This window comes from Anticarsia gemmatalis, chromosome 7, assembly GCF_050436995.1.
Source record: "Anticarsia gemmatalis isolate Benzon Research Colony breed Stoneville strain chromosome 7, ilAntGemm2 primary, whole genome shotgun sequence".
Lineage (NCBI taxonomy): Eukaryota > Metazoa > Arthropoda > Insecta > Lepidoptera > Erebidae > Anticarsia > Anticarsia gemmatalis.
This window is the reverse complement of record NC_134751.1, coordinates 4,541,170-4,678,652: the sequence shown is the minus strand read 5'-3', so window position 1 is coordinate 4,678,652 and position 137,483 is coordinate 4,541,170. Positions and strand designations below refer to the sequence as shown.

The window sequence follows — 137,483 nt, the reverse complement described above, 5'->3', positions numbered from 1 at the left end:
AGTAACCATTTATTTAAATCTCTCTAAAATTTAGGGCTAGCAATTATTAAAAGCGTGTAGGACCTACATGTGACACTGAATTTATTGTCATTGGACTGATATTTGTCCGCTTCTTGAATCTTCGTCGTTTATTGAATCTAACTTTTCATATTGTTATGTTTGTTGGTAAAATATAATTTTATTTACTTATTACTCAGTGCCGATTAAAAAAAAACGCCAGACTGCATCTCTCTAAAGCGTTAAAGATATCACTTAAATAGAGTTGATCATAGAAAATCGACCGCAAATAAAAAAAAACAAAACTAGCCGCATCACGTAAAATAAAAAGAAAAATTTTAACCAGCCAGTAGCAAAATTAGGCAACGTTTAAAGCCTACCCATCGAACTAATACAGACTAATAGACTAGTGTATTTATTTATCAAAGTCTCGCGACTCGAGACCGGAATCCTAAGCAGAGTGAGCTGATAAAAGTATTTGCATACTTTGTAAATTGACGCTACCGTTTTTAATATTCATAGAATTTAATGCGATTTTTTATCAAAGCAGTATCGACAATACATGTTTTTGTTTGGATAACGAGCAACTGCATTGCAGTAGAAAATGGCAGAAACAGGTAATATTTAGGACTAAAAGATTAGGTCGGGGAAAAAGTCTTTTCGCATTATAGTATGTATGAACTTGTAATAAAATCTTTTCTCTACACAATAAAGCTCGATATTTTTGTACCTCACGAGCTCACTGAAAGAAACCTTATGAACCGTGTACTAATTTGTGATTCTTGAAGCCAAAGAGATTTTATTACAAGTTCATACATACTATAATGCGAAAATACTTTTTCCCCGACCTAATAGATAAAGAATATAGAAGGTAGGACATTTTATACCAATGGAAGTTGAAGAGTTTTCTCTCCTACTGCAGTTTTAGGAGACCTACATATTTGTCTAAGTTTACATTTATACTTCCTGTAAAAATATAATTTCGAGCAGTACCGTATTTTAACTAGGATTTTGTGACATTCTAAATAACATTACTTGACGTGATACATATTTTAAATTGCCTACAAAAACCTATTATAAAGCATTGAAGCGTATATACAAATCGCATTACAATCGCATTACTAAGACACAATTAAACCAAACTGAATAAAATTTAATGCAATCTCTAATAGAAATTAGAAATTTAGTCTTCATTACAATGTAATTACGCAAGTCACAACACTCACAACATATCTATAGGCACCTACCAATAATATAAAGCTGAAAAGTTTGTTTGTTTATTTGAACGCATTTCTTGCAAACTACTAGTTCGAATTGGAAAATATTTTCGTGTTTAATAGTCCATTTATTTAGGAAACTACAGGTCACATAACATTAAGCTATGATTTTATAGAATTGGAGCAATAAAACACATAGAGAAAACAAGATAACAAAAATTCGTCAGGAAACCTTGCATGCCTAATTTTTGCGTGGTGGACTCAAGGCCTAACCCCTCCCTCCTCGTTTGGGAGGAGACCCTTACCCTGCAGTGGGACAGTAATGGGTTAAAAAAATATAAGTATAACAAAAGTCCTCGTGGGCGTAGTCGCGGGTGGTCGCTAGCAAGAGTAACTACATACATTTTAAAACGACGTAAAAACCACAAACCGCAAAGTAAAGCCTTCTAAACAAATTTTCTCTTTCACAAAACTTTTCAAAGGTGACTTTCATGTCTGCATTGTAAAAAGTCATTATACGCATTATTACACAATATTACGTATGTTACTATAATGCTAATGACGTAAATTTCTAGGAAATTTAATTAGGTTGGAGTGTATTGACAAACAATGCGGCGAGCAAGCTATTTTTATATCTATTTTTGGATGATTTGACTAAAAACATATCTACGTAAACAGCAAAGTAACACGCTGTCTCGTAACTCGAGATTTTAACTTATTGCAATAAGTAATTTAAAAAATCTTACAACCTCAGTTGATTACAAACTTTCAGGATAAACTATCCAACATTTAAATAAAAAATAAACATAAACATTCTTCCAACAGCCGAGTTGACCATAATACTCTAAGATTTTCCTCGCGAATCACTCTATCTATTGGTGAAAATCGCATGAAAATCAGTTCTGTGGATTCAGAGCTATCACGAACAGACAGACAGACAATGCGACTTTATTTAATAACATGTATACTTAGTATTATTTTTTTATCACCTATTGATTTTCATAGCCTAGTATTTACTTAGCACATTGGCTTCAATGTACCTACTTATGTTTTCGATTTCCAAGTCGAATGATGATTCAACCTAATTCAACATACATTTCACGAAGTTACTTTCAAAGCGTTCTACGTAACATTATTTAGATAATCGAATGAAGGGCCGTGTTCACATCATTACATGTATTCTTCAGATATTGACTGCACGGAGCCAAAATATCGGATTTTGCTGCTATTCGTTTAACTGTATTAGGGAGTCAATTGAATTCTGCATGTTTACTATGAAGCTTGTGAGTGAAGAAGAAAACAAAAAAGGAAATAACATTCCGAGAGAGAGTGTACTAGACATGTGGATAGGTACCTAGCTCGTACAAACTTACTCACATTGTACCTACTATACCGTGAATATTATGAAAATGTTTACACACATACCAAGCACACGAAACATTTAATTACTATAGTAAATAGAAAACCAAGTAATTCTTGTCTGTTCACTGCAATATGAACACAGCGTGATATTATTTCTAAACCCTGCTGAAAGCTGTAGAAACAAATTCGAGTACTCTGTATAAATAAATTTATTTTGATTTTCATTTATTGCTTCAGCGCCATCTATGTCGACTTACAATTACTACTAGAACACCAAGTATAGGTAACTTTACTGTTGCGATATCAAGCGGTTCAAATGTAAAATAACAGATGGCGTTACTTGTTAATTTTGTGTGACACTATGTTAATAATGTAACATTGAAGTTAACAGTTGGATTAATAAAGCTTTCTAAATTGAGGTACAACTAAAATTACATCAAAAAAACTTTATTTATAACAAAGATGTACATTCCCTAGTATCTACAACACTCTTACTCATAAATGCATAAAAATAGCTGCTAAGTCTAATCAATGAAAAATAAAAGCGGCATTAATGCTGTACACTGTGTGACCATTAAGGATTTTAAATTTCGAAACACATCACTGTCATTCAGCAAATAGAACCTTATGTTAAAAATATGACACCAAAAATTGTTTCATAAAAAGTTGTTACAAAACAGAATTATAACTACGAATCTAATAAAATTTTAGCTTATTTTTACAATCATATTTACATTTAAATCATTTATACAGAAAAACAACTACATACTAGTATGTAAGTAATTATCCATCTACATCATTTACAATAGTTCAACGTGTTCTCTTTAACTGCGATTCTTAAATTCTTCTTGCTTATTAAAAGGAAATGTTTGCTTGTATCTTGCTACTCCGAGACAGACAAAACCTGAAACATAAGAAACAATATCCATTAGGTAGGTATAAGATTTCATTACAGTCACGTTAACATTACAATAGGTGAACTAGCTAACCTGAAGGAATCAAAAGTCTGAGATAAAAATCATGCCTTTGAATTTTTTGTCATAAATAGTAGTGTGTTGTGTCTAATGTTAAAGTAAACCTACTGTAAAATTCTGAATAAAATAAACATAGAATAGAGATACTAAAAACTGCAAACTTTTATATTTCATGTAGCTTGACTTTATATCATTTAATTTATTATGGTGTAATATGCACTTATAAAAATATTGTAACTTTTAAGCCTCGTATCCACTAGGCAACATTTGGCGCGCGACACGTGAATCTCAACATGTACGGCAACGCTGCACAACAGCGCGCGACGTTGCCAGCTACCGCGCAACGTGACGCGCGGCTTGTTGTTTGTTTAAAGTGCATCGTTAGTTGAGCATCAATTGTTGTCGAGTGGAGACGTGACGCACAACAATCTTCTTTTTGATTTCGATAAAATTATAACCACTGCCGCTGAAATCAACACAAGTTCCTCTGGCGACATGTTGTCGACGATTGAAGAATGTGTGGACAGACAACGTTGTTAAACAAATGTTCCGCGTCAACATTCAACAAGTTGCGAAACATGTTGAGCAACATGTCGCGCGTCAAATGTTGCCTAGTGGATACGAGGCTTAAGTGTTAATCTATATCCAGGTCTGTAGATATCGCTCAGTTTTCTGTCTTGTAATGAGCTTTGAACTATGATTTGTGTAGTTTTAGTATCAGTGCTTGCCTCATGCAATCATTTAGAAGAAACCTAGAATCAGTCATATGTTGAAAGAACAATAAGTAACATATGACCCGCGAAGAATACTAACCAAAAGAAAGCACAGAAAGGAAATATTTCCCGGCCGTGGATTTGTTTTTACTTGCATTGATGCCAATATAACCTCCAATACCGATCAACCCCACAGCGCCTACCGCTCTGCAAGCGAAGCAGTCGCGAGGTTTCTTCTCTTCTACAACACTCATTTTAATAAATCTGTCTATATCTCATACAATATCGTATGTTTATTTAAGTTTTCTGAATTGTATAATCAAGAACTTAGTCCAAAAGTTTGACAATACGTCTCAGCTGATTATCTGTCATCTGTCACAAATGACATTTCACATAGGCGTTGCGTTCCATTTTACATACCACGTAAAATTGCAGCGTAATTTTCATACGAGCGAAGCCAAGCGAAATAATAATGATAAAAGGTACAAGTAAAGTAATTTTTGAAATACTACTACTGTCCTGATTTTTTACTCTATTATTTTTTTTAAATTAGGGTCTTACCTTGGAAATTTGTATTGGCATTGTATTAAAAATTAACCATTTGAGCTGAGGAGCTTGAGGCTTAGGTACAGTGACGAAAAGTCCTATTGTCGGATTCCATTCAGAGCATTTATTATGATGCTAAGTATATCTTGCCGTGCATAACACTTCATAGTTTGAAAATAGAATTAATGAATATGTTTATTTATTAAGTCGTTTTTATCTTTCTAAGCTACTTTAGTTCGAACTTTAACACACATTACAAACAAAGCCCTTTGTGTGGATGTGTCACACAACAAAATAACGTGACTTTAACTGGGTCAAGGGCTGGAAGACAATGAGAAGCTGTTAGCTCTACAACTACTTAATAACCTATGCATCCCTACTTAGTTTGTAGAGCAATATTTGACTGGAACGTAATTTTAGACAACTTTTTTCGTTACGATATTCAAAGAAATCTGCGAATATTTTTTAACATACATAGAAATAATTATGTTATCTGCTCAAAGTCACTCACTAAAGTGCTAATAGAATACTATGTAATTAATTGAGTTTCATTCATATTTACCTATATAGTATTGCGTAGATATATACTAAACTTATGACTAAACACAGGCTAAAATAGACATGAAATCAATACCAAAATCCCAGACAAATAATACTAAATTTAATTATTATAATGTTACAGGTGTTATAGGTATTTTCCAAAATTACATTAATTGTATTGTGTTTGAAGACGTCACAATTTGAATCATGTAAGTAGTTCTTAGTATCTCTGACTCATTGGCGAAGAGCGGGGAATACTATTTCGCAGCAATGCGATATCTAAAATAAACATGTAATTTCGTGAGGGATTGAGACGACAAGGTGGCGACGGCATTGGATAGATCTTGGAAATGGAATGAGTAATACAGCAATATAGCTTAGGGAATCTACAATTCTTTTGTCGAGAAGCGATGACGTAAGCTAACGGGTTGGTTTAATATTAACCGCAGGGAATCCCTAATAGGTGACTAATTGTGGAAGAAAATTTATTGAGCTGGATGATTATGTTTATGTTTAATCCTTCGCTATCCCACTTCTAGGGTTACCAGATAGCCGGGATTTCTGGGATTGTCCCGGTATTTTGCGTATTATCCCATGTCCCGTAATTTTACTTTGCTGTCCCGGAATGACAATATACTTGTTTCTATAAGCTGCAAAGTTTTCGAGTCGACTACACTCAAGCCAAATGCAAGTTGATTTTGAATCTATTTGAAAACTGCTTTAAGAATTCTTAGAACTTTTATTCGAACCCATACGTTTACCCAATTTTTGCTCGAGTTGGCGGCAATTAAAAACTATTTGTCGCCAAGCCAAGATATTTACCTCAGCGAAAGTATGCAAACACACAAATATACACCACTCTAGTCTTAGTGCTTTTCTTAATAATTTGTTGTACTTTATTCTGCATTAGTGAGATAAACTATCATTTAATAACGTATGACTAATGACCATAATATAACAACAATATAATAGGTAAATAACATGGCAGTTGGCACTAGTTATCACAAAGTAGGTACTTACTAACCACAATTAACAGCAAATCTTTTAGACATAAAATAGGGGATTCCTGTTACTAATCAATACATTGTTTAAAATATAAACATTGTTTTCTTATGTGATTCATATGTTATCACGTCAAAGCAGAAATGGACTAAATAGTTAATTTCAATTTCACGTACACTAGTCGTCAACTGAAATACCTAGTTCACTCAACGTTACGACCAGTGCCAAAACGTCAGGAAAAACAAGTTAAAATGCATGACTAATTTTAATTTCCGTATTATATGATCTATACTAATACTATACTAATATTATAAAGCTGAAGAATTTGTTTGATTGTTTGTTTGAACGCGCTAATCTCAGGAACTACTGATCCGATTTGAAAAATTATTTCAGTGTTAGATAGCCTATTCATTGAGGAAGGCTATAGGCTATATATCATGACGCTACGGCGGCCAATAGGAGCGGAGTAGCAACGAGAAATATTATAAAAACGGGGAAAATTATGACGCACTCTCTCTTATGTGACGCAAGCGAAGTTGCGCGGGGGAGCTAGTGTATCATAAAGATGTACGAGTCAATCGTCATACATAGTAACAACTAGCAACTTAATAGTACCCTTTTACTAAGGCTTTCTTTGTGTGTTCACGCGAGTGTAATTTTTTTTGCCCCTCGTAATGAAAACACTGATGAAATCTTTGTTATTGTTTTGTTTTGTGAAGTATAAAGCCTTCTTGTTCCCGAATATTTTAATTAGGGATTGAGGTTTGTGATCTTTTTTTTTTGTTTGTTTTGTGTATTTTGGGTTGTTGAAAGTCAAAATTATTTTTATTTTACTAAGTATAATCTTGTTATACGCGGAGGTGTAGGCAAGATACGAAAACAACGGACTACTGAGAACATCAAACAGGAATTAGAAAAAATGTAGTAATTTCAAGGATTGAACGCCAAACCTTATGATCTGTAAATAACTGTTCTAGCATTTGGGTCACCAAGTGATCAAGATAATGGTAAATAGTTTATTTGTAGACATCAGTAAAAGGTAAAGATTTGGTGAATCCACAATCGCAGTAACGATCAGGAAAATCTAGTCAAAAATGTTGATCTAATTTCAATCAGCGCCAATAAAAATAAAAACATAATTAGCCATCATTGATTTAAATCATCATTTTGCTGTGTTCTTGCTAACACTTTTTGTGTAATCTTGGCTTTTGATTGTCTTCAAAACTCTTCCATCAAAAATGGAAAAGTCTGTGACCTTTTCTTGAAACTCTTCGCGTGTTTCTTTAAAAAGTATTTATTTAATCTGTGGTATTACGTCATTATCGGACTAACTGTCAAGTGTTGATTAATTATGATGGACAGACGATTATGAAGTTTTGTTTTAGTTGTTAAGTAATTTGTCAAAACATTTCGCCTTTTACTTGGTCTTTGCTTGATGGATTGTTGTTTGTTTCCTTATTTTGGGGGAGAGAGAAATTGTGTTAGTAAATAGGCATGGTCAAGTGTTATAGAGAAATTATACTAAAACTAAAGATTTGTTTTATTCATACATAAATCCCTTTAATTATTAGTCCAACAACACAGTTCAAAACCTATGCATGCACAATTTTTTTTTTTTAATAATAATTATTTGTATTTCCTATTCATCCTATTTTAATAATTCGTAAATAAAAAATCGAATAAGCCACCATAAGCCGCATACGCCTGCGGTTCACTGATAGTCTAAATTACGAGATTTTTATACCTCCGACAGTCACGACCCTTGCATACAAGGCTCTGTACTAAGTTGTTGGATTATAATTTTCAAGATAACCGATTCAAAAAGTCTAAAAGAATATTGTATGTTACTCTAAGTTACGACAGTCGTCAAGTCAAGTCCTCAAAAAAAATGCTTTTGCCCGTTGTTCTACAAACTTTATAAAACAATAATTTGTACCTATAGACAGTAGCATAATATACACTAAAAATAATTGAAAGCCTGCATCATTGCAGCTAAAGAAATCACTAATTAAGTGTAAGAAAATATAGACTGGTACATATTTCCTTTTCTCATAACTCCTGGAGATTACCATCAATTTAATAATTTCCTTCCCAATTACCAAGTCAATAAATAACAAAGTATATTAATTACCGGTAATATTATAATGAGCTATCTATTACAAACAAGGTAACGACAGAAACCGTACCTACTTCCTTTGGTGAAAGGCAACATGGATCATATTGCGTGCTTACTCAATCCTTTGGGACTTGCAAGGTAATGTAACCCGTAATATTTTAACGATAAGGCTGTATTTACCATGGTTTTATGGACAATTGAAACTGTATGGTAATGTATCAGAGAGTTTATGGTGTGTAGTTTGGTGTATGGAAATCGTTACAGTTAAGAAGGTAAAGGTTCTATGTGAATAGAATTTCTTATATTACATGGCAATTTCTAAAGGTCTTCTAGATCTTTCCTTACCAAATAAAGTTGTTATTCCAAATTATTCTTGTGATCTGCCTGAAATGTAAAATATTATGTGAAATTTGAATTGCATTTTGCATAAAAAATATTTTTATCTAAATGGCAAAAATTATTTTAATTCGTGGTTTTATACTAACAAGTATTTATTAGCTTATCATGTGGAAAATTATTAAGCATTACATTTGCTATCACTTTATCTAGCGAATAGGTTTTCCGAAACTTACCGGCAAGTCGTGAAAGCACTTATAGTTATGTTTAGTCCATAATTGTCTTATTTACTGTATTTTTTCCGATAGTAAATAATATGCGTGTCTACAACTGATGCAGCCGTCGAATAAAATCATTCTTCTTCTTGTCGTACGTAGTGGTCAACTTAGTGTCAAAGTTGTTCAAGCCGCCCGAAGGCTTTTGACGGGGCTTAATTGACAACAACCGGGACCGAATTTTTACATGCCCTCCGAAGCACGGATACGCCCTGTTCAAATACCACTATGCGGTCACCCATCTATAGACTGACCGCGCCAAGGTTTGCTTAACCCTCAGATCGTTTACCGACCGGTGAGCTCAACTGGCTACGGGCGCCTCTAAAATCATTTTAAATCCTTCAATTTACACCTCAACGTTGGCAAGCTTCCAAAAGCGGAAAAGAACTAAATAAATACTGAAATTCACCTCAAGCCCCGGTTTCAGTAGACGCGCCCTAATGTGTGTAACGTCTGAACACTTAAGGCTAATGTAGTATTCAATCATTTACCTGTAGGGAGTACTTCCCACCGCATGTTAGCGTATTTGTTGAAGCTAAAATTGTTTTTAAGACAATAAAGAATAACTTTGGTATTTGTGTTGTTGTGTCATTTAGGGTAATCAATTATTATAACGCACGTTTTTTGAAACAAATTGAATGTAATTACAAAATTTAGAATAAGCGTAGCTTCATTTCGATTAGACATTGTAGAAAAATGGTCGTTTAACTTATACAGATCAGCAATCTATCAAAATGTGTGAATTGACGACAAAGAAAAACATTGTTTGGAAGACTTGCAATGCGGTATTTATACTATTATTTCTAGTTCTTAAAATTCAAAGTCAATTTGATGCACTCATCACCTCATTTTCTTTTCAGGAGAGCCGGCCTCAACACTGATTCTTCAAAGGCAGATATGAATAAAAAAAATCCATATGACTTTCTAAGATTGTGTCTTCTTCTCATTATTAAAACAATACAATCCATACTAATATTATAAATGCGAAAGTAACTCTGTCCGTCTGTCTGTCTGTCTGTCTGTCTGTCTGCTACTCAATCACGCCTAAACTACTGAACCAATTTGCATGGGTATGGAGATACTTTGATACCCGAGAAAGGACATAGGCTATATATCATCACGCTACGACCAAAAGGAGCAGAGTACCAGTAAAAAATGTTACAAAAACGAGGAAAAATTTCACCCATTCCCTCTTATTGGACGCAAGCGAAGTTGCGCGGGTCAGCTAGTTGGCAATATATTTCTCAGGAAAAGCCTTATCTTACAATAGAAAAAACACCTCCCATAGTTGCCTTAACAAATATCCTCATTAAATTCGAACGTTCCATACAAATCCTCCTTTAAAAACGTAAAGCCTCTAATACCCAATTCACGATAAAATTAATCGTATTTGATACAAACGTAGGCATAACAAATTGGTTTTACTTGTGGGGTCGTGGAATTAAATTAACTTCACGGAATGGAGGCTTCCGATCCATCTTTTACCGCAAGCTCTAACTTATTTGGGTACTCTGTATGATTAAATAATAAAATGGAAGGTAAACTCGCAACATGTTTGTATATTCAACGGCTGTCTGTCAACTTAGGCGTTTGTACGATTTGTGGTTGAAAGTAGACTGCTCGGTTTCAGATGTTAATGTTCTTGTTTTGCTTTAAAGAAAACAATATGAAGTGTTATTTCATTGTTACTTAGGGTAGATGTAGAGCGAAATAAAAAGGAGCTTTACAAATTACACAAATTCGTATCAACTTCTTTAATTTTTATTGTTTTATACAATCATACTTATTCTGATTCATCTCTAGCACTTTAACCATAACTCATTTTGTGAGTATTTTGATGACATTATGTGGTCTTTAAATTTCTATTGTCAAAATTTACCTTAAGATATGAAGCAGAAGCAGTCAATCTGAAACGACGGCCACTGCAATCTGTCGAAAACGTAGGGCATTCAAACGTAAAATGAGTGTTTGTGCTAATTCCCAGATTCTATTATACTTGTAATTAAGTAAAGCTGTATACTCGCTTAGAGTTTAGACCCTTAAAGCGCCTTCCTTGTTTGCCACATTTTGTAATCATCGAAAGAACACGTTTTATGGGCAGGAGTGAGGTTGTACACAAGATTATGAGGGTTATTAATGGCTATAAAATTTCTGGTCCCGATACCAATTTGAGATTGTTAATAATGCCTACGTACCTTCCAATATCTTAAATTAACGGTTGTTTAGATTTCAGGTGGAAAATTTATGTACTAGACTAAACTCAGGCGGCAAACTTTGGTGATAAAATCGTTTGTTTTGAGCTTTCGCAGTCCATTTACCTAATTTGTTATGTGAACGCGTTGTAATATATTGTCAAATGCTAAATTATCGAGCAGCATAAGCCTTTTTTTCCTCGGATTCTTGAAGATGACTTCCTCTATACAAACTTCGATTGCAACACAAAAACAAAAAATGCTTTTAATTTTTAGTTCTTGCACCTATGGACCTACTTGTCTCTGATCTTGATCACGCAATTTGTTCCCTATGGGTACGACACTCAAAATTATGAAAATTGTTTATTGGGAAATAGCTTTAAGTAGGCACTGCATAAAAGAATATCATAGCCGAGAGATCAGTGCATATTTTTTGTGTATTTCCAAGTGACTGTGTCTTTCAATAAGGATAAATCAAAGTAATTTCACTGTCGCTTTCAAAAAACATTCCGGTAAAAAGAAACAGTTTCAATTTTGTTGTGATTTACGATTTCGCATCGAAACAGGAGATGAAGAAGGAAATTATACAGTTGCCAACATAAATACGTGTCATATCGATACGATTTGAGTGTGCGAACCTTGGGACAGAACGTGTACGTTTTGTTTTTCAGTTGGCTTGGCAACTTGCTATTAAGTTTCGCTTACTGTACCTCGATTCTGTACATTCGATACTAACGTCACGCTATCGAATACCATACATTACTATCGAGCTACTCGTTAGTAAACCGGCAGCAATCCGGCAGAGAATCGCGACCTATCGAGTATCGAAAACTTGACATTTAAAGTGAGAAAAAGTTTCGTTCTGAAAATTTGTTCTTTAAATAACATTTTATTGGTAATAATTGTGTATAAACTAATTTTAAATATATTATATAGTGGATAAAAAAATAATCATGAAAGGTATTATTCTCATAAATAATAATTATAGTCTACTTTAAACGGTATTAGTAAAAATAAATCAATAACATAAAAATAGCATAATTAATATTGTTCAACGAAACATTATCAACACAAAAAAAGAATCAGCGTCTTTTTTTTCTACGTTGAAGCAGGCAAAGGAGACAATGTCTTTTCAGCCTCGTTGGCCTCGTCTTCCTAAAAATATCCAATAAAGATTATTAAAATAATTTATTAAAATTAAAAATGGAAAGAATATTTTATTTCGAAATTCGAATTTCGAATTGCCCCTAAGTGCGCTCCAGCAAAAAAAAATATTTATTTAATTTTATTTTATTTTAATGTTTGGTGGAAAATGGCGCCATTGAAGAACATAGTTGTTGCGAAAATCCGCTAGGGGCGCTGATCAATTTTTCATACAAAATTTTTCGATAGCTACTCGTTACTCGATACTCGATAGTTGTACAGAATCGCGGTACTGTGCCTCGATTCTCTACTACTATCGACTACCGACAACCGAACTGTCATCGAGAAATTTTGTATGAAAGTCTGATCAGCGCCTCTGACGGGTGTCGTAGGAAACATTTTGGCAGTACATTCTAAATGTCACAATTTCGATAGCTAGCCGGTTGTCGGTAGTCGATAGTGGTAGAGAATCGAGGTACTGTTCGTTGGTAATAGTTGAAAAGATGGTTGATATTCTGTAAAGTGCTGGTCTAAGAAGTATTTGTTGAGGAAATACAGCGACATAATGAAAGGTACCTTATTTTTTTTAAGTCGAGTATAAAGGTATTTTAATGTAATTACAACAGATTTTTACGTCAAATCTTAAAATGTATAGTTAAGTACACAGTAGTATTGTTTTAAAGTGACATAATGTATACATTTCTGGATGTCAATTTAAAGTTTGTGTAAAGTGGTGGTGTCCAAAATGTTCAGTAGTCTCAACGAAAATAATATTTGTTATAAACTATTTTGTTATAAAACTATATCTTTTAAGATACTTTTATTTTTTTAACGCTTATTCTTCCTCATTATCCTTCATCAAAACCGTAACCAAAGAAACGAAACCTTAATTACAAAAAATATACAGCGACTAAAAAATACAAGTAAATAAAATAAATAAATAAATAAATATTATTGGACAACTCACACACGGTTATTAGGTTCCAAACTAAGCAGAGCTTGTACTATGGTAACCAAATAACTGATAAACATACTTATATACTTCTAAATACATACTTAGAATAACTAGTTGTAACCTAGACCAAAACATAAAGCTTAATTAATATTTGAAAACAAAAAATAAGAAAGGTTTTTCAAACAAAGGTTTAATAGCTAAGTAAATTAGATAATAAAGGAGTATAGTCGATGTTCATTAGCTTCAACATAATGGATTACTGAGAATGGATCCGTTTTATTTTATGTAAGGCTGTATAAGGCTCGCTACACACATATTCGGTTCGGCATTAATGGACTTAGCCGAGCGGCATAACCGAATACGTGTAGATGAATGTTCGGGAAAAATGCCGCCCGACATCGCCAATTCGGTTTTGTTGATCGATCATGCCGAACCGACTATGTGTGTAGCAAGCCTAATAAACATTTTTCTAATTAGAAATCACGATGAGTTTTAAACAGATTAAATAGAAAATTGCTTTTTTAGTATGCTAGGTTAAGTGGTCGTAAGACCTTAATGGTATGACCCTAAGTTTAACGTGATAGGTCGTAAATTAAGTTGAATTTGAAAGAATAAATCTGTGAATTATCTCAGAGTTGTGTTCAATAATCTAGCAATGCTCTACAAAGAAAATATAAAAAATTTAATTAAAAAAATTGGTCTGCATTATTCCGTTCTGAATCATGAGGAAAGATATACTATAGGATAGTTAACTGTTATATGGAGACGGTGCGCTAAACATTTTCAGCCGATCAAATCCCAGTAATATTTAGAGCCTTATCGCTTGTAGATAGTTGTACATAATGGTGAATATTTTAGGTTTTAAAAAGTTATTCTGAGTATCTGGGGGTTAATTCTCGTCACAATCATAAGCAAATACATATAAAAGCCGAATGACTTTTGACCAACTCAACTAGAAAAATCTGGTAAAAGTATTTTCTAAGTATGTCCAAGTACTTTTGTTTGCAAATCTATACTAATCTATACTATAATATTATAAAGCTCAAGAGTTTGTTTGTTTGATTGTTTGTTTGTTTGTTTGTTTGTTTGTTTGTTTGTTTGTTTGTTTGAACGCGCTAATCTCGGGAACTACTGGTCCGATTTGAAAAATTCTTTCAGTGTTAGATAGCCCATTTATCGAGGAAGGCTATAGGCTATACATCATCACGCTACGACCAATAGGAGTAGAGTACCAGTGAAAAATGTTAGAAAAACGGGGAAAATTATGATTCTCTTATGTGACGCAAGCGAAGTTGCGCGGGTCAGCTAGTATAGTATATTTACAATCGTTGGTTTCCGTGCGGATGATTACATAAGCATGCTAAATACTAGGTTTTTGTGTGAATTCGTCACAGCAGCCTTATATACCAAAGTATTTATAATATTAATAGAGAGGTATCTTCAGTCAGTGCTCGGGGTTTTCCAAAAATATCTCGTTGACGTTCACATACCTGAGTGTATGGAATTGATTTCACACTTTTTTCCTTAACGGGATGAAAGACATCCGTCTCTGGTTTTCAAAATATATTGTGACACTTTTCACTTAATTTTTATACTTATAACAATTGTCTGGGATCGCAGTAGCGCGATACTTTAAAGTGGGTAAAGACAACCTGCTAGCTATCGAGAAAGTTGTATGAAAATCTGATTAGCGCCTCTAGCGGGTGCCACGGGAACCATTTTGCAGTACACTTTAAACGTCAAACTCTCGATACTCGATAATACCGATTGATCAAAATCGCGCTAATAATCTTCGTTATTTAATAATAGGTAACAGTTTGTAAGTTCTCTATACAGGCAACAAACTATGGACCGTCGTGGCTATATTTTGATCTGAAGAGCAAAGAGCAAATAGAGAAATTTTACCTAGAATTATTTGTCATACCGTTAACTGCTATGATTGCGCTGGATGACTTACATGTTTGATTTTCTTATAAAGAAAAATATGTTTTTTGAAGTTTACGTAGGTACTGTGACGATGTCGTGATATAAGTATAGACATGTGGAAATTCGGAAGAAAATCCCGAGATATTTCAATTGGATAATAAACCCCTTATTATTGTTTACCATACATAGACGTATACATTAACAAACTGTAATCACTGCTTCACATATACACAGCGATGTACAACAAATAAGCCTATAGTCTCGTATCTAAGGGAATGTAATAGCTGTGATTGGTTCCAATGCCTTTGGCGTTCAACTGTTCTGCATTCGTTAGCATTCGATGAATATTCTACAATGGCCGTGGTTTGTTATTTACTGTAGTTTGATTATAGAGAAGCGTCAATTGTATCTATGTTGACAGTTCTAGAAACAATAGGCAATGCCATACTAACGTAGTTTGTAATGTTTAAAATTCCAATTTATGTCAAGTTTCACAGCTTATGGGTAAATGTCGGATAAGCTATCTAACAGATACAGAAAGGAACACCCATAGGTAGGCGCGCTCACCGGTCGGTAAACGATGTGTGGGTTAAGCAGTCCTTAGCACGGTCACTCCGTAGATGGGTGACCGCATAGTGGTATTTGAACCAGGCGTCTGCGTGTTTCGGGGTGATCGTATAGTCAGTCTCAGTTGTTTTGTATTAAGATAACAGTCGTTAAGCCACGCCAAAGGCCTTCAGGTGGCTTGAACAGCTTTTACACTAGGTTGACCACTAACCGTAAGATAAGAAGAAGACCGCCTGATAAGTTAATTGATATTTATTCAGAAGCGGTGATTAGAGCTTAATGTGTAAAATGGCTGGTTGATAGATTATGACTTGGTAAAGTTCAAAGGTTACTCTTTCAACAACAAATAGACAAACTAAATAGTATTTTATGATTATATAACATTTCTTATACGAATGTCTGTCCCTTTACTAAAATTGATAAGCACCGGAGAAATTTCTAACAAAAATATACTGTGATAACACTTATAGCTATCCGGAAACCGATCTGAAGACCTCGCACTCTCGTGCGATTTAAACCTATCAATAGTTATACAGTTATACAGTTTTATATATTTTCAGTTGGAATAACACTCTATAATAAAAATATTAGTATTTTAAAAAATACAACTCCTGCACACAGAATTGCTCTTATGTTGAAGGAACTTTTACAAACATACATACAACGGACACAAAGTACAACCAGACCCGAAACAATTATTTGTGGATCGCACAAATAAATTATTCCGCGTGGAAATCGAACTCACGACCTCCCGACGCTTCAGTAGCGGCGTGACCACCGGAACCATTGCGCGACGGAGGCAGTTTATTTTACTTTCGAAATAAAGAGGAAATCATATTTTGCCATGATTCCAATCAGTTTTGCTTTCTGCCAATTAAAAGTTAAAAAATAAATAGAAAATAATGGCTACCGATGAATTTCCTTTAAAAAAATCTTACCAGTAATTATACCAGCAAGTTTCAGTTTCATTAATTAATTAAGATAAGTTATAGCAACACTTTCCTGTTTTTAATTAAGTATATGTTTTTTTTGAGCCGTGTTCAGAGGGACGTTGATTAGGTACGGAAGTTCAAGTTATTAACGACCTGCTTTGGAAATTAAGTGAAATTTATTATATTTTTATCTAGTTAAAAATGTGGGAAATACCGTATTAGTTTATAATATAAAAGACTTAAATATGATTGATTTGACGTTAATGCAACTCCAGGTTATAACAATCTATCGGTTTTATATCAAATTCATTTAGAAGTGTTTGGGTGAAGAAAAAATCATTATTTCTTACTTTAAGTGTATGTATGTGATTTTAAAGTTACTAGTATCTGGTTTTGAAAATGCGATCTTGTCTAGCCCAATTCTTACTTACAATTACAAAGCATATTTTACTACAAAATTGCATTGCTCTTTATTTTCTTTTCCGCAAATAAAAGTTTATCGTACCTACCTACAACCAAAAAGATCGGAAAATTGTTTGTTCAGTTGTTAATTTTACGGAATACTGAAAAATACTGCTTCAATATAATAGAAGGTCAGTCAAATATCAATTTTACTTTCATTCAATTTCAATACCGTACTCGGCTGTAATCAAACTACGACTAGCATAAACAACAACATAACCAATGGAGCGTGCACTCATAATTCAAAACAGAAAGTAGTACAACACCATAATTAGGGTTGCAGGCTCTGTTTACTATGTTACATAAAGATGCATAACATTATATAACATCTATCACATTCACTGTCCAAGTACTCGCCTAGTCACTCGACCGCACGTTTCGCGCGGCAGTCAGTCATCGACTGCCGACGGAGTTACACTTCGCGTATGTTTCCTTAATAGCTTTCGATAAACACGCGAAACAAGAATGTTTACAAATATGAGCCCATTTAAACTGTGCCCACACGCTGGGCCGCAATTGTAAAGTATAAACAAATGTTGAACACCACTGGCTGTTAACAAAAGTTTGTAAGGAAAGTTGAAAAGTGTTAAATAAAATTTGAATTTTGATTAGAATGTCAGTGGTTGACAAATGTGTGGCGTGAATGAAACGAATGTGTTTATTGTTTAGTGTAAAGTGAACTTGAAACAAAAAGTTTTAAAGTGATTAATTTATTATAAACAGAGGTAAGTTTGAATGTTTTATAACTTTGATGAGAAAATCTATAGCTTATAGCAATGAGGAAGAGGAAAATCGAATGATGGTATTCTGAAATAATTTTACGGGAACAATAATAAGTGAATTATTTTATTATGAATCGTTTGTTGTTAAACAAACTATCGTAACATGCGAGAGTCATAATGACCTATCGTTATTGTTATTCTCAATGTTATTTTTATGAACTACTAACAAACAGATTTTATTAAACAAACCAAAATATGAAGGGCTAATTAAATACATACGTACATAAAATCACGCCTTTTTCCTATAGGGGTAGACAGAGAATAAAAAACACGTTATACGATCCTTACAAACTTCTCTTGCTTAATTCGCAAGTTCAATGCTAATTAAATCTACATAAAATGAACCTTAATTATTACTCTAACGAGTGCTAATAAAGTATGTTTGGATTCGCCGTTATATTGTATATTCAAGAAAGTTTAGACTGTTATATTATGTATATTATATTATGTTTCAATATAACTGAGCTTTATTTTATTGTTCAAAACTAAACAAATAATACAATAACGATAAAATTAAGTCAACATTTCGGCAGCAGTAATAATTTACGCGTCAAAGGGGTCTTTACAATTTGAGCGAAAGTAATTAAAATTCATAGTAGAAAAGAGTCTTAAATCAACTTTTGTGACGGCTGAACAATATAACCTAGTAATTACACAATGTACTAAAGAACTAAAGTACTAAAACACTAACTAATGCTAAAGCAAGTGTCATAAATTTTAGACACAATTGTACCTAGGGCTTCTAAATTTTAGAACACTCGTTCCGAGGTCTAATTTACGTGTGTTACCTTTCAAATATAAATGTGGTTTTACATTATTCAAACACTAGAAATAATTTATGTGGAAATTAACAGGAATTTCTAAATTGTGAAGTAACGCAAGAATGAAGAAATGATATTGAATTACTATTTAATTGTATGTACGGATGACACTAATATTGAAATCGGGTGAGAAACTAGGGCAATATAGTTCTTACTTCTTTCCTTAAGTTTGGTAAAGTTAAGCAAAATTATTTAATTTTACATTGCAAAACTCTATAGTTCATCAGTAGTTATTCACTTAACAAATAAAGCGTCAAAGTGATTTTTGGTTGAGATAAAATTCGGGACAAACAAAATTTGGAAATACCCGGTATGCCTAGTAATTCTTTAAATCGATAATTGATTGTGTCGTCGCGGATTTTGAACATCGTTGATTAATTCAATGGCATAGTAAGTCCACTGCCAATGTTTTGCTTTTTCTACATTAGATACAGGATAAAGTACTTTTACAAAGATAAGATCAACAGAATTCAAACAAGCAAAGCAAGAGTTCATTCACTGTCTTCGTTATGATAATTTTGTTTACAAACAAACAAAAAACTTCTAACATTTTTACCGTTCAACTTTTTACGATCCATTTACGTCAATATCAAGTTAAATAGTAAATGAGACAAAGAATGCAAATCTCTTCGGCATCAGATGCGATAAATAGCTGAACTTTAAAACTTTGTAACTAATTTGCATACCACCTCTCAACCTGTGACGACTTTAGCGTTGGTATAAATAACATTCTTATTTGGATGAACTGATTTATTTAGATAATTTAATGTAAAAATGGGGTGAAATAGAAGTAGTATGGTTAAGCAACTATTCTAAGGCCAGCATATGGATCAGTGGCAACTGACAGTAGGTACGTAAATAATAAAATATAAGGAGGTAAGTGTTTAATTATCTAATATCTTACATGTCAGGAAAATCTGGATAAAAATAAACTTGAAATTTTCCTAGTCGTATCTATGATAATGTATAAACACACCTTCCTTAAAAAGCCTTAGAGAGGTAAAAAAAAGCTTCGGAAAGTTAATCTTTCAAAGCTGTGAAAAGTGAGTTTAAATATCCGAAGATTTCTTAGAAACGGAAACGAAAAATGTTTTCAAAAAGTGTGTACTTTAGATTCAAACCAGGATCTCCAGCAAATGGAATGTAAATATACTTTAGAATTGTCCATTTCGATCACGGCGAGTTCGTATCACACGGGTAATCGAATATCAATCGCTAGAGATGTCCTAAACAGATTCCGGAGCGACCCTCCAGTAGCCTTCGAAGTGAGGCCACGTGCCTTTTGGAACTCTAATGCCCTTGTAGCACTGGCCACGATTGCTATCGACAGTTCACGGAGGAAAGGATTCAATGCTAGATTAGATAGAAATTATGTGTTTGCATTTTCCAACTTTTCTTCTTAATTTTTCTTTTTTAAAAGTATCCCGTTCTAAGAATTGCTCCTGTGTCGCGGGGAATTACAAACATGCAAACAACGGATACAAAGTGCAACTAGATCCGAAACAATTATTTGTGGATCGCACAAATATTAAAATTTGTTCCTTGTTAACCTAACCCAAGACTTCAATCACTGGTAAGAGGTGGCGCCCACTTTGACCACTGCGCCAAGGAGACCGTCGTTGGGATAGGTTTTGAACAGTTCAGATTATGGGATAGAAATAGAGAAGATTCCTACGAGTTAATTTAGGTTATAAACTACCTGACTTATATTCATGGGTGTAAGAGCGGTAAAAAGCATCTAGCCATCCTTACAATTTTTTGTTTTAGTAGAGAAATATGTAATAAATTGTAGAATACTTATTTTATATGAATTTCACAAACACATATTGTATGAAATCATCAAAGGCATTTTAGTTTTCCTTAAGCCATTAGGCTTAATATAGGTATTAATTTTGAATGAAAACGTTTTCAGTGCACTTCAGCGCGAAATTCCATGTAAAATTATATGGTACAAATTGGTAACTAATGTGGTATGAATGAGTCAATTTACTGTCAAAGTTGAGTATAATTCGGTATATGACTGTTATTATCCTATATAGTAAAATCCATATTTGCCGTAAAGGAGGGAAGTAGTTTATTTCTTTTAATTATTTTAAACACTCGCAATTTCGCGACTTGTACAAATAATATTGTAATGCAACGGGTCTTAAACGTAATTGAAAATTAAAGGTTAGGACTGACTCAGTCAGCCCGTGACCACGGTCGATGTAATTCGATCGAAACATCGGGTAAATAAGGCATCTTTACTTTAAATTTTCAATCGCCGTTAAGAGCCGTTGCATTATAATATTAGCTTATTTCTAATTCATTGTTAAGTGATTGGTTTAATAAGTCAACTAAACGTTTAACTTAATGTTTTTGTAAAACAGTAGAACACGCACTGTGACCGTTGTTTAAATGCCTCCAATTTACTCAAACTTAATTTATAGGTATGAGTCACGATCTCAGTGTTTTTCGGTTATAATTAGTGGAGAAATGTTTTCATAAACATCAGAAGGAAATATTTATACGTAAAGTAAAGACAGTATAAATGAGGAAAAAATGACATAAAGGTTTGAAGTATAAGTTTTTTAAGTTTAAAGAAATCTAATCACGAAAGATCGTGTCTGTAAATTTATACTGATTTACGAAATCTTTGTTTTTATCTCGAATAACTTACTCGTAATTAAGCGATAAAAGAATACTCTCTTAGTTATTATAAAGAAAAAAGTAATTCATCAAGTCATCTTCAATTTCTGTTTCAAAAGTATAATCACTTAAGCAGATATCTACTAAATACAACTGTCTCAATGTACAAGTAAACAAATTAGTAATTAAACTTGATTCTTATCTTGATTACATTCACACATAATAACGTGGTATTTACTCAGTGATAAGAGATTATCAGGAGGAAAACGAATCTGTCCGAGTTAATGATCAAAAGGTCGTGAGATTAACTGAGGTGTTCTGGGAATCATTGAACTTGTTTACTATAGAGAATTAAGATAAAATGAACATACTTGTAGTACATTTTATATACATTCTTGTAGTGTATTTTGTTTAATATTAATGTATAGAATGATAACTCTATAATCACTGCCTCAGAGGCGTAGTGGTTTAGTTCGCCTTGCTGGTACCATTGCGTCGGGTGGTCGTGGGTTCAATTACCACACGCTGTTTGTTTTTTTTATACTATGAATTACTAGTGCTACTGTTTTATCGTAGAGCGATATTTTGTCGTATGAAAAGTTTGTCTTTTCAAATATCCTTAAAAATCGCTTTTACGGCTGTCACTAGTAATTCAAAACAACAATAGTTAGCCGGTTGTCGATAGTGATAGAGAATTGTGCTGTTGTGAGAATTGTACAACGTCGAGAACAATATAATGTAAAATGTAATCTCATTTGAAAAAAACCTTAAAAATATAATAAGTTAACTACTACATTCTTACCAAAACTTAAAGTATAAATAAAATTCAATTAACGATTAACTCGAAAAGTCTTTAAATACCCTAATTGTAACACTAAAACAATCCCAATTATACCCAATTAAGTACAAAAAGAATTTCAAATGGATTCGTATGAAAACTTCACCCTGTGTCACGCGGGCAAAGGATTAATCTATTTAAAGAACATGAAAGTAATTTTGAGTCGTTATAAAGTATTTATATAGCTTGTGGTCATTTGGACGGAGTATAAATAGAACAGATCCATAATTAAAGTATAAATAAAATAAGGATATAAGGAGTAAGGAAGTAAATATATAAGGAGTATAAATAAAACATATTATATTCATGTAATGACAGTGTTGGTTTCTACGAAAGTTAGTAAGGTTTAGAGTAGTTAGGTTCTTGTTATATAATTATTATATAAAGAACTTTTTAACCACCGGTAATACACAATTACAGGTAGCGATATTTTTTCAATTTATATTGTGCTTTAGTAATTTTTTTTCTCCTAGTAGAGATTTTCTCCTACTAGCTTATGCCCGTGATTCAATCAAAGCGATATAAAATAACCTATGGGCTATATTTATTTCAGATATTATTGGTGTGCCATTTTTCTCAAATCTATACTTTCTTTTTTAAGTGAAAGTGTAAGTCCACCGTCCTCAAAGCTGACGGATTTATTTATTACCAAGATTTTAAAATGGAACTAAATGCATTGAATTTGCGGAAAGAAACGATTCTTAAAAATAACAATAAGAGTGATGAGAGCAACCAAACTAAAGTCTATTACTTACTTAGTATAGTATAATTATCATCAAAATAGCTCTAAAGTCCAATGTTCTAATTAAAACGATTAAAATTAAATTTAATTCGTTAATACCGTTTTCCGAGAGTTTCCATCGCGTGAACATTGAGTATGGTACAATATAATTTTATTTTCACGTTCGCGTGACTGTAGGTACCGCCTCTAAGAAGCAATTAGGTGAAATTCACTTTATAACAGTTATTGCTGTGCACATGTTTCAAATGTGTTTATTTGTACGATTTTTAATTGACGGTTTGATAAAACAGTTTTGAAGCTAGTTGATGTTTGGAAGTGTAGTTGGTTTGATTCGATTTGACATTAGTCACCATGTTTTTGCTATTGTAGTATTGCATTAAATGCTGTTTAATGAGGTATTAATTAGTGTTTTTTAAGATAGCTCTTTAAATCTATTTTGAGTATTTTGTCTTGTTCTGATGTTTTTGTAGCGGGACTTATCATAAAACAATGTAACGATAAGAAAAAATATTCAAAGTTAAGATTTCCTGAATTATCTGGTATAGCCGGCCGTCAAGCCGACTGCCTTACCGCCAGCACCATATATGAGCCTTTAGATATTCATATGAGTTTGGAATAAACAAAAGTGCTACTTTCATAAAAACAATAATAGTGATTCATTCAAATGAACGCTTTCAGTAGCATTTAGCGAAACAAAAACTTTTTCAGTTAGTATGTCAAATGTCACATTTTTCAGCAGTTACAAAACTGTATTCATGAATGCGAGGTTCACTTGTCACCGCTTGTTTACTCTTTCACCACTTTTCAGTGTGTTAGTGACGTGAAATAAAAAATGTAGCGATGAAAGTTACGTGTTTATGTCTGTATAATAACAGCACTTTTTACAAGTTCATTTGAGGGACATTTACTGTGTTATGACGTCATTGTCCAGCGTAATTTTATAGCTGTATTGAGTGTTATTTAGTTTTGTGTATGTAGTAGTATTTCTTTGCGAAAATCTATACTTAATATTATAAAGCTGAACAGTTTGTTTGTTTGTCAGCTAGTGGTTTTATAAAAACAAACAATACATTAACATTTACAGATTCTGAAGGTCCTCCCAACATTTAATACATTTTAAGCCTCTTAGCAGCTAGTGGGAGGCGAGGAAAGCCGCGCGGGACAACTAGTACTTATATTTGGGTTCCTTATGAACCTTCAGATGCATTTCTTAGAATTTTCTTTGACTACAAAGTCCTTGCAAACGAAGCGTACTCAATTCAGAATGTTTTAAGTAGAGCAAAAAAAAACTGTAAATGTTAATGTATTGTTTGTTTTTATAAAGCCACTAGCTCATCAATTATCATCAAAACTGTACATAATTATCTCAACGAGTAATACAGTAAAAACTATTCGGTAGCGACCGTGCAAAGGCTTTCCTTTCTATGGAAAAAAATGGAATTTGTCTGAAGCATATTTAAAAGAGATCTCAAATATTGACTAGAAACACGTTCTCACGTAGTAAAAAAAATCTTTAACAGCATTCGAAGTAACGACATGCAGATAAAGACAAGTGCCAATTAAAGTACGTAGGTAGATCGGTCTGATAGCGTTAATTACTTAAGAACTCCAGTTTCCGTTGCTATATTAGTCGATGACTGTGGTCAGTGTAAAACAGTTAGAAAATTATGGTGTAAATGATTATGCCTGCGATTTCGTCCACGTGGAAACATTTTTAGAAATAAAAAGTGTCTTATATGTTATGTATCCAAGTTTTAGACTGTATGTGTACCAAGATACATTAAAATCTGATCAATGGCTATTGAGAAAAATATACATTTTCACAAACTTTCGCATTAATAATATAAGTAGGACTTTTTTGTTGTTAAGTTTTGACTTAATCGCGAAAAAATACGCAGACAAAAGTTGTAGTATGAAAACTCTATTTCGACAAAAATATTAAACTATCGGGGGCAGAATTGTTGACCAGAACTCGGCGACATCAACTTACAGATACAAGCCCCCAACAAGTGCGCTTCGAGTGTTTGGCTTGTATTCAGCAATACTACCAGACCGTGGTCGTCTGACGAACATAACTGCAAGAGTGCGGGATATGTACATACATTCGTTAAAATATGAATATCAAAAGTACTTTGTGTAGCATATTTGTTTATGAACAAGCAACAAAAGAAAGAAACAATTGAAATGAGATCATTGGTAACGGTAAACAGCTAATTAAATATTTATTAACGTCTAGCTACATAACAATTAATTTATATACAAAGATACATAGTAATGTTCGTGAGGAAAAACAGCTGTTGGCGGCTTTGTTTGAGATAATAATACGGTAACTAATGCGATTAGAATGCTGCATACAGTCTGCATGTGTTTATTGTGAAGAATATGCACTGATAATAAAGTGATCATGCAAAAAGGTTGTATGTATAAATCCTATTTATTCATAACATATTTTCACTGAGTATAAGTATATTTTTTTTACTTTATCTTGGCTCAATGTGGATTCTGATTCAAATATAGTCTTTTATGAATATTCCTAACAACTAAGAACCAACGGATTTACCTACTCTTCGACATACACGGAAGTATATTTTATAGAGATGGTCACCTATCTGATTATTTAGCTCGACTATATTGCTTGACTGCACTGATCATACTGCCAACGTTACTATTGGCCTTATTACATAATAATATCTTCCATTAAAACAATTTTATTCAAATTTACAATCATAATCAAATCCACATGCAGGTTTTTCCAGCCAATTAAAAAAATCCCTAACGTTTTAATGCCTATTACACGTGGTACTTTGATATTTACTATTTAACATAAGGCTGTATGTATTTCTGCCAGAGCTGTGCGAAGCTGCTAGACGGTGGGAGAAAAATGCTTCGCCGAACTAAACATCGCTTTAAATAAAATATTTAAAATATTTTTTGGCAACTCACATACAATCATAATTTGATCTTAAACTAAGCAGAGCTTGTACTTTGGTAACCTGACAACGATAAAAAATGATAAACATACTATACTTCTAAATAGAAACTTGTAAATAAATCTACCTCTAGGCTCAGAAAAAATACTTGAACTCATCACAATAATATTTGGTTTAGATGGGATTCAAACCACACGTAGCGGTACTGTTACGGCGGCGAAGCAACCACGTTAACCACTGCACAAAACGCTCAGTCCTAAAGTAATCACATTATTAGGATTTCCCTTCACACAAAAACGCAGCCTAACGAGTACTTTGTCATAGTATTTGAGTACCGTTCAAATCAAGGGCAGCGAGAGACATTTTAATGTAGGACAACAGTTGCGCAATTTGCAATGCGGAGTATTTACGATATACCTTTACGTCGAGTTGTTTGAACGCTCGTGTCCGAATGTGGATCGGTCGAGATTGTGTTGATGGTTGCCATAATGTAGATATTTTGATGTAATTATTCGTAAATTTGGTACGACTGTGTCCTAGATGTACAGGATTTTGAAGTGAGTCGATTTACATTAGAATTAGGTTTTACTATTGCAAACTTGGTTAAAACCTCAACTGTTTGGTATTAAGAGTACATCCAGATTAAACTATAGAACAGCAATGAATTAAATATGAAAATATTCAAAAACGTGATAAACATTACATTAATATATTTGTTGTAGGTAGGTTATACCTTTATTTACGACGACTTCTTTCATTCTTAACTTCCTATACATACGAAAATAGCTACTTAACTTATTTCCAAAACATAATTACCGATACGATGGACTGATACTCAGATAAAAATCCTAACGACATTTAATAAATGATTTACGAGTAAATCTTGTTCTACTTAAGACAATTACTTATTAACTTACATTAAACTCACAAGGGACAACACATACCTGCGCATTAAACATATATAATGAAGATAAAAAGTAAGAGCAGGATAATAAAACATGCTGTCTGTGTTTTAATCAGAGTTCGAAAATAAATCGTAAAAACCTTATCTATAAGAGAACTTTTTAGTGTTCCGTACAAGAACTTTACGGCAACGGATGTTATAGGAATGGATAAACTTTTTAATTGTCTTCTTACAAACTTTTGTCTGCTTTAGTTTGCTATATTACTATTCAAAATACGGGTATCTCTAAATTAAATGTGTGTAAGGGTTCCTTTGTCTTGCTTATAAAGCGTAAGTATAAGATTTTATTTCTTGAGCCTCAAACTGTCTTTCTTATTTACAAAATGAATCCAAATCGGTTCTGTGGTTAAGGCAGAGAGTTGGCCTTCAGTCTAACCGGATGCAGCTGGCTTCCAGTATTTTAAATGGAGCGACTGCCTATCGAACCTTCACAACCCAGTTACCTGGGTTATAACACGATACCCTCCATTAAGACTGGTTGTTCAATCTTCTGACTAACGTTAACGACTGTCAAAGATCTTTGAAAATGATTTAACATGCCTTCCGAAACTCGGAGGAACTCAATATGTATAAGACTAATCCACAGAACGACCTCAGCAAGCGTAGCTTAACCTCAGATATCAATCGAGGTTGTTCTAAACTAAACTAATCCCAACTAAAATGGATTCCTAAACCCTATTTCCATGCTGAAATGATGCACTTTTGCCCGCGGGACTGTGACTCTGAGAAATCGAGGAAGTAGAGAACAGAAGCTTGTTTCTGAGCAGTCACTAAAACACAATCATAACTTTGATGTTTTCCTTGACATGACGTTGAATATCATTTTAGGTTATTCCCTGTTAAGTTATAAATAGAGATTCATCATTTAATTTCCGAAGTTTCTTAACAAAGAGCATTCGCGCTATAGTTCGGTAGAGAGCCTTAGAATGTACCTACGATTTATCTAGATTATAACTAATATTTTGATGTAAGTATATTCGAAGAAACGTAGCTTTATAACATAAGCTTGTAAATTGCCAATCTTTTGAAACAGTAAACCATTTAAAGCCAACACACGTCCATAATCTAAAACAATATAGGATCTTATAAACCTAACCTCGGAGCGCTCTTTGTGTTCTAGTTAAGGCATTCCGAATGAATACCTTAGTAGCCAACAGGTTGATAGTAGAGAACTGCACTAAATTACTCATTGAAGACACCAACACATGTGAAAATACACCTTAACTCCAAAGTGTAAAGTTCAATTTAGATTGTTTTATTTTAGGTCAGTTTATTCGCATGCAGATTACGGACGAGTCGGTTGTGTATTACTTCACCGTGACAATGGTTGACTTTTTTGTGGTTACTGTTGCGTATTTAGGTCTTATATGGATGTGCGATTAGAATGACTAATGGGTTCATGTTACAATAACTACGTTTAGGGCATAAAAGAGTCTTTTTAAGTGGACTCCAGTTTACTTTATTATAACAGTTAGGTTTTGTGTGATAAGGCGGTAATACTCTTGTGTATCGAATAAAGTGATGTTTATGCATTTTCCATCATTAAAACCTACCGAAGTTATTTTGTATATACTTACTATTTAATTTTGTCAGACTGTATAATTTTTTAACTTTTGTACTTAATACCAAACCATAATTCATATTTTGTATTATAAAGAAATAAAACCTTTGGGTCGATTGTGTCGCTACTAAACCCAATGGCAAACGACCAAAATGGTATTTTAAAACGTTTTAGGGGAATTAACCTAAAAATTGATATACACGGCACTTCTGGGAGCACATTTATCTTAGAATATTATTGGCAGTTCAACGAAAATTTAGTTTATACGTGCAAAAGTAAACAGCTTTGGTTTGGCGGAAAGTAAACTAGCAAACTACTTATCGAAGATCTGATTTCTAGGTAGTGGAACATCACACTGATATTATGTGAGGAAATTCTCGGTATCAGTCCCGAGTTTGGAAATACGTTAAGCACATTATTGACTAAACTCAGATTGGAGTATAAGATATGTTAGTGTTACAAAGAATGAGGTATAATACCTTTATTACTATGAGATTTACAACAATTGGAGAATAGAGAAATAGGGCTACTCGCTTCTTCGAAACGAAGATTGGTTAATAAATGAAATTGTTGGTCTTTTGTGATGTTTGTACTTGGAGCAGTTAGTCGATACAAAATGCCAATTTCACGGATATATTTTATGTATACGTGCTGAATAACCCGTCTTATAGATATAGCGCAAAGTATAAAAAGGTTCGAAATTCCTCTCGAACCATATCTATTTTTTCAGAAGTGGTGAAATCACTTGTTTTTAATTATGGATTTTACTCTTTTAGGAGGTTGTAGCCGTACTGGTACAAACAGTATCAGTTTACCCTGATATAAACAAAATGTTATATTTTGATTCTAGTACGTACTTACTACAATTTTAATAAAGATTCGTAACAATTGTAGCAAGAAACACACAAAACTCCAACAAATATTCAATTGTCTAGCCCTTAAGCGTAATAAATAAAAATAAATCTCTATGTCATTGCCACGGTCTATACATAACTAAGCATACCTTAGTCTTGACCACGATACCTTGAAGTAAGTTAACTAAGTAGTGTAGCAGCCGAGACCAACGACGCGTGTTAAATCGGTTTCTCGCGAATGAAAATTTGTTCAATGATCTGTTAAAACTAGCGGCGACTGATTAGTTACACGGTCGAGTTACACTTTACATAATATTAATGGTATTTTAAAGGTAATTTATGTTTTAGTGATATTTATGCACTGATTCTAGTGTTACTATAAGTATCTTCATACAGTGGGACAATCTCATCGGCTTTTTTCTGTCTTTTGTTCGACGTACCCCATAGCGTGACTCCTGAAACACTCATATTAGGTTAAACAGAATTAAGTCTATATTTGGACGATAACCATATAATTTTGACACTTGTTTTTATCAGCCCCTTATTGGTAGGTTATCCGTCACTTATTAAGCTGTGAAACTGGCTCTGAGACACATATTTCATAAATAATCAATTGTTTTCTTGCAACACGCTCCTTTTGAAGAAAAGATAAGATAATACATTATTTTGTATTTTTATTATTTAACCTCTGCACTTTGAAAATCATAATTACTAATTACAAGAACTTATTATTGTAATAAGTATGTCACTGAATAGATTAAACTTAAGTCTTTAGCGTGACTAGATTTGCAACTAATTATACTAAATGTACGTGTTTATGAGTCTTAAGCACGATATCTGCATAAAGTATCGCTTATTAGTAAACCATTAATATTATCGAAGTGAAAACACATTTAAATAAAATTCCTCTTTATGTTCTCTGGAGCCATAATTATTTTGACTTGCTGAAATAACGTTCTGCATTGAGTAAGGGTATGTACCTACTATTTCTAGTTGATTCTCGCGTGCCTCCTATTTCAACTCCTTAAAATTTGGATTTACTGAAAAATATCTATCCTGTCTTCGAATAAGACCTTCAAACCATATGCTAGCTAAAGTATTTGCAAAATCGTTTCAGTAGTTTAGCCGTCAAAGCGTTACAGACGGACAGACTGGCAGCCTTTTGCATTTATGAAACTGCTTCGCCAGTGTAAGTAAGATTAAAAGATTCAAATAAAGTGCTATATGCAAAGTCATGTAGTATATTCACAAATATACAACGAGGTGAAAAAAGAATCAAAAGTGCCTATATACTATTCAATAGCAAAGTGTTACTTTTAGGTAACAATACAATAATATAGAGGTAAATATACAAGCTAGAACATTTGCGTGGATAAAAATTTCACGGTTTTATATGCGAGTCCGTTTAATATTTCAATGTGACACAATCCTGATGTTATGCCCCTCGTCGACGCAAAACGTTCTTCACGGTCCATTACTCTCCATACAAGACTCGTTGGCAACGTTAAATCAAAATGATGAATGAATCACGCAATGGAACGAAACAATAGCGAAAGAAACGTCACAACAACTCTCTTTTATCTTTAATACAAATAGTTTGTATTTGTCAGAACGGTGTTTACAAACAAATCATAAATCAGATGACAAAAAAGAATGTAGGGTTGGCATTGAACTGTAGTGCGAGAAAATAGAAACGTAGAATATTTATTTTGCTCTGACTTACGGGTTTAGTCTTAGTACATACATACATGAACTAGCTGACCCGCGCAATTTCGCTTGCGTCATATAAGAGAGAATGGGTCAAATTTTTTCCCGTTTTTGTAACATTTTCTATTGGTCGTAGCGTGATGAAATATAGCCTATAGACTTTTTCGATAAATGGACTATCTAACACTGAAAGAATTTTTAGTATCGGACCAGTAGTTCCTGAGATTAGCGCGTTCAAACAAAAAACTCTTCAGCTTTATAATATTAGTATAGAAGTATAGATTAGTATAGATTAAGTTTAGTTCATACAGTAGGCTTTTTATCTTTTACGTTTAAAATCCACAACTTACGTATTTTGAAACTTTACTTACTCATTAAAAGAGGCTTGTCACAATTTTAAAAATAATTTAACTCCTTATAACTTTCGAAATGTGCATCGCATCTAAAATGACGTCGACTATCACAAAAATACGTAATGTCGTTACATATTTCACAGCTTATCCGAAACTTCATAGCGAAATATAAATCTTGTTGCAAGTCGCGAGGCTCGTAAACCGGGTCCGAAGGGAAGCAGGTCATAGATCCATAGTTGATGAGTTCCAGACCTACTTGGACTATTTATGCACATTTAAATTCTGCAACTCGACACCAGTCGTATCAAATATTAAGTTCTCTAGCTCCTAGACTCACAATAAGCTGTTTTCTTGAGTGCTAATACAATATGAATGTTATCTCTAGTTTTTCATGTACTTTGGGTGAAAAAATATTGTGTTTTAGAAGGCATTGATAAGTATTTGTATACAATTGAAGTTGTTTAAACAAGTATCAAATGCGGTGAGAATATTAAACTTACGATACTTCATAATTATCTAATTGTACCTAAGAAATGTGGTAGTTCGGGAAAAAGGTCTTTTCGCATCATAGTTTGTACGAACTTGTAAACTTTTTCCCTTTTCTAATAAATTTTACTTCTGTTTCATTTCTCAACAAATACCTTGATTTTTTTTCCTAGAAACACAAACCTAAATGTCTATTTAGTATCTACAGCCAATTTGATTGAGTCGTCAGACTAATGACAAAGGTAACACGAGGTTTAGCAATCAGATAAAATCGTAGTAATTAAAGGCAGCCAAACTAATTTTGTGCTCCAGCTACTACTGATGAGATAATCTCATTACTGAATCTGTAGTGAACTGCCACAGCTTCAAATGAGGTGGTTGACCTGGATTAAGTGGCTACAATTCGAAGGTTATTGCCAAAATTTTACTTATTAGGTCGAGGAAAAAGTCTTTTCGCATTATAGTATGTATGAACTTGTAATAAAATCTCTTTGGCTTCAAGTATCACAAATGAGTACATGGTTCATTAGGTTTCTTTCAGTGAGCTCGTGAGGTATCCAAATATCGAGCTTTTTTGTGTAGAGAAATGTTTTTACTACAAGTTCATACATATTTTGTTTCATTGACTATCATACTAACAGACATCATGTGTCGTATCTCGGATTAGTATTTTGTCTTTTTCACTCATTTTCAAAATTAATTGAAAATGACAAGAAACTGTAACTCATCCGAGCTTCCTCAACGTTTATTAGTAATTATTAGTAACACAGTGATTGTATCACTGATCAAAACATTATATTTTCTCCTCTCGGCGATTCCACTCAGTATGAATAGCGTTAAATTTATGATATCCCATAGTTGTGATGGCTGCCTGGCTGTGTATATCGTGGATTACATCGAAACGTTTATTAACGCGATAATCACAATCTTACGGAAACTAACTTCCAAGTATTTGAACTGTTCAGTATTTTTTTATAAATACTAAAGAAGGGTAAGTCACTGAAAACTATAATTAAAAAATACGATCGATCCGGCTACCAGGACCGCGGGTCCAGTAAGTCACTGAAATCCTCAAATTTCTGATTTCCTTGACCAGTATGAATAAGAATGATATGCAGAGCTCAGATTAATACTTGTTCATCACTTTTTTTTAATAACCCATTTCTCCAGTCCCACTGCAAGGCAAGGGTCTCCTCCCAAACGAGGAGGGAGGGGTTAGGCCTTGAGTCCATCACGCTGGCCAAGTGCGGGTTGGAGACTTTGCATCACATTTCACGTGAAGATTTTAGCAATAAGTAAAGAATCACAATTTGTCAATTCTAAAACATTTCTCATCTTAGAAAAATATGAAGCACTCAGAGAAATGAAATCAAAAGCGAGATAACAATGAATTTTATAGCCGAGGGCTGGTTATCTCATGTGAGGGTACAGTTCGGGTCGCAGATAATAGGAGCGTTGATAATTCAATAACATTTGGACGGAAGGACCTGCTAATGTAATAAATGTAAGTAAACAAAGCCCCGGGTTGTATCCCGGATGTGTTTTACTTATTGCTACAGTAATAGACATTATTATTTGGGTGTGTTAGTAGATATTCAGAAGCGATTTTGTACAATCCTTACTATTGACTAGCAAGCGTTTTGACACGTACATTACTTTAAGAAAATAATTCCTGCGAATTACCCTTAGGGCACAGTAGCGAGATTCTGTACAGTTGCTACTGTCGGGTATCGAAAATTTGACATGTAAAATGTACTGCTAAAATAGTTCCTACGACGCTCGTCAGAGGTGCAAATCAGATTTTTATACAAAATATCTCGATGATAGTCCGGTTGTCAGTAATTGATAGTTGTAGAGAATCGAGCTAATGATCTGTTGTTATATAAAACACTCGGATGATGCCGATAGTCGATAGTAGAAGGAAATCATCTCAGTGCTTTTTGAGGTTTGAGAAAACTTATGAGTTTTACATTTTTTTGGTGTCTACTAGAAGAGAGGAGGGTTGTGTAGTTGTGATAAGAAAGATAGACTTCCCGAGCTTTTAGTTGAATTTTATAGGAGAGGTCTTTGCCCTGCTGTGAAGAAATATAAGCCGGTGTAGGAATATGTAACACATAATATAAAGGTACGAGTATTGTTACATAATTATGTACTTCTACCATTTAAAAATAAAGGTGTGATATTAAACCAATATTTAAAAATAACGAATAAACTAGTCGAAAAAGTTTGCGATCATATTTACTAAAAAAAATAGGTTTAAATATAATATCTTATTATAATCTTATTATTTCACGACTTTTGTCCGTATTTACGAAAAATAAATACACAATTGTTTTGTTTACAATTATCGTACGTAGCCAATTAATTAGGTATAATGTTTTGGAACTCATTTAATGATATTGTTTTTCTTTCTTTCAAACATACTTGTAAAATATCGCTTTGATAAAAAAAACAACTTTCCTTTTTATGTTTACAAGTTTAATAATTATGGGAGTTTTTTTATGTCTCTAGATTCCCAATTATTTGTGTACAAATGTTTTTGCTTGGTTACTTTTTTAAATTATTTGAATTACTTATAACATTTATTATTGTAAAGTCTTCTAGTCAACCGTTTAACTATCATGCTTTAGACAACGATATGACAGTTCAGTCAGACAGATAACGTTCAGTAATAGGGCACCGTTCTTACTCTTAAAATCTATCTAACATTAATTTTTAACTCACGAAAAATGTCTTTCGGTAACGCAAGTCTCTACCACTATCGACAACCGACGAGCTATCGAAAAATTTTGTTTAAAATTTAGTTCAGCGCCTCTAGTTTAGAAATTATACTTGCAGTAGAATTTTAAATGTCAAACTCGATACTCGAAAGTACTAATTGCACAAAATCGTGCTTTTTTAAGTTTTCGTTACATACGAATCAAAATCAAATCATTTATTGATTTAACTGCACGTTTGGCGCAATGGTTTAAGCGGTCACCTCGCCGCAACAACCGTAGCGCCGCGTGTGGTGGGTTCGAATCCCACCCGTGACAAATCTTTGTGTGATGAGCACGAGTATTTGATCTGAGCCTGGATGTCAATTTATCTATATAAGTATGTATTTAGAAGTATATAAGTATGTTTATCAGTTATTTGGTTACCATAGTACAAGCTCTGCTTAGTTTGGAATCAAATGACCGTGTGTGAGTTGTCGAACGATATTTATTTATTCATTTATTCGTTTAGGTCAAATATTGACACTTATGATAGTCGTTACGATTACTGAATCTACCACTAGCTCGGAAAGGTGATAGAGCCTTATGAGAAGAGCTAGCAAAAAACTCACGGCCACTCTTTTTAATCGCCAAAAGATTTACGATGTGGTTGATAGAATAAGTGCGTGGCGCTGCCAACAATCAGCGATATAGACTAAACGTCAATTATGTGGTAAAGAAAAAGAATAGGTCTTGGTATAATCGATAAGAAAACCTCTTTTATACTAAGACTTTACCTACCTTTTCAAAATTGCTACTGATTAGATGTCATTTTGCTTCGACGACCATGCTCTATAACGACTATAACCTACTGCGAATATAATTAGTTTTGGACAGGCGCTCGATGAAATGTAATCCGGTTTGACACTTCCTCCAACCTCGGCTGATATTACTGGGTGTCGGAGAAAATTGTGGACTTATTTTAGATTGTAGACTTAATATTAAGATAGATAGTAAATAATAGTTAATAGCTTCAATCATTTAACATAATAATTTACACCGTGATTATGAGGTTCCAAAAAAATATTTAGTATAATTATTGGGTTTATTTCATTAAAATACGGATGAAATAAAACAATAAAAATATTTTTGTAAGAAACGGTAGAATTAATGAACCCATCATGAAAAAGCCGAATAACAATCAAAAGCTTTTGAACTATTATTCAACCCGGCGACCCCGTTGCAGGATTTTGCACTTAACACATTTTTTAAATCCTATCGAAGATCTATAATTGACGTCATTAACTAAACAAATTGCGTACCATATCGCAAAGCTTATTTTCACATACAATGACACTCTAATACCAATTCATTTTCAAGCATCATCTTGTGATAGTAATCGTCCAATTCGTTGGTAATTGTCTCGACTCGTTTGATCTATTAGCCTCATTACATCTTGACCGTGACTCCGATATTACAGACCTGATACTAGTTGCTACGTTTATGTACAGTCACGAGCAAAAATATATATACGCTAGCACACTTTCAATAGTAAATAAATAATAAATTTAACCCATTAATGTCCCACTGGTGGGGAAGTATCTCCTCCCGTAATGAGGGAGGAGTTAGGCCTTGAGACCGCCACGTTGGCCAAATGAGGCTTGGGGACTTTGCATACCTTCAAGAACAGTTCAAAAGATCTCTCAGGCATGCAAGTTTGCATCACGATGTTGTTTTTCACCCTTAGAACGAGTGGTAATTATTTCTAATACACACATAACTTCGAAAAGTCGGTGTGTTGCCTTGGGTTCGAACCTGCGACCACATGCGTGGGAGGTACCAACTTATACCACTCGGCTATCACTGCTCAGCTATCGTTCAATAGTACTATTTTGTATAATTAAATCAATTATATCATCGCTTACTTTATCGTCCCATTGTTGGGCAAAGGTCTCCTTTGAATAAGGGGTTTACTATTAGTCAACGATAAATAGGTACACGGTGATTATGAAATTACTTTGAAGTTATTAAATAATAGTAATTTTACTTTATCATTGATTAAAATGCTTTTGAAAATGTAACGGTTTGTTGCATTTTTGCCATTGACTGTACTAGTATCATTTAACGAAAATGTAATTGAGGTAGGTCTGGAAATCGAACTACATACATACCTATTACAACTACTGGATATTTTAGTTTATCTTGATTTTATTATATAGAATTAAACTTGTCGTCATCGATCATATTGAAAGGCGCAAACGCAGAAGTGAGTTTTTTTTTAAATTGAATTGACAGAGTTTTTGTGGAATGTTTTTTGTTGCTGTTGGTATTCTGGACTGGGTGACTGAAGAACTTCTAGACGAGATAATAATAATAATAATAATTGGTGACTGTCCTTGGGTGCATTTTATAGTGTAGACAGTGATAGTCACCGGAGTGTGTAACCATACATATTTTGAAAGATTAAAGTTTTCTAAAATGCATGCCTTCCAAATGTCCGGAACTCTGTAGTCCCGAGTTATACAAAAGACATACATAATAATAATATTACCACAAGCTATGATTGTGTGAGCTGTATTTAAAATAAAAAAGGTAGATGCTATAAATAGATGTAATAAACTCTTAAAGAAAGGTAAGCCTTTAAGTACTCCAATAAACTTGACTCCAACGCAGTCTTTTTAAAAATAGATGCTTCCATTTGTCCGTTTTAGTAGCAAATGGCTCGCAAATTGCTTTATTTGTCTACTGCTCTCGAAAATGGGTGAAATTTATCTTATTTTACTTAGAATTAATATTAATTTGTGTTGAAACTAATAAAATGGAGACAGAAACACGTGGAGGCTATTTCTGACTTAGGCGAAAATTACGGTGCTCAGAGTAGTCTGAGATATTTATCTTTTATTGATTCAAAAATTGTGTGTTTCGAGTTTCAAAAGTTTCTTTAGGTTTAGACTCAGACGCACTTTTTTGTTTCTTGTCCCATCTTAGTGGAAACATGTCATGGGTTCGACTATAAAACTAATAAATATGTTTTTTTGTCTAAAAAGCCAACTCATTTTATTAAAGGACTTCAGAAGGCAATTGAGCAGTATTTCAATTACTTGTGAGCCAGTGTGTGTAGTAATTCATACAATAACCAAAACAAAACTGATAAAAATTTCCGCACTTCTGTAGCCAGGGAACGTTTTTGCAAAAAATATATGTTTATTACAATTAAAGATACCAATCCATATCCACAAAAGTACAAAGTCGATTACAATCTCTATTATAACAATGAATTCCTCAGAACATTACAAGTACATCTCGGGAAGAAACATCATCTTATTAGGCGCGTGTTGATCGCATTAGCTCATTATATCTTGTGGGAACTGACCTAATTCGCTTACGAACGCCAGCTCTTGCAAACTTGAGAGGATTATACCGTGTAGATGCCATGCTTATAATTGCGTTAACTGTTATTATGTTAGACTGTCGAGACGGCTAATTTGTAAGGTCAAGCTTGGAAGAAATTAGTTTATTAGCACGTGTTACTTTCGTGTCAAATGTATCATTATTTTATTTTGCTATTACGCTAGTGTTATTTACAGTCGTTACTACCGAATGCCAACATTTGTGTTTGCTGTATTAGTGTAATATCGATCTGGGTCTTAACAATTTGAATTTTTTTAAACTCTAAGGTAACCAAAAATCTGACATCGACATTAGTTTATATGTATAGGCGCTGGTCAGCCGTTCCTAATAAGACAGATCAGACAAATAACTTAGTGTTTTTTTTTGTTGAAAAAGACAACTCCTGCACTAAGAATTGCTCTTGCGTCGTGGGGACTTTTACAAACATACGAACAACGGGCTCAAAGTACAACCAGACCCGAAACAATTATTTGTGGATCGCACAAATAATTGTTCCGTATGGAACTCAAACCCACGTCCTCCCGACGCAATCGTAGCGGCGGTGGTGACCTAAACCACTGCGCCACGTAGGCAGTGAAAATAGCGTGTTGCAGTAAAATAGGGATTACATTTATACACCCTGATTTGCAAAACCTGAACCAAGTTTAGTAAAAGCTCTAATTCAAATCGAATCGTTCTACCGTGCCTACCATCGATTGAGGTAAGAGCTACCTACAGTCCAATCGGCAGTCGGAATGCGGAGGCCAGCCGTCAATCGTCCGAGTAAATACTTGTTACGGATAGGCTTTATTGGAATCTAACGCCGAGATTCTTGGCAGCTAATACACTCTGTTCCGTTCTAGAATAAAATGCGCTAAAAATTATGTGACACGGTTAGAGAAACCACTTTGATTTGAAGGCTAGAAGACATTGAAAGTGGATGAAAAGTATTACTTGAGAACAATGGGTTAGGCATTGGTGTGTTTAAGAGCGAATAGCGATTTGTTAATGACTTAAAAAAACAATTCATTCTCAATACTTACGATCTGAAGTGGTTTTAAAAGAGAATAATTATATCCACAATTGATAGTTCCTTAGATCTTTCTTCTTTAGGTACATATATTAACTTAATGCGACTATTGGTACCGCCTATTTAAGTAATAATCATAATAGTAGTTTATCTAAACTTACTGAAGAGTTTGTTTGTTTAAAGGCGCTAACCTCAGGAACTACTGGTCCGATTTGAAAAATTCTTCCAGCGTTAGATAGCCCATTTATCACGCTACGACCTATAGAAGCAGAGTACCAGTAAAAAATGTTACAAAAACGGAGGGAAATATGAGCCATTCTCGCTTGTGTGGCGCAAGCGAAGTTGCGCGGGTCAGCTAGTTAATAATTAAGTTTTCTAGTGCATACAAAACGTTGCTTAAGTTATTTATTTTAAAGAAGTAAACAGGGCTATTACCTATATTTCGAGACGAAATTCTATGCATTCCAAAATGAAGTTACAGCCAATCGCTTCTCGCTCACACTGGGACAAGTGCTTATGATAAGCAGTACTTGAAAATGAATGGCTATGTGAAATATTATAACAAGATAATGAAATCAAGATACATTAATTGGCAATTGTGTGTTGAAAGTGACAGTTTACTGGTCATTTAATAATAATTTATTGAAACGCGTTTTTTAATAAATAGTTTATTTCCCTTAAGTCTTTATATCTTTTGTAATAATTGTAGCTTCGGTTAAGGTTTTATAAGTCTTTGAAATTCGTCATAATGGATACTTTACAGGTAAGGTTTTAAATCATTTTCTTCCTGTATGACAAGATGTATGGATGTGAAGGAGGCAAGGGAAGTATATAAGTATTTTATCAAGTGGCGTTTTTTGGTCTCTACCTATCCCTACGCAAAAAAGGCGTGATATTTTTTTTAATGTTATATAGCCTATAGCCTTCCTCGATAAATGGACTATCTAACACTGAAAGAATTTTTCAAATCGGACCAGCAGTTCCTTAGATTAGCGCGTTTAAACAAACTCTTCAGCTTTATAATATTTGTATAGATTTTTATTATAACAAAAATATTAAAATGACAATGATTCTAATAAATAGAATTATATACCAGTTACTCATGCTTTGTGCTAAAACCGGCAAATGTTAATAAATTCGTGTCTTACAAAATTTTGTCTAGCTGGATAGATATTAGATTCATTGAAAAATGTAACTTATTTTATAACCTTTGTAAATTTATTGTGAGGACGAAAATATAAACAGATCATGTGCACAAATGATAATAAAACTATTATTATTGTAGAATTTGCGGTCAGGGCTTCTATTACCAGGCCGAACATGTTGTATTGTGATAAACATTGATCTAGTATATATTTTTTTAGGCTTGTCCCCTATTACTTACATGGGACCAACATTTATTGGTAATGATGAAACCTACACCTTTCATCACGGAGTGATATTCTGAATGTATATTGCTTTGTTAAAATAATCTCTTGAATCTCAAAACTTTACTAACTTTTTAATCAAATTAGAGGCGCCCGTAGCCAGTTGCGCTCACCGTTCCGTAAACGATGTGTGGGTTAAGCAAACCTTGGCGCGGTCATTCCATAGATGGGTGACCATACATAGACCAGACATAGTGGTATTTGAACTGGGCGTCTCCGTGCTTCGGAGGGCACGTAAAAGGTCGGTCCCGGTTGTTGTCAATTAAGATAACAGTCGTTAAGCCACGTCAAAGGCCTTTGGGCAGCTTGAACAACTTTGACACTAGGTTGACCACTAACCATACGACAAACAAACAAACAAAACAATCAAATACAAACTCCTCAGGAGTTCCCCTATATATTACTCACAACTAAGTTACATAACATTACACATAAGACGCGTGACGAGACAAGTAACGAGGGAATTACATACTCGAGTTAAATTTACACAGTGACGTCACACTTTGTTTGAACAACCTCATGATTTTTCAGTATGTTGCTATGTTAACGTTTCTTAACTCTCGCGACTAGTACACATAATACGCGTCTTATACGCGATTGAAACATGACAGCTCGTGACCACGGTCGATGTAATTCGATCGAAACGTCGGGCAGCAAATAAGGTATCCTAACCTTTAAATTTTCAATCGCGTATAAGACCCGTTGCATTATAATATTATGTTGCTATGTCTCAAACAATTGTACAAATTAGAATAATCGGGTAAATACATGGAGAATGAGGTAGACAGTTTATCAACTGAAATGACTATTAGGTACAGGTGTTCTGAATTTTAGGCTAATTTAAGTAATTTAAGAACTTGATCACTATCTCCCGGTTTCTGAGGTACATTTATTCTAGGATCTATTCAATAGCGTTTTTTTATGAGTTTCAACTCTATTGAACAGATAAAGCTAAATGTAGTTAGAAACCGGAAGTAACAGTAGGTAGTGATAGAGTTCTTAATTTAGATTAAGAGAAGTTGGTAGTGTCAACTTCTTCATAGAAAGGACTAACTTATGCCATAGATTGTTATGGGTTGAAAACTTCTAAATAATGACGTCGTAGAACAATCTAGTAATTTGCTGTAAATATTGTGATCATATAAACAATATATATTTTTATTTACTTGTCATGTCGACCAGGATATATTATTATCTTTGCTAGTAAAGAGAACTTATCTTAAAAAAAAACGAATCTCGCAACTGATTCGTTACGACCACTTAACTACTAGAAAGAACTCAATAAAGACATTATCCATCTCATCACTAGACCAGAAACAAAAGAATCAAACCATCACAATAGAATTGTCCCTTATGTCATCAAAACTAAAAGAACATACTCTATTTTGTAAGTACAGTTGCGTAAATAACGTAATAGTCGTAGAAAGCGTGTTTGTTACGTTACAAGTGAATTATTAATTCAAGTCAGCTAGGATCGTGATGAAAGTGTTCGTGAGTGAGGCGCCAATCACAACCCAATTATGTGAGGCCAATGATTGGCGCCAATCATTGGAACCAACGATAGAAAATGTCGGTGGGTAAAAGAAAACTGTGATAAGATGTTGACTTACAGTTAAAGGTTCATGATTCGTTTATTTATCAATGGGTTACATTTATTTGGTTAGAGACGTAAGCATAAAGAATACGTATTTACTGACTAATATTACGTGTGTTTCGTGATGAAAGAGTTCTTCAGGGAAATGCCAATCACAACCCAATTATGTGTAGCCAATGATTGGCGCCAATCATTGGAACCAACGATAGAAAATGTTGGTGAATAAAAGAAACTGTGATAAGGTGTTAACTGACCGTTTGAGGTTCATCATTCGTTAATTTATTTTTGGGTTACACTTATGTATATGAAGACTTAGCATGAATTTACCACCTCTAGCTTGCGACTCTACCAGCATGGACCTTATTAACATTGCTTATTACCCACATATGGTTCCCTTTTCCGTGAGAGTTTCTTTTTTGGATCCTAAACCATTTAAAGATTGCTTGTTTAATATTGGTAAAATTCATTATTATTTTAGTTAATATTAGCAGAGTTTATGTACGGTTCTACATATGTTGGTGGATGGAGAACTAAGCATGAAGATAAAGTACTTACTTATTGACTAATACTACGAATGTATCGTCTTAAAAGTGTTTATAAAGGAGGCGCCAATGACAGGCCAATTATGTAGCGCCAATGATTGGAGCCAACTAGAGAATGTTGGTGTATGAAGGAAAAACGTGCAGTGATGATTGACAGTTTGTAGATTGGCGATGCTTGGGTGATGGTTACTTAATTTAATTTAATAATAAAATCTGGTGAGACTGGAAGCTGACTCCAACATTTATGGAAAAAAGACTAAGTTGATGATGATTTAGTAGGTATAATAAAAAGCCTTGTATAAATTGTAAAACGTTTCAATATATTATGTTGTATTTAATACAAATACAATAAGATCAAAATACAGTACATACTATTAGATTAGGATTATATTAGTATATAGTATAGTAGTATTTTTGGATACGGAAAACCTGAATCTGAAATCATCACTGCTATGATTCTATAACCTTCGTCACCATAGAAAAAAGAGGGACATTTGATTTCCTCGTAGCCGTCTCTTTGAATAGCTAGTCAGTCAGCACCCTTATCAGACACTCGTAGTGATTGAATGTGAAATGATATGTGAAGACGGGCTCCACTGAGACTTGGAATCGAAATTTTAATAAAATAGCGCCAAAAGGGTTTAGGTAAGAGTTTGCACACATTACGCGGCAAGTTTTTAAGTTAGAAGTGTATAGCCGGCAATCAAAATAGGTGTATTTGATTATGTTTTCTCAATAAATTATGCATGCTATGCAGATATTGCTCAAAATATATTCAGATTAGTTAATAAAAACATAAATTACCCCTAATTTGAAAAGCGGATTTTAAACAGTTTATAAATCTATTCTATTTTCCATTTTAGTTTACCTTTTGAATTTGCTGACTATAATATTGGTGTTAATAAGATGAGAAATAACACGATCATGCACTTTACCTTACAAGCAGGCTGGACGTTTCGGCACAAGTTGCACTGGCCGTTATCGCAAACTAAGTTAAAAAAGAATCAGAGATATTAGAACTATTTACATTTTTTTCTAATTTTATCGGTACTATGTCAAAATATAAGTAGTATTGACATATATTAAATTCATATAACATAATTATATTAAAGTCAGTCGCTCGCTAAAGCGCTGAATGTGCACGATTTCTTAGTCTGGAATGCTTTTGAATTTTATTGATATTTAGGTAAACGATTTTCTCTGCAACTTGATTTTATGGATAATTGCGCAGTTACTCCTCCCGTTTATGCTAGTCATTTTATAGGTGTTAATAACATTGAACCCACACAGAGCAGACATATTAATCTTTTAGAAAAAGGTTGATTTATAACCTTTAGGTACATTATCATTTAATAGTGATTTTGCTTTTGAGTTGTAATAACTTTCTTATTTATTATAGTGTTATTCATATTGCCATTATTTCCATTTTTTAAACAGAAATTAAGGTTTAAAAGCGTGGTGCCAAGTTCTGATTCTTACTTGATTGATCGAAACAACTCTACGAATTATGCCCAAGCTAAGCTTACCTCGTGATCAAATATGAGTGTACTATATGATATCAACGATTTTAAACTCTCCCGACTTGTACACATAATATTACAATGTAACGGGTCTTAAGCGCGATTGAAACTTAAAGGTTAGAATACCTTATTTGTTTATCCGACGTTTCGATCAAATTACATAAAGAAATACGGTATTCTATAATATCTTTAATTTTTAATAAAATTGCGCTAGAGACCCGTCACATAATAAATTATGTATATGTTAGTATTCACATAAACGCATGGAATGTCTGTCTGTGACGTGTCCATTCGCAACTATAATGTGTGTTCCTGAAATGCATTCAAATTCAGTGTGACAATTCAGTAATTATATTATTTATTCAGGCCACTGCTAATGAACTTGGATATCCTTGGTTAATTTATTCCCTTAGTGGACGATGTTATTTTATCAATTCGAAAGTTTGGATACTTGTGAATGAATGTCTATTGGTCAATAACGCCAAGACTTCATCAAAATCCATACAAAGATTTTGATGAACTTTTTTGCACAGATAGTTTATAATCTGGATTATGAAAATTTTTTTCATGCAGAATAAGTTGTGGGCAGTTGTTAATAGATCCATACTCAAAAGCACTGTCACTTTTTATGTAATTTCAAATCAGACGAAAATATGAGATTTTGAATAATGTAAAAGAAAAAATAAATTCCATTCTTTTTGCTTTCCTCTTCCTTTTTTAAAAGACAACTCCCGCGCTAATAATTATTATTCTTGTGTTGCGGGGACTTTTTCAAACATACAAACAACGGACACAAAGTACAAATAGACCCGAAACAATTATTTGTGAATCGCACAAATAATTGTCCCGTATGAAAATCGAACCCACGACATCACGACGCAATGGTGGCGGCGTTATAATTATTTTCTTTTAGGAAATAACACCCAGAAAACCTTCCTAGAATCTGGTGATACCCTACCTTAATAGCTTTCATTTGGTGTTAACTACTTTTAAAAATGTTGGACTTCGAATCACAGTGCGTAAGAATTAGTCGAAATAATACGAACAAATAACGCAATAAACTCACAATTACACAAATAATGAATGTATCAAACAAATACGCGTCTATTTATCTCCTCTCAACCCTAAACAGTGAGTGAAACAATATAAATCTGTTTTTATTTACACAAGAATAAACAAAATATGCCGTCGGATTTACGGCGTCTAAAAGGGATAAGTGGGATCTGCCGGAACGAAGACGGATCAGTGTGAATACTGCCTTAGATGTACATTGAAAAAAATAGACCCGACTAAAGTGTCTTATTGTATATTTATAAAGGAAGGTACTGTATGTTTTATATAAGTTTATTTATTCGTTTATGTGCTTGAAGAGCGTGTATCAGTATGTAGTGTATGAGTTGGTTTACGGTTTAGTTTTTGTAATAGAATTTTCTTTATGATTGGCATCTATTACAGATATTATGTGGTGCCAGCTAAGTGTATGGTGTTTGCTATGAAGATAAATAGCTGCCCTTCCACTTTTTATAACGGGATAGCTTACTAATGTCATAAATGCGATAGCGTAGATGTTTGTAACTTATTTGTGCCGAAACTAATGAGCGGATAATGTTTGAATTTTGGTACACGTAATCATAAAACGTGCCGCTCCAATGGTTTATTTCCTTCAACGTAAGGGTAGGTTAGGGGGTCCCTAGTCATGTAATATACAGCAATTTGTATTATTATTATTCATTACCGAATTATTAACTTTATTATGTTCTATTACGATTTGATGCATATATTTTGAAGCAAAATGATGGATTTTTCAAGCATTTTTTTGCACTCGGCACGTTGTATAGAAAGGATGAAGTCGCAATAGCTTTGCGTCTTCCATAGATGAGTTTGAAAAGATAATAATATCTTAAAAACAGCAATCACATGTGTTACGAAGATTATTAATCGGAGAATTTGTAAGCAATCAATTAAAAACTATCTATTAACTTTTTACGTGTTGGGGGCTTTATTTGTTTTCATTTTGGTCGCCACTCTAACAGATTGACTGGTATCTAATACAATCGTCGGAGGCTTTGTTGTCACTGGCTAGCTTAGGGTTAGACAATCGTTCGTGTTAGAATAGCGGCCCCGCATTTCAATCGAGTTCCTTTTTAACGATAACTGCGTTTGAGAACTGTATAGCGATGGACTTTGGTGTGTGAAAAAACTCTTTTTCAATTGAAACTAGGAATTGGTAGAGAGCAATAGATACTATGGATATAATCTAGGCAGAAACGAAACAGCGTGAGTCAATTATTATCTATGTTAACTTTTGATAAATGTAATTATTGTGTAATCCAGAGAGTGTGTCTGTTTTCATGTCAACATAAAGAAACATTTTTTTTCACCGCGGCGTACATATAATCCACCTGTTTTTTGCTTTTCGATCTGTAGCACAAGTGCTATTTCCATGTGAAATAAATTGTTCTTAATTAATGCAATGCCTTTATCTAGATTATAATAAGTCTGAAATGTCGTATTATTTCACAGTTGGAATGGAGATGTTTGAAAAACTACTCTCGATTTGCTTGAGCATTGCAAAAACGTTGAAAAACTCGCTGACCGATCGTTGAGGTCGTGTTATATTAGTCGAGAACGATCCAAAGCGCTTTGAACACTCTTGTTTAGAGTGGTTTCGTTCGATATGTACGGAAATTCAATAGTACCACTATTAAATATTTAATTCAGAATTCGGAAAAAGGTATGCTGAGGGATTTTTTCAAGGAGCCAGAAATCAAATTAGGGGATTTACTTTTAAATGCAAAAAAATAGTTTTGACTTACCCCCGGTTTCTGAGTACATTTAGCTGTAGTTTTTCTATTGAATTGCGTTTTTTTAATATGAGTTTTACCGCTATTTAGGACTATTTAGGACGTGTACCCCACACTTAGACTAGATCAAGAGTGGTATCTAATATTTTTTTGGGATTGCTACAGCGGTAAAGTCACACGTAATATTCTGTTACACGTCTAAGTCTAAAAGAATGTTTTCTTCTCTGTTACAGCATCTGACAACAATATAGTTGACTTGGTATTTTACTAATTATATATATAATTAATTATAATTAATTATAATTATATATATATATTCGGGAGATACTTAAGTTAAAGTTTTACCAGAAAATAGCGAAATGACGTGATGAAGTAGCAGTCTAGTCGTAAAATTATTGGCTAAATGGGTTGCTATGCAAGTATACTATCGGTCTGGGCATAGTCAATAAAGCTAAAATGTAATGTTATAATGACATGAATCAGCCTAATGCTTCAGAGCGGAAGTTTAGTTTTTAAAAGAAATAAAATAAGTCGTATTCGTATTCGTAGAATACTTTTCAATGGCGGAATGTACAAGATTTTACAATAATAATAAAATTGTAATGTTCATTATCACATTTTATTACTTAAATATCTTAGTTGATTAGTGATTAATGTGGCTATTATCTTTATGAATTCATAGATTATCGTAATCTTGTTTTATTCGGTCAAAATTCAGTACGGCGGGGAATCGGCCTAAGGCCGGTCCTAAATCAATTTGCGTAATTTATCTACAGCGTGGTAAGTACATTGGAATATTCATAAAATGAAATCCGGGACGTTTGAAGGGTTGTTCGAATTTTTCTAGTGGCAATTTGATTATTCGATTATAAAGTGATAAAATAATATTGGTTTTAGAATTTGTTCAAATCTATGCCGTTATTTTGGTCCGCCATGACAGTTTTCGGGACTATGTGGCCACTAATTTTCTTAAAGTGAATCCTATTCGAATTTTAAACTCTTTTTTTGCTTTCGAACATGAATTTACGTGCATGCAGCCAGTGACATAATAAAGTGGTATTCTTTTTTTCTTCTAAGTTTGCAAGTGGTCAATTCAGTAAATCAAGTGGTATTGGCCTTCGACTTGGCTGAATGTGAATGGTTCTTAGCCTCGTCTGTCAATAAGTGGCTGTGGACATTCTGAAATGTCACTATTTATGATCATTATTTTAGTTGAAATCATTTTATATGACTTAAGTGGATACGATAAGAAGAAGATGGGCCAATAATTCTAGTGAGATGCGTTTGTGCATTAGATAGTGACAGACTTAAGTATTTCCGTCCCTGCCACAGAAAACATAAATCAATATTATTATTATTGACCAACCTTCCTTTAAATAATATGAGAGTATTGGGTTATGTAGTATGTTGAACAGAAGTTACCTTAATTCCTAATACCTAGCTTCATAATAATCTGGATAAAGAAGTGTTTAAAGCTTATCCCCAGAATTGATTGACTATTTTATATATTTTATGCACCTTTTTTGATTGTCAAAAAATAGAAACATAACTGAATGTATTAGGCAATTTTAAAGGACATACTTACCTAATTACATTATGTTAGTTATTATGATGATCTAACAGTGACTTAGCATTAATTTATAATCTAGAATAGCTTTGCTTCAAGATGATTACTATACGTAATTAAGATCTCAAGGTCAACATTCTCACAAGACTTAACACTTCGTTAGGCATCTCTTACCGTCTTTATTCTTATCTTAAAGGCTGTTACTCTTCAGTTACTAGGCAACATACACATTTTATTTGACAATAACTAAAACGGTCAATGTTATAGGAATCGGTCATCAACAACCACCTAATAGTAGTTTATCATTGTGTTCTCATATTTGTCTGTATTACTAGTTTGAGCTTCCTACCGGAATTAGAAAGGGGTTTGGCCTTGAGTAGGTATGTCACTCTGGCCAAGAGTTGATTTGACATTCATTCAAGAACTGTTTCAAGAATTTGCAGATTTTCTTTTTCACAACGGTTTTATAGCACTCAGTCGCTGATGTTTATTCTTAACTAGCGGCTGTTGATTTCTTCTGCGTGGACTTTAGATTTGACGTTTTCTCAGCATAAATTATTGCCACTGCTTCCGTATTAGGCCCAACGCGATTTTATATCGCGTACCTTGAAAGATGGAGTCTTCCATAAAAAAATTCTTCTTCAATTCCATCTAGTAGTTGCTGAGATTAGCGCGTTCAAACTAACAAACACCTCAGCTTTATATTATTAGTTTAGATAAGACTATTTCGAAAAGCTTATGATGATTGAGCCTTAGGTTTTGAACACATATAATATATTCATAAATATTTTCTCCAAGCATTCAACGGATACCTACATAGATTATACATAATTATATTTTACAGCAATAAGTTTATCGTTAATAACACGAGCGAGATAAGACAAACAATAACGATAATGAAGATTTAGATAGACCTTATCTTTATACTAAATAGTTATAAGTGACCGATTTTTTATTTACATGTACCTAATTAAGTATTTATATTTACGAGGCCGTGTTATATTATTGCTGCATGGCGATAGGTATTAAGCTACTTATTAACTTCTTTTTAATTCTTAACTTATACTGTACCATAGCTAGGTAAACTACTCCACCGATGTGATGTGATTCTCGGTCAATACCTACCAACCATTCCGATAGCCATTCAACTAATAATTTGAAAAAAATCATCGTCATGAAACCCTAAGATATAAAATTCCCAAGCATGGGGGGCTATCACGTATCTCAGTTGACAACTATTTGAAAGCCATAATGCTATACGTTGATTTCTCCCTTAGATTATACTGATTAACACGTTACGTCCAAGCAGCAATGTACTCAATAGTGACCATCAATTTGTCGTACACTAGTTGTCAACTGAGATACGTGACAAGCTCGCTGATCTGGCCGTGGCTATGAGCCTTACCCCTTTTCTTCGGGAGACTCTATCTTAGCTATGAGAAAGTAATGTACAATTTGGAAAAATATGCTTTTATCTTAGGTGCATTTCATTTAAGATAGATATAGATAGCGCCGGCGCTCGTATATCTTAAATGTAATTATATAAAATTTCCATGTCACAATGTTAGTTACCGTACTCCTCCGCAGCTGCTTAACCGATTCTCATGAAATTTTGTGAGCATATTGAGTAGGTCTGAGAATCGGCCATGTATTTTTCATACCCCCTTTTTATTGTTATTTATATGTCAAAACAACGTTTGCCGAGGCATCTAGAACCTATATGTTTTTTACCAGGCAGCTTAAGTGTTTAGAAATGTCTAGCTAACCTATAAAGCCTTGCATCCATTTGAGCACACTCGGGCGAATTAGCGGCTCATTTGACTGAGCTGATCAAGTGGATACAAGACCTAAGATATACAGCCAGTAAATATATAAATTAGCGTCTGTGTCATTTAATAAATAAGCATAACTAATTACTCCCGTAATGAAGTATGGGTTAAGCCTAGAGTCTATTACATTTATCATATTATAAGTGGATATTGAACCAATTGACCGAATATTCGTAAAGCGTTAATCATGTCCTTTCTTACTTTGAAACTATTTTTAAGGTATTAACGTCCTTATTGCATAATAAGGTTCTTAGTATTTTATTTAACTTTTCTTTTCTATTGTTTCCAGGGCAGACCGTTGAAGCAAGATGGCGCAAGACAACAGCAACTCCACCATGGAGATGGGTACTAGTGACCAGGTAAGTCACTTTGTTATACAAAGAATAGACCTCTTCTTATAGTTATAGTCCACCTTAGTACTAGCCTGAGGTTGTGAAACTAGCTGAACTTCAGACCCTTAAAATCAACCTCCATGCAGCTGAAATACTGTTTTAGCGCCCATTTTAAGGCTTTATTAACGAAATACAAAATCATCCCAAGTAAAGGCTTTTTAAGGTTACCAATTGGTACAATATAATATATGTGAAAATGAGACTCAACAGACAAACTGCAGTTTTAACTCTAGATTTAATTTTGAACTTACCTAATAATGATACGAGCATATTATAATTACCGGGAAAGAACGTTACTTACTTTCACTTATTTCAAAAAGAGTAGATTGGATAACTAGCTAATCCAATTTATAACAGGCACAAAAAGTAATTAACAACAACAACAAAAATAATACTGAAAACTAGCTTACTCTTTTAATTGACAAGCAATAATGAGTAATTTATAGATATTTTGTTATGCATAAAACAAGATGTTATGCACTAAGTATTATGCCTTTTTTGCCGCTACGACTTGACTTATGGCCGCGTAAATTCCCATTTTCATATCGTAATTTTGTGTACGTATGAAAAAATGGATTTACGTGATAGTCCGGTTCATTAAAAGTGAACCAAGCTATTATCCAGTTAATTACGTTACATTACTTGTTTATTGGTCAACCAAATTTAGTTATTATGTAGTTTGCGTTTTTATAATGACTTGTTTATATTGTGGTTTGAACTGAAAGTCAAGTTATTATATGAATATCAATACTAATCTATACTAATATTATAAAGCTGAAGAGTTTGTTTGTTTGTTTGTTTAAACGCGCTAATATCAGGAACTACTGGTCCGATTTGAAAAATTCTTTCAGTGTTAGATAGCCCATTTATCAAGGAAGGCTATAGGCTATATATCATCACGCTACGACCGATAGGAGCAGAGTACCAATAAAAAATGTTACAAAAACGGGGTAAATCTTGACCCATCCTTTCTTATGTGACGCAAGCGAAGTTGCGCGGGTCAGCTTATTATATTTAAGTGGAAAGTTAGTAACCTTTTTACCGCTTTTGAATAAGTTTAGTATCAGTTAGTTTATCAAGTGGAATAGTGACAATTGTTTCCACATATTTGCTGTCACTTTACCTAGCAGATAGGATATGTGTTATGATGTTTGTTTGTATGTATGTTATCTGACACTTAAGCTATGGAATTGGCAACAAGTTATGCTTTTTAACATATTGTGTACTGCAGGTTCTGTATTTGTTTTTTAGTAGTAGGTATTTCATATTATTCATTTGTTGGGAGGTCTTTGACCAGTAGTACGAGTAAGAAACGTAAAAGAAGAAAATATCTAAAACGTAGGTGATGACAAAAATAATAAATTTAAATCAAATGTTATATTTATAAACGATGACTATCCTCTTTGTGCAGTCATGACTGCTGAATGGATCAAATCAAATGGAACCAAGACCCCAAACGCAGACGAATGCAAATAGAAATACAATATTGACTGAAATATAAATATCACGGCTAAGGGCAGGAACTGCTAAGTTTAAGTCAGAGTGGGCGATCAGGGGGGCTATCACGTATCTCAGTTGTCAAATATTTGAAAGACACTACCCTGTACATTGTTTTCTCCCTTAGAATACTGTGGTTAGCACGTTACGTCAAAGCAGCAATGAACTGAATAATGACCATCAATTTGACGTACACTAACTGTCAACTGAGATACGTGATAAGCCCGCAGGTATGCAGTATATGCCTAAGGAAGTAGGAGGGCTTCAAAGTAAATTTAGCTCTACAATAGACAAGGTAGTTGTAAACAATTAGAATAAGTGTAACTGATTTAAAAACTCTTTTTGATAATAGAGGGTGAAACTGTATGCAGCTAATTTTAAAAAGCTATGCACACAAATTTATTATCTTTGGCTTGCAAAAGGACAGTTATGTAGGAAAAGAAGAGTGATGAATGACTGGTATATAATTAAAGTTAATTTATAAAAAAAAAACAAAACTATTTCTCCGTTTTGTATGGCCGTTCTATGCAATGGTTAACGTGGTTACTTTGCCATTATCGTATTGTGGGTTTGAATCACACACGTGACAAATATTTTTGTAATGAGTTCGTGTATTTATTCTGATCGTAAAATTGTAGTAGTATGAACGAATTTGAAGCATTAAAGAAACAGGTTGAGTGCTTTGTTTTCTCATATTTAAACAGGTCAGTATTTATTTATCAGAAGTTAGCATTGATCTTAGACGTCACTGTCTGTTTATCAGTGAACGTTGATAAGTGATAAGGCAACTTGTCACTAAGTAATTTATCTTTCTCTTAAGATAAATGAATCTCTTGAATAAAAACTAAAGAATCATCTATTTTCGTCAATTTTATTCTTTGGTTTCTGCCTACCCCTTTGGGAAGAAGTAGTGATTTTATGTATGCATATTATATTATATTATACTTAGATATTTCATAATTATTATTGAGCCAAGATTTTTTTAACAAACATACAATTACCGCAACAAATTGAAATGACCTTTTTTATAAGTATTTTTGCACAATACAATATAGGCGTCCTGTATTAAATCGAAATAAAAACCCACATTATTCTATCATTTACAAATACCTTCAGTCACATAATTATTTTTCTTTAATTAGTAGCCAAATCCTCAAATCACAATTTTAAGTTACACTTGACTCCACCTGCCATTGTTACTTAGAAGCGTGTTGTAGCAATAAATACCAACTTATTTGAGCACCGTTTAAATTAAGTGCCGTTTACTTGTATTATTGAAACTCTACCAAACACGGGCAATGGGCTATACTACTTGACTATTACTGATAATGTTTAAATTATACGAAGTAGACCTAATAAACGTATAAGGATACTGACTTCATGGTCCAGTCTTTATCTTTCACTAGCTGACCCGTGCAACTTCGCTTGCGTCACATAAGAGAGAATGGGTCATAATTTTCCCCGTTTTTGTAACATTTTTTACTGGTACTCTGCTCCCATTGGTCGTAGTTTGATGATGTATAGGCTTCCTCGATAAATGGGCTATCTAACACTAAAATATTTTTTCAAATCGGACCAGTAGTTCCTGATATTAGCGCGTTCAAACAAACAAACTCTTCAGTTTTATAATATTAGTATAGATTGTATTAACGGGAATCCCCAGTTCATTGCACCATTCCCAATGGTCAATGCCGGTTATTTTTGAAAATTAAAAAAGGTCTTTCTCAAAAGGGATTTTATATAAAGGAACTGCCTTTTATTTTTAGTTTACAGTAAAATCTTCTGATTTGTATTGTTTATTGTTATGGCCTCTTTGCGTATAATATAATACCTCTATGCGCTATCGGCCGTCTAATATAAGGAAATAATTTTGTAACGTAAAGGTACATTCTCTAAATAACTATAACACATATAATGACCATAATGTTGACCGGATTCGAACTCCGTGATAAAAATGACATCATAGGCATTGTATAATACGAGTAATACTGATAACGTAACCGTCAGTTAAATGTTAAAGGTCAGTCAATTCTATGGAAAAACACTCATCCCGTTTTAGATAATAATTGGCAGATTATCATGTTCGTAAATTTAAATACGACAGAGGAATATATATTTCGAAAATTTGAATAAAAATAACGACACGAAAGGTTACACTTATTTCATTTGATCAATCATTTTTGCTATGTTTGTATTAATAATATTAACTCCAGCGACCTCATATGATTTTTTTGCTCAAGTAACCAATGCCCGTTCTGGGAATATAACCTATCACTTTTAAACAAATTTAACACAAGTCTTTCAATTGTTTTGGTATAAAAATCGATCAATTTCGAATTAACAATATTATAACAATAGACTTCTGGAGAAAGTCTTTTTTATGATCATACAATTGATGGCTGGTTTAACGGTTTCTAGATTTGTATAAGATTTTCTTGTATTTTCTGCCATTTTATCTCGCAGAAACCAAGGTTATCCAACGCCTAATCCTAAGAAACTAGCCCTAAATATTATAAAACAAGTCTAGTAAACATAGAACGTGACATAACCTATGTCTAAACGATACATATCTTCTTGATAACCTTCGATAACCCGGCGTAAACTCAAGTAAAAAACCTAATCAAGGTCTTTATTCGCGGTTCGGTCCATTCCACTGTTGTGTTGTGGACCGAATAGCCGTAAGACAGTGTGAAGTGCGAGTGACTGTGCGTGTGTTGTGAATAAAATGCAGTGAAGGTTTTTTTGAACGAGATATTTTGTAAAGTGATGTAGGTACTGCTCTTTTTTTTGTATATTTAGTGCTCCTGTTTGATATGATGTGTGGATGTGAATGAGGCAAGGGAAGTTTGTACGAGGGAAATTTGTGCCTAGTGGCGTTCTTCTGGTTTGTGCTTACCCCTATGGGACATAGACGTGATATTATGTATTTAATAATTATGTATGTTATGTGCTTGTACCTATTTTTTTCTCTATTGTGTTGTTTAACTTAGTATTTTGGGATTTTATTTTGAGACCTACCATCGATTGCAGTAGCTAAATAAGTGAAAAAAGTAAGGTAAATACGAGTATTTTAAACAAGAATATATCTATGATATGAATTTGTACTTATCTATCAGTCATAATAAAATTTGAATCGGTAAAGTTATTCATTGTATTGACAATGACTGAAAATCTAATTATAGCTACACTTGTTACCGTATATTATACATTGCATTGTACAGATGTTTACACAATTGGTTAGCACGTCCAAAATTAGTACAATTACTCAATATTTTGCCATTTAAGTAGGTGCTAAATATGCATACTTACATACATAATATCACGCCTTTTTTTTCAATAGGGGTAGGCAGAGACGTAAGAACGCCACTTGGTATAATCCGCGCAAACTGTCTTTGCCTCATTCACATCCATACATCTTGTCCTACAGGATCACCGGTTACGAGTACTTCGCACCGTACCTTTTTTCAAGATATCGCCGAACTGAAATGCATATCTTTTAGATCCCGGTGTTTCCATTCACATCCGTAAAATAAATAAATCTATACTAATAATATAAAACTGAAGTGTTTGTTTTGTTGAACGTGCTTATCTCAGGAACTACTGGTCCGATTTGAAAAATTCTTTCGGTGTTAGATAGCCCATTTATTGAGGAAAGCTATAGGTTATATATCATCACGCTACGACTAATAGGAGCAGAGTACCAGTAAAAAACGTTACAAAAACGGGGAAAAGTTTGACCCATTCTCTCTTATGTGACACAAGCGAAGTTGCGCGGGTCAGCTAGTGAATAAATAAATAAAATATGTTAAGATATCGTTCCTTTACTCGTAGTAATCATTGCGAACTTTTGTTGCGAACGCGTTGTTGTTTACCTTCGCAATTCTTGACTTGTTAAGCTTCCTGTAGGCTGGTAGATTTATTTTAATTACATAATGATTTATGACCGATAAATACAGCAACAAAGAGTTCATTTAAACATAGACTTTCGTGATTTTTTGCTGTAGATAATTGCAGAACTAGTAACAAGTCAGTAGGGAGTCATGTATGCAAGGTTCGCGGCTGTCGGAGGTATGCAAAACTAAGATTTTTTAACAACAGTGACCACAGGTTTACGCAGCTGACAGTGGCATATTCTAAAAAGCTACTTTATTTTGGAAATAGACAAAATTGTTAATAATTGTTAGGATTATTGTACGTATCGAGGCCCTCTACAAAATTGTTGTTGGACTATAGCGAGTGTTTGATGCTATGTTGACGATCATAACATCTATGAATCAAATGTTTGTATCTTTATAAACTTCTGTCTGTATTCTTGAACATTATCACATGAATAGTTTTCCTTTAACTTTTTTTAAAATATCTGCTCTAGAACTAAACTTTATCTTACGCAATAGAACTGGAAACTCACAATATCGTGACCGGATTTCAAACCTGATATTTTTGTATGTTGCGAATGGACCACTTACTAAGATTATACGATAAAAAAAATGAGTGTCTATCTATTGTATTTTGAGAAACCAAAGTCAGATGTATTGTTAAGTTAAAATAAAAGAGGTATGATAATGCTCAATAACAACAGTCATGTGGATTTATACTTTTTTGATATAGAGTATCTAATGACATTTGAAATATACTTAAAAATAGTTTCTACGGCGACCGCTAGTGGCGCTGATCAGATTTTCATACAAAATTGTCGAAATCTAGTCGTTTGTCGATAGCAGTAGAAAATCGCGCTACTAATATTTAGCGAAATGCATTTTTAAACTCTTCATTTCGTCCTTCAATAATTTTAACAAGTTATAAATCTTAAGCAACTCTTTCAGTTCACAAATTACTTGCAAATACATTGTTATTATTTCGCTATTGTTACAGCTTAACCATAGTCCATTATATTTTCGTGTTTTGTATAGTGTCATGGCCTTCCTGTTATATTTCCTGACATTATGATAATGATAGCTAAATGACAGTGAAGCTGTTTAAGTCATTGTAGTTTTGTAAGATTTTCGAGGTAAAATTTCAGTATTTTGAGTGCTTATTGTAAGATAGAGAAGGATTGAATATGTTTATAGGTACTGAAAATTTTAAGTTTAACCTTCTATCTATCTAGCGTATGGTTAGTGGTCAACCTAGTGTCAAAGTTTTTCAAGCCGCCCGAATGCCTTTGACGTGGCTTAACGACTGTTATCTTTATCGACAACAACCGGGACCGACGTTTTACGTGCCCTCCGAAGCACGGAGACGCTCAGTTGAAATACCACTATGCGGTCACCCATCTATAGAATGACCACGCCAACGGTTACTTTAAGTTTAACCTTAATATAGACACAAACTAACTTCGATTTTATTTTGTTTGTTGGCAATTTAAAAAATCTGTTCAGCGGTCATGCTTTCTGACGGGTGTAGTGACAACTGTTATAGGAAAGTATTACTAGATTAAAAAAGAATAGCTCAACTGTTGTCGGCTCCATATGTTTAACTAATTTTTTAAAGTAGAATTGTTTAATCTATAGGAATCTTATTGTGAATAGTTAAGGATATCTTTGCCTGAATCTTTGTTTTGGAGAAACATAAATAAACAAACGATTAGTGCATACAATTAAGAACAATTATATAATTACGGCAGTAACTTAATGAGTGAAAATTCTACTTTTAGCACTGCCTGCTGTAGACCTAATTTTTTTCTAAGGTTTTAATCACCTGTATGACGCACTAAAATTGTCTTAAAATTAAAGTATGTATGAACTTGTAATAAAATCTCTTTGGCTTCAAGAATCACAAATGAGTACACGATTCTTTTAGGTTTCTTTTTTGTGTAGAGAAAAGATTTTATTACCAGTTCATACATACTATAATGCGAAAAGACTTTCCCCAACCTAATACAAATTCTGATTCTCAAAACTTTGTCAACAGGTCCTAGTGGAATCCAAACGCAAACAGACATTGAAATACGTAATCGGAGGCGTCGTTATGGTGGCCATCATTGGAGTGGTGATAGCTCTAGTCGTAGTACTAACTGGTGATGATGCTTCAGCCGAAGATCTAGTGTCTACCACCGAGGGGCCAACACCACCGACCACTTTACCGACCACGATAACTGCGGTTCCACCGACTGCTGACCCTGGTACTACGGAACCACCTATTACGGACCCGCCGCCAGCTCCTTTGGATCTAGATGAAATTATCGAAGGAGTGTTTTCGCCGCCATCGTTCAATGCCTCTTGGTCTTCAGGTATGTTATATCTGTTTATTAATATATATATATTATGTGTAGCTTAAAAAAATATTTTGTAAGATTTTTTTCTCTAGATAACTAGACTACCGGAGGGTGTAAGTAGAGGCTTTCATGCCTCTAAGGCTCGTAAAACCTGAGATAACAAGCTTAAACCTCTCTCGGGTTTTGAGAGTGAAGAAACAGAGATAGCATCTAGGTATTGTTATTTTTTAATTGGGCTAAAGTAAAACCATTAAAAATAAATAACATTGACTCATTACAAGAAAATGCACAGTTTTAAACGACTAAACAAGGGACTACGACTACAATAAGTAGTACATAAGTATCTTGCGTATAATTATAATTTATTACATTGCGTACATTTTATTACTATTTTCTGACACATGGGAGCAATAGAGAAACTAAATGTAATGTAATATAGGTACGTAACTTCCCTTCGAAAGGAAATAAGTTTTTATCGTACTCCCGGGAAGTAAACAGCATACCTTAATAGTATGGCCAGTTTAGTTAAACACGTATGTACCTACGTACATGCATAGTTGTAGATGTCCTTAAAATGTTATAAAATATAGTAGAAGGAATACTTATAGGCTTTACTGCTTATTACATAGAACTCAGTGGATCGACAAACAAAGTAAAAAATTGGGATAAGTAAAAAGAAAAATAATTATGCACTTCTAGAAAACTTTACTTGATAAAAGATGACGAGAATTTTTACTTTTATGCTACTGAAATGCAAGTGTTCTACTAAAATAATAATTATTCATCATATCAAAGACTTTTTTTCCTGACAAGCAAACAGAAAATTATCACACAGCGAAGGACGCTATTTTATAGTGTCATTTAAAGTTGAAACTAGGTTTAGTAATCCTAATAATGTTAGGATCTCGTTAAAATTCCGCCCGTTGCATCTCGCGATGCTGCGTTCTGCCAATTGGTTTCAATTTCAGTCTAATCGTCGCTTCAGTCAGTCATGGTCGCAGATGTAGAGAGTGCAAGGTAATGATAAATAGAAAACGTTTTTCTATTACTTTATACAGTTATAAGCAATGATAGCTGAAAGTTTGTACCTCCCACGTAAGAGGTCGACGGTTCGAACGCGAGGCAACACACCAATGACTTTTCAAAGCTGTGTGTGTATTAGAAATAGTTATCACCGTGCATGCCTAATTATCAAATCGCATTTTACCGTTTCTTTCATGTTTTATGGACAACTAGCTGACCCGCGCAACTTCGCTTGCGTCACATAAGAGAGAATGGGTCAGAATTTTCCATGTTTTTGTAACACTTTTTACTGTTACCTACTCTGCTCCTATTGGTCGTAGCGTGATGATATAAAATATGCTTGTTTTTCACCAAAAATATTAATAAAATTATTTATATCTCTTAGTATAACGAAGTCGCGCTAAGACATATCCGCCATTAAAACAGTTGCCATGGCAACGGAATTTTGTTAATTCAATGTCATTATAATATTGATATTTCGCGACTTCGTTGAATTTTCTGAATTTTCCCGGGAAATGCGTCATTTTCCCGGGGTGAAAAGTAGCCTATGTCCTTTCTCGGGTATCAAAATATCTCCATACCAAATTTCATGCAAATTGGTTCAGTAGTTTAGACGTGATTGAGTAGCAGACAGACAGACAGACAGACAGACAGACAGACAGACAGACAGACAGACAGACAGACAGACAGACAGAGTTACTTTCGCATTTATAATATTAGTATGGATATTTGACTAATCGGCTATTGTCGCCTGTTAGTTCAATTTTGTTACTTTACTCTTCGTCATCTATATTTGTAAAACAACATAATATAATTTAGTAATCAGAATATAGAGACGAATTTCATAGGCATGTTTTAGTTGTTGCACATTCCTTGTTTCATGAATCATATCATGTTATTGTATGTTAAACAATTCGTAAATAAAATTATTGTTTAACTATTGTGCTTGTTTAAAATAGTTTATTGGTTAAACAAAAACATTACTGTACCTATCAGTTAATCTACTTACAATCCAATAGCCATAGTATTTTGCTCACTACTTGATACGCTTGGCGAGATTTCATCATGTAAAAAATTCCCTATGAGTTCATCCAGATTATAAACTAGCGATTTATGTGTTATTTGGTGTCAAAGAGCAATAAACACACATCCTTACAAACGCATTTATCTAAGTATAATTGTAGGAAGTATAATATGATTGTGTCAATAATTATAAACATGTAAAATTACATACTTTTTAACAATTAGTTCTACTGTCTATTATATAATAGGATACGGGAATCAACGCTAACACGCATATACCTTAAAATAATAAGGTATCCTTTCCCGTATCCTGTTATATAATAAACATGCAACGCAAGAGTTCAAAAGTTATAGTTCTACTGTTTATAAAATGTATGTTAAACACAGTATTTTGTTAAACAAGAAACATACATATTAGTCCTTTCTCTTTGCAATTATTTAAAAGCGGCGTAAACATTGCGTGCAAGTAATTGTGTAAGGAGGTAACATATTACATAACTTGTACGATTACCTTGCAGGGTAACGTGATGCAACAACATATTCGGATATACAGTATTACGATACTTTTAAAACAAAAGGTCAATAATACATGTACAAAAAATACTTGAATTTATAGACAAAGGATATAGTTAAGTATTATTTGAACTTCAGAATTCATGAATTTTGTTTAAAATACGCATTTCACAAATAAATTGAAATATAATAATTTGAATAAAAGTATCCATAAATATATTTTTTTAACCCATAACTGTCCCGTGGCAAGGGCCTCACGAATGACGAAACGGTTAGACTTTGTGTCCATCACCGGCCAAGTGCGAGTTGGGGATCTAGCATGGCCTCAAGAAATGTATCAGATCAAAACGTATCAACATAATATTTTGTATGAAAATCTGATCAGCGCCTCTGACGGGCGTCGGAGAAACTTGCTTGGCAGTAAATTATAAAATGTCAAAATTTTGATAAGTAGCCGGTTGTTTGTAGTCGATCGTGGTAGAGAATCGAGGTACCGTTGTCGAAAATCGATATGAACTCGATCACGGATTCAGTAAACAATATCTGAAATCATAAAAATACATTGTCGTAAATAGAGTACACAAAGATAATAATTATAGATTCGAGAACCTATCAAACCGTCTGCAAAATTGAATATTCATATCCATGTTTTTAATCAAAAGCTAAAAGTATTGTCAATATCCCGAATATTTTTTGTATGCAAATGTAAAAGAGAACCTTTGTTAAAATTGACTTCAGTTTACCGGTGTGAAGGGAAAGCAAAAAAAATGTGACACGAATTAATTGCGACAGATACACCTTCTTTGGTTTGTGTACTTGCCAAATCTTGCAGTTTGTATCTTGCAGACACGAAATAAGAGTACTTACGTGAAAGCTCACTCAGATAAGCTGTTATTTTTTAATATGAAGTGCAATTTCAGCTTTACCAAACTTCCATGTTCCGTATATAGAACCTTTCTCACAAATTACTATGTTTGTTCAATTTCAATCCATTCAGTTGTAAGATTGTTGATTTTAATGCGGACAGAGAGACAGATCCGACTGGAATATTGTATAATAATTATTTAATAATGTGCATTATAGAATATCGTATTATATCAATTTAATTCTCCACTTTGTTAGAATGTAGTAATTTCAAGGTTTCATTTCAAGTGGATAACTGGTTCGCGTCAACTTCACATCATAATAAGACTTTCTAAGCTTTGCAATGCACTACTATCAATCATAATAGAACTATGTGTTATATATCTGTCCTTATCTAACTATACTCTAAAGTATAATGTTGTCTCATTCATAGTAAAGTGGCTTGCAGTTCAAAGTATGAATGGATGTGAACCAAATGGCTCAGAATTCGCCCCAGTGCCATTGAAAAGAATACTCGCTGTATAAATGAATGCATGTGTGATGAATATCTTCAATGTAAAGTTATAATTTATTTCAATGTAGTGACGTAGATTTTTTTAAAGTGGATATGTGAATCAGTACCTTATTGTAACTTAAGTTGAAATATTTTAAGTTTGAATAATGTATTTCTGGAGATATTTTACTACAGATATTCATAAGTTGGCAGACACATTGATTCAAAGTGTAAATTCTCAAAAATAATCTCAAAATATTCTCTATAGCTGACCCGCGCAACTTCGCTTGCGTCACATAAGAGAGAATGGGTCATAATTTTCCCCATTTTTGTAACATTTTTTTCTGGAACTCTGCTCCTTTTTCGAAATCGGACCAGTAGTTTCTGAGATTAGCGCGTTCAAAACAAACAAACTCTTCAGCTTTATAATATTAGTATAGATGAAAAAATTATGTTCTTCAAATAAACCGCATTAGGAATTAACTACTATCGTCTATAATTTCGCATGCCTAATCCCGGCAGTATACCCAATCAAACACGCCACGGTTCATTGACCTATCAAAAAAACAATCTACACAGGAAACAATACTACAGGAAGGCGCTCTTTCCGTATTATAATTACTTGTAATCTCGTGTTATAACAAACTCTCTAATTGCAGGTAACGAGGTGCTGTTCAGAAACGCGAACGGTGACTTGATTCTGTACGATGTGGACACTGACACTAGTACTGCACTTATTTCTAACACGTCACAGGTATGTAAAACATTATTTACATATTATCTAGACTAAGTAAGCTCAAAAAATTGAAGTGTTAATTCTAATAACATGACCGCCTCCATGGCGCAGTGGTTTAGGTCGCCACGCCGATACCATTGCGTTGGGAGGTCGTGGGTTCGATTCCCACACGGAGCAATTATTTGTGCGATCCACAAATAATTGTTTTAGGCCTGGTTGTACTTTGTGTCCGTTGTTTGTATGTTTGTAAAAGTCCCCGCGACACAAAAGCAATTCTTAGTGCGGGAGTTGTCTTTTTAAACAAAAAAAATAATAACACCGCAAAATAAAACAGTACCTAATTATTAACTTAATTTACACAAATATATAACCTTCGCATACTTCTAATTCATAATTACAAGTTTGAAGTGTGTGAAATACATAGTATTCACTTATTTACCCACGGTTATTACCTTTTTTAGTACACATTTGTGCCGTGCCGTTATTTTTTTGGATTATGATTCCTTTTCCTTTGTTGATAAGGTCAAAACCTTTATAATCATTATTCATTTCTCTATTTAACTACTTGAACTGTGCAAGTATGATTATACAATAAATAAATATAGCGAAAGTTTTCTCTAATCGTATCAGTAGTTTCTAAGATTTGAGCGTAAAAATAGTATTCTTTAGTGTTTTATAAGTAAAAAAAAACTAGTAGATCGGGAACTATAACGATCATAGGATTGCTTACTTTAGTATATCCGTATTAGACTTTAAAACGCGCTATTTATTTTTAACCTTTTGTCGTTTTTTGCACTCGTTTTTTTCGTCAAACGATTGCCTAGTTTCGTAATACAAACACGTTTAACCTTATTAGTTTGGCAACATTACTGATTCTTTGGACAATCTACTGTGGATCGCAATGCCCATTTTCGTGCAATACTATTGTTGAAATAGCCTATTGTTAGAATAATGTAATTTTGAGACCATTTTAACCAGGTAACTAGGTATTTTATTATGTTTTGCTCTTTTTCTAAAAGAAAAGTTACCGATTGAGTATAATATTGGCAAGACTTTACGTCTCAAAAACGATAGGGGGATTTGTAAGAAAAAGGGCACAGCCCTAGAAGCCTTTGTCCAGCAGTGGGGCACCCAATTAGGCTAAAGAAAAAAAAAACACAAATATTTGAAATGTTTATATATTCATCGTACTTTTGTTTTGTTGCCTTCCTTTGCATCCATATTAATATTATATCTCATGTACGTATGATATGAGATATTGATATTTCTACGATAGAAATAGGGTAGAAACCATACGTCAATTTGCGAAGCAATTTGCCTTCGTAAATTGAGTTACAAAAGCACTTCTGTAGCAATGTAAAAAGCGTAGCGGCTTATTGATGTTTGAAGGATCATTCTGTATTAGAGCTCTTTAGGGAATACTTGGATTAAATCGTACTTTTTAAACGAAGAGATAGCGGTAAACTGCAGAACATGAATGGTTTGTCTGAGAGATGGTAGTAGAAGCCTTTGCCATATTTATGTGTGTAATTGAATGAAATGAAAAATCTTAGAACTTTACTATAAAATGTTATTTGTAGACAATCTCTCCACTATTACCGAACGATTACAGAGTTTCACGTTTGGTCTGAAAGTTTAATGTTCCATGTTCTTTTTATTAATATAACATATTTGTTTCAGATTCTGCAGCAATCATCAAGAGTAACCACTTTATCTCCTGACGGTTCACAAGTCGTATTAGCATATGACGTCCAACCGGTAAGTTGTACTATGAAATATAACTTTTCTATTTCCTTTAAAAACGTTTCATTAAATATCTTCGCTAACATCTTTTAAATCAAAGCTCTACTAGCGGAAAAATGTAGCCAGTCATTTTATGAATTTAATAGGTTCAATTGTTTTTACGCTAAAGATACACAAAAGAAAAGAATATGGTTTGGACGCATTTTCCACCTTTTTTTAAAACTAATACAACGAAATTCACGATACAATAATCCCGCGTAATATTTCATTTACTAAAACGCGCGTAAATACGTCCGTATATTATTATGAAGTGCCTACATAAAACAAAATTACTCGCTACATAATTTTGGTACTCGAGTTGAACATTTTTCTGGCAGTGCGACCAAAGCCCTCGTTATGGGACACAAATTGCTTTTCATATTGTGTAAACATTCACGTTTTACGTAAATATTGAATGTGTAATACGCAATTTTTATATTTGTTTTTATTTCTCGATTTTCTTTTGCAAAAAGATGTTTAAGAAAATTGTGACTCCTTGCGATTGAATTTAAACTTTATCTCGAGGTCCAACTCGTTTCGCATTGAAAATTTTCTCGTCGTTCTTGGACTATTTTTCTAGTTTCAAAATAATATTTAAACCAGAGATAATGCAACGGATCAAATATTAAGAAAAAAGCAGTTTGAAAAGGTCTAGAAAACAATAAAGTCGTTTATCCGTTGACCATAATTATCATACTTATATACCTGATAACATTTAGTAGTAATCAGAAATATCTAAAAAACCCGCAAGCAATGAGTATAGAACAAGTAATAACTATGACTTTTGTCTCCAGTTCTGCAATCTCTTTAATCAAGAAAGGCGACAGACTTTTTGTTTAGGAAGACGGGATACCTACTAAAATCTGCCAAATAAAATTTTCGTTAATACAATTCCGATTTCAAAGCCTTTATTTATAACGATTTAATAAATTGGAATTTAGGTAACGAAAATAAAATTGTGTCAATTTTTGTCACGACATAACTAGACATGTAATTTCACCGAAACTGAACACAAACCAAACGTTCAAGCCAGCTTACTTTGTCCTTGTTCGTACAAGCGTGTAATCGCAATAATCACAAGTTTGTTAGACAAACTTACAAGACGGCTCCTAGCACAACAAGACTTCGCGAGTACATTGTACTTTACGCTACGTTTGTTAGTAAACAACGTTAGGGTAAACACGCTATGTAGGTACAAGGTAGTCAAATATTAACATTCGCGTTTCTTAATAAAAAATACTTTATTTAAAATATCTTAATACTAAACGAGTGTACAGTCGAACGTGAGATGCGGAACAGAACCCTTAGGTCTAAATGACATGCACTTATATTCGATTACGAGCTTTACATGTGTGTATCGGTGAGACCTCACCTCATGGAGTCTCATGACCATTAGCCAGAATCGAATGTTTATTAGTTTTATAAGTTAAGAGGCAATATGACCAGTAGCAAGAATCGAATGTTTATTTGTCTTATTAGTTATTGAGAAATGGATCAGCTTGCGTTGCTATGGCGAGTGACGTGATGCGTTTCAGTTTACTAGTAACGTATGATTTATGGGACTGGGACGCATAACTCCTCCCTCCGTAAGTTCAAAATCACGTTCTTTAGGACGTCGATTTTGACACAATAATACATTCTTATAACGATACACAGAAATAATTAATACAATGATTAAAATGAGGTAGATTATTATAGTTCCTAAACTTATACTATGCACATTCACAAATTGCTTTTCACTATTTAGCACTGCACTTTTGTCTTTCAACACATGTGTCAGGAACTGAAGATTTTCTAAATCAATCTGGTCCAAGTTAATTGACTTCTTATGCGTGATGTCTTGCGGCGCGGTGATCTTTGGCAGATGTATCTTTGGTGTACTGCTGAAGACTGATTCGCCTGTTTGAACACGACGTTTCCGTAGTGTGAGCTTGCCTATTTTAACTTCACAAGCGTTGTTGAGGCTCAAGAGATAAGTGCCCATGATGACGTGTTGACTCATGTCGTTTTCACAGATTTCCGTGAGAACTGTATGCGAACCTGTGTATATGATCCAAGAATCTGGTTGAATCGATTTTATCTTAATGTTGGATGTTTCGACACATAATGGAGAACACGATGTAATCGGCGTTGTGAATTTCATTAAGTCTTCGATGCACTGGCTATCTGCTTCAGGTGATATGTAAGTTTCATAGCATAGAAACTTTCCATCGTCGACTTCTCTGCATGGCTGAGAGAGTGGTAATACTTTCGACCCTTTTGTTAGGATGAAGGAATGTTTGGAGGTAAGCAGGAAGGTAAGGTTTATGTGAGGATTATACATAGGGAATGGATATAGTTTATAATAACTGAACACATCTAACTGAACCGTAGGAACTGTCATTATAAAAATTATTTGTTTGCCTTTCACATAACCTTTAATATTTATACAATTTTCTAACTTAATTAAGTTTTCCTTAGTTACTGGGAAAATCAACTTATCTGTGCTCTCAATATCCTTTAAAACATTATATAATTCGTCTGAGTCTAATATCGATTGATGCAGTACATTCAGTCTACTAAATGCTATGGCTGTTTCTACCTCGTCTAAACGCACAAGTAATATTTCGAAGTTATGTATCAACAAATTAAAAGTGTTTAAGACTAAATTCTTACTCCTTTGGAATTGAGTCGCATTTAAAATTTCTTCTATTTCCTGTATAGTCTTATTAAGAATTATGAAGTTATTCCTTGTGGAATTTGTGATATTTACGAAAGTATCAACTATTTCGGAAATAAGAGTAATTTTGTTAACAAGTGCATTTTGCTTTGATTCTATTTTATTTAACAAATGATCGTATCTTAAAGCATCTTGGTGATCTAAGTTACCTGTTATAGCTTTTATAAGTGAGCCAATGGGGTTAATCAATCCTCGTTTTATTCTAACACTAGGAACTAACTGGTTATATTTGTCTATAGTTAAATTCATAAGATATTCGGTTTGTAAATGAGCATCTACAATACTACCATCTAATGTGTATAAAGCTAACTTATCGTTTATATAAGTAATTAATTGGTTATATTTTTCTACGTTATATTTCAAACTACTACTTACTAGTTCTAAGTCTAATTTCTTAATGATATTCCAGTCGTAAAGACTAAGCGAAGCTTGACCTTCCTTCACGGGAAGGATGCCGGGATTGTCCTCAACTTGCTGCAGTTGAAGGGCCTGGCTTAGGGCTACGTGGGTCATCATCCACAGGACGTACCTGCGAAGGACGTTTTATATCTTTAATAGGAACTTTATGCGTACGGTTTTGCGTTTGAACAGTGACTGTGTTCCTATTCATTTCGTTGATTATTTTCGCGGGTTGATAACGGGGTTTGTCTTTGCTCCGTCTGGTATTAACACCTTTAATAAACACGCTATCTCCTTTTTTAATGTTAAATTTAGTTTCACCGCCTCGTTTTTCCTTTATTTTCTGCTTGGATTGTAGCATTTTATCATGGAGGTAATTATACAAATATTTGGTTCTCTTAACATGTTCCTTAACTAACTGTTGCGTATAACTTTTGTTAAAATCTACGTTAAACATAGAAGACGATTCGGTGTGACCAAACACGACTTCAAATGGTGTAAGTCCCGTTGTTGAATGTATTGATTGATTGTAAGACATTATGGAATAAGTCATTACGGTTGCTGCGTCCGTAATTTTCCTATCATATTTCGCGAGTCTATAAATCTCTATAATAGTAGAATGGAACCTTTCTACAATTCCCACAGAATTAGGGTTATGAGGTGTCCCTATATGAAGATTAATTTTGTAAAACGTTAACATTTCCTTTAATAAATTATTGTTGAATTCGCTACCTGGGTCAGCGCTTATTTTGGTTGGAATGCCGTAAATTGAAAAGTATTTTATTAATGCTCTAATAATCTCTGGTGTGGATCTATTAGATACTTCAAACGCCTGTCCTAATTTGCTGAATGCGTCGACTATTGTTAAGAAGTATTTACCTTCTATTGAAAACAAATCAATGAAAATTTCCTCGAAAGGTTTTGATTGAGTTTGTGTTAGTTGTAATTCCGGTTTTAAGGGTTTTCTATCGTACTTCATCTTTTTACAAGTTTCACACGAATTAATTATACTAGAGACAGTTGAATCTAGATTATTCCAATAGAATGTCCGTTTAAGGTGCGCGATTGTTTCCTTAATTCCGCGATGGCAGGTTTTTCCCTGATGGTATTTTAATACTATATCGCGTTGTTCATTTTCATCTTCAACGTAAATTACTCGTTCCGTACATTCGCAAATTTTAATAGAGTCCTTTTTAAATATATTTGTTACAATATTAGAAAACTGTTCGCGATGTTTCTTATCCTCAAAATAAATAAAATATGTAATTTTTGGTCGAATATATTCCTTTAAGAATTGTTTTATTAAATCTGTATTATTTATTGGTAAATGAACTTCTAAAATCTTTTGTTTATCTCTTGATAACTTTTTAACAAAACATTCGTTTTTATTCCAAGTGAATACTAGAATTTGATTCGGCTTTGTATCGATAGCCTCGTGTAATATCGGTATATCCGATGAGTCCATATTTTCTTCAGAATGAACTGTTATAATTTGTGAATCTGGTTTTTCAGATGCCGTAAGTGTACCACTACTTATAGAAGGTACAGGGTACTGTGATTCGATTGATCGAACCGAACGCGTCTCATCGTCCGATGAGATAATTATAGTGTCGTCTCGTTGTCCCGTATTGACAATCATAGATGACGTTTCCTCTAAAGCGTTTATTTTAATTCTAGAGAGAGCATCCGCATTATTATTTTGTTTTCCGGGCTTATATTGAATGTCGAAATTATATTCGGCTAACCTAAGGCGCCATCTCGTTAGTCGGCTGCCTGGTTCCTTAAAAGAGTTCATCCACGCTAGTGGCCTATGATCACTTAAAACTGTAAATTTGTTTCCGTATAAATAAGGCCTAAAATGCTTACATGCCCAAACAATGGCTAATAATTCTTTTTCTATGGTACTATACCGCGTTTCAGCGTCATTTAACGTTCTGCTAGCGAAAGCGATTGGTTTATCACTGCCTACAGGTCCCTGTGATAACACTGCGCCTAACGCATAGTTCGAAGCGTCTGTAGTAAGTAAAAATGATTTTGTAAAATCGGGAAATTGCAATAACGGTGCATTCGTTAGAATTTCCTTGCACTTTTCAAATGCATCTATATACTCTTTATTAATAACTATCTTATTCTTTTTCTTAAGACAATTGGTTAGCGGTTGCGTTATTTTCGAGAAATCTTTAATGAATTTTCTATAATATCCTACTAAACCTAGAAAACTTTTTATTTCCGTTGTAGTTTTAGGTAATGGAAACTGCAATACTGCTTTAATCTTATCGTTATTAGGTTTTAAACCGTCCTTAGAAATAGTGTGTCCCAAATACAATACTTCCTTGCGCAAAAACTCGCACTTGTCTAAGGTGACTTTGAGGTTAGTTTCCCTCAATCTATTGAAGATTTTCCGAAGCTTTTCCACGTGATCCTGAAGGCTAGATGAATAGACAATTATGTCATCTAAGTAGACCAGGCAATGGATGCCCTGAAGACCTCTAAGCACATTATCCATGGCTCTTTGGAAAGTAGCCGGTGCCGTCTTCAAGCCAAAGGGCATACGAGTGAATTCGTAATGTCCAGCCTGTGTAGTGAATGCAGTTTTAGGAATATCCTCTTTACTGACTTCTAACTGATGGTAGCCACTTGCTAAATCGATTGTAGAGAAATAAGTGGCTTTCCCTAATCTATCGAAAAGATCGGAAATGTTTGGCAATGGGTATTTGTCGTCTACCGTTATTTCGTTGAGTCTACGGTAGTCGATGACCATTCTATATTTCTTTTCGCCTGATGCGTCTACCTTTTTCGGTACTAAGTGTACAGGTGCACTCCACGGAGAGTGGGATTCCTGGATAACATTATTTTCTAGAAGTTTTTCCACTTGCCGCTGAATTTCCTCATTTTGGGCAATGGGATGTCGATAGGGACGAATATAGATAGGATCCTCGTTTTTGGTCCTAATCTTATGTTGAACTTGGTTAGAAAATGATAGAGGGATTTTATCGCAATGGAAAATATCTTTAAATTCTGTGCATAGATTTGTTATACACGATTTTTCCTCAGAATTCAAATGATCTAACCGTAATTTGGAGAGATTTTCCTCTAATATTTGTTCATAATTTATACTACTATCTAACTTATTTAACGTACATTTCACGTATTCTATCTTAATTACGTCTACTGGTTTATCGAAAGTTATGGTGACATCTTCGTTTGTCGTATTTTGCACGATTGTTTGCGCGAAATTATCCTTACACGTAATGATTGCGTCCGGCATACGAACGCCTGGGCAAAACTCCGTAAACTTGAACATTCCGCTACCGTTTTCTAACAAGGTAGGGATTTTTACTCTTGTTTCTGAGCGTTTCGGAATTTTAATGTAATGAAAATAGTTATACCATATCGGTATATCAGTAAACTTAGTTTTTAATACTTGACGTTTCATGTCAATGCTAGCTTCTAAACTCTTTAATAAGTCTATACCGATTAGACCGTCGTAAGCGTTATCTACATTATATATATAAAATGTATGCTGTAAATCAGCACAAAAGATTTGAGGTAATTTTATGGAAATGACCTCGTTGTGTTTGCTACAACCGTGTGTACTATAGATCTCGAAGGGCTTATTTATTTTAAATTGCGCGAAAAATTCGTTCGCCTTTTCCGGACTAATAAAAGAACGTGTGCTTCCTGTGTCAATTAAAAATATTGCGTCTAACTCCGGTAACCTGATGTGCGGTAAACGCAACGCATCGCAATAATTAATTTTTATTATTTCACGTCTTCTGGAGGGGCTTCCTCCTGAAAATTTTCACAAGAATATTGTTCCGATGCGTAGTACGTTTCTTCCGGTTCAGCTAACATATTATTTCGCACGGTGCGCATAGTTGCGTCAGTATTAGGCTTATACTGCGCTTGATTATTATTTAAACCAAATCTAAATTGGTTGTTCGGGTTCGGCTTAAAGAAACCCGATTGCTTATAGTTATTTACTATCCTAGGAAACTGCTGTTGTTGATTTGGAAATTGTGGCCTATTAAAGTTTGGCCTAGGGCTAAAAGCTGGCTGCATACCAAACCTTTGATTGTTATTAAAATAAGGCTTTTGTGGAATAAAAGAAGGTCTCGTTTGAGGTTTAAACGAGTTTTGTGGGATTCCAAACTTAAAATTAGTTTGTTGGGGGTTTATCTTAAAATTAGGCTGATTACAATTATTACTACTGGAAGGTTGTGCCTGAAAATTATTAGAAGGTTTTATTTTGTTTCTACAATTATATCTCATTTGGAAATTAACTTCCTCAGTGACAACACTTAGCGCGGATTCTAGTGTTGTGCATTTATTTAATCTTACAAATTTAAGTAAATCTTCGGGCAGGTTATAAATGAAAACGTTTAATGCCGTGTTATTATATATTATATATTTAGCTGCTTTTATGCCTTCGTCTGTTAAAAGATTTACTTTAGATATTAAGGAACTCCTAACATTTTGTATCCTATGACAGAAATCGATGTAAGATTCCCCTGGTTTAATTTTAATATTTTCTAATTCTATGGCGATACAAGCCTCGGATCTAGGATCCCCGAAATGTTGAATTAATAGATCTTTTAATTCCTCCCAAGTGGAGATATTTTCTCGTTCACTAACTAAAATAGCTGCTTTGCCTACTAACCTACTCGTTACGCAGTGGTATAAATAAGTTGCCTGAACGGGATTGTTTTCTCCCCTAAAGCTCCTTATAACGTACTCACATTTGTTAATAAAAAGATTCAATAGTTTCTCATCTCCATCATATCGTGGAATAATGCATTGAATTTCCTTAGGGATAAGTGTAATTTGTTGAGCCATTTTACACAATAATATTACACAAAAACACACAAAATTATACACACACAAAAATAATAAGGCAAATAAATAACTTAGATATTGGAAATATATTTATGAACTTACTCTAATAGTGAAAGCTCGCGATTTGGGCAGAACTTCACTTAAAAATACGTTAATGGCTATGTTCAGTCCAGTTAAACGTATGGATGGATAGACATGGGAACGGAGTGAATAAAGGGTCTACTCACATTAAACCGCTCGATCTCATGCCGGTGCTGCCGCTGCTCGCCTTGCGTTTTTGACTAATTTGTAGATTCTTATACGGATTGTAGTCTATGCGATCAGAACGACGTTACGACCGATTCGTGTGTACGTTAAACGACGACTTTTCGCGACTTGAACAATCCGACCCGACTGCGCCAGTCAAATATTAACACTCGCGTTTCTTAATAAAAAATACTTTATTTAAAATATCTTAATACTAAACGAGTGTACAGTCGAACGTGAGATGCGGAACAGAACCCTTAGGTCTAAATGACATGCACTTATATTCGATTACGAGCTTTACATGTGTGTATCGGTGAGACCTCACCTCATGGAGTCTCATGACCATTAGCCAGAATCGAATGTTTATTAGTTTTATAAGTTAAGAGGCAATATGACCAGTAGCAAGAATCGAATGTTTATTTGTCTTATTAGTTATTGAGAAATGGATCAGCTTGCGTTGCTATGGCGAGTGACGTGATGCGTTTCAGTTTACTAGTAACGTATGATTTATGGGACTGGGACGCATAACTAGGTATATTGTACTAAAGAATAGTTTTCTTTTTGTTTTATTATGATTTGGGTGCAAAAAAACAAATTTTCGAATTGGAGCGTGCATTTAGCATTTTTGGTAATACCATGCTAATATTCACGATAACTAGATTGAGATCGATAGTATGTATTGTGAGAAATTTTGCACGAAAATTTGATCAGCGCATATAGCGGGCTTCAAAAGTACTATTCTGGCTGAACATCATTTTGAGTGCTAAACTGTCGACAGTACCAACTGCACAGAATTGGACGTAGTTATGAAAGAACGTTCCAATCCACACGCAGGTCAAAATGAGTAAATCGCGTTTTTGTATTTTTGTGGTAAGCTTTTTTTTGGTAGCGAGTACAGCTAAGTAGTATGTATCACTGCAACTATATAAATAAACTTTATTTTTAAATATACTTGTCACTAAAATTTATTCATATTTCTCATACAAATTATGAAAAAAATGCACTTGGAACGTTTTTGAAAAAAGGCTTAATGTATGGAAGTAGATTTTAACTTAATTTGCAAAAACGTTCCAAAATGTTACAATTGCTATATTTTGGTAATTAATATATATATTTTCTAAAACATAAGTAAAACAATGAAACATTATTAAAACATATTTTTTAAGAAATATTCATACATAGCTGGACCCACGCAACTTCGCTTGCGTCATATAAGAGAGAATGGGTCATAATTTTCCCCGTTTTAGTAACATTTTTTACTGGTACTCTGCTTCTACTAGTCGTAGCGTGATGATATATAGCTTACAGCCTTCCTCGATAAATGGGCTATCTTACACTGAATGATTTTTTCAAATCGGACCTGTAGTTGCTGAGATTAGCGCGTTCAAACAAACAAACAAACTCTTCAGTTTTGTAATATTAGTATAGATAACATTTTTTATTGCTACTCTGCTCCTATTAGTAGTAGCGTAATGATATATAGCCTATAGCCTTTCTCGATAAATTAACTATCTAACACTGAAATAATTTTTCAAATCGGACCAGTAGTTCTTGAGATTTGCTCGTACAAACAAACTCTTCTTTTCATTCAGCTTTATAATATTAATATAGATAACATGTGATGTATGTGAAATATGTGAATGTAAATTTTATTGTGATGATTTTCCACGAGACGAAAATAAATTGGGGCACTCCGGGACGGGGGCTTCGGGGATCGGGGTACTCAGAGACTAACCCACAGCGTTTGGGGTCATAGGTAGACTAAGGTTTACCGTAAAACGGGGTGAATAGAAACGATTTTCAACTTTGTCCTAAAAATTTGTTGCGAATAACTTGTTATTTTTATTGTCGGGTTCTTTTATATCATGTCCGGCGCCATGAAGAAAGAGCTAAAACCATATTTGTCCAAAAATATGCATAATTTTACGATTTTTCCTTAAAAAATGGTCATTTTCTATTCACCCAGCGATAGGGGTAAATCGAAACGACCAAAGGGGTGAATGGAAAAACTGTTAGGGCTGCCAAAGACGACTTATCCAACATACTGAAAAGGGAGGTTGTGTGTTTAAAAATTTAAATAACCGTTGATAATTACTTTAACTGAAAAAATAAAGCAAGATAACCTAACTAACTTTCATACTATATGCAGTAGTTTGCCGTTATAACTTTGATACAATGATAATTGTGAAGTTCAGAAGATTAATGACTATTAATTTTTCATTGTTTATGTTAATTTTGTTTACAGTTTTTGACAACCCTATTTATTAATCTCTATTGACCCCTCACTCGTTTCTATTCACCTCTTACGCGTTTCTATTGAACCCTGCTATGTTTCCATTTGCCCCATACTGTAGTTCTATTCACCCTTCAAACGATTCTATTCACCCCGTTTATACAAAAAAAATACAATTTCCATGATTTAAACATATTTTTTAGATTTAAAAACGTTTCTTCAATTAACAATATTGTATCTTTATAAATTAATATACACCTAAAGAGATAAACACTCCAAACAACTCATTAGAAAAGAAATCCCACTTTAAATCCAAAGTTTTGAGGGTCGATATTAAGGCATTCAAGGACGGTAGACTTTGAAGCAATTTTTTGGGTATAAATATCAATTTAAACAATTATAACACCGCAGAGAAGTAATATCGCCGTGTAATCATTTAAAATTTGAACAAAATTCTTCAACGAGAAGTACTCAAATATTAAAAAAACTTGAAAACTTTCCTGATTTTTTTTCTATTCACCCCGCGAATTCTATTCACCCCGTTTTACGGTACTTTTACCAATATGAATTTATTATCGTCACGTTATATATAAAGTACCTACATGGAATGTTTTGAAGAAATAGATAGTAAGAAGAAGAAAAACAAACAAGATGATTGGATCATTATTTTTATGTTATTCAGTCCAACACGTATTGAAACAGTACGATCCAAATGAATTTTCATTTATAATTGTTATTTTTAAAAACGTTCCAAGTTGATTGAGTCATTATTCTTATTTTATTCAGTCCAAAATGTAATAAAATATAACGATCCAAATGGAATGTCACTTTTTAAGATTTAAAATTATTATAAAAATATTTATTTTAAAACGTTTCAAGATGGATTGGATCGTTATTTCTATTGCATTCAGTCCAAAACAAATAAAAATAGTACGATCCATATGTAATGTCACGTTATACGATTACAATTTAGATCTTTTGGTACGTTTTATCATTTAGACCGTGTAATTATTTCAGTAGTTATTGTCGTAAAAGAGTCAGTGTCACCACTAGATAGGACGATCCAAAATACCTAGCTTGGGCTCAAAAACTCAATTTTGACCACCTTGTGGATTGGAACGTTCTTTCATAACTACGTCCAATTGTGCTACTGTCCAAGGCTCCTATTTTCAACTTTTTGGATATCAAGGTTTATGATGCCTCCACCATTCAGCAACAATAACAGTCAAAGAAAAGTCAGAGCAACGAGATAATGGAATGATTATACGAAATTGTCGTTTATTAAAGTCCTCACATGATCTAAATTGCTTTATTCAATATCACAGAATAACAAAAACAGCTTTTGCAAAGCAAATCTCATTTTATTTAACAAAGTGACACCTTATTCCTAACGACGTTATTTGTCCTATAATTCCTTCGAAACGATATCCCTAATTCGTGGAATTTTTATCTAGTCCAAGAAGAATATTGTTTTTGATGATTTTTTCTTTCAAAACATGCCGAGATAATTCTATAACGACAACAGGTCAATGTCATCTTATATCTTCTCGGAATTCCTAAATATTATCAATAAAAATTTGACTTGGATACAATGAACATTCAATACTTTGAACTATGCCCGTGATTTTGGGTGGATATAATTTTATAAGAAAAACACATAATTATATACTGCTACGATTTAACGTCATTAAAAATTGCCGCATAATAAACATTTGAGTATGAAAATCAAGGGGCTTGTTTTAAATTTATTGAGCCGGGCTACAAACTATGGAAATAAATTTATCAAAATTATACGTTTTTTTATCACTTATTGGACCCATTTTAGTGCGTTCAGATCAAGAATTGATTAATATTTTTGACTGGTAGCTATGTACCTATTTTAAAGACTTTTAATAAAAAATATGAGATTTAAAGCCAAAAAACGCTACTACTCCACTGTCTATCTTACGTTTCGTCCCAAACCGACAAATAATGTATCTTTAAACCAAAATAAAAACGGAATACTTTCTAAAATGTACGCGAAACTACTCCTGACACACCAGGGACACAGAAGACGCATTAGGTAGAAGTTCAGCAAAGAAACTTATAAGAACATACAACTGCATTGACCTGCTTCCACTGACTGACCCAATTGGACAATTCAATTTCACTGATACTTAGAATGAAACGAAACGACGTTTTTTTGATGAAATTATGCTTTTATCGCATTATAGATTTATTCGTATTGCTCTTTTGTTTCTGCAAATTGTAGGTTTCTTTACAAAACGTAAAAATTGTACATTGCAACTTTAAATTCTACTTCGATTATAAACGCGTCCATGAAGATGTTATTTGTTACTCTTCAAGTACGGTATCAATATCATTTATCTATTCAATAGCGTTTTTGTTGCTTGAGTTTAAACGCTATTGAATAGATAAACTACCGTTAAATGTACCTCAGAAACCGGGGGACGGGGGTAAATCAATTTACACTAATATGATATTTTTTAAGACCTAGAAAATAACTATTATAAAATAATTCAAACAGACAGTTCACTTGCGACATATTTTACGTCCTGCACGGTTCGAACATAAACTTTGAAGTGATATTAAATTGCAATAAATACGGAGACCTCGGTGCATTTATCGTGCAAACGTCAGCTGTGAAACTAATATTTTTATGAAACTTTATGATCGTCGGGTATCTAATACGTTTTTATAATATAGAATATAATCGATTATGAAATTGACTCGATTGGCAATTTGTTAAGTGAATTATGTTTATCGGATTAATAAAAAAAACACCTGCTATTTTGTTGTTATGTATTACGTTTGTTTACCGATTTGATTAAGATTTATTTTTCTTTATATTGTCAGAGGCATAAAACTCATAACAAAATGGCAAAATAAATAAATTTTGAAAATGTTGGTTTTTGAAGGTATTCTGGACCTTTCACCCTGGAACTTCGATAGATTATTTTATTATTTATAACGTACTTATATATATAATATCATAAATACTTATCTTTTATCTTTGCTCTTTTCTAGGTATACAGATACAGTTTCCTAGCCCGTTACGCAGCTGTGGACATCATCACCGGCAATGAATCAGACATTCTTCCCATAGGCGTTACTCCCGCGGAGGCTTACCTCCAGAACTTTGTGTGGGGACCTTTCGGGACCTCTTTCGCGTTCGTCTATCGCAACAACATCTACTACCAAGCTAGTTTGACTACAGAGGCTAGGCAGATCACGACTACAGGCCAGCTCAATGTTATCTATCATGGCATCCCTGATTGGGTTTATGAAGGTTAGTATTTTGTTATATAGTTGTACAATTTTCAAAGCAACTTAATAATAACTGATTTATTGTAAAACATATATTTTAATTAAACTGAACTTATTGCACCATTATACAAGATTTACATGTAACCATTTTATTTAATCTCAATTAGTTAACATTTTGCTGTTTTGTATTGTTCGGCAAGATACATAATTGATTTACTTAAGAACATATTTTCAAGCTCATTTCATTTTCGAACTGTTAGATTACTAACATATTAAAATTCTTACAGAGGAGGTCTTCGGCTCGAACAACGCCATCTGGTTCTCAAACGACGGTACTAAGATGGCATACGTCACATTCAACGATAACTATGTTCGTATCATGAGGGTCCCACACTTCGGCGTGCCCGGATCTGTCAACTACCAGTACACGCTGCATCATGAGATTCGCTACCCTAAGGTAAGATACTTTACGTCAGTTTTTTTCAACGTGAGATCTTGTACTCTCACCCTCTTATTCATAAAAATATATGAAGAAGTTATGAAAGGCTTATAAATTGTTTTGTTTCTTTCACTCTTTAGCGAAATGAAGAAGAGAAAACATATTTTAGTAGTGTTTCAACTAAAATAGGTTTATTGTGTGTTTATGAATAAGAGGGTCAGTGTAATACGCCTGCCGAGCCTTCGGTGTAACTGCCTCTGTGGAGCGGTAGGTAGTGTATCCGACTGTTAACTACAAGGTCCCGGTTCAATTCCCAGGTTGGACAAAGTGATTCTGGTATTATTCTAGTTTATATTGTATTACGCTCAGTAGTAGTCCAGAGTTTGGTAACGCGACCGTGATAATTTTTTGTATGGTTTCAAGTAATTGGAAGCTTTAATGTCCTTACAACAGATTAGATTAATAAAGTTTTTCGGTAATTTTATTTCTGGCCTCCAAGAAAGTTTATTTTATTTTGAAATATCGGCGCAGAAGTAACCACCGATTAATTAATATAGATGAATGATTATATTAATTAGTAAGTAACTATAAAACTGATCATTGTAGAGTAAAACAAATGAATTACCTAATTATCACAATTTCGTATGTAAAATTCTTCGTAAGCATTTTGTCATTGAATAGTACACACGCGATAAACAATATCAGATAAACCTAATTAGATAACAAATGAAATTGATAGTTTATTATAATGATAACTAACTTAATTGCATAAATTACTGACGTTGATAAAACACACAAACCAAGCATATCGAAAGATAACAGAAATATTTATTGAATAACGCAGAATACGTTCCTAAACGGTTTGTTTGTCGTATGGTTAGTGGTCAACCTAGTGTCAAAGTCGCTCAAGCCGCCCGAGAGGCCTTTGACATGGCTTAACGACTGTTATCATAGTAGACAACTGCCGGGACCGATTTTTTAAGTGCCCTCCGAAGCACGGAAACGCCCAGTTCGAATACCACTATGCGGTCACCCATCTATGGAATGAACGCGCCAAGGGTTGCTTAACCCACAGATCGTTTATCGACCGGTGAGCGCAACTGGCTATGGGCTCCTCAAACCTAAACAGTGAAAGGTAGCCTCCATTCAGTAGTTCGATTTTCTACAGTCGGTACAATCGAGTGTCGATAATTTGAAATTTAAAATGTACTGCATTAATAGTTCATACGGCAACCGCTGGAGGCGCTAACAAGATTTTTCGTACTAAATTTGTCGAGTGCAGCTGCTTGTCGGTAGTCGATAGTGGTAGGAAATTGGCTCTCAGTAGAATTGTCACAACTTGTTTCGTTCAAAATAAAGATTTGACATCCTTATAATTTCATATCAAATATTTCGATAGCTGGGAGATTGTCGATTGCCCATAGTAGTAAGCTATTGCATCTCTGGTTTGTTTAAAACAACCTACGTATGCAATGACTGCTCTAAACTATGTAACGACTAGCTGACCCGCGCAACTTCGCTTGCGTCACATAAGAGAGAATGGGTCGTAATTTACCCCGTTTTTGTAACATTTCTTATTGTTACTCTGCCCCTAGTGGTCGTAGCGTGATGTTATATAGCTTATTGCCTTCCTTGATAAATAGACTATCTAACACGGAAAAAAATTCCAAATCGGACTAGTAGTTCCTGAGATTAGCGCGTTCAAACAAACAAACAATCAAACAAACAAACTCTTCAGCTTTATAATATTAGTATAGATTACACCCTCAGATTTATACCAACTAGTAAACGCATCTAAGATATTTACTTATTTCTACTCTTATATAAAACCTAATATCAAAACAAAGCAATTAGTATCAGTGTCACGTCAACATTGGCAGTGAACAAAGTGTATTAGTCTCAGCTAAAATCATTACGAGTTGGACAAAGCGGGCAAAGTTATAATGAGGGTAGCACTTGCAGCTCAACTGCATACAATCACTAACTCGATTCTGTTGCTTAATTACTTTAACTCTGTTATAGAGAGAGGACTGGAGTTTGTATACAAGTATGACTTATAGTTCAACAACTTAGTAGAGAGTATATGCAAGGTTCACGGCTGGCTGTGGTATACAGAATTGTGTAGTTGACTGGGTTAACGATAAATTATTAAACTTGTACTCTTAAAAGGTTCAGCTTAAATGCTCAGGCCGAGCTATGTTTTCCGTAAATAATGTTGAAATTGTAATTATTGCAGCCTGAAACATTTTATTAGGCACTCATTTGATACCAATGAAAATAAGACATTGTGACGTCACCGTGTCATATTTCTATTGTGTGTTTTGACATTTTCATAAAGAGCAGCTGATTTGTCTGGTAGTCAACTACCGTATTCAGAATTAAGACCATCTGCTGGGATCCGATGCAGCTGACAGTGGAATGTTTTATTTACAGAATTATGAATTATAACCTAGGTAAATTGTGCTCAGGCTGTCTACTAAGTTGAACTATAGTTTTCCAATCCTATACATATAGTAGAAAGCAAGGTATATGAATCTGAGTGAAGCAGAAAAAAATACTGTCGTAGCAAGTAGTGTTCTTTAGTCTCTGCCTCCTGTCATGGACAAACGACGTAATCTTCTGTTATACTTCTTTGAAAAATAGGGGGTTTAGGTATGGCTAGTGAAAGTTTAAAAGATATAAAACATCAAGTTATAATTCAGGCATGTATTTTGTAATAAAATGGTTTAACTAAGTATGAAAAGTAAATCCGCATTGTATAATAAGCTGACCACATAATAATCGGTAACATTATCCACTGACCACAGGCGCCGTCATATCACACCGATTTACAACCACATTATCATGATAGACAAATAAACAGTCTGATGCTAAAAACTATATTACTTTATTCAGTTTTAATATTCGACAAATGGTCGAAGGATCAAACACATTAATGATTTTACAAAGTTTCCCTACTTTTATCAACTATCGACTACCGGCGATCTATCGAGAAATTTTATATGGAAATTTAAACAGCGCCTCTAGCAGGAGCCGTCAGAACAATTTTTGCAGAACATTTAAAATTTTTAACTCTCTATACTCGATAGCACCGATTGTAGAAATTATCGCTACAGCTTTCATTTGCTTTAGCGGTGGATGCCTACCGTGATAAAACTTTGATAAATCAATTTCAATTTAAAAAATGAAGATGACAAGTATAATATTTTACATAAAATTTACTATCAGTTCTCAGTATATAATAGTTACTTACTCTTTTAGGCAAATCAATACCAAACGGATTTTGATTAAATTTGGTACGGCACACAGTCAAAGTACAGACAAAGTCTCTGGCAAAATGTAGTATTTTATGAATCAAGTTTACAAGATAGTTCACTATTTTATAATTAAACCTTTTAAAAATAGCATTAAATAAAATAACAATAACAAACATAATGTTTTAACGTACATACGGCGCCGCTACAATTAAGTACGTGCCGTCAGTTACGTGAGCGGCATTACTTTGAAATTAGCTCTTACGAATATAATCGCTGTTTGTTTGTCAATATTTTGTGTTTGAAACTGTTTATAAGCTTTCAGAGGCCAGTGGAAGATTGTTATAGCGTTTTATTTTTACTACTGAAGTTGATGAACAATAAATGTACTATTATAAAATATACATATACTAGCTGACCCGGCAAACGCTGTTTTGCCATAAAAATTAAATAAAAAAACATTGTCCAGCGGATGAAATTGTGAATCTAAACCATTCTTAGATCCCCTTGAACACACACAAAAAATTTCATCAAAATCGGTCCAGTCGTTTAAGAGAAGTTCAGTGACATACACACTTACAGAAGAATTATATATATATAAAGATGTATAAATTAAAATAGATTTGTTTTTACCTATTCCACTGCTGGGCAAAGTCCACGTGTTTGAACGTGAAATGGTTTAGCTTTTAGTTAAGTGAAAGTTACAAATCCAAATACTTTCAACTTATCAACACAAACAAGGGCTCCTTTTCTTAACATTAAGATTATATAAAATACTTTTTTTACCAAAAGTTTACTAATGATAATTGTTCTATTTCAGTCTGGTACAGTGAACCCCACGGTGTCAGTGACCTTGTATGACCTCACGACAAACACCAACAATGTGTATAATGCTCCCACCGACCTTGACGAGTAAGTATTACAAATTTTATCATTTCACAGGACTCTACCTTCTACAATTTATTGAACAGGTCTATTTCCGGGCTACATAAAAAAATAACCCATTAATGTTCCGATGCTGGGCTAGGGCTCCCGTAATAAAGGGGGGGGGGGGATGGTTAGGAAATTATACGCTACTGTAGCGAAATTCTTTACAGTCGGTACTATCGAGTATCGGGAGTTTGACATTTAAAATGTACTGTCAAAATGGTTCTCACAGAGCCCGGTAGAGGCGCTTAACATTTTCATGTAAAATTTTTCGAGGTTTTCCGTTTGTAGTCAATAGTGGTAAAGAATCGAGCTTCTGTCATTTCAACTTAAAACTGTAATTTACTGTATTAATGTTTTTTTTATATTTCCAGACCAATTCTGAAGACTGTAAGATTCGTGAACAATCAAGCTATTGCTCTGATGTGGACGAACAGAGTGCAGACTACCCTCAGAGTTGTATTGTGTACCGCTGGCACCGCCACTTGCTCACAGGTACTGTATCCGTGGTTTCTACATATTTTGTAGAAAAAAAAAAAACATGAAAGTAAGAGAAATGGATTGATAGTATATTTTATTATTACCATGGACATTTGATGGAGTTGCGTGCATTGCGTGCTTGAATAAAATACATCAGATGCGATTATTTATAAGCAGGAAAAAGAAGTGATGTACATATTAACCCTTAGACAAAAAATCTTAGTCATGTCAAGGTCATTGCACAAACAACTCCCAAGAGTGTTAGATGCTTAACAATCAGAGAAATTTGATAATATACCTCTCACAATCACCATTCAAATTTCAGATTTACTCATACACCGAAACTGATGGATGGATTGATAACATCCCTCTCATGTTCAACGAAGCTGGCAACTCTTTCATCACCATCTTACCCCAAGTAAGTACCCACATGAAAAAAATTACAATCTACGACTAACGCCATCTCTTGCAATTATCTAGTACTTTTGTGAGTGCGTTAATGCAAACCGTCCACAATCTGTGTGTTGTAACTACTGCCATCTGTTGTTATTTTGCCATACTTATATGAGTTTTGGCTAGGTTCAAATTAGCTAATCACACCAGTTGCCACTAGGCTACTTTGCAGTTAGTACTTTTGTAAATCTAGAATATTGGTACTAACTATCTCGTAATATGAGCCTCTATTATTTAGAGACCATCACAATTAGTTTCTTATTTTATTTCGGCAATAATCCCAGAAGCTTGCTTTGACAAATTGAGAATAAACTAACTAGATAACGTGTTTACCTCTGGACATGGTTACAAAATAATTTTATTAGAACAGGATATAAACGCAATGGAATTTCGTAACTACGTATTTCAATTCTCTCAAGCTACATCACTCACTTCCTTATCCCTTCACAGAGCGTAAACGGCGTGTTATACAAGCAGATAGTCCAAGTGACCCAGGGTACCGGCACAGCAGCCTGGACCAGCCGCAACCGCATCAACACCGCCCACACCGTGCTTGAGATCTTACACTGGGCTTCAAACGATGTCGTGTGAGTTTGCAACCAGCTTTATATGTTCTTTTGTTTTTATGTTTTTAGCTGCCAGCTTTATATGTTTCTCCTAAACTGAAGTAGTTTGTATGGAAAAAAAATATTTGTTTAAAACAATTACACACCTGGAATCTCGGGCAAATACATTTTTTTAAGTACCATGACTATCTTCTGGCTACGATTTCGACTGCGACTGCGAAGAAAAAAATATCTTATGCCAATGCAAGTTATAAACTATTTATGCATTCGTTTAAACCGTTCAGTTGTTTAACAAAACAAAAAAAATAATATAATCTTTGTAATATGATAAAAACAAGTATATTTTTGGTAAAGATAATTGCGGGGGCACTGCCGTGCCCCCCGATTGAGTATTATTTTATCCCAATCCATAAGCTCATTATTCCTCAAATTTCACCAAATTATTAACTTCCAGTTGGTACAAGGCCACCAGTGTGACGGACTCAGCCGAGCAGCACATCTTCAGCGTGACAGCCGCCGGAGTGGTGAGCTGCTTCACCTGCGACATCCGTCGGGAGGACGGTACCGAGTGCCTGTATAATGAGGGCAGCATCAGCACCAGCGGGGAGAGGATCGTGGTTAACTGCGCCGGGCCCAATGTGCCACAAGTCTTTATTTATAATACTGTGAGTAATTACTTATTTACTTATAAGGTGATTACCACGCTACTGTTGCGATTTGACTCATAAGTCAAGTTCTTGGTTTTTGTTTGTGTTAATATTACCACGAAATAAAACATCATACGAAATGAAGAACAGAAGCTAATTGTAAAAAATGTATATAAGAACAACATAATGTTAATTTGTCTGTCTTCAACTTTATTATAATTAAGACATCCATGACTGGAATTGATATCTTTTTAAATATTGTTAATGGTTAATTTATGTCTCATATATATTTTATTTTCGGCTATTATGTCATCATAAGCATCATATTATGTACAGAGAGTACTTCAGAACATAGCTGTATTCTTCTCCGAACACAAGCCAGCATTGCAATTTTTACAAAATATTGTTAGCATTGTTTACTATAAAGTTTCTATTAAATTTCAGGACGGCAGTCTAGTCCGCCTATGGGACGGCAGCGACGAACTAAATGAGACCATCTCCACCCGTGCTATCCCTGAGACCATTCGTTTGCAAGTGCCTGTGAGCAGCACAGCCTTCGCGGACGTGCACATTCAAGTACCTGCCGACTACGAGAGACGTACTAATGTACCTCTGTTGGTTTATGTGTAAGTGTAGCTTTAGTTTCTAATCAAATATTCCCCCGTGGCGCAATGGTTTAGGACACCACGCCGCTACCATTGCGTCGGGCGGTCGTGGGTTCGATTCCCGCACGGGACAATTATTTGTGCGATCCACAAATTATTGTTTCGGGTCTGGTTGTATTTTGTGTCCGCTGTTTGTATGTTTGTAAAAGTCCCCGTACCGCAAGAGCAATTCATGGTGCAGGAGTTGTCAAAAAAAATAATAATAATAGGAATTAGTTAGGTAACTGTTAAATTTTCAAAGAGGATCCTTAGATTTGTTATTTAAGTTTATGTCGATGCACATTTACTCTTAGCTAATTGTGTTGCCAATTAGTTGTTGCAAAATGCTAAATCGTCGTAACAAACATTCGCTATTTCAGTGTTAACCTGAAGTAGTATAATAAGCGTAAATTAAAATGAAGGCGTACAATGTAGAAAGTCTTTAGTAATAAGACAATACGCGTTGATCGCGTACCTATTATTCAATATTAGGGAAGGTTCATATCTGACGGATCATGCGTCGCGTATTATCGTTAGACAAATGTATAGAAAAACACTTGACCGTTCACACTCAAGCCATAATGTGTCGTTTTGAATCCCATACTATTTAGGCTACGCCCGCCCGACGCATCTTCCGTCAGATGTGAACCGTCCCATAAAGGAAAATCATGATATAAGTAGATTTGTATTGAGATGTAATTGGTTGGTTTGATTATTACGTTACTAAAAAAAACTCTTTACCATACATTCTTTTTCCAAAATTGCGAGATTCAAATGTCCATATTGCTTCCAGGTACGGTGGACCAGACACAGCTCTCGTCACAAAGCAATGGAGTGTAGACTGGGGTACTTCTCTGGTGAGTCGCTGGGGCATCGCGGTCGCACACATCGACGGTCGCGGCTCCGGGCTGCGCGGAGTCTCCAACATGTTCGCCATCAACAGAAAACTCGGCACTCTCGAGATTCAAGACCAGATCAATGTCACTAGGTAAGAAAGTTAAATTCTCGACATATTGATCAAGCTTTAGACTTTTGGTATTTGCATTTCTCCAATTCATATTCGACAATTAAGTAAAAAAATTTAAAGATAAAATTTTTCGAATAAGTATAAATTGAGAATTTACTATTTTCCAATAGCAGTCGTTAAAAAGTGGTGAAGAGACTGAATAGTAATATAATATTAACAGAAAAAAAATGGACTTTTCCGTGTGTATTCTACTCGCTCAGGCCATTTTCCAAGTAAACACTTCCTTTATAAAAACAACTGTATGAACAAATCTCATTTAAATGACTACGATATCTAAAATTCTACCTTCTGTTCTTTAGATACTTGCACGAGAACCTATCGTGGGTGGATTCCAACCGCACTTGCATCTGGGGCTGGTCGTACGGCGGCTACGCGGCCAGTAAGGCGCTGGCTGAAGGAGGCTCTGTGTTCAGGTGTGCTGCTGCCGTCGCTCCCGTCGTGGACTGGAGGTTCTATGGTATGTAGATAGAAACAATTTATACTTAACTTTATAAAATAATTAGCGGCGTTTTTTTATTGCTGCTCCACTCATAGTGTAATACTATATCGTCTAGCTTTATTCAATAAGTGAACTAGCCAACACAAAAAGATTCTTTCAACTGCGTGGTTAAACAAGCATCACCGACTTCAAAGCATTTTTTTGCCGTATGAACACTGCAAAACAAACCTGACAATCGACAAAAGACAAAGTTACGCGTTTTTTAAATATTACAAAAGCTAACAATTGTGTTTTGTCTTACAGACACAATTTACACGGAACGTTACATGGACCTTCCCACAACCAATGCTGAGGGATACTTGGTGTCATCTCTTCTCACTGACGAAGTTGTAAGTATTATTCCATATCCACAATAAGGTATTCTGTCTTCAGCATTTAAGATTTACAAACATAAAAGGAACAGATACAATGCAATCACATCCAAAACAACTATTGTGAATAACATACGTATTGGTTCCGTTTGGGAATCAAACTTATAAACCTCATATCGCTGTAATATCATCTTTATCCGCGCACTTTAGACGTTGGTTTACTCATCTACTTAATTTATCTTCAACTCATTTCGTGAGGTTTCTTCGGTATTTACATCCTACTTATATTTAAAAATGCGACAGTTTATGAGAATGTATTTATGGATGTTTGTTACTCCTTAACGCAAATACCACTCAACCGATTACGATGAAATTTGGTATATAGGTAGCTGAAGACCCAGAATAACACATAAGCTATTTATCCCGGAGTTCCCGAGGGATTGGGATTTACACGGGACGGGTTTCTACGCGGACGAAGTCGCGGGCGGCCTCTAGTTTACCATATAAAGTTGATAATACTTTAAGAATGATTACATATAAAGGACTATTTATTTCAGGTGGAGGCATTCCGTAACAAGAGCTACATGTTGATTCACGGTACTGCAGACGATAACGTGCACTACCAACACGCTATGTTGTTATCACGACGACTACAGCGACGTGACATCTACTTCACTCAAATGGTAACAATACTATTTATTTATTTGATCCAAAAATAATAAGGGAAATATCGAGTTTGATAAAGGCATATGCTTAGCTGTGATGTTTTCCGAATCTAATTAAAATCGGTTAAGTAGATAAGTCGTTAAAGCATGACAGACCAACGGTCGGAGGATCCTCCCTTGGTGTTGGAGGAACATGATCACCTCGTTCCTCCACAGTAGTAAGGAAATAAAATTAAAAAAGTACATGTATCTAGTGAAGTTGTCTGTCTATCGTCAATGAAACAAATGCATGAGCGGGTTGATTATATAACCTTACCCAATAACATTAGACAATCTACATAGAACAAAAGTGTTTTAAAACTCGAACATTTCATGTCATAGCAAAAGAAGTACAACCTCAACATTTCTAAATCACCAACCTCACAAAAACGTTTCTAAATCATTACAAACCCTCAAGAAAATCACCTGAAACGTAATTCTCGAACATTCCATCGAGAATGTTCTAACCTCTCGTTTATATAAATAATGGTGTGGAGTGTGGAACATTGGCTGGCTCAGCAGATCGTGCCCTCGGGACGAACAGACGTTTGATATACGACACTTACTAGATACAGGTTAAAGGTTAGGTGCTAAGACAAGCTGATTTAGTTCCTCTGTGTCTGCAGAACGTAGATAAATTATATGACTTCAACATTGTTGCGGGTTATTTTATATAAATGACGTGAAGGTGATAAAGGTGATGTGTGTTGTTGGACTAGAAACATTGAAAACAATTGAAACGTTTTGGTTTTTTATCTCTCTATTTTATAGTAATGAAGAAAAATAGTTAGTCTGGTTTTTAAAAGAGGCCATTAACAGCGTATTCTACATCTGAGTACGCTTGTTTAATTGGCAAATATTTCTTAATAAACTGACTATTTTTCTACAATATTTTAAGTTATCACTATTGAACTGATGTCTTTTGATTGACTTTGAATTTTATCAGTTTTATGCATTATCTGACGTACATACGCTTTGTTTTTATTGATTCTGAAATGTATTAATAAATGTTCTTTTCTTTTCCCACAGAGCTACACAGACGAAGACCACGGCTTGGCCGGCGTAAGGCCGCATCTTTACCACGGAATAGAGAAGTTCCTACAAGAACACATGCTGTAACTAGTGATGTAGCAACATGCCATAAACTATTTGCTCACAATATAGCACAAAACGTATTATTTTTACATCCCTACATAACCAGAGACAAGTATTTATAAAGCTCTATTTTTAAATGACATTATATTTTCTATAAATATGGCTATGAACAAAATATCAGTATTGATATTAAAAATAAATCAATTTTGTCCTTTATCCCTTTTATTCTTATATTCAGTGATTTGTATATGAGGTAGTAAGATAGCTATTTAAGCAGTTATTACTAGTAAGGGGATAAAGTAATAGTAAAAATACAATTTATAATACGCAGTTACCTGTCTTATAGCGCAATAATTTATTGAAATTATATACTTTACGAGTCATGTAAATAATTTTAAGGGCCTTTTTTACCAGCTCCTAGATACTAAACTCTACTGAAATGAACTCATATATCAGCAAAGTCATACCACAAGGTTTAAACACTGGTAAATTGCTCAAAGCAGAATTGAGAAAGATGAGTTTCCTTTTTATTCTCTTTTTATAGTTCTGAGTTTTAGCTTCGCCGATATCGACAATATTGATAAAAACACTTAAAAATTTACCTGAGAGTGTGTTGGTAAAAAAGGTACTAAAGTAAAGTAGTATTTTGAGTATTGTAAAGTTACTTAAAGTTGCCAATGTTAATAATATGAAACAGGGTTTTCAGTCGATATTATGTAGTTATTGAAATTGCTACCTATTTATGTAAACAGTCAAATCTGTCATAATTAAATAGATCGCTGTATAGTTTCAATTATGTATGTAATATTGTTTTTGTTTGTAAATATTCTAAGTACTTTAAGTACAAATATGACTAATAAATTAAATGTGTTTTCTACAATGTGGTTTTTTATTTATGAGATTTTTAGTACCGCATTTAGAGGCGTAGCATAAAATACTGTCTGATTGCTGATGACTAATGATTGTATTACTAAAGAATCGTACTGGTGTACCACATATGAAATAATAAGTAGTTTTATAATATTATATAATAAACTACATTAATTTCAATTACAAAGAATCTTGACGAGTAAACAAAAAAGTCTTTGGGTTAAGATGATGCAGTTTGAGCCAGTCTGCCTTGTAAACTTCACTGGTAAATCAATTAAAAATATGACATCTCAACAGGGAAAGAATTTCAGAAATAGCAGTAATTTCTGGGAAAAAGTCGCTAACACACAAAAAATACTCTTTAGTAATATAGTAAAAACTCACAGGCTAATGTACATAATTACTCATTCATAACTCTAGCGGCACAAATTTACATCCTACTCTAATAGTTTAAAATACCAAGTCATTTAAACGAAGTTATTCCGTGGGGAAGAGCACTAATGTAAATGTCAGTGCGACGTGAATGTCGGCTGAAAAACGAGGCTCTTTGTTAAGTGTTCCCCTTACACCTTGTCTAGACAAGCCATAACTTAGACGTGAGACCTTCAGACAAATCACTAAAATTAATCGTCGGTGAAAAAACGCTTATATTTTAAATTTGCAAGACTTTTTATAAAAAATTATATGATATTTTAAGAATAATCTATTTTCAAAATATAAAGATACTTCTTAAATAAAATTTATTATATTATGCTTTTAATTTTGAGCTCAATATTGTTATAATATTTTAATTTTATCCCGGTAAATAACATTAAAATAATAAGGATCATTTAGATGAAAAAACTTAATTGAAAAACTAAGTAGCTACGAGTACTATGACATCCAATTTTGATCAATAGTGTCGTTCTTCGTCACTTGCGTCCGCATGAAAAGAATTCTTGGGGGAACTTTTCATGCAGGAAAAAAAAGATTTTGTAGTGGTCTGTGTACCATTTTTATCAAAATGCGTTCAGCAGTTTTGGCCACAATCCAAATCCTAGTGAGTTTTGCAAGAAATAATGAATTCATTAAAACTTAATTTCATTTATTCTAAAGTTCTTAGTACAAAATTAATTAATAAAATAACTCTGCCACGTGCAATATCGTGGCTCATATTCCGGTATTCACAATATATTTTGCGGTATAAATATTTTGATCAGAGGAATGCATTGGCGTTCCTTTCATGCGCGCATGAGGTTAACGGGATTGACGTGTCAGCCCACCGATATGTCGGGGCTAGACGATATGTGGATGACATTGTTTATTGCAAATACCTGGTAAATATGTACAATTGATATTATAATATGACTTGTTAGTAATGTATGCGACAGCCGCGCAAGAGGTCTCGGGTTCAGATCTTGGACCGGTCAAAAAGTATCTTTTGAGATTTTCTGTATAGATCTTTTCTGAGATCGCTCGGAGATACGAAGTTGAGGTGGAAGACCTCAACGTTTCGTGCCGTATACCTGTGTTTTGTGCACACACTTGGACACTATTAACAAAATCCTGTATCGTTAGCCAGTTTCAATGAAACCGACCACCAAAGCTGGACGACGGCTATAACATTATTATTATGTCAGGTAAATTGTATTTTTGTGTATAAATCATATAAAAAATAAAACAGAAAATTATATTTTTGTAACTACCAAAATCTGAAAAACGACGTACATTTTATGCTTTAAGAACATAATAACAAGTGAATCGGAATAAATCAACTAGTATAATGCAGTTATAATTGAATGGAATTACTATTCAGTTTCTGATTGGCTGCTCATGCATTATTTATCCACAACTAATTAAAATTCTCCAGCAAATTTTTCATTTCTATGCATTCTGTTCGTAGTTTTATTTGTTTGTTAAACTTTGAATATTTGGTCCATTTTTTTCTTGAATTAATTTGAAAGGGATCACAATAATAGTGACCAAACAGTTGGGAAACCTCTAATATCGAAAATAATAAACAAACAGCTACAAATATTATTGTCCACCGTCTTTAATAAAATGGTAACTTATTTCTACTGTTGCTGGATTTTAAAAAGATTTTCTAGACATTTTATAGTAATGTTAGGTTTTTATATACTAAGCTAAAACCTCTAGTGCTGAATAGACTCTTTTCACTGTTGAACAAAGGTCATCCCCTAAATTTTCCACCTGTCTCTGCCATTCATTGTCGCACACTATCTATCCAGATATGTCGGGTTGAGAGAAAACAATACAATATGTACTTAAGTAATGCAGCACATAATAAAGCCGAATCTCTCTACTGAGACTTATAAAAGTCAGCAAGAGCAGTGTTTCTAAAAATAGTCCCTACTTAGGTAAAACATCCTAAGTATAGATAACAAAATGTCTAGCTTTAAATAATCATCTTTCCACCTCAGCTCCGGCGTATCGGAGATAAGACGCGTGACAAATTGGACAGTGGCGACCTCTGGACCTTTCTCTAAACATGATTTGTGGTTCCAGCCATTTACTACCTTTTTGTAGAAGCTCCACTGTTTACTGTGTGCCAATTTGTACGGCTATGAATTGTTTTTGGGCTTTTAGTGTGATGAAAAAATTGTATAGTCGTGTTATGTTTGTGAATACTAATGAGTGTTTACTTTTTTTCTATTTTTTTTTAAAGATTCTTTACTGTATTTCCACAAAGACTCCACATAATCATAGCATCAACCACGTTGTAAATGATTTGGCGATTGGAGAGTGGGCGTAAGCTTCTCGCTAGCTCTTCTCATAAGGCTATACCCCTTTTCCGAGCCAGTGGTAGTTTTAATAATTGTACCTAACGATATCATAAGTGTCAACATTTGACCTAACTAAGTATGTTTATAGTTAAGTTTTTTAGATAACAAAGGATTGGAAAAAATCGTCATTAAAAATGAAAAAATAGTAACAAATGTATAACGTTTACTCCACTTAGAACTTTTAACAACTTAAACTATGTAATGGCAAAATTAAACCACTTACAGAAATAATTGCCTCATTATTATCAATTTGCTTTTTCAAGCAACAAACAGTTTAACTAAAGACTCCACTAAACGCCTAACGAGCGATTTCTAAGTCGTTTAAACGCTCAAAACACTCAAGTTGCTCTCAATTACAATAAAAATGCTTGGAAGCTTCTAAGTTAAGCGGTATTTCATAAAGTTATCGAGTTACAGACATCTGTTCTAGACTGAACGACGTAGCTTACTTGATATTTGATGCTCGATTTCATCTTCGTCGCTTTTAGTTTTAAGGCTCAGCTCTCAGTTTGGTGATGGTTTTCTCTTTTTCGAATATTTAGAACAACTAGAAGGTAGGTAGGTACTTTTGTTTCAGTGTTAATATTAAACACATTATACCTCACTGTTGGCCAAGAGAATCCTGGAATGAAAAAGGAGCTAGTGCTTGAAGCATCAGCAATCTAAAGGTAAATTGGGAACATTGCTCTAATACTTTTTTTAAGACTTCTCTCGCACTAATAATTGCTCTTGTGTCACGGGGACTTTTACAAACATACAACAACAACCAACTATGCAAGAACTCTCAGATGTAAAATATTTCTTCACGATGTTTAACCCGTTACTGTCCCACCGCTGGGCATGGGTCTCCACCCGTAATGCCAGAGGGGTTAGACCTTGAGTCCCCTTATGTTCATATACCTACACTAAGAAAAGTAATTGACATGCATATGGTTTTCAACTCTCGGTAACAAACATTTATTTTTTAATCTAAGACTTAAGCGTACGATTCGTTTTATTGTGACCTCGTAGGTAAAATTGTGAATTGGAAAGAAATAAACGTATACTTAAAAAGCCATATTTAATTGACAAGGCGACGTTAAGTAAGATTGCGTGTTTTGTAAAACGTTTGATTTTGTTTTTAAAAGCATTTGGCCTTTTCGTCTGGTGGCACTGAGAGGTTTCTTTTGTTTTTTCTCATTGAATTGAATTATATTATTTTCGACTTTAGGGTGTTTATACACTCGGAGTGTATTTTTGTGAGTATACCTAATACTTAATACTTTTTAAGTGCGTAAATGTCCTAAGATCGAAAATTATATAATTCTAAAAATGTATTATAACTATAGCAAAAAAAACATGTTCGCGGTTATAAAAGCACTAGATGACCTATGGTGGCTACAGTACTTGCAGGCATAGCCTACTTCAGCACTTCTGGGGATGATTTTTGAAAATTAAGTAGCCTCTAGAATCTCCATGTTAAAAACCAACGCAATCGGATTAGCTGTAGAAGCATGAATCGGTGCAGAAGTTTAGCTGTAGTACAAAATTTCGCATTTCAGAAATAAATTCTTATTTATACGGGTTAATAAAACATAGAAACAATACAAACACATCAAACGATATAATCATATCTACAAATAGCACACGCTCAGAATGACACGTGCGTGGCGATTTGCGATACAATATGTCAATGCAAACACATATCGGCATATCATTTGCTCATTTCTTTGTAACATTTACACGACCTCTTCACAATAAATATCACATTGATTGACAACTAAACATATTTGTACACCATTAGAGAACACTCTCACGTTTGTATTTACATTATGCTTGTTGACATGACCTTTTCAAGACAAATGACACTAGGTTTTTTCTAGAAAATGTTTAGTACAAACTGTTGAAGTAGAAAAGCAATTAAGTGAATACTGAGCTAAGTTGGTTTTGTTTTAGTTGGGTCATTATTTTTAGGTAGGTACAGTGCAATATGGATGTGTAACTGAGCCGCTCTTAAATTACTTAAAAGACAATATGTACCAACCAGATTGAAGTTTTCATATATATACCGCTGCATTTTGATGCCGTTTCTTACCTTAACTGCCATTTGAACTTAAGGCAAGCTTACCATGAGCAGATGTTTTCCAGAGGTCATACCCGAGCAATACAAACCATAATACACGTATAGCCTTTCCCAAATATTTATGTCACTAACTGTTATGAACTTACTTGCTATAGCGAAGTTTGAGATTCAATGACAAGTGACAAACTTTTATTAAATACAATTTTATTGCGCTATCTCGCATTTGAATGCTCTGGTATGTAATTAAGCGGACTAGTTAATTTCTTATGATACATACTTTAGATTAGAAAACGCCGATAGTTTAAAGCCCTCGCTTGCCCCTTGTCCTTCAAAAGCTTAAAATTACTTGATAGCTCTTGCCAACTGGTATGTAAAGAAAACACGTGTCTGTTCTCACTTTAAATACTTAAGTTAAACTGACTAAACTATCGTTACTAAGTAATTGTCTACTGTCGTTATAACCAAAGTATTTGTAAGTTTTTTGCTTAATCATCATACTAGTTGTCTAAGTTTTAATGAGACTGTTTGCAGACTGAATGGATTTGACACTTTTTGGTGTAAATGGAAGAAATAATAGTTACTTTGGTGATAATTTTGCTGAGACCCAACTTTTGTTTCAATTGAGTTTTTCTTATGTGATAAATTGAAACATTTCACTGCAGATATTGTAATGATACTGCTAGCGGGACTAGTTTTCAATTAAATTAATAGCTTATTAAATAAAATCAGAGTCGGTAATATCGGGTACCGGGAAGTTGACTGCATAAATAAAATATATATTACAGCGCCCGATAGATGTAGATTAACGCACAAAATCTCTCGATAGCAAGCCGGTTGTCGATATTCGATATATAGTTAAAATAGTAAGAAAATCGCGCTACCGATCTGAAATTGGAAAGACTAACAATTCTCCTTCACCATAATTGTCTGTATGATATAATATAACACTAATTAGCAGTCCATTAAGTCAATAGTAAACATCATAACTATAAGACAACAAGGAAAATCCACCACGACGACGGCCCGATCACATAACACAGTCTAATTATCCCATAAAATATTGCCATAGCAACGAAAAACTCCGTTAATTTATTCCCATGTTTTTGCGTCTTGCTTAAGGATGGTCATCCATCTTCATCTGTGAAAAAACATCGTGAGGGAAGACTGACGGCTGACGGCCCTAATGAAGGAACAGTCTTGCCAAGATCTCTTGAAGACTTTCATTAATGGTCAAGGATATTTTAAAAGGAACTGCAACGAAATTGGACCGGATTTAATTAATTGGAAATACGGCGGACGGACAAAGAAGCTATTTTTAATTTGCAAGATAAACTGTACGGGAAAAGACAAGATATTTTAGATGGTTTTTTCATTGGCAACATGTCGGCGAAAATAATTCAAGACAGTTTTTTATGCTTTACAAACTAACAACCTTTTATTTATCCCTAAAATTTACTTAAATAGGATTTATCAAAGTGCTTGGCGGGTGCACTGTGGGCTATTATGATGAACAACAAGAACAACTAAATCAAATTGGATCATTATTTTATAATAGCTAACTCGCGCAACTTCGCTTGCGTCATATAAAAGGAGGGGTCAAAATTTTCCCCGTATTTATAACATTTTTGACTGGTACTCTGCTCCTATTGGTTGTAGCGTGATAATATATAGCCTTCCTTAATAAATGGGCTATCTAACACTGAAATATTTTTTCAAATCGGACCAGTAGTTCCTGAGATTAGCGCGTTCAAACAAACAATCAAACCATCAAAGAAACAAACTCTTCAGCTTTATAAAATTAGTATAGATGTTTGTAACTGACGGGACAAGGTCTGTGTGGGGTCTATGACATCACAATTCCTCTAAAAATGGAATCAACGGGATGTAATTGTAGTACTTATATCTGAACGAAGTCGGGCCAGTTCGCTTGTATTTAATATAGGACATTACCTAATGCATTTTTGATGACGTGAAAGGGTGAAACGTTTATGGAGCTCCAAGTTTCTCGATGATTGATTATTATGTACGTGATATTATTTTGTATGAATATTTAGCACTCTTAAATTGATATTATCTGCTATACTTATAAATAAGAAACATTAAACGGTGGTTTTATAGAGCTTTTCTATTACCATATGATTTGCGGATTATAGTTTCAGGATGATTATTACAGTTATTTTTTTATATACTTACATAGTGGTCCCTGCTAACAAGAATAGTATAAAAGTGGTCCCGGACCAAGAGAAGGTTGGAAAACCCTGTTTTAAATGTAAAACAAAGATTGTAGCGTATAAAATGATATTTTATCTTGAAATAGAATCCTTAAGTTTGGCGGTAACAAATGTGGTATCTATTTCAACTTACGCTGCACGCAAATTTGTTTTTATCTAGTTTTTAAAAGGTAAGCACATATAAATTATGTAATTTAAATTCCAATAAGTAAATGTAAAAATATTCAATATTGTGAAGAATACGTTTTTTCTCACTTAAGTAAATGTATTATTTTTTATTATGAGTTTTGTATTCAGCACCAATCTTACAATACAGTGTCCCTAAGGAATTAAGTATTAAAATTTGTAATACTCTTATTCAATGTTTTCTCTTGTAATAAAATGAAAGCACGAAATAAATGTTTGTGTACGATTAAACAACATCGAATACAATACAACATTCCCGCAATATTGTATTATCTGAGGACTTAGTACAATAATACGAAATTCCGGAGATTTTCGAGGGTGCGCTGGATACAAGCACGTGACACAATTGCCTTTAGTTGTTACCTAGCACTATGTTCGGCATTTTTGTATTTGTATTTGAAGATGTATTGCTATTTTTATTTATTTTCCTTCTATTTTTCTGAAGATGCATGATATTAGAGTACTACTCTTGTAGTTTTCTTTAGAGGTCAATCAATAAGTCTTTATTCCAACTATGTTGGAGTCGGCTTCCAGTCTTACCGGCTGCAGCTGAATACGAGTATTTTACATGGAGCGACTGCCTGTCGCACATCTACAATACAGTTACCTGGGTTATAACACAATACTTCTCGGTAAGACTGGTTGTCAGACTTTCAAGCTTCTGCCTACTGGTAACGATAGTCATACATCTTTGTAAGAGAAGATTCTTTGTATGATCTAGACATGGTTTTATTGCCCATATATGCCTTCAGACCGTGATGAACATGACCTAATATAAAAAGTTTTTTTTTCTTTAATTTAAGGCATTTTACATAATATTAATAATTATGCATACCGGACCCATCGTAACCTAGAAAAGATTCTTACAAGTTTGAATTTGGTGAGCGATAAAATTCAATAATTACTACCATTAATTAATCCAAAATTATAAGTACATTTCGATATTCTAGTCTGATTTTGTAAAACCAACATACGGTTGGCTTCAAAAATAAAAGCTTATAACACAACCACTCGAGAATTCCGCCATCACACGCTACTAATTAAACTGTTGCACATATGAATCTGGAACATTTTCCATATTAATTAAAACATTAATTCAGATTATAGCCCACTTGGTCATTAAGGCCTGACCCTGTGACTGCGACCGCAATTTTAAATGGTCTAAAAAAAGAATTTAAACATGATTCATCGTGTACTTTTTGGGAAAAAAACGTTGAGTAGCGACGCTTGGCATGAAAAGACCAACGTCTTCACAAATTTTTAATAGCAAAGAATTTGAAGTGAAAAATTTGGCAGGCGCTTTTGTACGCCTTCGTTAAACGTAGTCTAGAAACTTTAGATGATGCTTTATTACTGTTATATGTTTAATGTGAGCACTAATTACTACTTGAAACTGTAGTCTGGAAGTTGAGATTGGAAGTATTGTTGCTCTGAAACATTTTCGTTTAAACCTGTTTCTATTAATTTGGTACTTGTCGTTTTGTTTTTATTTAGCGTACTACAACAACAGCAAATCTACCACTTATTGAGGTATATTATCATTGCATCAATTACCTACAAAATGTATGTTATGTTGAACCGCATAGTATATTTTATTCAATAGAAATGTGACTATATTTCATGCATGACTTTAAAATTCGTAATAACTATACCTATGGGTATGAGGACATTAATATGATTAACCATAAAAATTTCGTCTCGAATAAAATTAATTCAATCAAGATAAGTGCATATTACTTGGGAGTGAAGAAAAAACTAAATTTTATAACAAATTAGATTGGTTTGATGATTGAGTGTATGCTCGTTCATCTTGAAAACATACTCTACATAATTCCACTCACTTAGTCCCGGTGCTAATTGGAAAGCTGTTTGGCATCATTCCAGTGTTATCAAATTTTCCAATATGGATTCAGAATGATGGATTAATTTATTCCAGTAATTATTACACGTACGTTATACTGTTAAAAGATTTTTTGATACGAGTATGTGAAGGTAACTGGATGAACTGCTTGCTAAAGCACGGTTTGTGTGCACATAAACGTGCTAAGAATAAAATATGAGTTCTGGCAAATTGAGTCGAGTTTTCTTTAAATCCAAGCTCATAGAACTTGACTGCCTCCGTGGCGCAGTGATAAATGTCGCCACACGGATCAATTATTTGTGCGACCCACAAATAATTGTTACAATAAACTGTTGTATTTTGTGTCTGTTGTTTGTATGTTTGTAAAGATCCCAAAAGAAATTCTTAGTGCGGGAGTTCTTTTTTTTTTAAACAAGAAAAGATACAAAGAAGAGTGTACTGTTGAAGTATGTACATGAAAGTTAAAATCAAAAACTGATATTGGATTTCTTGAATATAAAATATATTTGTTATTTCCCAGCTTCCCAGAACTGGGCGAGGGCCTACTCGTCTAAGGCCGTCATGCTAGCCAAATCTCCCAAAAGACGGAGGTTCCTAAATTAATATATCCTTTAAGCTATAGTAAATATGGTAATTCTCTAAAACTACGAACAGAACACAACAAAATGTCTCACAAATTAATCCCTAGACACATTTAATCTTCCCCAGCATTTTCATGTGGTAGTTACATAAACGATCCCAAAACTGTATAAAACATATGACATTAAAATATGATAGTGGTTTTGTAAAAACCTTGTACCGAGTCTAGGGACTAATTTTGAAGGAAACAACTTTTGTTTCGTGGATTCTGGGAAGCGGCCAACCGACTCAACTTGCGCTATTACAACTTCTATTACTTTTTTCGTTATTTCAACTACTTTCTTTTTAATAATTGTGGTCGAAAATTTTTGTTTTGTAAACTTTCGTATGTGTGTTTGGTTTTGGAAGTACTTTCGATGGAACAATAAGTTTGTGTTGTCTTCAATTAAAACTTCTCCGGCTGAAAGTAAATAAATATTTTGGTTGTTTCTGACAGTTAAACTCATATAATTAAACATGTCTAACTTTGGGTTTTTAAAAACCTGTTTTATGCTGAAGCGCTAGTTATTACGTGGAACATATTGTTTTCAATTGCGTTTCGAAGATTATTCTTTTAGAATACGGTGTTGTAAAAATGCGAGCGTAGATAGGCGGAACAAAAAACTACTTATTTTAAAAATTAGAAGCTTCTGCTAGCCAGCTATCAGCTAGACGCAATCCAAAACAAATATTGAGTTTAACTCAACCGATAAAATACAAATAATAGTAGAATATAGTTTACGTAACACATTTAAGTACAACAAAGCTTGAAAAGCAAATAGAAGTAAACCGTTTCGCATCACAGATCTCTCGCGATTCTACCCAAAACATAATAAAATGATGTTTGTTGGGAAATTGAGAGGGTACTGTGTACCAGCGTTGTCTTATTTTCGGACAAACCAGGATTATTTAATTGAGCATTCGGGATTCTTGCTTCAATATCATAAAACTACAGGTAAATTATGCCTATTTAAAAGTTATTTGCCTATTGAACAGCTTGTATAAAAAAAATATCGTCATAACTTTGTGCTTTCCTTAAAAAAATTAAAATGCACACAATATCATCAAAGTAAAAAGGCGCCCATAGCCAGTTGCGCTCACCGGTCGGTAAACCATCTGTGGGATAAGCAACCGTTGGCACATGGTCATTCCAAAGATGGGTGACCGCATAGTGGTATTTGAGCAGGGCGTCTTCGTGTTTCGGAGGGCACGTAAAAGGTCTGGCTTTTGTCTACTAAGATAATAGTCGTTAAGCCATGTCAAAGGCCTCTCGTAGCGTGATTCACAAGAACTATATTTCCAAGTAATTTTAAATATTCAACGGTCGCTAGCCGATAGTACTGGAGATAGAAATAACATCTGTTTTCTATGGCTTGCTTAAATTAGCATTAGTACACAAAATTGCATTGTGGACTGAAACACGTCCCGCGAAATTCGTAAGATCTGGTACCAATCTTGTGTACCCTTTTAAGTTGGTTCAAATATCATGTATCGGTAACACTGTTAACCCTTCAGTAAGGCTTCAGTATCGGAATACATACGATAAGATGTGTACATGTTTGGTTTCAAATTGCTGAGTGTTTCGCCCTTTTTTGAAGGTCTTTTGTGAGTGGTTTTTTGCAAGCTTGTTTATTTTTGCTAATGTTGGATTGAGTTTATTTTGTTCCAGGTTCTACCCGCGACTAAGTCCGCGTGTAAGATTTCCCGGAGTAAAGTGTATGTATGTGTTGACACCGGTTATAAACTGTCTACTGATTGAAATGCCTTCAATAATTGTAGCGTGAAGGTGTACACAATCCACCTATGTTATAGTTTTATACACTGAAATTAAAATGTTTTGAATTTAATATTTTATTGAAATGCCATTAAAGCATATTTTTTTTAAGCCGAGGGTTAATAAGTTCTGAATATATTGGTAGTTTATCTTTGTTTGTAAAATTATATAAAACAAGTACTGGAATGCAGATTTTTCCATTAATTTCAAGATTTGTACCGATAACCTTTCATTCGTTGACAAATAAGTATCCGGTACTTATCACGTACGCAATTAAAATTAAAATAAAATTATCACTTTATTATTATTTGTAGGTAAAATTGTATTGAATTACGCGTCATCGATGATTTGTAACAAAAGTTTGGAAGTTTCGATGTATGAACAACGATTTGTCAGCTCATAACACCAAAACTACTGAACGGATTCTGATGAAAATTTGTACACAGATAGCTTATAGCTTAGACTAACACATTAGATACCCGAATTAACACATAGCTTTTTACTTTAAGAAATATTTTTACGCGAACGTAGCGAGAAGGAGCTAGAACTTAATAAAATGAGTAATACCTTCCTGTTTAGATAAAATAGGTAAGTATTATTCTTATTGTACGCAGATTAAACTAATTGAAATAAGAATATCAGCAATTATTCGCTCGCTTTGACCTTGCTTTTAGGGATCAGTTGAGCTTGTTTAGCAAATAAACATTTACAATTCAGATAGAGATCTGGGCGCCATTTCGTTACAAATCTACGAAGCAAAGTCACTGTTGCAAGATTTAGAACGTGGTTCCGTAGATCCTCATGAATGTTCGCTCTTAGATATTCTAGCTCAAGATTGTAGGAATCTTTTAGTATTGGCTACTGAATTCGGAATTTGATTGGTTCGTTTTTTAGTACATGATTTGAATTTAAGACATTTTGAATTGTATTTTTTTTCTAAAAATCCCATCCCCATATTAAGAACTACTCTTGTGTCGCGGGGACTTTTCAAAAACATATAGACAACGGACACAGAGTACAACCAGACCCAAAACAACTATTTGATGGATGTGGTTCCCATAAATATTTTTAGCGTGTGGGCATCAAACTCACGACCTCCCGACGTACTGGTCGTGTCGTGGCGACCACCTTAACCACTGCGCCACGTAAGCCGGCAATCTTAATGATTGGGCTGAATGTGTTAATTGCGAGAATTGCATACACAGGATTTGAAAAAGCCTTGTTTCAGCGATCACAAAGAATATTATGTTATAAATAATGGTGGATATAACGTAGCTATATAGATAAAAGTTTAAATAAACGAGAACTCTATAATGATGTTCTTAATTCTTCTTTTCTCAACAAGGTCAGTTCTAATAATTCTCGTAGATACAAAAACAACATTCTAACAAAAAATAATAATAGATACGAAAGATATATTTGATGGAACGATAATAATAAGAAAGTACTAAAATAAGAAGAATTCTATAATAGAGATCAAATAGAAAACCTTTGATATAATTTAATAAGCCAACGTCCAATAAGCCCGCAATATTCTGAGAATATTTTCGTTGTAGACATTATCCTTGATAATATTATAAATACAAAAGTTACTCAGTCTGTTTGTCACTTCTTTATATCTAAACAACAGAACAGATAGGGATGTCTTTTTTTTACAACTACCGCACTAAGAATTGCTCTTTATGTCGTGGACTTTTAAAAACATACAAACAACGGACACAAAGTACAACTAGACCCGAAACAACTATTTGTTGGTTGCACAAATATTTGTTACTTGTGGAAATCGAACCCACGACCTCCCGACACAGGGTAGTAAGGTAGTAGAGACGCAAGAAGGACATACGACATTTTTAATACCAGAAATCTCACGAAATCTCTGCAGGTAATAAGCCATATAACTACTGTCCATGCAGACGAAGCCGCGGGCAAAAGTAAGTGGTTAATAAAGTTAATTTGGCGACATGGACCCCTGAATCCCAAGATCTATTGAATCTTACTATAACGTTTATGATAAAAGATTGTACAGACCCGGCCCTCAGAAAGATTGCGTTTTGCGAAATGAAAATCTGTTTTAATGATATTTTTTCTACGTTACGTTTCGACGTTTCCCAGACTTTTATTTTCCTACATAACAAATATTGGATTAAAAAGTCTGTATTCGGAATTTTCATCAAATTTAATAATACTCCGGCAAATGTTGATGTGTTTTGAAGTATGAGGTTTTTGCTGTGAGTTTGTGTAAAGATCGAATTTTTTTTAAACTACATGTATTTTTTTCTTGTAACCGGTGGTCCTGTATAACAAGATGTATGCATTTGAATGAGGCAAGGAGATTTTTTGTCTTAGTCTCTGCCTATCTCTATGGGGAAAAGGCGTGATATTATTTATGTTTTTATTTTATTAGGACAAGTGTTTGGTTTTTGGTAATTTAGTTTAATTTACTCAACTTTCATGTACAAATTTATGACTAGTTACAATAAACTTCTAAATTGCGTGAGACGAAAGTAAACATAATTAAAATATTAACGCAGTAACAACAGACTGTAAAAATTATCTAATGCTTTATAAATGTCATTATTCCAATTTATATGTTAAATCTTAAAATAAACATGTTATAAATTCTTCAAATTAAACTTCAAGGTTTTGGGAAAATTATGAGCAACATACATATATAGCTCATAATTTTCTTAAAACTTTTACGTACATAAATAAGTACGTAAATTATTCATATACGAGAAATTCGTTTATAAATTCCTTTTAATACCTAAGTAAGAATATAAGACGTAGGAGTTCGACCACCAAACTGGCCATTAGGGGTTCGATAGCTATTCATAGCACCAGAAACATTATCAAGTTTTTTTTGTTGTAAAAGAATTTCTGACTCAAACAAACTCAAACGTTGGTTCAAACGTTTTCGAAAATGGACACTTACAATACAATCATTTACCGAGATAGAAAGACAACTAAGAAAACTTATCCACTTTTAAACTGAAAGTGTCTGAAAGCCACAAGATTTCTCGACAACAATGAAACGAAACCGCTTAATGGTGTAAAGTAAAAAAGGATGGAATCGCTGAACGTGACTCAATAGAAGGATCGCGGTAAGATAACGGGAAGAAAGGAAATAGTGCCGGCTAAGTGTGAGCCGGTATCATATTTCCGGCTTCGTAACGAGTAGGATGCTGTGCCTGACATACAGACAGAGAGTAGAGATTTTAGTACATTAAAATACTGGTTAGTCATAATATTTTAAAATTTCGCGTAGCATGTTGATTATATAATGGAATAAGGGAATTATCGCGAACACGCGTTTTACCTTAGAATTCGTGACGTTCTGGCGCAGGTTACACTGGTTTAGAACATTGAAAGTTCGTTTTATATTGAAAACGATGCCGTGTATTTAAAACTACCTACCTAACTAACTAGCTTACGATGTTGTTTGATCTTGCTCTATAGCTTTATTCTGAAATATAAATAAAAATCACCTGTTGGTCAATAATATTAGTAATAAAATATATTGACATTTGACAATAATAACATTAGAAACTAGGCTAGGGTGAGATGTGATAGCATCTTTTGAAACTACTTGAATCGGTTCCATGGAAGTCTGGCTTATCCAAGGAAGCCTAGCTTACAATTTAGTAAATCTTTCCACTTGTTTAAATAAATAAAAAAATGCCTGAGCCAAAACCATCATGACTACCTACTACCTACCTACAATATGATAAGACTAGTTGACCCGCGCAACTTCGCTTGCGTCACATTAGAGAGAATGGGTGAAATTTTCCCCGTTATTATAACATTTTTTACTGGTACTCTGCTCCTATTGGTCATAGCGTGATGATATATATATATATAGCCTATAGCCTTCCTCGATAAATGGTCTATCTAACACTGAAAGAATTTTTCGAATCGGACCAGTAGTTCCTGAGATAAGCGCGTTCAAACAAACAAACAATCAAACAAACAAACTCTTCAGCTTTATGATATTAATATAGATTTTTTGTCTCTATTGAGGCGTAGCTTGTCGCTACAGTGGTCGCCTTGGTCAAAAGCCAAAAAATTACTGTTGGCATTTATATCTATCAGTGTGTAACCTTAAATATATTTACGTGAAATGTTTCCAAAGTATCCGATGTAGCCAAAACAACTTGTACAGCCTGTCTCCGGACGTAATAATTTATACGCTTAGACATGTCTACGTAATATTTCATCATTAGTACCGCTTCTTATTTATTTGATTCTGTACAAATACATATAATGTTTTTTTGCGAAAAACACGACTTTTTTAAGCCGCGTTGTATCGGCTTGGATTTTTTTTATTTATGTCAAAATTTGGATGAATTATGTAAAGGGCTTCAGTAATAATACTTTCACTATAAATGCAAAAATCTGTCTCTCTGTCTGTTACAATATCACGGTTTCAGGTTCTAAACCATTTTTTTATGAAAATTTTGCATGAAAGATGTTAGAGATGTCGTGATCATACATTGTCCATTCTGTTTGTTCCAAATCAACGTTAAAGCTTTTTATGTTAAAAAAATTATATTGATGACATTAAGGTCTTAAGATAAGCACCTACGCAAACGATCCGGTAAATAGGTACTAATTTTTATCACATGATAGGTAATTTTAATTTTTTGAGACAATACGCACCCATAAAGATTTTTATTTATATCAGGTATTGCACTATGTATGTGTATATTATACTCGTATGTTTAATTTGTATTTTGTGATAAATATTAAAAAAGTATAAAGATAAATTTCTCGTATTTCGTTATCGCTATGGCAACAAGCTATCTTTTAATAGAATAAATAGAAGCATTCTGCAGCATATTTTTATAATGCACTAACTCTGAGTACATTTAGCGTCAGTGTATCTATTAAATAGCGTTAAAACTCATACAAAAACCGCTGTTGAATAGAAAAACTACCGTTAAATGTACTCAGAAACCGGGGGTAAGTAAATCATCCTGAAACGAAGATTTCAACAAACATCGAATCTTACTAATATTATAAAGCTGAAGAGTTTATTTGTTTGTTTGTTTGTTTGAACGCGCTAATCTCGGGAACATCTGGTCCGATTTGAAAAATTCTTACATTGTTAGACAGCTCATTTATCGAGGAAGGCTATAGGCTATATATATCATCACGCTTCGACTAATAGGAGCAGAGTACCAGTGAACAATGTTACAAAAACGGGGAAAATTATGATTCTCTTATGTGACGCAAGCGAAGTTGCGCGGGTCAGCTAGTAAGTTATATGGGGTGAAACCGTCATGAAAGAAATATGATGTTTCGATTTCGGAAATTGAAACTAACTTTTAGATATATCAAATTTTAGAGGGGCAACTCGTTTGTCCTCTTATACATTTTTGAAAAGCATTGGTTAACTTACTTGAATTATTAATTTTCATTAGAAGAACAAATATACTCGAATATTATCAAAAACAATTTATCCCAAAACTATTATCAAACGATCAACTTTCCATGAAAGGTTTGTTCTACAAATGAATGAAACTCGAGTATAAATCATATCCTATACAATCAAAAAGTCTAATCATCTAAACAAACATATAATTGATTGTAGAACAAAGCCTAACTCATGAGAGTTGAAATCGAGTTATAAATGTAATAACGATGATTGGAGTCGAAACGCCCGCGGTGCTTTCATCGTCCGTGAGGATTGTGAGAACAAATGTGTAGAGGAAGAAAATATTTATACACACGACTTTATGATAACTCATTTTAAATAAAAAGACAATCTAAAAATTCGATGATCCAATAAGACGGTAGACAGACACAAGTAGCCAGATGTCAGGCATGGGATAGACCGGCGACGGTTTTATATACTTCTTATGGAGATGTTACAAAGCGTGTTGTGCAGAAGTTAACATAATATTCTGACATGCTACTTTTTTGCTTGAGGGGTTTGAGGTATCGAGACTATGCGTGGGGAAAGAGCATTGCTATTTACTGTGCTAAACGCTGGTATATCCTAAACCAATCTCATTTAAAAAATATTTTCGGTATTGTCACTTCAAGATTTTTTTCACGTGATACGTTTGATAATATAAGTATCTCACTAATTCCTTATTATTAAGATGTTAGGCATTATATTTTAGTAGCGAAAAATCGTGTCGTATATTATAAAAAGCTTACAAAATGAGTTCCTAACCACGTAAAGTTCTAACAAATTAAAATGATAATCAATTTTGTATTGTAATCTCTATTAGTATTCCCTGTTGGGGAACGTGGGGTAATTTCGTTGTAATCATGTCTACAAATATCTATGATAATGGTTTTATGTTGATTTAGAGCATGTAAATGTTTAAATTAGTACTCTTTATCCGATTTTAATATTAATATACGCCTCAACCGTACATTTGTGCGTACTTTTTCTTGTGTGTGTATTTTTTACTCTCCGAAAGAATAATCAGGCTCCTTTGGATAAGTACAAAACTTTGAACAAACTACACATTAAAATCTATACCGTTTAAACGTTATTAAGCAACAAACATTCTTACAAACTTTCGCATTTATTATATTAGTAGGACTATAGCAGTATAGATACGGTCGTGCGCCGTGCACACAGCAAACTCACTAAATAGATAAACTGTGATTCAATATAAATAAACTCGTTTCGACTATGACCCGGTTTTAGATAACAATGACATAACATTCTCAGTTTAAACATATACTTCGCGGTGGTCTGTTGTGTATGTGACTGTGGATTTTTTTTTATTTGGGAATAAATAATGGTGTCTAAAAGTAAGTAGTTTAAGTATTTTTTTAATTTTTTTATTGTTGAACTAAGAATTTTAGTAACGTCACCGTTGCTAGGCAACGAATGTTGTTAAAAATAATATAAAAGTCGTTTGAAAGTTACTTTTATTTTGAGAAAAGTGTTTGAGTAACTTTCTTAGAATAATACGCGAATGTTTTAAATGAAGATTCAATAATACTTTTTATTGTAAGTTGGAGTTAAACGCGTTTAAAGTAAGATAGTAATTAGAAATGTTTTAATTTTTAGGTTATGTTGTGTAGGTCGTGTTTTGTTTTGCGTTTGTTAACCGGCTAGATACTTGTTGACCGTCTTATTTATAATATTGTTTAAGCCATCGAATAATTATCCATAATTACTGTAAGGAACAAAAAACTAGCAAAACGTTAGAATACTAAGCGCTAATTTGGAAGTATAATTAGTAGATATCTATTAATTGGTACCTAACCCAAATGTGTTACGACTAAAAACATACAGGTAAATAGTCGCATTTCTTTACAAAACTATTGAGTAAGTAATGCGTTTTTTTATTCATTCATAAGGTTATATGAAAATACTATGTACTTACTTACATTTTTATACAGAAAGAACATAGTAAACGCGTCAACTCGGTCGAAATCGGAGTGTATGATCCGTAGGAATTTGTTATGTCTATGGCGCCAAAATGCCGATACAGTGCACGTAGTTTAACACTTATATAAATTAATATAAAACAACAAATCGTTACGATCCGTGCGCTCAGTAGCGCTACCATGAGTTGGTAACTATAGTCTCCCGGAGACACTGTAGTTCTCGTAAAACTCGAACAGCGCCTCTAGCGGATAGTTAAGGTACCAAAATTGCTACCATGGGTCGCCATATTTAATAACGTGTAGTTAAATTAAACAACAGTGAATGTAGATTGGCTTTGTCGTTCATTCTTTCCCTATTTGAGCCCACTGTTGTAGTTGCGTTCTCACGTTAACTACTCTAGTTTTTAACTACGCCAACTCATGGTAGGGCTACAGATCCCGATGCAGTGGATGCTCGGCTTTACTGTTCCACAATATTTCACAATCAATAAGTCAAATACTTCTTCAAACTGTAGAAATTCAATTAGACATCAATTGTAACATTTTCTCCGCTCAGATCTTTCTAGAAACGCTTGGTGAGATTTCATTAACGAGTTTTATTTGCGCAGCCATCGAGCGAGTGAGCGCAGTGGACCGAGCGCTCGAAGTACACTTCGGAGATGGAAACTCAATCAAGTTTGAGGACTGTTGGCTTAGAGACCACTGCAGGTACTATATAAACAAATTATCTTTATCTATTTACGAATTAATCTCGGAGAAATCTAAGCAAATGCTAAAGCAATCCAATTTCCGCCGTGAGAAAGGGATGCCGCTATGAGGTTTGTATAGCGCTATCCTTTTCTCACAGTAGAACTTGGATTGCTGCAGCGTAACAGAATATCAAGTCAAATTATTCCCAAAGTTTACCCATATAGACTTTTTGTCATTGGTTTGAGGATTTTCTATTTCAATTAAGTACCGTTTAGTTTAAGTTTAAAATGATTTACTTACTTTCTGCTAAACGTTAAACTTGAACATCGTTTACAAAATTATAAACAAAATTCTCGTGTAAAGGTATTTGTTGCTGGATAAAGCAGCTTTTAGGCAAATAAACTTTGACGCTACATTAAGAGGAACAAAACCTACATAATTCAAAAGGCAAGTCCAAAACAAAGCCTTTAAATATTTCAGGACACAAAATCACTAGTCACTTGCTCCTACAAAGAGAATTGAATAGGATCTAAAGGCGAAGTTAAACCAACAGCTATGAACTAACGGCTGGTAGATATTTTATAGCTTAAGAATAATGCAATTTGTATTTTATTTGCTAACGTAAAAGCGCAATTCTTTATGAGATCGGTAGTTTAACATTTTGTGGTTAAGCTTCTAGTAATGGGCAATTTGTAACTACTATTAACAACTGACTATGAACAACTGAGTTCCTATCGTAAAAGTTAGTTTGAAAATCATATTATTAGCATTCTGAGTTTAAGTGAGGTGCTTTTTCAAGTCATTTCTAACACACTCGCTACTCGATAATGTGGGATATTAGAAACTGGACTGCTAGTCTTAAAGATCTTTATTTTAATTTTGATTTTTTAAGTCAGGTCTTTACACCAAAAGTCGATAGTCGGAGCATCAATGGCCGTTTTCTTGTCAATAAGCGGCAATATAATAGTATAATAAAAAAGATCTACTATTTTATAGCTTGCCAATGAAACTTTGCCCTAAAGTACCTACAACGAAAGGACTAAAGGAAGAAGGTTTGCTTTATCATTGTATTTTGTAAATTGTTTCAGGTGTTCGTCTTGTTATCACGCTGAAACATTTCAGAGGGCTAATCATATACTAGACATTCCAGACGTAACGATAACTGAATATCGTCATGATAAATCACAGGTTTTTGTAACATGTAAGTATGTTAATAAGTTAATTTATTTTAACAACATAACCTTTGTATGATTTGAGAATCAACCCTCAAGATTTTTTAATTAGCATTTACTACCACTCGGAACATTCTGCAATTTTTTAACTTATTCAAAGTTTTTATCTATGTAATAATGTTACATCTTTCAAAATATTTAAAATGTACATATTTAAATTATAATTTTCAAAAAATTATAAGTTTATTTTTGATTAAGACCTAAAGGTCAGTTTTGTTTTTTAACCACTATTTAACCTTCTACACCAGCCGAATTCTAACTACCGATAAATAGTATTATGAAAATTTTCTCAAAGATAGTTTTACTTAGATATTAATAACATGAAAATATTACAGGGAGCGACAACCACCAATCGTCATACACACAAGACTTTCTTTCACAATTCGACTACAAACAGTGGCGTGAGAATCGCAGGCTCAAACCTTTACTCTGGCACGGTGACATTAACAATAAAGTTACTAAAATCCAAGTCGACGAGTTCCTGAACTCTGTGAACGGCTCCAAAAAGGTGTTTCAGTCACTTCTCGACTTCGGCGTCGCGTTGATAGAAGGGGTAATGTATTGTCCCTCTGTTGATTTGATAAGACGTTTAATTGAAGATGTCAATTTATTGGACAAGGGTCTCAGTAAATAGTACCTTCTGAAATTGTTTGAATTTTAATTGACTGCTGTTGTTGAAGATTCATGATGACATTTGTAATGAATTTTAGAACATTTTAGTAAGTCGATGGCAGGTTTAATTAATATTTTATGCGAACACCTCTATATTTTAGTTAGTTTAGTTGGCCTCATTACATTAATTACTTACTATTCAGCACAGCTAAATCTGCGTATTTCTATAATTCTATTCCATGTTTTTTTAAAATTGCTCATACGAAAGTATAAAACTTATTTACCAATTGGAAAAGTAGTTTTTGCCACGTTTCACCAGTTTTAACGTGCTCAAAAATGTATCCATTATAATTTGTACCACAATTAGTACAATAGGTTCTTATTACAGGTCGGTGCAACCTTGGGCGATACAGAAGTAGTCTGCAAAGCCTTGGGTGGTGTTCAGCACACGATCTTTGGAGGTATGTGGCAGTTTACAACCAGGGCTGACCACGCTGACACTGCGTACACCAACCTGCCTCTCGCTGCGCATAACGATAATACCTACTTTACTGAAGCTGCTGGGTAAGTACCACTAAGAATTATTCCTATTTTTTTACTGTGATGCACTAACTTGCATAAAAAAAATGTTAGTTTGTGGTGTCATTTTGTATGCGTTGTTATTAAACGGAACGCGTTTGTATGTATCCATGTAGCATCATAGCTCTTAAACGAATGGACCAAATTTGATGCGTTGCGAGTGATTTATAATATTATGGGCTGAGAAAGAGAATTCCGAACATTGTACTATTCTCGTACTAATACGTTATAATAATAGAGTAATTAAATTTTCCGAAATTGGTACCGGATGTAAAAAACGCTCCAATTAATAAAAAATCCCCTTTGTCAAAACGGATCCGCGGCCCATTTTTGGAATTGATTGTTTCAACCCTTTATAAATCACTCGTGAATGAAAAGATTTATAACGAAAATAACGAATAAATTATATCCTCATTGTGTAGATATCGATTCGTAAACCTGACCGGACCATTATCGCTGAAGCAACAATTAATTGAAGCGTGAAATACAATTCGTTTTCAATTTGCAAAGGAAACGATCTCAGTAAGAAAACATTATGATTTACGCAAACAATGAAGCTAGTTATTTTTGCAAGAGCCTATTTGTGACCCACTTTATGGGATCCTTTCCGTCATTATTATTTCAGGGTCAATTCGAAAAAGCTTTCGTTTGTCGGTCGCTCTCAAATTCTGTTTAGCAATTCGTTCACGGCTGCTCAAGCATTCGCTTCCGTAGCTGTAACAGTACACCGAGCCGGAGTAATGGCGGTCTCTTTACTGTGAATGCCTCATCCCAATTGTAAAAGTAAAAGAAAGTGAAAATACGTCGGTCCCGCCACACATCGTTTGATTTCTAAGGATCTTTTGACTTTTCCCTCCGCCGAACAATTTCCTTTTTTCTTTACGCCCCAAATATATTTAATGTTACAGAATTTTCTGGCGCGAATGAAGTTGGATGATATATTGTTTTTGACATTTATTATTTTATAATGAAAATGGTTTTAGGGCAATTTATTACCAAGGTATAAATCTGACGTATCTGAGCTTAACCTCAGATGAATTATGACGTCATAATACGCGAAGTGGGAAATGACTGAGCGAATCAGAATTTATTTACGATATTTTTGTACGAGTATTTACCTTACTTTCTGTTTACGTAAAAGTTATCTTTATTTATTGTCTGGCAGACGTAAATATTTACCAAACCTTCAAATACTGGTATTTTTTTAAGCTTAGGTGAGAATCCATACCGTCTTTTTGTCTTGTCTATCAAACACTCGAAGATAAAAGTCTTAAACGATTAAAATCAAAAGCAGTTCGAAAAATTCAACCCAGTGACGAATATTGGTATTTATTTCCTAATAATTTCTTAATAAATAATTTAAACCTCTTTAAATTATTCACTAAATACTATTATATTCTTCCGTTTCCAGTCTGCAGATTCTCCACTGCTTAGAACACTCAAACGGCACTGGAGGGGAAACGATCCTGGTAGACGGATTCTATGGTGCCACTCAGTTGAAGAAAGAATACCCCGAAGACTTTGAGTTCCTCACCAAGTTTAACCTGGAAGCAGAGTATATAGAGGAAGGACATCATCAGACATACTCCGCTCCTGTCATCAAAGTGGATAGTGAGACTGAAGACTTAGTACAAATCAGGTTTGTATGAATCCAGACGAATCGTTTCTGTTATTCTTTCATCGCATTTTAAATGCGCAATTATCTCTGTTAAGCCTTTTCAGTTAAACCTCTGAAATAATTTTGATGAAATAAAACTGTGTGATAAGTTGTTATAATTATGCGGGAAGTACTATTTTGGATATGTTTAATATTTGCCGCAGGTATTTGGTTATTTGTAGATAAACGGAAATACTAATTGTTGGACATGCTTTTTAAACTCAGAAACTAACACATCGTGTCCGAATCGTGTTTAGCATTAATTAAAAATCACTACGAAATTTACAATAAATAAACAATTTGTTTTAATTTTTCTATAGATTCAATGTCTACGACCGAGCACCAATGGCTTTCGCCGACGGCGAGACCTGTCGCTCATACTACCGTTCACTTCGAAACCTTGCCAAGTACTACCAGAATCCTAGCAATCAATGGCAGTTTAAATTGAAACCAGGTACGTAAACTATCAGTACTACGACATTTGTATGACGGAATTCCTTCTTTTAACCAAAGACTGGCCATGTAGCAAAACATAAAACTTGCAAATTTGAGGATATTTTTTGACCATATAATTTGAAAATGCAGTTTCATTATCTATAGTAAGATAGAATGGATAAAATATCAAATTGTAAAACAGGTCTTAAACGAGTTGCGAATTATAAGTTTAACGATAAGTACCTCATTTATTTATTAAATATTTTTTTACAACGATGTCATCATGCAACTTCGCTATGTGCTCATACCTTAATTTTGGTCTACAGGAACAGTAATGGTGATGGATAACTTCAGAGTACTTCACGGTAGAACTGGATTCTCTGGTAGCCGAGTTTTGTGTGGCAGCTACGTGGCACGCTCTGATTGGTTGGATAGAGCAAGAGCATTGAACCTTATCCATTAGACATTCTTAATAAAAACTATATTCGGTTTATTGTGTTATTCGTAAGATTTTTTTGTACATAAAAACCCATTGCATTTTCCGGGATGCTCTGCTACTTGTTAAAATTTATCCAAAACCTATAAAGCAGTTTTGAGATAAAAGAGGGACAAACAAACATATTCTTACATTTATATTATTAACGTGGATTTCAAATAACTTTGTAAATTGTTTAGTGCGAGTTATTAGCAGACAGTGCCCTCTCAGTCTTAGAAGAAAGACGTTTTCCATTACAAAGCGTGACATCTAAGTAATATTTTGTAAATCTAAACAATGTAAATTTATACTACAAAAGCACTCAAAAATAATAAAGTCTCAAAATTTACATTACAAATGAACGATGACATCTAATACAATAAAACAATGTTCTCAGATCTTTTGTAGTTTCTATGCAGAAGGTATAAATATTCATGTCTTCTGTGAAAGCCGGGCTTGGATGCGAACGTTATGCTAACAATGACAGATATTTGAGATTAAATTCAAAAAGATTTGGACAGACACGACTATGTTGTTTGTTTAATTAGGCTGTTATTGAATAATTATGTGTTTGTCTAAGGATAATCTGAAGACAATTAGAAATAATGATACGCCATCAAAAACATTCTGCAAAAAACCTCAAGTCTTGCAGCTCAGTCTCTCTGCCGTAAAAAGTGGTGAGATCTATGTAATACCAAGTCGATTAATCTATTTAGTCTCTACTCAAAGGACCTTCTCTCTTAAGTTATTACATAAATTAATATCATACCAATATTAAAAATATTTTACGTTTAAAATAAATAGTTTGACCTGGTCATAACCTGATTTTTGACTAAGAAGTTGCTACATCACTTCTTTGATTAAATAATTGAATAAGTAGTCTTAATTTGTTCACACGCCGCCGCGCCGTTAGGTTAAAGAAAAAATATACAATGTTAAAAACTAGCAATCATATACAAAGTCATGCAAAAACCTTACCTTTTATACAAATACAGAAACAACATAAGCCTAGCAATCCTCGCACGTGACGAGGTTGACCTGTCCCATGTTTAAATATCATTATGAACGGTACTGCTATTGACGTTTTGAGTGCCCACAGCGCCCATCGATGTGATTGACTTAATTAGATACCGGCCTTGTCAAGGAAATTGTTTGAACTCATGTTATTCATGTGTGTATTGAAAAGGATTCATGGGCGTTTGATTTGATCAGTGATTTCGTACACTCGTTATAATCGAGTTTACATACATACATAAAATAACTAGGCTAGGCAGAGACCAGAGAATGCCGCTGGATACGATCTTTACAAACTTTTTTTGCTTCATTTACATTTTGTCATACAGGTCCGCTGGTTAGGTGCAGATATACAGTCGATAAAAAAATACTTAAAAATTGTTTTTACGGATTACCTACGTTTGGAGCATTGATTTGTTATCAATACAAAATTTGTCAAAAACGTTTAAATTACCAATATTTAGACAATATCGTTTTACCTAAGGTTTTCCTGTACACATTTCTTGACAGCATGCAACGTTTTCAACCGGCACTTGACCTGCGTGGTGAACTCAAGGCCTGAAGCCCTCATTCATTCCTTTGGAAGATCCTTGCCCAGCAGTTGGACAGTAACGGGTAAAACAAATGTTTAGATCGAAGATTGGCTATTCGGTGAGCTGAAATCTAAAGAAGCATATTATTGAAATCTGATAAGTTTATGTCGAAATTATATTTAATTTAATAGAAAGAATGGAATCACGAACTAATTTCCGATCTTGTTAGCTTAATAGATTGAATGGTCCTCATGATAATGGAGAATCGCTTACAGCCTCCTATTGAATGAGAAAATCCTTTGGGCAAAGTAATTTGCATTGTGGATCAATAGATAATAGTTTACTGAACGCTTTCGCTGCGATTCTGATTCTGATCAATGAAGATTGATGGTGACAAAGGCACATTGTTAGAAGTCTAAAGTAGGCTTCTGATAAAGTCTACTTTAGAAGGTTTTACATTAGCGACGTGACACCTTAATTCCTATATCGGTACTTTGAATATCAGAATACTTTTAGAACAGAAAAATACATAGATAACGCGTTACTAAGAAGATTTCATTGGATTTTTGGATGTAGTATAATTATGGATTTTACATTCAAATGAGTTTTTTGAGCAGACCCTAGAAGAGAATTTGTGATGATATTAATTGTAATAGAAAGCACTAGAAATTGCGTGACAATAGCTGCTCCTAAAAAATATAGAACTAAAGTATAAAATAATGTAATACTTAATTTTGCTTCTTAGCAAACAAAAATAGCCAAAAGCCAAGCTATTTGTCTCTTTTATCTCGGCAAGATATTATGAGCAATATATAAAATATTGACTGCGTGAGCTTCGGGCGAGTAACGTTGTGGGATAATCTTCACATTATCTTAGCCATAATATTTTTATTAAAATACCACATACTGTTTAATATGAGCATTTCGGGTATATCTTTATTTTATACGTATTTAGTGCTAGTATTAAATTGATTAATAAAGTAAATTTATATACAGACATTCGTTGAGAATATGAATTAATTATTTTAAATTATTATCGTATTTAGCTTCTCGATCGTTAAATGCGGCAGTAACCATTACAAAATTTCAGAAAACATGGCTGCGAGTTTAAGGCTGTACTATAAAGAACTGTCAACTACTTGGAAAATATTTAGCCATCATTTAATAAGTTGTTTATTTTTACTCAACACTAACTAAGCGGAATAAAATAGAAAAAAACACTGTCACATATGCACCTTCTTTCCACAAATTCTAACCGCTGCATAAAGTAAATAATTCAAAGCAATCGGGTTCACTACATGTCGCCTTTTCTTTCTAAATACATAATTGAACAAGTATTTGCAAGGCAAGGAGCCAAACAAATCAGTGATCGGAAACCAAAGTGAGATACATTTGAATTGATAAGAGTTTCCTCAGATGCCTTTGAGCACTGCATTTAGATTCTTAGTAAATCAAATGAGTTCGGATTTCTCGTATCAATGTCTTAGAAGACGGACGGTTTATTTGAAGAAGGTGCACGATTTCTGGAAAACTAGTTTAAAGGAAAACTGGAATATTCCGTTTAACAAATATACACCGTTATATTTATGTTAAACTTTTGTTTTTAATTTATCACTCATTATTTGAAATGTGGACAGTTGGACACATTTCTATAAGACCTGCAAAGTCTCTAATCCGCACTTGGCCAGCTTAGTGGACTCAAGACCAAACTCCTCTCTCTTTTGGGGGGTCCTTTGCCCAGGAATACGATGGATACTTATGTAAAATGTAGTAAATGTATGTTGTTTGTCTGTTTTTGTGGCTGTAATGATTTGAATAAAATTTAGTAGGATAAGAGATTATTTTTCGGTGAAGGATATTGGCTTAGACGTGTCTAAAAACTTGTACATAATTACTTCTTTTGATTTAACAAAGTAGTCACATGTAATAACAGACTTCGATTTATTCTACTCAATAATAAAAATATAATCGTAAAGGGAAAAATTATTTCAATTCGTCGGAGGGTAGTATAAACATTTTCCTGGTATCGAAATACCCGTATAATAGCTTTAACTGAAAGCATTGGAAAGAGGATTATTTTTCAAAAACAATAAACGTAATATTATTGCTTTATGAGTTTGTTATGCTGACTGAGGGCAGTGACCTCTATATGAAAGATATTCTTTATATATCGCGGCTTTTTCTCTACTTACGCTATTATGCGGTTTGGTACGAAATTTTACCAGGTAGGCAGTAAGCAAGGAGATTCTTTGATTGACGGTGGAGAAATGTTTATGAAAAAGTAAGCAATTTTTTATCAAGATTCATCTCCCGCTTAGCGCAGATGGCTTGATGATCTGGCGGTATTTAATTTATTTTGATGAATGAAAGTGCACGGAAAACTTATTGGCACCGATAATAGTAATTTGAAAAAGTCTCTAAAGTGCCTACACACGTGGCAAGCAACGCGTGATTTAAATGAAAAAAACTAAATAAGCTACCTATTTCATTAGTTTAAGCACTCCGCTGCGTAAATCTTATTCATCTTAAGTTGAATAAAAACAAATGAATACTCAAAGGTGAGAATGGTAAGAAAAATAAAAGTAGTTCTTTCAGCCAAAGTAAAGTAAGTGATGAATCACTTGACACCTCATTCATCTAAATGTTTCGGACGTCCAAACTTCACGATGTATCCCACAATATATTTAGAAAGAAAAGTTAACAGTTAGCGTACATTTATTTATCTAAAAATATCATTGTTTGTGCCTATAAAATGATCATAATATATTGGGATATTAGTACAAATTTAGAGACACTATACCGGATCAAAACCGTGTCAAGTGAATACAAAATGGCTAGAACAGCTTTTTCCCCACCATAGCATCGTAAATGCCGTGAGGGTTATGTCTCTTACGATTTTCGTTTTAAATTAAACAAATCATGCATTATTTTTGAGACTCTTTCTGTAATGTTAGCCATTTCAATGAAAAAACTTGAGTAGATCGCCTAAAATTAAGAAACAAATAGTTTTTACAAATAACGCTAGGGCGTCAGTGATAAGTTTTGCATAAAAATGTACCGAGAGTTACCAGATTGTGGTAATCATGCCTCTGAGGCTAAGTTCATATGATCGCGCGGAGCCGCGCGAAACTTTTGACCGATCGGTACAAGATCGAAGTAAACAGCTAGTATCGTCTACATCACCGCGCGTCACGATCCGACCCGCGCGCTAGGTCTTGAACCGCGAGGAACCGCGCGGTTTCTCGGTTCTGTTACCGCGGGGTGATGTAGACAATACTTGCTGTCCACTCCGATCTTTTACCGCGCGGTTGAAAGTTCCGCGCGGCTCTGCGCGTTCATATGAACTTAGCCTAATGCTCATGTTTTTATTTCGAGCCCTTTATATGATAATTCCGAAGACATTTCGAAAGCACATGACTTATTAAACACTAGTAAGAGAAAGTACGTGCGGGTTCAGCTTCTCTTCAAGTTAGCACACGTGCCTCATTTGATAACATAAACTTTCACCACAGAACTTCCCGTACCATATGTTACTGATAGCCTTGAACATTCCGAATTACCTCCACAACTTTCTCACAAAGTTAAGAGTAAAAAGTTTCTTGAAGTATGTCATGTTTGTTATGAGAAAATGTTTGGGAATAATTACATTGTTATTTAATTTTCGTAAGCTTGCTTCCAAGAAGTCGATGTTTTTGCTTTTGTGTTCAATATGTTACTGCTAGCTAATAACAGAATAATAAAATTTGATTTTATGAAAGTGTATTACGCGATTCGAATGTTGTAATGTTAAATTGAGATTTTATCAAAAATAAGGATGTTTTCTCGTTGTCACATAAATTTGTCCCATTAACGGGACCACGCGATTTCCAGGAAATGAGGCGTTCTGTTTTCTGTTTAATTTTGCATGCTTTGGTACTTAATATAGGTACCTGATGTAAAAAATATTGGGTACAAAATTATCAAATTACGGGAACAGTAGCGCAATTCTCTACAGTCGGTGCTATTGAGTATCGAGAGGCTGACATTTAAAATGTACTGCCAAAATAGTTCTTACAGAGCCTGCTAGAGGCGCTGATCTGATTTTCATGCAACATTTCTCAACAGCTAGCAGGTTGTCGGCAGTCGATAGTGGTAGAGATTCGAGCATATCAAAATAATGCTCAATAGGATGAAATTCAATAAGTATTCTTATCTAATTTATAGACACTTGAATTCAAGAACAAATAAGGTGCTCAAGTACCAGGCGCGCAGTAATGACAAAGAAGTGCAATAATGCCTTCTTCAACCTGGCTCAGTATTACAAGGTAATCAATTGTAGATTAAATCGAAATCCAGCGAGAGAATGCGGATTTAAAATTAGATTAACTTTTTATGAGATTCCAACTTTTATAACGTTTGATTTGATTGTGTGTTGAAGAGGGACAATTTTAGGGCATTATACATATTATATTAGGTGCATATTTCTGATAATAAGTGTAAATGTTTTATTACATTATTTTATAATTATTAAATACATAAGTCAAGCAATACACCATGTCCGTATGCAATACATACACTAACACAACACCACACAACTTAAAATAATGACTTTACTTTAGACCATTAAGGATTTTTTTTCACACAAAATTATAAAATTCTGCACATTTTAATTTGTTTTTTGGTAGAATGTAAAAACGACACTAAATTTTAAGTGTTTCCCATCCGTCATGTACAAAGACAGCTAATACCTAAAACTTACTTATCTTTGAGGGAGGTTTCTGCCAAAACCAAAAAAATTAACGCTCAAGTATGAAGAACATATTATTACGACGTCGTACTCCGGCGGCGTCGATGGAATGGTGATTGGTGACGTTTGCGCGTGCGATTTTTCCTCCCTGCGAATGTGCACCAGTAAAGCGCACCAAAGGAACGCTGCTGGAACGCACCGACCCTCAAAATTATAATTAGTATGTAACCATATACCTGCTTCCTACTGTCTCAGTGAGTTTTTTTTTAATTACTCTGAGACTAAAACTTAAAACGTTACAAACAGAAACAGTCATTTTGCCCAACGTAGAAAACCCGCTAAGCCAACGATGCTCTTTCTAGGAATTTCGGAACCATCGTAGTCGAAAAGTCACAGTTTCACATGACGGCCGATGTCGCCCACAGGATATTAGGTGTCGGATTTGACGCAGCTTACGCCATTTTGCCGACACCGAAACTACCTCGATTCCCGACACTTCCCGACACTTCCCGATTCATATCATGAGGAAATGAAAAAGACATTGTGAATAAGTTTAGTCGCGTTTTTTGCTATTCGAATAAAATATAGTGGAATAGATTTGGGTGTTACGGGATCAGCATTCAGGTTTATGTCAACTGTAAAAGTAGAAAAGACGGGAGCAGCAAATGCTGGGTTATTTGAATAAAACTATCTAATAAATGTTTATTTTACAGATGAGAGAAAATGCATTTTAACTGATTTAGTCAGTGATCAGGGCCAGTGTAACCTACTCTGAAAAGTCAAGCAATACAAGGTAAAAAGCATGTGTGCGTCAGTGCTCGATATAAGATAATATGCAGAGTAAATACACAAAACTTTTTACTTGTGCAATAGCTCTGTAAATGAGCTTCATTTCTTTTTTCATTCATATCCGCTATTGAACTGATTCTTATAACAAAATAGTGACATTACATCTCTACATTGATTTATGTATGAGTATTTATAGTCGTCATTCAATTATTTATATAGTCGTCAAAGGCAAACAACCAAACATTCTAGGCCGTAAATTAACATTTAACATGGTAAACTTACATGGAAATTTCCAGTTCATCCAAGTAAGACAAAAACTAACGTCATGTATAGAGCCGTAATCCTTTTTCAAAGCATTTGCCTGAAGGATAAAGGATCAAAAGTAACGGGTACATTGTTTCTTACCCTTAAAAAATATACGATTTTATGGTAATGCATAAACGCTACGTTGAATCTACGCAACATGCTCGGGTTATTCTGATTTCAATCTTGAAGGGCCTCGGAGGAAAGGTAAAATCTGAGAACGTTTTCTCATAAGTATTGGAAGTTATTTTGCGAATATATATTGTTTGTTGGATGGTAATGGCTGCAGATACATTGTTTTGAGGCGGTACTTGAATTTGAAATGTTTTGTTGCCGCGAAACTTTTTCTTTATCTTGCGTAGCACTATGTGGTTGTAGTAGGAGTAGTTCAGGGTATTACTCTTTTTTTAAGTCATGGCAGTCCCAATGCTGGGCAAGAAAAACTGAACCTTGTAATAGTGAACCTCTTCCTAAATTTCTCTTTGCAAAGGTACATTTATAGGTTGTGCTATTAGGTCGGGGAAAAAGTCTTTTCGCATTATAGTATGTATGAACTTGTAATAAAATCTTTTCTCTACACAAAAAAGCTCGATATTTAGGTACCTCACGAGCTCACTGAAAAAAATCTAATGAACCGCGTACTCATTTGTGATTCTTGAAGCCAAAGAGATTTTATTACAAATTCATACATACTATAATGCGAAAAGACTTTGTCCCCGATCTAATATTTAGTGACCTTGCTGCGTTTAATGTTACTTATCAGATCATGATTAACTTTAAAACAAAAACAATATGTCGAATTGGTTGAACTTACTTTCATATAATTATGTAGATAGCTAAGGTCGATTTATTAGTATCGCAAGTAAGTAAAGTTATAGCGGTTAACGATTTTATAAGAATACCAAAACAAAGCATAAACCACGAGGCATTATGATCTAATAAAATATCCTTCACTATAAAAACAAACCATGCATCCTAAACTTATTTATAAAACAAAACCTTTAAATATTTACTACGGGCAGTATAAAACTCATTCTTTATTAAAAGGAATCGTTTATTGGAAAATAGCCTTTATCTTTATAGATATAGGGGCTTATGAAAAATCAATGGATAGCGTTTCATAGGTCCAATCAATGAGGAGTCTTTTACCTTCCTATTTTCACGGATGAATTGTTTGAGGGACGAATCGGATAGCTGAGAGTTATTTACTAGATGTCAGATAAATGTAAACGAGAGTACAAACTTTGACGATGATTCTATACGTAATAAAGTGAAATAATCCTAACGCACAATGAATACTACAAAATTCTGACCGTATGGCGGGCTGTGTAAATCGCGGTAACGACTTATATTATTTGTCCCGGTAATAAAAGAGGTTCCGAAAACTAAGGCAAGTTATCGTTGGGAAAAAGTAAATATATACCTAAGTAAAATACATACATACTTATTCTCATGCCCGTTATATGATTGTGGATGTAATAAATTCGCGTTTCGCCATTAACGATGTTAGTGCCATAAAATAAAATATCAGATTTTAGAGTCTTAAAGTGACTCTTACTAGATTAGACCCTATAAGACCATGTTAGTTAGTGTTGTGTGCATCTATCACAGTTTACTCCGCGTTTCACTAACGAAGTTATATAATATGAAAACCAGTTGGAATAATAATATAACATTATTGTATTATAATATTGTAATCCAATATAGATTAGCTACAAGTAAATTTATATGCCATCAAAAACATTCTGTAAAAACCTCAAGTCTCGCCGTAAAAAGTTGTGAGATCAATATAATACCAAGTCGATTAATCTATTTAGTCTCTACTTAAAGGACCTCCTGTCTTAAGTTATTACGTATGTTATTATCATGCCAATTTAAAAAAAAAACCTTTAAAACAAATAGACCGACCTGGCCATCGCATGATTTGATTATTAGTATGTATCACACTACACAGCACGACGAGAAGTTAATGCTCCTGAAATGTTAATGGCGAATTTGTGTTTTCTTGCGATGACCAAGTCGATCTATTTGTTTTAAAGGTTTTTTTTTTAATTGGCATGATAATAACATACGTAATAACTTAAGACAGAAGGTCCTTTAAGTAGAGACTAAATAGATTAATCGACTTGGTATTATATTGATCTCACAACTTTTTACGGCGAGACTTGAGGTTTTTACAGAATGTTTTTGATGGCATCTCACTTCTTTTTGTAAAGCGAACATAACTCCAATTTGTATGGAAAGACGTTTTTTTTTCATAATTCAACATATTTTCCTATGGGAATGTTGTTCAGTTTCATGGGCTAAACACCCTTACCCTCCCTATACCCCCTCCCGTTATGCCTCATATAGTAGGTACCAATTTATTTTATTTTCTACAGTAATAATAATTCATTAACTGCAAATGTAACCTTGTAATCTTATACATTTATATGGAATTACAAAGTTATTGTTGCAGTTAGTGTATTTAGAAAACCGAACCGAAATTAGAAAATATAAAATTTTTCCCATGATTAAGACACTAAACCCTGTTTTTATTCTAAATTTGAAGCTTCTAAGTCTGCTAGAAGTACCTTAGACTTTTGATGATCGGTGAGTCAGTGAGTCAGTGAATCAGTGAGTGACAAAATTCAAAATTTTAACAAGTTGTCATTCTTAAACTACTGGTTCAAATTGACTGAAATTTTAAATATACCGTGTTTATACAATGACTGATTAGTTGCTGAAAATCCAGGCTTCTAGTTTTATCTACAACGAAATTATAGGGGTGTCAAAAATAGCCCGAATTGCTTCGAGAAAAGGATGTTACGGCCGTGCCGCTTTTTTTTTGCTCGACTTGCGGGGGCACTTCCGTGCCCCCAGATTTTGATCAAATTGTTACTCGTAGATAAATTGGTTTCTCGAATGTAATATGATTATAGATTGGGTTTGTAACGTAGACCAAATTTGAATTAGAGAAAATATAAAGTTTCGATAGGTATCATATTCAATATGTATTTTTTTACAATACAAATTGTCTTGTGCATTATGCTTTTAAACATTGAAGAAAGCAAATTAATTTTCGAATGTATATTTCCCTATCTATATTGTTTTAATCACCATAATAATAATAGTATAAACAAGTTTACAAAAACCGAATCATAAGCAGGAATCGAAATTAAATAAAAAAATATTTTCTGTGATAATTGATATTTTAATATTATCCTACTAATATTATATTATATAAATGTTAAAGTTTGTGAAAATGTATGTATTGATGTTTGTTACTCTTTCACGCAAATACTACGGAACCGATTACGATGAAATTTGGCATATAGGTAGTTGAATAACAACACATAGGCTACTTTTTGTCCCGGAGTTCCCGAGGAAATCGGTATTTACACGAAAAGGGTTTCCACGCGGACGAAGTCGCGCGCGGCCTCTAGTTAACAATAATTATAGTATCAAACCTTCCACATAAAAGTTTTCTTCGCGTAAATAACAGAAACCTTCAACAAATTTTTTTTTTTTTTTTTTTGTTTGTTTTTTTTTTTAGACAACTCCCGCACTAAGAATTGCTCTTGTGTCGCGGGGACTTTTACAAACATACAAACAACGGACACAAAGCACAACCAGACCCGAAACAATTATTTGTGGATCGCACAAATAATTGCTCCGTGTGGGAATCGAACCCACGACCTCCCGTTGCAGTGGTATCGGCGTGGCGACCTAAACCACTGCGCCACGGAGGCAGTCAACAACATGCGTGGCATGTGAGGTTGGAGTGAAATTCTTGCACCTTGGAAAATGGCTCGATGGCGCGACGCTTGAGCTTGTTCACATTGCTATAATATTTGTGACAAGAGCTAGGAAACTACGGCCACTTACAGGTTCAGTTTGACAGAGTATGTAGTTAGAGAAGATGCGAGTACTAAAGTACCCAGTCTGAAGGACACCTTATAAAACGTCATAATAGGGGTGATCCAAAAGTAATGAAGGTAATACACGCTACGCTACGATTACTGTTGAAAAAATGATTTATTTTATTATCTCTCATAACAAGTTAATAAATTAATAAATTTAACCCATTAATGTCCCACTGCTGGGCAAGCGTCTCCTCCCGTAATGAGGGGGGGGGGGTTAGGTCTTAAGTCCACCACGCTGGCCAAGTGCGGGTTGGGGACTTTGCATGCCCTCAATAAATGTATTAACAAATTTTAGGCATGCAAGGTTTTCTCACGATGTTTTCCTTCACCGTTGGAGCATGTGATAATTATTTCTAATACACACATAACTTCGAAAAGTCATTGGTGTGTTGCCTCGGGTTCGAACCTGCGACCACTTGCGTGGGAGGTACCAACTTATACCGCTCGGCTATCACTGCTTATCTAACAAGTTAATACATTTAATCAATATCTTTTCAAATGCCGATATTCCCATAGAAATAGTTTGTTTGATTATACAATCTCACTCACAGCCTAAATTAAACATGTTATCAAGGTTTTTTTCTTACACGCCCGAATTTCAAAGGAAAATGACAAAATAATTATCCGAATTATTTTAAAATTCTCGAGTTTTGAACGTAGCAACGATGTACACAACATTTAGAGATGAAATTTCATACTTTAAATTGAACCTAACTAAAAAATAAATTACGCTACTTTTCATAAAATTCTTTAACCATTTCACATAAAATACTCTCTTTTCAAACGACCTTTATAAAACAATAAAGAGCAAACATCATGTAGTGCTTAAAACAAAATGGCCACTTAAAATGTCAACCATCAAATAGTCGTTTAACGATCAACGATAAGTGAGTTTAAGCACATAAGTTAGTACATACACTTATCTCAAAACTGTATTTATGTGGCTATTAAATATTATCGCGGTTAAAAACTGTATGGAACGCTTTATTTTGCGGTTTATTGTCTCATAATATTGTGAATAAAAGTCAATATAAATATGATACTTAAAAAGGAAAGCTAAAGCTAACAAAAAATAAATTGACCATTTAGACTTGACTTGACGTGACACTTATTTCAACCCACAATGTCACTTATTTATACATATCCAAAAATCCAAATATCAAATAGATGTGACGGGACAAAATGGCAGCAAAAGTGTTAATATTATGTTCATGAAAAGATGAAATAAACACCTGTTATATGCCAAAATTTCTAAAAGGTTTTTAAGGGTTCTAAGTTTCCAACCATGCCATTTAGCATGGAACTCTCCTTCTCCCCAATCTAGCTCATTTTCATTTTGAAAAAAAAAAATAACTTGAATTTCATTGAGATTGCAGCAATTTGTGAAAAAATGACATCGTACAGAATTTTTTTTATAAAGGTCTAGAGACCGCCCGCGACTTCGTCCGGAAAACCTTTCCCGTGTAAATCCCGATCCCCCGGGAACTCCGGGATAAAAAGCCTATGTGTTATTCAGGGTCTTCAGCTACCTATATACCAAATTTCATCATAATCGGTTCAGTAGTATTTGCGTGAAAGAGTAACAAACATCCATACATTCTCACAAACTTTCGCATTTTTGATATTAGTAGTATATCATCTGAAAATATACCTAAACATCGTTACAAATGTTCGTTTAAACCAATAATAAAAGCTAAGTTTGATAGCTAAGTTACATGTTACCACAGGATTTTATGTAACAATATAAAGTGCAGGCTCCCTCTCTACATGAAACAATTCAAGCCATCCGAAGACTTGAGAGTTCAACACTAAAATGAGAAGCAAATTGTTCAATTTACTAAATAACTGAGCAAATTTATCGCATACTGAATATTACTTTACAAGTGCCGTACTCTGTTAAAGCAATGCAAGTTTTAACAAATATAGCGGCAGAGAGATTAAATTAATTATTTTATGGTCATAATAATATGGGGCAATTTTCTAGCAAGCTATTTGGAGGAGCTATCGAGATTTTTGCTTGAAGGTCCGATCAGCGCCCCTTGCGTATTTCGGATGAACTAAACATAATAATATGTTAAAACTATATTATGGTCGCTAACGAAAAGAGTAGCTAAAATATTATTCTTAGCTGCTGTTCTCACCTTCAAAATTGACGGTAAATTCACTAACTGTAAATGAACTATAATAAAATTATAACTTATCATTTAAATAAACTAGAAACAGTCTGAAAATAGTAAACGTCTATTCTGAATCGGTATATTGCTATCTCTTTCTCACGTTGCTTTTTGAATCTCAGAGTACGTCCCGTGATATCAATATTGGAAGTGTTTTCTAGTATACACTAGATCCTTAATAGGGTTAAGATAAAAGGGTAGATAGTTCCAAGAAAAGTTTGTATAGAGAAAATTGTATACTGATAGTAAAATGGCTGTAGGGTCCTGTATTTTACTTAGTAACAACCCCATCTGTTTGCCGGAGGTGGAGGTGGTGAAACTTTAGTTTTCTGATTGGAACTGAAAACAGCGGTATTTTTTATCAATTTAAGAATGCTCAATATATTTTACTTAATTAAATATTTTTTAAATATGGTAACTATAATTTATGTTACCTTTAAGTTATGATACGTAGTAACGTAGCGCCACCCGTTTTATTAAAATAACTTTTTTTTTAATTTAATCTAGTTTTTTAAGTTTCCGCCAATATTTTCGTCATTATACAACTTTTTTCCAGCAGTAAATTCATACATTATCCGTGACAACGTTGAAATTCTTCATCTTAAATTTTCTGATGGTAGAAAAAGTTCTTACCTATCATGAATAGTAACTACTTACTTCACAAAATCAAGTAACAAAGCAGAAAAAAGCTCAAAAAATTAAAAGCAGTTCTTGAATTTAAAGTGGGAACACCCTGTTTGTACGTGATCGAAATAACGCAACAACCTCTACGTTGAACCGAGCACCGTAAATTAGTTTAATTACTGTTGGCCAATTAGGGCCCGTCTGATGTATTCAGTTGAAAATTTCGCCTTTATTTTGTCTACTCCCGGCTTTGTTAGTAGCTAACTTTAGTAAAATTCATTAGTTTTAGCAACAAAAAGATGTGTAGGTTAAATCCGTGATTTTGTAGACAGTTGGACTACGAATACGAATGTAGTTTGTTAGAAATTTGGATGTTTTGATAAAAAATTAGAGCAGCGCTATTTTCTATTCTCGGTACTGTCTACTAAAGTCCGACAGCTTAACAGAGCCTTGAAATGTACGATTTAAAAGAATTACAATTATTCGTTTTGTGTATTTATACAATAAAATAACGGTATCAAACAGTCCAGCCGTATGATTACCATCAGCTGTCTAAGACTGTGAAATACTTATGTTCTAAACGCCAACTATCATATCTCTCTGTAATCTCGGTCAGCTGCTAACCTTGCGTATATGGCTCTCTACTAAGATGTTAGACTATAGTAAGCGTTTGACAATTAAAATAATATTAAAAAAAAAGTACCAAGGGCGCTGATTAAGGTTTTCATAGAATTTGTCAATAGCTATTCCTCTGTCGTTAATCAATAGCGGATAGTCTGTAGAAGTAGGAAATTGCCCAAAAGGTACTTCAATGGAGTATAAGAGAGAGAACTTTAACCAAGAATCAATGGGAAAAAATTGAGCTCATGTTTTTAAAAGCAATGCAGTTAAAGTTAAAAAGTAAAATCGTTTCTCTTCCTTAGTCATTTTGTATAAAAAAATAATGAATTAATTTCTACCCACTTTTGTCCTTTCCCAGTCTCTAAATTACATGAACAAGTAATTATTTCAATGAATAGTCCATTGCGCTTTTACATTTTCTTCAGGACAAAACAAATGCCTGAAAAACCTTTCATAAAACACGTTTTTAATGCAATTATGCGAAGTTTTTCAAATTATACGTTTCAAACATTCAGTAACACGGAATTAATTACTCAACGTTTTTAAAGATGCAGGCTGTCTCTTAAAAAACGAAAAGGCAATAATTAGGGGAGGGTTTTTATACGGAAGTACTTTTTACGTAATTGGAGGAGTTAATTAGATCGTTAATGGGGTAATAACGGTCCTGGCGGTTGTTCAAACACTTTATTTATTGTTTAAGAGTTTAATGTTTGAATAAAGGTTTGGATTGTTGATTTTCTTTTACAAATTGTAATTTGTTTAATTACGTAAATGACTATGTGTCCTGTGTTTAAGTTTGTAAATGCGTTGTTGAGAGCTCGTAGCCTCTAGTGATATCAACAAATCGTTGAAGTGTCGCGTTTTTGCAACTTAATAAATACTATAATTTTATGAATTTTGGTTAATGATTCTCGATTATATTAAAGATATTGCGACATTAAGTCACTGTAATCAAATAATGCGTCTTATTTAATGCAATACAATGTTTTAAACCTATGAAAACTATCTAAAAATGGCCTTATAGTTTGACATAAGATAACTTTTATAACCGCATAAAAACGCTTCAATACTTGACATTCAGACAAGCTATCATCACAAAAGTCTTAAAGAAATACGACAACAAAATAAGAGTTTTAAAAAGAACATTGAAATCACAATGGCGCCGTCTATAACAGCAAAAGATATCGTTTCAAACCTTTTGAAAGAAACTGAAAGCGATGTCATTTGAAAGCGGTAAACCGTTGCGATACTATAATAGTGGGTAGTATAAAAACACGATTATCTATCCTGTAATTTTCTTTGAGCGAGATGAACCACTACTAGTGGATTTCGTTTAACTGTTTTAGAACTCTAATGAAGATATTTTTTTGTGAGTTTTTAAGAGATGCAAGCAGTCTTTTGTGAGTTTACAGTACACTAAGCGAGTTTTACGAACAGAATGAGAGTTTTCCAAAAGATGTTTTTTTTTTCATTCGCATATGTTACTTAACATAAACCGTGATCAGTTGTGTTACTAATGGCAAACACAGCTTAAACATAACTGTTTTCCTATATGCTGTGTATAATGTAGTAAGAAGATTAGACTAGAAATTATGCAAATTTACGAAAGTAACCAAAAATAATACATAATATAGCCATACAACATTAAAAGCGCAAAATCACTCATAACATCAAATTAAACAAATCATAGTAGGGGACGAAGTCGAGCTCAAGAACAACAATAAAAACAGAAGTCAGAACAAAAATACAGTCACGAACAGCGATGCAAGGAATAAAACTTAAAGCGCAATACACACCAAGTCGCTGACCGGCCGACACAGCTCGCCGACAAAGCTATGTCGGCGACCTAGTACGCAATAGGGTAGTTTCTGATGTCGAATTTTGAAATCCGCGAATACGGATGCCGATGCCGAGTTTTTAATCAAAGCATGCGTGGATGCGAATGTGCGAATTAATGCGGATGCGAAAATTCGCAACACCCTAGGTCGTTGAATACATGGTTTTTTTTTTAAAGACAACTCCCGCACCAAGAATTGTTCTTGTGTCGCGGGGACTTTTACAAACATACAAACAACGGACACAATGCACAACCAGACCCGAAACAATTATTTGTGGATCGCACAAATAATTGCTCCGTGTGGGAATCGAACCCACGACCTCCCGTTGTAGTGGTATCGGCGTGGCGACCGTAACCTATAAACATCTTCATCCGTAAAAGGCTGCGCATGAATTGAATTCTAATTAATGCGAATGTTCATCGTTTGATGTTGTTCATTTCCGATGCGAGTTTTGGCGAACCCCCGTTACGTACACAAGCGCTTACTTGGCCAACTAGTCCGCCGACAAAATATAGCCGACATAGGTCGGCGGGTTGGCGACATTGGTGGGTATTGTGCTTAAACACAGCTTGAATATAATTTATAACCTTTACTTTTGCACTCGTTTAAACACGTTTAAAATGCTTTATTGCTGGCAACTTTTTATGATATTTATGTAAACTGTAAAGGGTATTAATTTGTAAACGATGTAAATAGTTTTGTGCACGATTTGAGTTCAATGGCTTTTTGATAATGCTTTTCGTATTTAAGCTTTAGTAATAAATATTATAAAGTATTTGAGAAGGAAACTTAACAGTTTAATTATTGCGCAAATTATTAAAACATTAGCAGAAGATCTAATTAGGTTTTGAAACATACAAGTGCGACTAATGCTACATTTATGTCTCGTTAATTATTTGACAGAAATTCCAAATTAAAAACATTTTCTTTCGTAAAATGTACCATAAATTATAATTATATAAAAATCTAATTGGAACACAAATTAAGAAATAAGAGCAGTGATTACCTGACTCTATCGACTGTCGACAAACGAGTGGTTATCGATAAATATTGCATAAAAACTGATGAGCGCCCAATGCGCTTTCGCAAAAACTGTTTTATTAAAGTAATTTTAAACGTCAAAATTTCGATAGTACCGATTCTGGGAAATTTGAACAAATTTTAATAATTGTTTTCAATCGTTCACCTCCCATCAATAACACTATAATTGATTTATTCCACATTGCAATTGAATGGAATTCATATGAAATCCGCACCCGGTTTCAATTGCATCAAATAAATCAACGCAAGTGACAAACAGCATCAATAAACAGATTTTCGAAGCAAATTCCAGTGAAATTCACGAGTAAACAAATTGGAAACTGTACGAAATAAAATAGTATTGAATGGAACACAAACTGTTGGGAAATACTGTGGAAAGACTGGAAAACTGGACAATTTGTTACTCCATTCACTATTTTGTTGTGGAAACAAAATGTTACGGTTAAATACTGAGATGTGTTTATTTGGTTTGTTTTCAGACAGTTTAAATGATTCTTGCGTCGCAGGGGACTTCACTATCGTGCAAATTGCGGACACAAACGTTCAATGGCAGCTTAATGCAATCAAATCACATGGTATTCGATGGTTCAGTACGGCAAAATACGGTTTTTTAGTCCAAGTCTAATCAGCTACATTTCGTAAAAAGTATTTTGCGAAACGTCAAAAACGCTTTTAGCCCTTTAAATCCTGATGTAGTGACACAGCGATTGAATTTTATTAAGTAATGTCATTATAATAATAATATAATATTAAAATAATAAAACCACTTACGTACCCATTTCGATACCCTCACCTAAGTATTAGTAAGTATGTACTAGGTGCCGAGAACTCTTTTATGGGAAAAGGTTATATTATATGGATATTACGTCATCAATCATCTCATGTGATGGATAGCTTAACTGACAGGTGACCACTCAATATAATATCACTTATGGAAATAGGAAGTACACGTGTATCCGTCAGCTATTTTTGTAACGAGTGTCCATTCTGTGGTAGGGATACAAGCAACATATTATTATATAGATGTGGTAGTCGAGTCGAATTTACTTAGTAAACTCGAATCTGTAGACAATTTCAATTACGCAATGATAACCCGTGGTAATCCAAAAACAAAACTTCAATCATTTAAACACGTCTTGATTTGGTAATCAAATTTTCGATTTTACGTATAATATATAATTTTACGTCAATACGCATTCAATTTAAACATTCAAAATAATATGCAAAATAATATTTTAATAATCAATGGCTATTTTGACAGCCGAGATTTTTAAACTGGCATCTCCCACTTAAGTGGTCCACGGTTCAAGCCCGAGGCAACACACTAGTGACTTAGAAGTTACATATTATGCATGTGAATGCATTGCATGCATTAGAAATAACTATGACTTGCTCCAGCGGTGAAGGAAAACATCGTGATGGAACCTTGCATGCCTAAAAGTCGTAATTAAGATTTTAAACATGAAAACCTCAATGCTTTATTTTTTCTTGTACTTTCAATTTTCTTAATCACAAAACAACTAATTTCTTGACACACACTAAGGTTTAAGTAAGTCGAGAGTGTCGGCATCTTAAACAGCATCGTCATCCATCATTCTAGTTTTCATAGTAGGGCCCAGCCTCGATTCTTCGACGTCACTGTGTAAGTATATTTCCATGTCCACCGCACCTTTCTACACTATAATGATGCATGGAGTATACAATATATTATGTTTTGTGACTAGTCGCTGAATATTATTTTATGATGTGGTGTTTTTATTAAAAGAAACGGTGCTACGTTTAAGATTGTTTTATTTCTTTCGAAGCACGAATTGTCTGACGCATGGGGTGGATGATTCCAATTCACGGCAGACATGTTAGTGTATAAGAAAAAATATTATTTTGTTCTAACAGTTAAGGAAAATATTGTGAATGCTTAGTTCTTGTCATCAACGAATAATAAAAGGTACAATTAGTTACATATGCCTACCTATTAACCTCCTTCCCTTTCTAATAACATCAACAACAATTAATCTAAGTAATTAAAAAATATCTCCTCAAAGCTTTAGAAATGGAATGCACGCCACAATAAAATTTTACCTTATTTTATTGTGGCCTAATTAAATTATGAAGCCTTAGTACTTTGATGCGAGGACCTTGTTATTTATTACATTTTTATTGATCATTGTTACCTCTATGAAAACATTTAATAAAAATGATTTTATCACCTATTTAAAGAAATGAATAAAAATTATATCATTGTTTTATCGGATTACTATCCTACTGATGTTACAAATGCAAATGTTTGTGAGGATGAATCTAAATAATTATGTTTGCTACTGTTTGTACATAATCTACTGTACCTACCAATTGTAATCAAAAATCTGTTCATTCCTTAATAATAACCTAGATTAAAATATAGTGCACGTTTTTCCCCGCGATGTTTTTCACGCGCACAAACTTGCGATCAGAGACTAGTGTTTTATAAACCCTTCAAAACCCAGACACAACAGTCATGTCTCGAGCGATATCTCTTCAAAGCAATAAAGTAAATGGAGCGCACACGACTTTGCAATCCCACCTCCTTGCATTCCTGTGGCCCTGGTACCTGAGATACCAGCCCGTGGAGTGCAGTGACCTCGTTATTCACAGTTCGTTTACTCTTTAAGCCTTGGACAAACTGCTACCAGAAGTAACTAGATGGAAACTCACTTTTGGCCAATATTGTGAGCAAGATGTTTACTGAGTCAAATTTCACGCAAGTATGTATTATAAACAATAGCATCTAACCCGCTTGTTTGTGGTAAGATAAAGAAATTCATTTTGGAAAACAATGGTTACCTTTGTTTGACTCCGAATCTTCTACTATAGTTAGACAACTCAGAAGATAATTCTAGTATGTATTGTCCAAAAAATAGTCATGTTTTTCAATTATAGTTGTACCAAAAAAGTCACCGCCAGCTTCATAAGCCTACGGGTCAGTGATGACATAAGTTCAGAATTTTGTATTCCATTCCTAAACGCAAACCTTGTATACACAGCTCTCAACAAGTTATTGAGCTATACATTCAGGCAGAAGTCCATCAAAATTGGTTTGGCGGTTTAACGGTACAGCCATAACACCTTTGCGTACACGACCCTTTCGCATTTGAGTAAGTATGGATGAACAAAGATAAAGTAACGAACCGAGACTATTTCGAGTGCTTCATAAATAAAGAACTCTTTCACATTCAGTTATATTTTCCTGTCAACAACATAAACGCTATTACCTTCCAGTAAATACTTACATAACCCAATCTGTTATCGTAAAGAAGTTTTTTGCATAAGCAAATAAACTGTGGAGCGAATCTAGTTTCCGTACCTCATTCCGTTCACTCACAATGTCTGAATATGAAATATTGCTTCAATTTACTGCCAACCCGCCCTTGGAAGGGTTAAACTAAGGGTCGTTCACATTACCCAAAAGGTATTATCATGAATAACTTGAGAGTCCATCGCTGATTAGATATCGTTTTTGTATGAAAAGTTATGTCTTTCTAACAATAAACATGTGTTTCAAAAGTGATGTATAGAGGTATGTGTACTAAAATTGTTTTGCTCTACTACTATCGACTACCGACAACCGGCTAGCTATCGAGATATTATGTATGAAAATCTGATCAGCGCCTCTAACGGGCGTCGTAGGAACTATTGTGGCCGTACATTTTAATTGTCAAACTTCCGATACTCGGCAGTACTGACTGAAGAGAATTGCGCTACTGCATGTACTGTATATGTAATTTTGTTTGTACTAAATGTCAAACGGTATAGAGAATTTGACACTTGAATGACAGAAGTTCGATAACATATCAAGGATCGAATATTCGTGATGGCGTTTGAATCGATATAGTTTTTCTTTTGTAAGTAAGCGTTTATACAATGTATTTAAAAGTTATGGAATTTCTTTAAGGATTCTTTTTTTTACTAATATTTGTAAGAACCTAAGGTTTCTAAGAATGTTAGTCTATGCCCAAGATCAAACAAAAGTTATTCGACCTTTTCCTTCGCCGAAATTGATTGAGATATTTGTTTAAGACTTAACGGGTCAGTGTGTGACGTCATCGGCGGATTCAATTTGCGCTGGAACAAAAGTGTGCGATGTAGGGTTTGACATTCACTAACAATTTGTTTGAACATTGTGTTACTTTTACTTAATAGGTTTGGTTAGTTTACTCACGGGTATGTGGTATGAGGTTTTTATGCAATTCGTGGAGAGCTGTTTTCATGTGATTATTCGTTATTAAAAAGGAAAGCCAATAATACAATTGGTTTTTTCTATAAGTATTCTAGGGAAACTTATAAACATATATATTATGTTAACGTGTACCATTTTAAAAGAAGGAGACTTATACAGTTCTATACTTATACTCAGCTTGCTTACGTCTGTATTAAATCAAAGAAATGTGTGTTATAAGGTAGACTGGGAGAGAATTCTTCAGGCATTAAGTACTCCTTGAATTTTATCTACGCGTATGTTTTAAATAAATAAATAAATATTATTTTAGAATAGACTACCCCTTTTTCATCAGGGAAAAGGCTTGGCAGTAATGAATTTCTAATTTATTATTTTGAAATGCAATGAGTGGTATTACATAATTCTCATCGGCTTGAACTTAAAGCCGAAGCCTTAACTCATTTTGTTAAATTTACGTCGGGATTGCGTCTACCGTGTGCCGAACTCGATACAATCCATTAATTTAATTGATTGATCCAACTAATTTCCTCAGTAACTAAATAAACATCAATCAATTCCTTAACAAGTTACATAAGCTAATAAGCATTTTCTTTATGTAGGTATCAAAAGTAATAACCCTAAAATTCTTGTGATGAGATTCCCCACTGATTTTTGGATAAAATGGATTAAACTTTATTT

At 33.9% G+C, this 137,483-nt stretch overlaps 2 protein-coding genes and 1 long non-coding RNA gene across 7 annotated transcripts; 2 read left to right on the top strand and 1 right to left on the bottom strand.

Annotated features, from left to right (window-relative positions):
- Positions 1-3,006: 3,006 nt before the first annotated feature.
- Positions 3,007-4,629, bottom strand: LOC142974122 (uncharacterized). Its single transcript, XR_012959547.1, has 2 exons — positions 4,364-4,629; positions 3,007-3,480 (listed from the first exon to the last, which is right to left on the bottom strand). It is a non-coding gene; the product is annotated as an uncharacterized LOC142974122 (long non-coding RNA).
- A 13,002-nt stretch (positions 4,630-17,631) lies between these two features.
- LOC142974324 (venom dipeptidyl peptidase 4-like) lies at positions 17,632-90,483 on the top strand. 5 transcript variants are annotated; one of them, XM_076116574.1, is made up of 18 exons: positions 17,632-17,980; positions 50,610-50,679; positions 58,120-58,438; positions 62,999-63,093; positions 64,756-64,833; positions 78,318-78,579; positions 78,845-79,014; positions 83,071-83,162; positions 83,552-83,672; positions 83,983-84,075; positions 84,561-84,697; positions 85,131-85,341; positions 85,768-85,949; positions 86,761-86,955; positions 87,294-87,451; positions 87,737-87,822; positions 88,362-88,487; positions 89,538-90,483. In XM_076116574.1, exons 2-18 carry the CDS (start codon positions 50,629-50,631, stop codon positions 89,625-89,627), a joined length of 2,466 nt encoding a protein of 821 aa, XP_075972689.1. In that variant the 5' UTR covers positions 17,632-17,980; positions 50,610-50,628; the 3' UTR covers positions 89,628-90,483. The 5 variants fall into 5 exon arrangements, with proteins under 5 accessions (XP_075972689.1, XP_075972693.1, XP_075972692.1 ...); XM_076116578.1 differs by lacking the exon at positions 17,632-17,980 and adding an exon at positions 39,661-39,800; XM_076116577.1 differs by lacking the exon at positions 17,632-17,980 and adding an exon at positions 47,619-47,704.
- An 18,114-nt stretch (positions 90,484-108,597) lies between these two features.
- On the top strand, positions 108,598-115,042 carry Tmlh (Trimethyllysine hydroxylase). Its single transcript, XM_076116573.1, has 8 exons — positions 108,598-108,759; positions 109,953-110,052; positions 111,123-111,235; positions 111,602-111,819; positions 112,267-112,442; positions 113,869-114,096; positions 114,435-114,568; positions 114,876-115,042. Exons 1-8 carry the CDS (start codon positions 108,747-108,749, stop codon positions 115,010-115,012), a joined length of 1,119 nt encoding a protein of 372 aa, XP_075972688.1. The 5' UTR covers positions 108,598-108,746; the 3' UTR covers positions 115,013-115,042.
- The last annotated feature ends 22,441 nt before the right edge of the window (positions 115,043-137,483 follow it).

Excerpts from the sequence above, each read along its gene's own strand:
- LOC142974324 (XM_076116574.1), top strand. The coding sequence starts at position 50,629 with ATGGCGCAAGACAACAGCAACTCCACCATGGAGATGGGTACTAGTGAC. Across the intron at positions 50,680-58,119 it reads AGATGGGTACTAGTGACCAG|GTCCTAGTGGAATCCAAACG; the intron begins GTAAGTCACTTT and ends CTTTGTCAACAG. Across the intron at positions 88,488-89,537 it reads ACATCTACTTCACTCAAATG|AGCTACACAGACGAAGACCA; the intron begins GTAACAATACTA and ends CTTTTCCCACAG.
- Tmlh (XM_076116573.1), top strand. Across the intron at positions 111,236-111,601 it reads ATCACAGGTTTTTGTAACAT|GGAGCGACAACCACCAATCG; the intron begins GTAAGTATGTTA and ends AAAATATTACAG. Across the intron at positions 112,443-113,868 it reads TACTTTACTGAAGCTGCTGG|TCTGCAGATTCTCCACTGCT; the intron begins GTAAGTACCACT and ends TTCCGTTTCCAG.